General features: G+C 47.0%; 2 pseudogenes; one reads left to right on the forward strand and one right to left on the reverse strand.

Moving 5' to 3' along the window:
- Positions 1-14,890: 14,890 nt before the first annotated feature.
- LOC101518038 (long-chain-fatty-acid--CoA ligase ACSBG2-like) lies at positions 14,891-86,809 on the forward strand (annotated as a pseudogene).
- Positions 86,810-86,861: 52 nt separating this feature from the next.
- LOC131478743 (protein lin-28 homolog A-like) lies at positions 86,862-87,501 on the reverse strand (annotated as a pseudogene).
- Positions 87,502-115,194: the final 27,693 nt, after the last annotated feature.

Genomic DNA, 115,194 nt, shown 5'->3' on the forward strand with positions numbered 1-115,194 from the left:
TATCATAAAATAATTCTTAAAAATTCAAAAAACAAGTGGCGTATTTAAAACTATACCATCTACTTCATCAGCACTGAAAACTGAAAGCTTGGCACTAACAGGCATGCCTTTTCTAACAGGATTTTACTCCAAAGACCTAATTACTGAAGCAGCCTATGTCTTACACCAACGCCTGAGCCCTAATAATTATTCTTATTGCCACATCCTTAACAGCTGTTTAGAGCACCCTAATCATTTTCTTTGCAATTTTAAACCAACCCGTGATGATGATACAGACATCATCAACAAATCATTTTGCCCTTCACTCTTTCAATCAAATGGCTTGCCCTAGGGAGCATTTTTGGCTGGCTCTCTGATCTCAAACAACATCTAATCCTCAACTACCCCACAATGCCATTTTACATAAATTACAGCACTAGCTATCATGGGGGGCAGGTGTTACTACTCGTAGAACTAAGTCAATTAACACTATACCAAATACAAAACTCACCCTCTATTTAGTTTTTCTAGCCTTTTGGGATTTTTCTCCACAACAATTCATTGTCTGAGTTCATACTCCAACAACTTTCACCCCCTTCCCCCTTTTTTCAAAGACAGAAAAAGATCTTCTATCTACTGGTCCACTCCCCAAATGACCACAATGGCCAGAGCTGAGCTGAGCTGAAACCAGGAGCCTCTTCCTCTACCACTTTGTCAGGCCATAAGCAGAAAGCCGAATGGGAAGTGGAGCAACCAGGACAGGAACTGACACCCAGATGGGATCCTGATGCTTGCAAGGTAAGGATTTAACCATTGAGCCATTGTGCCTAGCCCACACTTCAACCTCTTAATCAAACTAAATATTTCAACCTTAGTACTAGATACAACATGAAGTTAAAAAGCAGATTCTTTTTTTTTTAAAGATTTATTTATTTTATTACAAAGTCAGATATACAGACAAGAGGAGAGACAGAGAGGAAGATCTTCCATCCGATGATTCACTCCCCAAGTGAGCTGCAACGGCCGGTGCGTGCCAATCTGAAGCCAGGAACCAGGAACCTCTTCCGGGTCTCCCATGCGGGTGCAGGGTCCCAATGCATTGGGCTATCCTCAACTGCTTTCCCAGGCCACAAGCAGGGAGCTGGATGGGAAGTGGAGCTGCCAGAATTAGAACCAGCACCCACATGGGATCCCGAGGCATTCAAGGTGAGGACTTTAGCAGCTAGGCCACGCCACCGGGCCGTAAAAAGCAAATTCTTAAAACTACCGCCAATTTCCAAATAACTGTATCTACCCTAGTTTCCAGTCAAAAGGGTTTAATCAAACTACTCACTGGCATTCCTAACCTCCCTGCACTAAGGATGCTAATCACAATTTAACCATGCCCCCACCTCAGTAATTTCAATGACAATAAAAATACTAACAACAAAGATCGCCCATCAGGCCTGAAGTCCTGGCCTTGAACACACCAGGATCCCATATGGGATCCCCCAGTAACCTAGTGGTTCCCTCACCCCTGCTTCTCATCCAGCCCCCAGCTTGTGGCCTGGGAAAGCAATTGAGGACTGCTCAAAAGCTTTGGACCCTGCACCCCCATGGGAGATCTATCTACTGGCTTCTGACTTCAGATCAGCTCAGCTTTGGCCTTTGTGGCCATCTGGGGAGTGATTCACTTGGAGGATCATTCTGTCTCTCCTCCTCTCTGTATATCTGACTTTCCAATAAAAATGAATAAATATTTTTTTTTGTTTTTTTATTTATGTATTTTTATTGCAAAGTCAGATATACAGAAAGAAGGAGAGACAGACAGGAAGATCTTCCCTCTAATGAGTCACTCCCCAAGCAATGGCAATGGCTGGAGTTGAGTCAATCCAAAGCTAGGAGCCAGTGGCTGCTTCTGGGTCTCCCATGCGGGTGCAGGGTCCCAAGGCATTGGCCCATCCTCAACTGCTTTCCCAGACCACAAGCAGAGAGTTGGATAAGAAGCGTGGTTGCCAGGATTAGAACTGGCTCCATTATGGGATCCCAGTGCATTCAATGTGACTTTTACTTTAGCCGCTAGGTTACCATGCCGGGCCCCAAAATAAACAAATCTTTTCTTTTAAATCACCAACCAGCACCATCTGCCAGCTCTCTTAAGTAGAAACGCAGATTCTTTACCCCAAAATAACAGACAATAACCCACATTCTTCTCCCCAGACCTACTAGGAGACCCTCATAACTACACACCAGCCAACCCTCATCCTGAACACACCCACTCATACTGAACCAGAGCTGTGTTTACTATTTGTAGATGCTATCCTCTGATCTATCCCTAGCAAATTAGGTGATGGAATGGTCCTTGAACTTGTCTTACTTCTAGCCATTTCACCACTGCACACACATCTAACCGCGAAGTATAATATTTGACCAATCAGCCAAACATTATTCTGAATCCTAGTCTAGGACTTATTAACACTAACACTAACATGAACTGGCAGACAACCAAACATTCCTTCAGTATGGCATTAATTCTCTATTTCTGCATCACCTTCATCCTCATATCACTTTGCAGCCTGATTGAAAACAAGCTCCTTAAATGAACTGGGAGTAGCTGGGACAGTCTGGGCCACACACCTCTTCATGCTGGGGCACTCAGAAGTGCCTTCTTGGTTTAGTGGCCTGAATTCTGGGTGTGGATTCGGGTGTGGCCATGTGGAGGAAGGCCTCATCCCTGCCCCAGTACCACCTATTTCCTTGCTGAAATCAAGACTGTGGGGTGGGGTGGGAGAGAGGGGATGTAGGTCCTAGAGCAGTAAGAAAAGTAAGGCCTGATCTTCAGGGAACAGCCACGTGCAGAGGGCCAGGTCCCATGGGACAGTTGGTTCTCCGTGCACAGCCCTCCACACTCAGGTCTGGAAAGAGGCAAAGTGTGCTGCTGGCCTGTGGGTAGCTGACCCCGCTGGCTGTGCTGGCAGGGACATGCTTGCCTGTCACATGGCAACCTTACCCTGCCACCACTGGTGTCTTTAAACAAAACCCTGTTCTTTGTGGGCCACTCTCCTCTGCCTTCATCGCTTGAGGTAGACTGGAAGGAGCAGGGCTCAAATCTGAGTCCAGCAGTGCTGCTCCTTGTCTAATTTAGTGAGATACTTAGTGAAAGAGGGCGGAGGTGTGAGTGACTGCTTCATATGTGTCTGTGGGTGGGGGTTGATTATTATGAACGATGCTGTGAACGGCAGGACAGAACAAAGCTTCCAGCTATTTGCTGACCGGCTCCTTCCAGCAGACCCCATGTGAAAATCATTTTGTGGAGGGCCATTTGTCCACTAATTGTAAAATCTAAGTACTGGGCTGGGAATCAAAACTAAGCAGGTGTCAGGGCATGAGAGCTGGGCTGCAAGAATGGGGGCTTGAGTTGCAGCGAAACAGGACACAGCTGAATCGAGACCAGGTATGTTGGCCACCTCTGCACTTTCCCCACCTCTCCTTCATCTCGTTCCCTCTCTACCTCTCATTCTCTGCTTCCCTGCTCTGCTGACTTACCCTGAGACCCTACTCCTCTTTCGTTCCTCATCTGTCTGTCTGTCCTGTTACCTCTGCGCCCACAGCCGAAGGAAAGCCACAAAGGGGGTTTCAGCACACCTAACTTCATACTGACCTCACTGCTACAACCTTGTGCGGTGGAGGCTGTGTGGGCCTGAGTTTCTCTTTTTCATGATGAAAGCACTTGGGGGAGCCACCCAAAAGCCCTCACAACTGTTCCAAAGTGGCAGATGCTTTGAAAAGTTAGGGACCTGTGTTGTACAGATTAAGCCACTGCTGGCAGATGCTGGCATCCCATATGAATGCCGGTTCAAATCCAGACGTCATGTTATGCTTCTCACCCAGCTCCCTGCTCATGGTCTGGGAGAGCAGCAGATGACAACCCAGGTGCTTACACCCCTGATGCTCAGGTGTAATACCTGGCTGAAGCTCCTCTCTTCCTCCTGGCCCAGCTGTGGTCACTGCAGCTATCTGGGGAGTGAACCAATGGATGGAGGGGGTGTGTGTGGGGTGTGTGTGGGGGGGTGTGGGGGGGTGTCTGCAGCGCAATACTGACTTCTAAGTAAAAGATGCATAAATCTTTAAAGAGAAGAGGGGCCAGCATTATGAAACAGAAATTAAATTTCCACATGCGATACCTGCATTCCATAGCAGACAGAGTGCCTGGATCCCAGTGCTGGCCCCCAGGCTCATTACCTCTCTGTGCTAATGCCTACCCCAGGAGGGTGTGCTAGCGGTTCAAGCCATTAGGTTCCTCCCACCCACTTGGAAGATCTGGGTCAGATTCCTGGCTCCCAGCTTTAATCTGGCACAGCCCCAGCCATAGAGCCTTTTTAGGAGTGAATTGGAGGATATTTTTAAAAATACTTTAAAAAGTAAGTGAACTCTGCCTCTCAACTAATTCAAAAGAAAAACAGAAGTTTATTATGGCACAGAAAATTTTGAAACCCATTTCTGGTATTTTCTTAGTATACCTTTTTTTTAAGAAAAAAAAATACTTGAAAGGCAGTTATGAAAACAGAGGGAGGGCCCAACACAGTAGCATAGTGGCTTAAGTCCTTGCCTTGCATGTACTGGGATCCCATATGGGCACCAGTTCATATCCCAGCTGTGCCACTTCCCTTCCAGCTTCCTGCTTGTGGCCTGAGAAAGCAGTCAAGGACAGCCCAGTGCCTTGGGACCCTGCACCCACATGGGAGACCCAGAAGAAGCTCCTGGCTTTGGATTGGCTCAGTTCTCTCTCTCCTTCTCTGTATAAATGTGACTTTCAAATAAAAAACAAACAAATCTTTTTAAAATAAAGAGAGGAAGAGACAAAGTGAGAGGTCTTCCATCCACTAGTTCACTCCCCAAATGGCCACAACACTTGGAGCTGGGCCATTCCAAAGCCTGGAGCCAAGAACTTTAAGTGTCTCACATGGATGCAGGGGCCCAAAGACTTGGACCATCCTGCACTGCTTTCCTGGGCTTTGAGGAAGTAGAGCCTGTGCTTTTCTTGGACTGTGTCACAGCGGTAGCCCTTGTGCACATGTGCAGTGAGTTTTGGAAGACTCCACATGTGCAAGTGTCAGGAAGCCCGATGATGGAGTTTAGGCTTTGCTGATTCCTGCAACAGAAAGGCAGCTTCTGGTGTGCCCAGTACTGTGTGGCCAAGGTGAGGCCTAGGTACCAAGTGAGAGAAGAGAGGAATGAGTGGCCGCCTGTGATGGAAAGCCTGGAACCTGCCCCTGCTGTCTGGAGCCAGCCCCATCAACCCCATGGCTCTGATTTCCCCCAAGAAATTCATATCCCTGGGTGTTCTTTGGTTGAACTTCCCATTGCCTGGGCTTTCTTGCCAGTTTCCCATGATAGCCAATGCACAGCAAAGCCAAAGGAAAAGTCACAAGTTTGGAGTTGGTCATGTGAATGTTAACTTGCAACTCCACAAACAAGATGTGTGTTTCATTACACATTCTTTTTCTTCTGAGCTTTGTGGTTTCAGCTTGACAGGGTGGAAGGACCACTGGGTTTAACGGTTTTAGCTGCTGATTGCAGAGCTGCATGTAGCCTTCCGTGTTCTCTGTATACTCTGATGCAGTATGGGAATTTGGGCAGACAGAACTGCATTTGCTGCCAACAACAGAACCAGCAAGGTTAGCAGGCTCCTAGGGCTTGGTCTCCAGCCTGTGGGTAACATCTACCAGCACCATGCAGACAGCATGAGGCCCAGACTCAGAGAGTCCTGGGCTACCCAGGCCTGTCCCATCACCTGCTCTGTAGCCCTGTGTCACTCACCACTGGTAGAAGCCTATGTACCTCTTTAGAAGAGCGGGACAGTGTTTGCTCACTGCATGGGTCACAGGGAAAGTGGGTAGCCCATAGCTATATGAAAGCTTCAAGTGGAGCACACTGTGGCCTCGCAAGAACATTTTCCTGAAATTTTGTCCAAGTCAGGCAGACACTTCCCAAGTGCGGGACAAGGACCAAATCCTAGAGCCAAGAACTCAACCCAGATCTCCACATGGGGCCATGCCAGGTGCTTCTCAGGGTCTGCACTAGCAGGAAACTGGAATCATCACAGGAAGGCTGATGTGGGATGCAGGTGTCTGAATCAGCACCTTAGCTGCTTGACACCTGTCCCACCACACTTTTCTAGTCATTTTATTTGTAGAAGTAGCAAAAATAATGTGTGTGATCTTCCTTTTAAAATAAAACCAAGATGTTTAAAATGAAAGACAGTAGATCCCCTTTCCATGCTTAAACCTACCATCCAAAGATGATCATTTATAATTCCTTTTATCATCTCTAATCTCCATATTTCTGAATGTATTTCTTGTGCTAACTTTTTAAAGATTTGCATATTTTTATTGGAAAGGCAGATTAACAGAGAGAAGGAGAGACAGAGAGAACAACTTTCCATTTGCTGGTGTACTCCCCAAATGGCCATAATGGCCAGAGCTGAGCTGGTCTGAAGCCTGGAGCTTCTTCTTGGTCTCCCACGCAGGTACAGTGCCCCAAGGCTTTGGGCCATCCTCAACTGCTTTTCCAGACCATAAGCTGGAAGGAAATTAGAGCAGTTGGGATATGAACCAGCCTTCATATGGGATCCTGGCACTTGCAAGGTGGAGGATTAGCCAATTGCTGAAGATTATGGATTGATTACCTCTTCTGTAGTTAGTTCATGCTGATTAGGGGCAGAAGACCTGCCTGTTGGCTTGGAGCTCTCTATCTCATCTAATGGACCCCTCTGACAAGCTGGAGAATTTCTAATTGGTGCCAGTGGCTGTGTCCCCCATGTCCCATTACTCTGTAATTGGCTGCTTTGCACAGGAGTAAGCAGTGTGGGTAGTCTGATCATGCATCCTGCACACCTAGGCCAGGCCACACACCATGGGTTCTGGTCCCTGAAATCAGAAATCCTCATATGTCTGAAACCAGCATGAGATGCATCCCAACACCAAGATACATTGGTGGGCATATCTCACAGGGGATGCAGCAGCCTGTCCCAGGGACCTCTCATACATGGGCTGTTTAGGCCCTCCATCTTCCCAGCCTCCAGCCCCAGTTCTTATCCCCTCTGGCAGGTACCTGGTCCAGAGATGCCCATGCCTGAAGCTCTGCTCACATCCAAAACCCTCAAGAATCCCCGCCACCCTATACTTCCCCTGAGATCTCCTGAATTAGAAAGTTTATGAGGCCAGCAGGAAAGCTTTACTGGCTAATCCTCCACCTCCAACTACTGTGATTTCATGTGGACACCAGTTCATGTCGTAGCTGCTCCTTTTGCCATCCAGCTCCCTGCCTGTGACCTGGAAAAAGAGTGGAGGATGACCCAGAGTCTTGGGACCCTGTAGCCGTGTGGGAGACCCAGGGGAAGCTCCTGGGTCCTAGGTTCGGATTGGCTCAGTTCCAGCTGCTGCAGCCATCTGGAGAGTGAACCAGAAGATTGAAGACCTTCCCCTGTGCCTCTCCTTTGGTCTATAAATCTGCCAAAAGGAAGGGGGTAGGAGATGTGGAGGGTGGGGGGGGGAGAAGGAAGAAGAAAAAGAAAGCTTATTCATGTTGCCAAAGAAGGAGACACTGTATTGTAATATTGGCCCTTCACTTTCCTCACCCATAAAAAGGAGCTAAGCACAAGACCTTCAAGTAAACATGCCATGTGAATTAGTAAAATAATGTATTTGGAGTGGGACACTTTGTGGTGCAGCAAGTGAAGCCACTGCTTACAACTCTGGCGTCCCATAGTTGAATATCTGGTTGAGTCCCAGCTGCTCTGCTTTTGATCCAGCTGCCTGCTAATGCACCTGGGAGCGCAGAGGAAGATGATTCACAAACTTATGCCCCTGTCACCCATGTGAGAGACCCAGATGAAGTTCTTGACTCCTGGCTTTGGCCTGGCCTCGCCCAACTGTTGCAGCCACTTAGGAAGCAAATCAGCAAATGGAAGATATTTCTCTCTGTGTTGCTCTGCCTCTCAAATCAATAAATGTATCTTTGAATAGACTTCAAAATGCTTATGAAAAAATGGAATTAAGAGGCATATTTTAAAGTCTTAAAAGACATGTGAGAGCTTTCATTTGCTATTTTGTTTCCCAAATGCCTGCTGTGAGCAAGACCGGACCAGGCTGAAGCTAGGCACCTAGGACTCACTCTGGGTCTTCCATCTCAGTGGCAAAGGCCCAACCGACTTGAGCCTGCTGCCTCCAAGGCTATGCCTTAGCAAGAAGCTGGAATGAAAAATGAAGCCAGAACTCTAACCCAAGGATCATGCCAGTTGCCTGCTGTCCTTTGTCTTACAGAGCTTTTAAATTAAACATTTATTTGTTCACTTGACAGATAGAAAGACAGAAAGACAGAAAGACAGATAGATAGATAATCTTCCACCTACTGGTTCACTCCACAAATGGCCACACTGGCCAGGACTGGGCCAGGCTGAAGCCAGGGGCTAGGAGCTTCTTTATGGTTTCCCACATGGGTGCAGGGTGGCAAGCACTTAAGCCATCTTTGCTACTTTACCAGGCTCATTAGTAAGGAACTAGATCAGAAGTGGAGCAGCCAGGACTTAAACCAGTGCCCATATGGGATGCCAGAGCCACAGGCAATGCTTAACCCATTATGGCACAGCATCAACCCCATCTTACAGGTTAAAGTCCCCAGGTCATAACCCACCCTCACAAATCTTTGGTCCCCTTTTGTCATCTCCACCATTCCTCTTTGTCATCTTGTCCTCACAGTTGGATGGAGTGAGAAAGTTGGGAGAGCACAGCCCCTAGAAGCAAGGCTGGCAGGCTACGGAAATTTCATTCTTGAAAATGAGCTGAGAGAGAGCCCTGGAGGGTAGCATATGAGAGAAGTTCCTTCTCGACTGTAATTACTGCCTTCACTTTCTTCACAGGGCAGAACTGCACAGTGAAGAACAGTAAGTCAACCTCCCTCATTACCCTCATTATGACTGTATCATACAGTGACTGGCCTGAGTTCTGGAGTGGACACACCACCCCGTGCCCCACCCCTGGGCCAGCTATGTGTCCTGCAGGAGATGCCCTAGAGCACTTGGGATATGTGCACCTGTCTTTCCTGATTGGAAGCCTCATTAGCCAAAAGTCAGGAATTGAGGACTGAATGGCAGGACTGATTTTAAAAGAACTCCGTGGGGGTGCTGCCCTCAAGCCAGTTTCATTCAAACACAGCTTGCCCTGAAAGATGGCAGACACCTGCCCTGTGAGTTCAGCTCAGTTGTAAAGACACATCTTTCAAGTGCCTGTGACTGTCAGGACCCCTGCCATATCCCCCTGGGCCACATGCTTGTTCTTAACACCCAAGCTTTTTCTTGGCTTGCAGAATGCTCTTTAGACATCAGAGTTTAGCAGTAACCCCAGACAAGCAGTAGGAAAGCAGAAGTAAGGTAGTGGGGCTCTCTGAACCTGCAGCCGGGCCACTTGAAGGCCTTCAGTACAGCTCTGAATCCTGCCTTTCCCTGCCAGGTACCTTCCTAGATGATAGCTGGATCCACCCTCGGATCTTGATCCCCTCATCCCCAAAAGATGTCCGGATCCAGCCGCACTTGGCCTACACCCAGTCTGGAGAGCTTGTCCCTGTGGCACATGTGGAATGGTTGTTACAGACAGATGGTAAGTCACATACAGGCCAACAAACCCCTGCAGATTCCCCAGCCCATGTGCTCACGTGGGGATCTAAATGCAATGCTAGAAGGATCCGTCATGGCATGCAGTTAGTACTGTTCTAGCATCTTAGAGGTTAATCCTCAGTCATATGTTTTCTGTACAGTATCTTTCATAAAGGTCTTCCTCTAGTCTAATTATGTTTTTTACTCTGGGAAAGCAGGAGGCAAATGCTTAATGTTAGAATCACACTGCCAAATATTCACTATTTACCAGTGTGCTTTTCCCCCTAATTTAGGAGCCAGCACTTTTTAAAACATACCCCAGAGCTCTTCAGAGACAGTCTGTGGTACAGAACTGAGAAGAGGGGGCTGTGAGAGCCAGCCACAATCTGTGAATGGGTGTGGGCAGTCTTCTGTGTAAGCCCCAGCCTGAATGCTCCCTGCTGGCTGCTGTAGCCATTTGCAGGCATGATGAGGGTGGCTAGCTTGGGTATTCATGCCATGTTGCCTGCCAGTACCCTGGTCTCAGAATCTGCAAAGCCACATGACTAGGAAGCTCACGTTCAAGTTCCAGCCCTGCTTCTGGTTCCAGCTTCCACCTGGTACAGACCCTGGAGAGCAGCAGTGAGAGCTCAAACATTTGGGTCTCTGTCAGCCATGGGCCAAAAGCCTGGCTATTGTGGGTGAGAGTTTTCTCTTTCTGCCTCCCAAATAAAGCAAAAGAAGCACACTGTATAGTCCAGCAAACATGTGTTGAGTGTTTTGTTTTTGAAATGTGCAAAGTCTTTGCTGCAAGCCCATATGCATCATTGTCCTTGTGCAGTGAACAGTAACTGCCTGTATGCAGGACCTAATCAAGGCCCTTGGGGTGAGCGGAGGAAGGAAGAGGAAGTAGAGCATTGGGTAAGACTAAGAGTGAGCAAGCACAGAAGATGGAAAAGTGGCACAGCCCGTGGTTCTAGGGACTCAGCTGCCTGTCTCTCCACTCTGACTTTCAGCCAGCATCTTAGACCTGGAGGGTGCGGAGGTTTCCATCCTGCAGCTGAACACTAATGAGCGCCTGTGTGTCAACTTCAAGTTTCTCTTCAAACTGAAGCATCACCACCGGCGGGTAAGAAAGGAGCTCATGCCGTCCCCAAAGCCCCCATTTACAGTGAGAGAAACATGAAGGCTGGCTCCAGGCTGGCAGCACGGAGCCGTGTGGAAAAATAAAACCTCCCTGACTCCCCACTGCCCATTTCACTTTACTTCTCACGCACATGACCTCCACAGCCTTGCTGTCTACTCATTTTCTTTATAGCTGGAATTAATCTGGTGACTGCCAGCAGCAGGAAAACACTTGGCCCAGGGCACAGAGCTGCCATGGAAGACACATAAGCCTTGAGTCCTGCAGTGGTTTCCATGGCTAAACAGGAGATTTTTGCCTCCTGTTTACTTTGTTTAAAGCTGTGGATCTCTTAAGTGTGTACCCTGGGGTAACAAGCTTCAGCAGTCCACCAGGATTGGTATATAAAAATACTTCCAAAAGTTTCAAGGAAAATGAAGTGAACAGTTCAGGGACAGGTGTCTGCTGCCATAGCAGGGTGGCAGTTTGAATCCTGGCTCCTCTGACTATGATTCAGCTCTGATGACTGAAGGATCACGAGCCTCTGCCAAACAGGACACCTGGGTAGACTCCTGGCTTCTGCCTGCTGCAGCCCTAGCTATTGGAAGCATGTGAAAGTGAATCAGTCAGGGCCCAGCGGTGTGGCCTAGTGGCTAAAAAGTCCTCGCCTTGAAAGCCTCAGGATCCCATATGGGCCCCGGTTCTAATCCCGGCAGCTCCATTTCCCATCCAGCTCCCTGCTTGTGGCCTGGGAAAGCAGTCGAGGACGGCCTAAAGCTTTGGGACCCTGCACCTGCGTGGGAGACCTGGAAGAGGTTCCTGGTTCCCGGCTTCGGATTGGTGCACACCGGCCCATTGCGGCTCACTTGGGGAGTGAATCATTGGATGGAAGATCTTCCTCTCTGTCTCTCCTCCTGTCTGTATATCTGACTTTGTAATAAAATAAATAAATCTAAAAAAAAAAAAAAAAGAAAGAAAGTGAACCAGCCAATCAAGGGAAGATATCTCTCTCTGTCTTTTTCTCCCTCCCTCCCCTCCCTTCATCCCCCTTCTCTTCCTTTCCTCTTCCCTTTCCTTTCATCCCTCCCTCCCTTTCCCCTCTTTTCCTTCCTTCTCTCTCACTCGCTGTCTTCCCTTCTGTCATCCTGCCTTTCAAGTAGATGATATTAAATAAACATTCAAAAGCACATAGCGGTAGGTGTTTGGTGTACCCATTAAGGTGTTGCTTGACACACCTACATCCCGTACCAGCGTCCCTACATTCGAATCCCACCTAGGCTTTTTGGTGCCAGCTTCCTGCTGATGCACATTCTCTCAGGCAGCATGTAATGGCTTTTATGACCTCAGGTCCTGCACCAATGTGTGATGGACCGAGTTCCAGAATTCATCCTGAACTAGCCCAGGCTACTGTGTGCATTTGTGAAATGAACCAGAACGTGAAAAGATGCCTCCCCCACTCCCTCTCTCCCTCTCTCTCCCCCCTCTTCCCTTCCTCCCTCTCTCTCTCCCCTATCCTCCCTCCCTACCTCCTCCTCCTTACTACCCACCTCATATGTGTCACCCTTCCTCTGTTCATTTCAAATAAACATCTAAAAATAAATGATTTTATTTTGATGCAAAATTATTTGAAATCCACACATATGAGGAGTCTTGTAAATCTTCATGGAAAATGTGTATTTTGGGGGAAATTTATGCTTAGATTTTAGATTTTTTTTCACCAAGACAAACTTTAATTCCATTTTTCCATGGAATTTTTGAAGTAGACTTATATTTTGTATTGTTAGGCCTCACTCCAGGCATCCTGAACCACAAAGCAGCACCCTGTGGGCTGGGCCAGCTGTCTCATACCTATGAAATAAATAAACAATCAAATTGTTTTTTCTAAAACTCAGATAGGTAGCTAGATGTACAGACAGATACTGAAGCCCCAGATTTTGACTTTTGCTGTGGTAGTGGTTTCATTTTCATCCTGTTCTGGGGGGAGAGGCCAGTGTGTCCACCAGCTTGTGCTACATACAAACACCACCGTGTATCCCACCAAACATGTACCAGCCTTACAAAAAGAAAGACAGAGAGAGAGAGAGAGAATGAAAGAGAGAATAAAAAGAGAAAGAAAGAAAGAAACAGAGAAAGGGAGAGAAAAACAGACAGATGGGGGAGGGAGGGACGAAGGACATATATATACATAACATATCTTCCAAAAGATAAACAGAAGGAGCCGCATGCGTCAGAACCAGAGGCCCAAGATTAGGAGGAGGGGATTGGCCAAAACCCCCAAAGGCAGAAGTGGAGCAGGCCTTGCAAGACAGTATGAACCCAAGGCACCTCTGCCCACTATACCCAGAGACCACACTCAGTACCAAGCCCCGGCATTTCCTCTCATGCCAATGACCAAGGACACCAGCCCTCCCAGACAACACATGAAGGGCCAAACCACCACCTGCCCTCCGGGAACACTCACCAAGTACCAAGCCGCCACCAGCCTCCTGGACCCTGCACCTAGGCAGAAGCCACCGCCTGCCCTCCTAGACCCCGCGCAGATGGCCAAGCCAAAACCTCACTTCCAGGAGCCCACACTGAGTGCTAAACCACGGCCTGCCCTCGTAAACCCCGCATGAAGGCAAGCGGCCACTTTCTCTCCTGCACCCCTGCTGATGGCCACACTACCGCTTGCCTTTGGGGACCTCAAGAAGATGTTTCCCAACCTCTGACCAAAATCACAGAAGAAGGAATGACACAAACAATTGACAAAACATTGAACATCTAGGAGAGAAGCTTAATACAAACATAAGAGGAAGGTGGAAAGTAAATGGTTGGGAGAGGATTTCAAACACAAATTCCATCTAATTCACCATTTTTCAAATGATTATATCTGCCTCAGCAGCTGACAATGGTTTCAATTACTGCCTGTGACATACACACATCACTCCTAATACAGAAGCTCAACAGAAAAGCAAACAGAGTCCCTGTTTTAACTTTATCCAGCTCTTTTTTATTAAATTTTTTAATTTTGAATTTTATGGTAAATTATGTAGGGTCTGAAATTCCCACCCTCAAATTCCCACCCCTCTGGATTAATTTTTCCCCACATCATTACAATAGTACAGTCCTTCATCACAACTTATAGTTCCATTAGTTATTTTATTGTGCCCCGACATTGTTCCCAGCTCTTTTTACTCTCCAGTTCCCACACCAGTTATTGATTTGTAAAACTACCCCTTGCCCTTGGGAACCTCAAAATGATGGCCAAGCCGCCAGCTGCCATTAACTACCCCAAGGGGCACCCAAAAAGAGGCCTGCACTCACAGACACATCCTATGACCAAGACACTATCTGCCCTCAAGGACCCCACACCAATGACCAAGCCATTGCATGCCTTCTCTTCCCAACCTGGACCCAGGGCCAAGCTGAGGTCAACCCTCCTGGACCACACACCAAAGGCAAGCCACCGCCTCCCCACCTGGACCCCGTGCGGATGGCCAAGCCATTGCCTCTTCTGACACTGCACTGAGGACCAAGCCACCACCTGGCCTCCAGGAACCCACACTCAGGACTAGGACACGGCCCACCCTCCTAAACCCCACACGAAGGCAAGCGGCCACCTCCCCTCCTGCACCCCGGCTGATGACCAAGCCGCTGCCACCCCAGCTGGACCTGCACCCAAGGACAAAACTCCCCCTGCACTCCTGACACGTGCTAGGGCCAAGCTGCCATCTCCCCTTCCCGGACCCCTATATTCTGAGGGATCTTACCTTGTAGAAGTCCTTTTGGGTCTATGAACTCATCCAGCGAGGCTCAAAGACGAGGCACTCTGGGGGCAGCATCAACTCCAACTCGCACACAGCCGACCCCACGTCCACCATGGCGGCCACCGCAAGGCCCTCCCCCGGTGGAGTGCAGGTGGACAGCAGGTGGGACTGGGGTCAGCTGGAGTCCACGAGCCCGGTCACCATTTTCTCCCAGAGCCCGCACATCTTCCGGGAAGAGAATGGCCCCCCACGGAGAAGCCCAGCGACACGTCCTCTTCCTCCTCTTCTTCTTTGCTGACTGAGGGTGCATGACCGCAGCTCCTCGCAGGAAATGACTGTGCGTCCAATCCCTCCGCATCAGCACCACTCAGGATTCCTCCACCATCGGATGACATGCTGTCGGGGACACTTTCCTTCCTCCCCGACTCCATGGCGGCCGGCTGTGCTTCGTTTGCGTGGCTGGGGAAGTTCTGCGTGGCCGGGTGGGCCAGGGGCTCCTTGATGCACTCTTTTCTCTGATCAACCTGGTAAGTACTCAAAGTAAAGTAAATAGTAAATCTGTATTCATTTTCTTTGGTTAGGGAGGTCACTATAGCAAAATACCATAGTCCGGGAAGACTAAATAAGAGAAATTTATTGTGTCAGCATCTAGAAGCTAGGAGCCCAAGATCGAGGTGCTGTTAGCAGTGATTGGTCCTGATGCCTCTCTTCCTGACTTCCAGGGGGCTATGAACCCATCTTCGTGGTGCTTGATGCTGAGTCCCTGTGCACATGGCCTTCCCACTAGGCTTGCACAGTCCTGGATTCTCTTAATATCCCCCAATGGCTTCATCTCACAAGGACAGATTTATTATCTGAATCAAGGGGAGGGATTATTTACACTTAAGTATAGATATGCATGCATAAGTGTATGTAAACTGTTTAGCTGAAAAAGAAACTAAACATCTTGTTTTAAATCAGCACATTTGCAAACTTATCAGAGGATTTCTAAACAGATAATGAGGGACTTAATTTATGAGTCTTTTATTCCACTTATGGAAAGGAGATATAGCCATTGAGACAATGCAGCTATTAAGACCGTGGGTCCATTTCTTGCTTGTTACTTTTTGAGAACTTATTTTTTCAACCAACTAAAATTTCATGTCCATTTTCATAATACTTTTCAGAATATTTCTGCGGTTATTTTTATATTGACAGAAACCTAAGCTTCAGCACTTACCACATCTCTTTCTAGTCTTTCAAATGTGCTATTTTATACTAATGTCAAGTTATTACTTTTGTTATTTATTTGTTATTTTTGTTAAATAACCCGTGTTTGATAATGTTGCATCCGAATGTTCAATTATTACTTAATATCCACACTGGTTTTTCCACACTTGAAATTTTTATGAGTGTAAGAGGATGTTAGGAAGCTGGCAACTCATTTGTAAATATTTTATTAAGTTTTTCCATGGTCCTTTTTGTTTGTACTTCTTGATAGAGAAAACAAGATCAAAAGCTAGACAGCGTGGGCATTGTAGTCCAGGAGATTAAACTGAGGGTTGGGACACCCATTCCCATATCAGAGTGCCTTGTTCCATGTCAAGCTCTGTTTCTGATCGAGCTTCCTGCTATTGAACCTGGCAGGCAATAGGAGCTGATTCAAATACTTGGCTTCCTGCCACCTATGTGACAGAGTGGAATTCTGACTCCTGATTCCTGGCCTCAGCCTTTCCCAGCCCTGGCTCTGTGGACATTTGGGAGTCTTTTACTTTTTTAAAAAAAGTTAGTTTGCTTCAATTTTTGAATGTGTATTTTTTCTGATGTTAGAAAAACCAATAAAAATATCCCCAAATATTTTAAAATTAGAAAAGGAACCTCACTTTTTTTTAACTGTATAAATCACGTAAAGATATTATCCAGCAAGTCAACTATTTGTAAAACTGGAATTTCCAATATAAAACCCTTAGAATTGAGATTTCTTTCCCATTTCCAAGTTATTACAAGTTAAAGTCTTTTTTGTATAGGTGTATTCAGAAGAGAGTATAGAGAAAAAACCAAGGGTTACTCATTTCTCTTTCCTTAATAACATAACAGTACATGTTACATGACATCATGCTTCTAATATTTATATACCTGCTGTAGCAGATATTACTGCCCTACTCCTGCTCAGACAGGGGAGCAGACATTCATGGAGTAGTTCAATTACTTTTTATCCTGGTTCCAGGTAGACACACTTAGAGTTTTTAAAAGTATGGCTGTCTGGTCCCATCTGCAGCACACTTTGCAATTAGATGCAAAGCACTGATTTAATTTTTTAAAGTTTTGGCTATTTATTTTAAAGGGCAAAGGAGAAAGGGGCAGTGGAGAGAGAGTGAGAGAGAAAGAGAAAAGAGAGGAATAAAGCTCTCCATCTGCTCTTTCACTCCCCAAAATGGCAAGTGGGACCGGACCAGGCCAAAACCAGGAGTGAGGCACTCTATCTGGATTTCCCATGTGAACAATAGGAATCCAAGTGCTTGAGCCATCATCTGCTGCTTCTGTAGAAATAAAGTTTGTTAAATATGTGTTTTGCCTTAATACTGTTGTAATGGAATGTAAAAATGGAATTTGCTGGAAGTGTGTTGAAGTATTTGCTTTGCTAAGATATTGTTGTAATCATAAGCTATCGATATTTCTGCAGCTTGTTGTAGACACCTTTTTGCAGGAAGCATATTGAACTTGTCAAAAAAAAGGAAAAAAAGTGTTAAAATGTATCTATTGCTAAAAACCTGTTGCCACCTTGAGCTGTTAGGTACTTTTTGCAAGGAGCTGGATGTTCCGGGAAGTGGCCTCGACCACGCTGTGCCAAGCAAAACCACAGTAGCAGATGTTCTGCGACCCTGCCCTGAGAACCGTTGCCACTACTCTGTCTCAAACTCTCCTGCCTCACCCTCCCCTGTTGAAAACACAGTATAAAAACCTGCCTAAAATGTGCTTCAGGGCTCTTGGTTCTTGGCAACCTCGAGCCCACACGCGTGTGAATAAATTTTTCCTTCGCCTCAGTGAGAGTCATCTGTTTATTGTGTCTCCCGCCTCTAACACTTCCAAGGCACATTAGCACATGGACTTCAAACAGGCTGTCTGATATGTGATCTGGGGCAAAAGCAGCTCCCAACAGTGTGGCTCTGTGGGTGGTGCCCCTGCCGGGCCGGATCCAATGTTGGGGACTCAGGCCAAAGCCACTGGTGAGAGGCAGTGAATGAGTCCTTGGCTTTAGGCACCAAATGGTGCCAGGCTCTGTATGCTGGCTGCCCGGCAGCAAATTCTCGGGTTCTTAGGTTATGTAATTGCTGCCTAGGGATAAGCAGTGTTAGTGGATGAGGACAGTGTTAATGTAGGTGAGAGATGAATTATAGATGATTCCCACTAACGGGGTCATGAAACTTTTGGGAAGCGTGGGGACTGAGACCTGATGGTTTAGAGCAGAATGTCCATAAGATCTATTAGGGCCAGACTGATTCACCAGTCCAATTAGTAATTCTGAGGTGGGCTGTTAGCATAGAGTATCACTGCCACACACCAGTCCACACCAAAGCTAGGGATGGGAGCCTATCTGGCAGGCTAGGTACCAATACCTGACTGGGTTGTGGAATGGTAGACTGGTCACACGTGGCAGGTCAAGACTAACCAGCACGTGAGATAACTCAGACTGGGGGTAAACTCTGTGCGGGAAGTGTGGGCCCAACCCTGTGGAAATAAAAGTCCCTCAGGTTAGCTCATGAGCTGGGGTAATGATGGACTGAGCTAGGTGTAACCATGGCAGCTGCCATCACTTACGGGTAAAGGAACTGATAGCAGTCTTGACAGGTCAAGGCAGCAGCACCTAAATGTGCATCCTAAAACAGGATATGGGGTCTGCTGGGCTGCAACTGGAAGGGGGCAGACCAGGCAGGGCCAAGCAAAGCCCAACTCACAAGAAAGAAATCAGGATGGAGCAAATGTTATACAGAACTAGGCTCTTACACCGACTAGTCTGCAAAAGCCAGGGATACTAGGCCACAGCATCAAAGGCAGAGGTTGAGACAGGTGGGGGTCTTAGCCAATGGGGTCAGAATAACCACTGCAATGCACTTTATCTACGGCTGAGAATAGACTCGGTTGGGGAGCTGTGAGAGTACACCCTTGTTGGGTTGAAGTTTCCATGGGAGAGTGAGGGTGCCAGAGTGGGGGCTGTGTTCTGGTATGGATATGGCTGGAATCTCCCTTGACATAGGTGTGAGCTGGAGCTGGGAACACTGAGCCGGGCTAGATACCAGGATCATGTGGTGCTCTGGAGAACCTGGGTAGATGTAGGATGGGCTAGGCTGGGTCTCTGTCCCTACTGAGCCATGTGTGAGCAGTGTCTGGGTATGGATAAGCCTTGGTTGGGCTAAAACATCCAACACCAAGTACTGGAATGGATTGAAGGTCAACAATGTGGGCTGACCCATGGAACCACCAGTATGCACAAGCTTTGGCATAGGAAGAGGTTCTGATGGAGGAGCTTGTGCAACTCCTCTATCGGGACTGTCCTTATAGGTGAGCACAAAAAGCACGGTAGGGAGCAACCCAGACAAGGGCAGAGGAAGATTCCCACCAGCATACATTTGGCATAGGTGGGGGCAGACCAGGCTGAACCTATTCACATCACCCACTGGTGAAAACAAGCATTGGTATCGGTCACGATACAAACCAGTACACATTACGGAATGCCAAAGTGGGGTGAGCTGTAGCAGATGTGGTTGCAGTGCTGCAACAGCACATGTGAGAACCAGGGGAGAGAGACAGAGCCGGCAGGGGGAATATGGGCTCCCCTGTTGGACAACCTCTCACACTAGAAAGCATGAGTAGGGAGGGGTGCAGACCAGACCTGGCAGGGCTATAACACCTGTGGACCTCATGTGAGCTAGATCAGAGAAAGCCAGGTTGGGGTGCTTGTTCCTACTGATACAGGCATAAATCAGAGTGGGTGAGGGTTGGTTGGGCTTTGCTGCAGCATCAACTGGCAGATGCTGGCACTGAGGGCTAATTCTGTCAAATCAAACTGCAGAACCACCTGGAAAGTGTATGATCTTAGAGTGAGAGGGGCCTAGTAGGGAGATAGTGGGCACCTCCCTCTTGGGTTGCCACTCCCAGTGGAGAGCACAAAAGCCAGGACAGGGACAGGGGTGGTTAGACAGAAAGGCACATGCCAGTATGTGTGTGGACTGGAGAGTAGGGTTGGTTGTGTTGAACTAGGCTTCAATGCCCATTGACATGTACGAGAGCTAAATGGGATGTGGGACAAACTGAACTAGTCTGAGGTACACACTGGCAAGCATGGGAACAAGGGTAGGGGGCAGGCCTGGTGGGGGTTCTGTGGAGTCGTCCCAACTAGGCTGCAACTCCCACTGGTTTGCATGAGGGCCAAGTATGAAGTGGACAGGATCAGGCTGGAATACAACACCCATCGGTTCACGTGGAAGACAGGGCTGGAAACAGTACTGACCCAGCAATTGCGACCACCAGCATAAGCTGGTTGGGATGATGGACTGTGCCAGCCCTGTACTGGAAGTACACACAAGAATCAGGTGTGGGATCATCTCAGAAGAAGTTTTTTTGGAGATCCCTCCAACTGAAATGCCGGTCTCAGAACCTCAACCATAAAGGGACTATTTCAGCCAGTAGATTTAGAATAGATTTCATCGCAATTGGAACGGCAAGACTGGCAACAATTCAGAACTGTTGAACTATCAAAATTGCTTAAGCAGGGCCCTCTGAGCGTGCCTCACATTAGGAACCTGTGATGGGAGAGAGGCTACTTGGGGCTTTTGCATTTACTTCTCCCCTGTTGCCAGATACGGGGGGAAAATGATGATATTAGTGTGAAAACTATGGTATTACCCACTTTTCTGTTGCCCTTGGCCCTGTGTACCCTAAGTAACTAAGTAAGATAATAAAAAATAAATAAATAAAATAAATAAAATTAAAAAAAAAAAACATTAACCTTAACCTTAACGCTAACCCTAATGTTAACCCTATTCCTAACCCTAACCCTATTCCTATCCCTAACCCTAACTGTAACACTATCCAGAACCCTAACCCATGTTTCTGCCTCCTGGTACCCTAACCCTAACCCTATCTCAATCCCTAACACTAAACCTTTCACTAACCCTAACACTATTGCTATTCCTAATCCTAAACCTACCCCTTATGTTTCTGCCTCCTGGTGTGCTATCCTTAAACCTAACCCTAACCCATGTTTCTAGCTCCTGGTGCCTTAATCCTAATGCTTTCCCTAACCCTATCTCTAAACCAAACCGAACCCTGACCCTATGCCTATCCCTATCCTTAATCCTAACCATATCTTAACCATAACTTAACCCATATTTCTGGCACCTGGTGCCCTAAGCTTAACCCTAACCCTACCTCTAACGCTAATCTTAATACTATCCCTAACTATAATCCAAATATCTGGCTCCTGGTACCCTAACCCTAACCTTAAACGTATCATTATGCCTCACCCTATTCCTATCCCTAACCCATGTTTCTGGCTTATGGGATCCTAACCTTAACCCTAACACCTAACACCTAATCACTAATCCTAACCCCTGACTCTAACCCCTAACCCCAAGCTCCTAAGATTAAGCCTAACACTGACCCTAACACCTAACTTCTAACCCTAACCTTAAACATAACCCTAAGCCTAAGCCTAACACTAACCATAGCCCCTAATCCCTAACCCTATCCTGATCCCTAACTCTAAGCCTAACACTATAACCCTAACCCTAACCCCTAACCCTAACCGCTAACCAGAACACTAGCCCCTAACACCAACCCTAACACTTAACCCCAACCCTAACCCTTCAGCCATGGAACGCAGACATGCGCCTGCTTAATCCAGGTGAGACCTGGACTCTGGGTTAATTGGGATTGAGGTCAGCAGTGTGCAGCCCCCTACCTACTGCCTCCCTGGCCAAGCCTTTGCCTCTGACCTTCTAGAAACCTGATGTCATAGCCCGTTCTGGACAACCCAGCAAAGCCCATCAAGCAGCAGTATGAACTCCTGGGATCTGGTTAGGACGACCAGGGCATGTTGTTTGGTGAGATAGGGGAGACAGGGACCCCAGGCTTGAGCAAGATCAGGACCTGTAGGAGAAAACCAGCAGGGATTCCCAGCAGCCAGAAGGTGGCAGTGCAGACGCACAGTGAGAAAGCACCCAGTCTTGTGTGTGTGAGTGTGCAAGTGTGTGTGTGGGGGGGGTGTGTGTGAGCATGGACAGGCATGTGTGTGTTTGTGAGTATATCTCTGTGTGTGCATGCACAGGCATGAGCACACAGGCCTCAGGCTGCACCTGTAGGCAGGCAGTGGAAGGTGTCAGTCAGGGTGGTATTCCTGGGCTCACCCCATTGGAGGTCATTGGCCATTTTTCTCTTCCTCCCTGAACACTCCAGGCTGATGCAACATGTCTGGACCCATTCAGGCTCCCAGGCCAACCTCAAGGTTGCTTGGAGTGTAGATAGGAGAGGAGCCAACGCTGTCACATCTTCGTACCAAATGCTGCCGCGGCTGGGTCGCAGGCCACACCTTGAGCCCAGGCCTGTCTGTGAAGCATGAGGCCATCCAGCATGTGAACACATGTTTATTTGTGTGTTCACACGTGCGTTCTTGTGTATGTGTACAAGCACATATGTGCTCACATTCATGAGTGTGGTCACAGATATGTATATATGTATGTATGCCTTGTGCTCATGTATGTGATCATGTGTGTGCTTGTGGATATGTATGCATGCCTGTGTGCTCTCATACAGTGCTCTTATATATGTGTGCCAACATGCATGTGATCATATGCTCATGTGTGTGATCATGTGTTTATGCTCACATATGTATGTATGCCTCTGTGCTCATGTGTGCATTCGCTCACAGGCATCTATATGTGTATGAGCTTGCATGCATGTATGTTTGCGTGTATGTGTTGTGCTTGTGTGTATGTGTGTCCTCACATATCTGCCACACTGTGCTTCCTGTGTGTGAGGTGAAGGCTGCTGGTGGGGTGCTAAGTGTGTGAATAAACTGGTGCAAACTGGAGGGGCAGCAGGGCCCCCTCCCATGACAAGTCCATTGGGGTAGTGAGGACCCCAGTCCCCAGGCTCCTCCCAGGCTGCACTCCAGGCAGGAACCAGAACACTTTCAGCACCAGGTCGGGGCTGCCTCTGTGTGGGACTCCTATGGCCAGATCAGGTCAGTCCTGAGGCAGAGCATGTTGACAGAGGTGAGCAAGCCCCAGGAGGCCTTGAGGGGCTAGCAAGCTTGCCTACCCCAGGATCCAGAGCTGATCCCGGGAGTTTCACTTGGGATGTGGGGCTGGGTCCTGGGTCTCTACCTCCTGTGCGACCCCCAACCCCAGAGAGCCTAGCACCTCTCAGCCAGTGGGCAGTTGCGGCTCAGCAGCTCAAGTCAGTTCCCATAAGTCCCCTTAGTTAGCCTCAGTCAAGCCCTGGCCAGGCTGAAGGAGCCACCTTCCCAAGCAACTCGATGGGGTGACAGCACTCTCCTAGAACCCCGTTCCTGGAGCCACTCAAGCTGCTGAACAGGCCAGAGGGTTTTGGAATTAATCCATCTTGGAGCCTACTGCCTCCAGGGAGGGCAGCCCGCTCAAAGACTATCTCTTTGCACAGAACTGCCGAGGCACCAGGGTGGGAGTCCCTGCTCATGTACCTCACCCAGGAGGTATTTCATAGCACCTGGGCAGAGGGCCAGGGGGTCAGGGATAGGGGCTGCTCCCCCGGGACAGCAAGGCAGTCCTGCTCCAAACTTGGACAAGTTTCTCAAGCCTTCTGTGCCAGTGTCTGTGCCTATAAAGTGAGGCTTGTCAGACCAGTGCCCAGCAGCTGCCCAGGAACAGGCCTCAGGATCTGCTGGAGACATGCCAGATGGAGAGTACAGAAGGAACAACTTGTGCTGACAACAGAGCAACCCTGGCTGGGTGCAGCCAGAGGAACACAGCTGGCCAGACAGTGCCCCACCCAGAGCCAAGTCACTGGACAATGCCATCCATGTCCGGCAACCAAGTGCCCCAAGCCTGCAGACCCTGTGAAGTCTGGACTGGATAAGCAGGGACACAAGCCACTGCAGGCAGTGGCTCCCACAGCCTGGTGCCAGTAGGCATCTTCTTTCTGTTCTTACACTTTGGAACTCAGCAGGTGATCCTTCAGCTCCCAGACACCACCCTGCTGGCTGACCTGGAATTGCCAGAGACCCTGCATGCAGCTAAGGCTTTCATGCCCAATACTGACCCCTCCAGATGCTACATGGCCATCAAACAGGAGCCTCCAGTACCCTCTCTTTGGAGGCAGGATGGGTAAGTGGGGCCACAGAGCAAGGGAGGGGGAGAGGAATGGGAGGGTCTACCCTCTCCCCCTACACACACATAGGAACTCAGAGACTTTCCGATGGGGTTCTGAGTCCACTCATGGGTGTGGCCAGCAGCCCATCTTTCTGTTGGGTCCAACTACCCATGAGGCTTTAGAGGGAGTGTGAGTGGACCCTACCTTTGCCTCAAGCCGTGTGTGTGTGAGCATGCATGCACATGTGTGTGGAATCAATGTGTGTGCATGTCGGGGTAGGGCTCATGAGTGTGGAATGAGGCTCCCGCCCCCGGCCCAACTGCAGGCCAGACTGAGGGAACAAAGGCAAGGTCTCCCTCAGAACAGGGGTTTGTACCTTCAGAGTCTCTCGACCATCAGGGCCTTTGTCCCCCAGCGCTCGTGAGACTCTTGGAACTGGCAGGAAGCAACTTGTATTGGCCTCAAAACTGAAAGGGATTCAGGTCTCCCCAAGAAGCCCCCCAGCCCAGGTCCCTGTTCAGCTTGAGCACCCCAGCTAGCCATAACCAGAGCAGGGGTTTGCAGGGGTGTTGGTTCCCAAGGAGACCCCCATGCCTGGGCCCTCAGCGCTAGCTGGCCTTCCCTTGCCTTTAGTGAACTCGTGTTCTCTGCCCTGCTGTGGACTCTGAGCTGACTGTTCTCAGCTGCATCTCTAACACTTTATCTGGCTCAGTGCGAACTGGCTGACATTGATCTGCCCCTTCCCTCCCTGCCCCTCACCCACACCTGTGAAGTGGACACCCGTGTTCAGGCATGTCCAGAGGTGGGAAAATGCACACAGGTTCTTGGACACACCAGACCCAGATCCGAGAGTCCCTAAGACCCGCTGCCTTCCCAGCTGGCAGCAAATGCCTCCCATGAGCACTGAGCTCCAAACAGGCCCTAGTCCTGGGGCACCTCAAGCTGCCTGCCTCCCCTGTGGCTCAGAGCAGGGCGAGGTGCCAATTCCATGGCCTGGGGTGTGGTGGGACACAGAATGGCTGTGAGATTGTGTGATTTCTGTTCTACTGCGAGATTCTGTTGTGTCGTGAGATTTTTGTTCTGTGACCACTGCAATGTGTTCTTCACAAGGGAACTAGCAATGCTGTGCCATGAAGTTGCATGTAATGCTGGGATGAAGTTGCAAGCTGGCTGTGCCAGGCCCATGGACAGCACAGCTGAGTGGCACTGACTGCTGGAGCCGGGGAATCACCCACTCTGCTCTCAGCTCACTCCTCTGGAATCAGGAAGTGAGTTCCCCACAGCTGGGCAGGCACCAGGCAAAGCAGGCACAGGTTTGTTTGTCCTTGTTGGGCAGCCTGAGCCAGGCTGGGACCTGGTCTTGCACAAGCTACCAAGAGGGGCTGAGAACCACTGACTGCCCACTTTCCTGTAACTGAGCGTGTGCCCAGCCCATGCATTTCCTGTGACAGCCACAGATCATCACATCCACGCTGAGAACTATTTTTAACTGATTTATGTATTTCTTACACCAGGAAGACATCCAATTCTGCTTGAGTTGTCCTACAGGAAGCTGTTGCAACCCTGCTGAGCTCAGCAGTGCTAAGTGTGCAGTGGAGTGGGGGAGCCGCCTCCTCATGGAAGTCCTGCAGCAATGCATGAGGCAGAGCTGTGATTCAGGCTAACAGCCCTCGTCTTGAGAATGAGGAATCAGGGCAGCTCAGTCAGCTCCAAGTGCAGAACCAGGATACCTGTGTTGGGAAGCAGCTCTCGACCCTCTACATGCCTGTGCAGGGGCCTAAGGGGAAACCCAGACACCCATGGCGACTGCTAGGGGCCAAGGGCACTGGCCTGTCCCTCTCCATCATAGCGAGGCGGGCCATGCTGCTGTGAGTGACAGAACCCGGGTCACCTGATCTTCCAGGGCCACCAAGCTGGAGCCAAAGCTCCAACCAGGTCTCCCATGTGGGTATAGGGGCTCAAGAACCTGAGCCATCTTCCACTGCTTTTCCAAGCTATTAGCAGGGAGTTGAGTCAGAAGCAAAGTAGCCAGGACTCAGACTGGCACACATGGATGCCAACACAGCAGATGGACGTTTAACATGCAACACCACAGTGCAGGCCATGAAATTCAAATTATAAGTTTTATTTTCTTTTGCTCTTTTTTTTACCTTAATTGAGACATGCAATAACAATCTGAGTGCTCACAAGCTTTTTTTGTTCATTTTAGATTTATTTATTTGAAAATCCAAGTTAGAGAAGGAGGGAAGGAGGGAGAGAGAGGGAGAGATATTGATTTTATTCCCCAAATGACCACAAAGGTTAGGGCTAGGCCAGACAGCAGAAAGGGGTCAGGAATCCCTATGTTGGGCTCTCATGGTTGCAGGGGCCCAAGGAGGTAGGCCATCTTCTAGTATCTTCTGAGGGCATTAGCAGGGAGCTGGATCAGAAGTGAAACAGCTAAGACTTGAACAGTAAAAAACAGTGTTACACCAGCTAATCAGCCCAAGGCCCAAGTCAGCCACTGACTGTCCTCTGGGGTAAGTGGGGGGAGGCGGCAGAAGGGACAGCAGAGAGCAGCTCCCAGGATGGCCAGGAGGACCTAGTGCAGGGACTTCCCTGAGACAGCCCTCAATGACCTGGGCCCAGAGAGCCCCCTGAGACCTGGGCACAGAGCCCCCTGAGACCTGGGACAAGGGGCTGGGTAAGAAAGAAAGACCACTCAGCCATGGCCAGGCTAGTCCCGTGATTGTGCGTGGCCAGAATGACCATTCTGTGCTTGTGCATCTGGTGGCTCCCCAAACCAGAGCCCAGCCCCAGGGGTCTCAACCCCACCCACCTCCAGAGAGGGTGAATGAGTTGCTCACACCTGCAAGTACCATCTGCCACGGGCTGGGGAGGTGCTGCTGTACACTTCCTGTGAGCGATTGCCACCCTGTGCCCTATCTGTGGTGGAAGTTAAGGGGCACAGGGTGGAGGAAGGGTGGGGGACCCAGGCTTGCAGAAAGGAGCTGTTCACTCCTGGAGAAGAAGGGACTGACAGGGCCACTCAGTGGCTGCCTGGCACATGACCTCAGCTCAGAAAGCCCGGCCTCAGGCCCCTTCAGATCTCTAAGCTGTAATTTGTGTTCTCAGGGCTGAAGATATCTAGGATTTAATTTGGAAAAACAGTTCCACTCTGTCTCACCCCATGCCCCAAAATAAACTTGGAAAGATGAGACAAAAAGCATAATTATCAAAGCATTGGAGAAAAGGCATGACCTTATTTTTCCGTTCCAGGAAAGTGCCAAATCTGAAGGCTTAAAGGAACAATTGACGAACATGACTGTGCAGACACCAAGGCTTGTCTGGATGGAGACAGCAGCCTCCAAAGGGCCATGTGGCAAGCACGGACCAGCTGTGAGCGACTGTGCAACGACCCTCGGTGCCAACAGGTGTCACATCAGGAGCTCCCAGGAAGCCAGGGGCGACATGGCAGAGGACAGGGCTGAGGTGAATCAACGACTGTCTGTCACAGAAAGACGAAGCTGCAGATAATTCAGTGACAAAATCCAGTGCTGGCCAGGTGAGCAGAGGCCCACGGGGACACGAAAACACTTAGGACAGAGGGGTGGAGCAGGTATCTCTGTGTGCTGGCTGGGGTTCCAGCTGCTCTGCCCCAGAGTTGCCTGCTCATGTACCTGGAAGGGCAGTGGAGGACGGCCCAGGCCCTTGTACCCCTGCACCCACAAGCAAGACTCAAATGAAGCTCCTGGCTCCAGGCTAGACCAGCTCTCGCCATGGTGGACCATTGGGGAGTGAATCAGCAGGTAGAAAATCTCACTACATCTTTTCTTCTCACTCGGTAAGTGTATTTTTGAAATGAATAGCAAAATGTTTTCTAAAAAGTAGAGGTTAGGGTGAGTTTTTACTATATCTAATACAACCCTTTTTTAGACTGCGTACTTAATTTGAGAAGCAGAGGTAGTGGTAGGGATTTCCATTTGCTTCTTATTTAAATAATTCTTTATTATTATTGCAAAGTCAGGTATACAAAAAGATCTTCCATCCATTAATTCACTCCCCAAGTGGCTGCAATGGCCAGAGCCAAGCCAATCCGAAGCCAGGAGTAAGGAGACTGCTCTAGATCTCCCACGTGGGTGCAGGGTCCCATGGCTTTAGGCTGCCCTCCTCTGCTTTCCCAGGCCGCAAGCAGGAAGCTGGATGGGAAGTGGGGCTGCTGGGATAGGAACTGGTGCCAATACGGGATCCTGGAGCATGCAAGGCAAGGATTTAGCAGCTAGGCCACCATGCCAGACCTGAAACATTCTGTTTGAGGGGAAGAAATTGTGACCTGTTGTTCCAAGAGATGATTAGGGTTGGGTTTATGGGCAGGGTGGGGGTCAGGATTAGAGTTAGGGTTTAGGGTCACGGTCAGGGTCAGACTTATGGATGTTAGGGTTAGGGTCACGGTCAGGGTCAGGGTTCAGGACAGGTTCAGGGATAGGATATGAGTGCAGGTACACATTAGGGTTTGAGTCAGAGTCAGGGTTAGTATCTGGGATCGGGTTAGGGTACGCATTTAGGGATAGGGTTCAGGTTCGGGTTCGGGTTAGGATTGGGGTTAGGGTAGGGCTCAGGCTAGGGCTAGGGTTGCCTCTGGTAGACTGTGGGGCAGGGCGATGGGTGTGATTAGGGGTAGACTTAGGGTTAAATCTAGTGTTAAATTTAGGGTTGGACTTATGCTAGGGTCAGGGTCAAGTTCAAGGTCAGGGTCAAGTTCAGGACCAGGGTCAGAGTAAGGCAGGGCAATGGGTGTGGTGAAGGGTAGAGTTAATGTTAGGATAAGGTTAAAGTTAAGTCTAGAGTTAGGGTTGGGGTCAGGTTCACATTGAAGGTCAATTTTAGAGTCATGATCAGTGTCAGGGTCAAGTTGAGAGTCAGGGTCAGGTTGTGGGTCATGTTCAGGGTAGGACCAGATTCACATCCGATTCAGGGTCAGACTTAGGGTTGGGATTAAACCTGGAAAACGTGTTTGGGTTTCTATGTTGTGTGGCAGGTGTGGTTAATTCAGACTCCAGGAAGGAAGCCGGATTGAGGAGGAGATTGTGCATTGGCTCAGTCAGGCAGGGAGAGGCAGGGAGTCTAGGGAGGCTGCAGGTGGAGGGATTCCAGCATGTGCCTGGGGACCAGTGGCCGAATGTGTCAGGCCTGCTGGTCAACAGCCTGAGGGTGGAGGGAGTGGACGGACAGAGAGAGACAGACAGACAGACCCTGCCTCCCTCTCCTGCTCTGGCAGCAGCCCCTGTGGTGGCCTGCCTGCCTGCCTGAGTCGGTACTGCCCTCTGGCAGCTGTGCGGCCTCAGGACAAGATGGACAAGCCATGGGACTTTGTTCTAACAGCCATGGATGGCTCTCCCCAGGCGGTGGGTGGCCCTGATGATGGCCTGGTGATGGTCGGGTGATGGCCGGGTGATGGCCGGGTCGGCAGTGGCTGTGCTATCAAACCCCTGGCCCTGCACATAGTGAAGCACACACACTGGCACACGCTGACCACAGACACAGGCAGTCCCATGCCTGGTGCCAGCCCGGGGCCAAGCACAGAGACACGGAAGCAATAGGCCTGAGCAGGGAATCCAGGGAGCCATTGGCCCTACAGCCTGGCAGCCTGGCAGCCTGGCAGGCAGGTGGGCTGGGAGCAGCAGGGTGCAGCAGGGTGCAGCAAGGTGAGCAGGGAGGGAGCCCAGCAGGCCCAGGGTGGCCAGAGGATCGGTTATTCGGTCTAGAAACTCCAGCAATTCCTCCTTTGCTCAGGAGAACTTCACAAAAGTGTGGGCTGGGTGGTCCGATTGGCCGGTTGCAGAAACTGCAGGATTCCTTGGCTGGGGAAAAGTGCACGAAAATGTTGGGTCTCCTGAGGGCTAGTCCAGCGGAGGGCTGGTGGTGGGGGAGGCTGAGGTAGGAAGGTACTGGCCTGACAGACCCCAGCCTCTTGCTCCCGCCCCTCTGTAGCAGCGAACAGCCCTTCCCTTGCCTGCCTGACTGGTAGGAGACTGTCCCTTTGCCTTTCAGACGGACACATATGGGCTCAAGGGATCTGCACCCCGTCCCCAAACTGTCTGCCCAGTTCTGTCCCCAACTTCATCTCTCCCAGGCCACCTTGTGTCTCTCCGTGGTTGTCACTTTATATGTGTCTGTGTGACTCCAGGCATTTCTTTGTCTCCAGGGACAGACTTCACTGTGGGTCTGCATTCTGTGACATTCCCCAGCATTTAGCCCAAGGTCCTGCATTTGGGTGGTTCCTTCTAGAACCTTTCAGAGCCAGACACAAGTGCACAGTGTAGATGAGTGACTAATGAATGAACAACTGACAATAATCCCTACCCTGGAAGCAATTTCTTGTGGGAGGGGGCAGGCATGGGGATGGGGAGGCAAGGGCCAGGCAGTGATGTCACAAAGGTGCCAGAAGGTTCTGGAATGTTCTAGGTCAAATGGGGTAGCAGGTTGATTGGACAGGGGGAAACCACGAAACCACCTACTGTTCAGGTCCCCAGGAGGGGCTGCCTGTTGAGGCAAGAAGGAAGACCCGTGTGCTGAACAGATGTCCCAGCTCCTGATGCCTCACCTCATGATCGGACTCAACCTTACCACATGAAGAGAGGCCGGTGTGGGGCCTGGCAGCAGGGCACGAGAAGGTGGCTGAGAGGGTGGCAACAGGAAGCCATGGGGATTCCAGTCCAGGTCTCTGACTCGGGCAGCACTGTGCAGGGCTAACAGGCTGAGTGTTTTCTCGCTGGTTAAGGTCTATAGTGTCAGCTGTGTTCTTTGCAAATGTTGCCTATTCCCAATGTATTCCTAGGAGTTGGTTTACTTATTTTCTGCTATTTGAAATGCAGAAAGAGAGAGAAAAAACTACCCACTGATTCACTCAAAAAATGGCCACAACAGCCGGAACTGAGCCAATTCGAAGCCAGGAGCCAGGAACTTCTTCTGTGTCACCCACATGGGTGCAAGGTTCCAAGGCTTTGGGTCATCCTCAGCTGCTTTTCCCAGCCTCAGGCAGGGAGCTGGATGGGAAGTGGAGCAGCTGGGACATGAGCTAGCACCCCTAGGGGATGCCAGCACTTGCAAGGCTAGGATTTACCCACTGCGCCAGCCATCGTACTAGGTCCTCAAATACATAAATCTAAGAAAAAGCAGACAGAAAGTTATATCTTAACAATTTTTTTCCTGGCTGTTCCCTAAATGATACAATTGAATAGCCCTGTAGGTAGAGTTTACGTTAGTTATAAAGATGGTCCATGAGTCTACAAAGATGGGCTGCATGGTACAGCTAACATCCTATAGAAGCACCAGTTCAAGTCCTGGCTGCTCCACTTCCAATGCTGCTCCCTACTAATGCTACTACTAATGCTCCTGGGACAGCAGCAAGAAGGGCCCAGCACAGTAGCCTAGTGGCTAAAGTCCATACCTTGAATGCACCAGGATCCCATATGGATGCTGGTTCTCATGCCGACAGTCCCATTTCCCATCCAGCTCCCTGCCTGTGTCCTGAGAAAACAGTCGAGGATGGCCCAAAGCCTTGGGACCCTGCACCCATGTCGGAGACCCAGAAGAAGCTCCTGGCTTCTGGCTTCGGATCAGTTCAACTCTGACCATTGTGGTTACTTGGTGAGTGAATCCTCAGATGGAAGATCTGTCTTTCAAAATCAGCAAGAGGATGGAGCTGGACCAGCTCTCCCTCTGTAACTCTGCCTCCAAAGCAATCTTTTTTTTTTTTTTTAAGATTTATTTTTATTGGAAAGGCAGATTTACAGAGAGGAAGATCTTCCCTTTGCTGGTCCACTCCCCAAGTGGTCGCAACAGCCAGAGTTGGGCCAGTGTGAAACTGGGTGCCAGGAATCTCTCCCCACACAGGTGCAGGGTTGCAGGGAGTTGTATAGAAAGTGGAGCAGCCGGGTCTCAAACCGGTAGCCATATGGGATGCTGATGCTTGCAGAAGGTAGATGAACCTGTTGAACCATTGAGCCCCAAACAAACCTTCAAAAGCACATGGATTGGCACAGATTTAATGCCAGCCCAGTTCTGTTTCATGGTCTAGCTGGCTATTTAGGAACCATGTGTGAAGGGTTCCCTGAACTGACGCCCTGAGACTGCTGACAGACAAGAATATTCTGGAAGATTTCAAAATGCATTTTCCCACATACAATGACCTAGTGACTTGACCTTACAGCCATACCATCTCCACGACGCTCTGGACACCAGCTGAACCCCCTCTCTTGAAGTGGCCATCACTCCATTGTCTGGCACACTCTCCTCTCGCTCAGCCCAGGGCAGGCATGACCATCAAACCCTCGGGTTCTCGGCAGACATGAGCAGCGACTGGAGGTGGGTCTCCCTGCCAGTCCCGCTCAGGTCTTGTCTTTGACCTTCTGCAGTACCATCAGGAGCAATCCTGTGGAGGTGGTGACAGCCAAGCCCCCCGTGACTCTGGAAGAGGAGCCTGAGGACCATGGGATGGACCCCAGCAAGCCCCCAGGTGAGCTGAGCCAGGGCATGGCATGGGGCATGAAGGACACGCTGACTGTACCAACAGCCATGCACAGGGATGTGTGACCCTGTAGGGACCAGCCTGTGCACTTCCCTCAAAGTGAGTGACTGACAGCGTGGGACAGGGCCGAGAGGCTCTTGCTTGCCAGGCCAGCACTCGGCATCCCCATGTACACACAACGTGGCCAGCGTTGCCTGGATCTATGAATGTGTTAACTGGGTGTGATGGCAGCAGCTGGACTGGGGGACCTTGCCAGCCACAAGGCAGCCTCCCCGTCCATAGGTGCTCTTTTGCAAAAGAGATATGATGTGGGCAAACATGCCATCCCACTCAGATGGGTGTTTAACTGGCAGGGTTTAAGCAACTGGGGACGGGGATTAATTCCTGTATCCTGGATCAGAGAGCCTGGGTTTGAGTCCTGGCTCCATTTCTGATGTAGCTTTCTGCCAGCACACACACACCCAGAGGCAGTGACCAATGACTCTAAGTACTTGGGTCCTTGCCAACTGCATACAAGACATGGCTGGGGTTCAGGGCTCCTGGCCTCAGCCTGGTACAGTGGTGGCTGTGGCAGGGAGTGAACTAGCAGAGGGTGATTTCTCTGTCTGTTTGTCATTCTGTCATTCAAACAAATGCATCAAAAAATCCATTCCTCAAAGAGTAGAACGAGTCAACCCAGCAAACCCCCAAAGTAAGAAAATCAATAGAAACCATTGCCACTGTCCCCGCCTCCTCTGTCTCCCCACCCCTTGGGGCCTGCCTACAGTAACCCTCAGCCTGTGGACTACTGAGCAGACTGGAGTCCTGCTGAAGCTCTCAAAGCACGGGCTGGGCCACGAGACTCCGATGACCTTCCCTGAGTTCTTCCGTGACTCCGTCAACCGCTTCAGCACCTATCCAGCTCTGGCCTCAAAGAACAGCAAGAAGTGGGAGATGTTGAACTTCACCCAGCTCTACGAGGCCTGTCGGAAGGCTGCCAGGTCCCTCTTCAAGGTAAGGGTTCTGTCTCTGCTGCCCTGCCCTCCCACCCCATCCGGCGATGCCCCGCCCCAGTCCGTTCCTATCGAATCCACTTTGCATTTGAGGTGGGAGACATATACACACTGTAGTCACCAGTGACAAAATGTGCAAGAGGGACCAAGTTCCCCATTTCTTAAAAGTTTGTTATTGATTGATTGACTTGAAAAGCAGACACACAGCACGCAGAATGAGACAGTGACAGAGATAGATTCAACCTGTTGGTCCACTTTCCAGGTGCCTGCCACAACTGGGGTGGGGGAAGCCAGGCCACAGGCAGAAAGTGGGAGCTCCATCCGGGTCTTCCACATGGGTGCCATCACTTCTCCCAAGTCCTGTTGATTACATAGACTAGCCTTGACACATTCTGGGACCAGAAAGGCTGAAGCAGATGGCCTCAGGGAGGCCCGGAAGGAGATCTGGGCTCCTGGCTCCAATGTGGCTCAGGCCAGGCCATTGCAGCCATTTGGGGAGTGAACCAGCAGATTGAATACCTCTCTCTCTCTCTCTCTCTCTCTCTCTCTCTCTCTGTGTGTGTGTGTGTGTGTGTGTGTGTGTGTGTGTGTCTCTATGTCTTTCAAATACATAAATAAAAATAATCTTAGGAAAAATACCCTCATCAATCAAGAAGGTAGACAGACTGTTTATACTGCTGGTGTTAAGTTCTAAAGGGACGGATGCTTTTTAAATGGTCCCTGGCTAGCTTTGCGCTGAAGTGGCCCAGAAGTGGGTGGAGGTGACAGGTATGAGGGCATGGCCATACACCTGCTACCTATCTGTTGGCCGCTCTCTTGCCTTGCAGCTGGGTCTGCAGCACTTCCATGCAGTTGGCATCCTGGGTTTCAACTCCATGTAGTGGTTCATAGCTGCACTTGGCTCCATCTTAGCTGGGTAAGGTGCATCCCCCAAAAGTGAAAGTGAGGTGTCATCACCCCTACCCCCACCACTCAGGACCTGGCAGCAGGATGCTGGGAGAAGCTTGGCTTGGCATTGAAAAGTAACAGCAACAGCGAAAAGACTCAAGGCAGACCTCACTGTTCACTGCTCAGGCAGAAAGGGCAAGTTGGAGGTCACCATGGGACACCAGCTCACGTGGCTGAATGAACAGAGAGCCTGTGGATGTAAGGCGAAAGGCAGGCTGAGTCATGACTTTGAGTTGAGACTTTGCGGTGGGACCTCAAACAAGTGGCTTTGCTGGCTGGTCCCTTGTTCTCCTCTTCTGGGATTTGGGAGGGCTGTGGGCATCCCAAGGGCTACTGTCGTCATGACATCACAGGTGTTCCCTGCATGTCTGGTCTTCATCTCAAGGGGTCCTGCAGTCCCAGCACCTACGTGGAGGAGGAGAACACGTTGCAGTGATGGTACAGTGTGGGCCTCACAGGGCTCCCACCAAGGGGTCCCCGGAGTCCCCCTCCATCTTCCCGCCTTCCTGAGGAGGGCTCCTCTCTCCCTTCCTCCCTCCCTCTCTCCTCAAGCCAGCAGTTGTACCTTCCAGTCAGCACTCCCTCTTTCTCTCTTCCACCACTCTGACCCCTGCCTCCCTCTCACACAGACCCTCCCACGTCCCTGGGTCACCCGAGTTGTCAAGGGGAATGACTGTGTCCATCAAGGTCCTTCATCGGTCACTCCCACAGGTTAAACCCGGGGGCGTCTATACTTCTATACTTCTAGAAGGCTCCTGACCCTGCTCTAAGTACTGGCAGACTGAGTTCTTGGCTCCCATGCACCCTGATGCCCATCAGCTGCATGTGGACACACTGTGGGTTCTCCGTGAATGTTCCCCTTGTGGATATTCACACACACACACACACACACACACACACACACACACACGCACATGTTCACTCACACCATCACCGACAGGGCCTGAGAAGTTGTCCCATATTTCCCATCAACCCCAATCAGTTCTACATTGCCTAGTAAAGGGGTCAGGAGGGGGAGACAGAGGCGTGGTCCACATATGAAGAGACTTCCAGGCTCTCTTCAGATGAACAGTACCATCTCCCATCCCCCACAATAAGTGGGTGGGAGACATTCCAGCCTCTCCACATGCTCCCCTGCACCTGCTGTCCTTCGTCACAGTAGGAGGTGGCGCTGATCTCCTCCATGACAAGTGGCATGGTGGGCACCTTGACCATGCTCTGTTGAGACCTGCCCAGGTTCCTCTCTGGCTGTTGGTCCCATCTTCTTGTTGGGTCTCCAGGGCTCTCTGCACACTCTGGCCACACATCCTTTGCAGATCCTTTTCCTGGCTTGGTGCTTGCCTTCTGCTTTTCTCACAGCTGTTGGAAGAGCACAGTACTTCATGTTTAATTTCAATCTATTGCTATGTTTTTTTTAAGATTTATTTTTATTGGAAAGCCAGATATACAGAGAGGAGGAGACACAGAGAGGAAGATTCTCCATCCAATGGTTCACTCCCCAAGTGACCGCAATGGCTGGAACTGAGTCAATTCTAAGCCAGGAGCCAGGAACTTCTTTCAGGTCTCCCATGCAGGTGCAGGGTCCCAAGGCTTTGTGCCATCCTTGACTGCTTTCCCAGGCCACAGGCAGGGAGCTGGATGAGAAGCAAGGCCACTGGGAATAGAACCGGTGCCCATATGGGATCCTGGCACATTCAAGATGAACACTTTATTTGCTAGGCTACCACACCAGGCCCTGATTGCTATTTATTTAAAAGTCAGAGTTATAGAGATGGATCTTCTATCCACTGCCCAAATGGCCACAATGGGCAGGACTTTGTCCGGACAAAGCTGGGAGCCAGAGCTTCCTCCGGCCTTCCATGTGGGTGCAGTGGTCCCAGTGCCTGGGCCATGCTCCACTGCTTTTCCCTGGCACATTCTCAGGGAGCTGAGTTAGAGGAGGTGCAGCAGCCAGGCCATGGCCTAACGCTTGTGCGGGAAGCCCATGTTGCTGGGTTCAGCTTCACCTGTCAGGCCACAGCGCCATCCCCCCAGGAACGTCTTCATCCTTTCTTGAGTTGGACATCTCCTTTTAGAAACCCTCACCTCCTCCAGGTCAGATTGATTGTCTTCTGTCTTCAGCCGGTGGTGTTTAGCGTTAGCTCTTCCATTCAGGTTTGCGGTGCACCTGTGAGTTACTTCCTGTGCTTGCTGAGAGGCCAGGCTCTGAGCCAACCTGCTTTTGTCATTTTGTTTTCTTTTTGCAGTGGAGGTATGCTTCCTGCCACTGGCACCTGGGCAATCTTATTGGAAGGTTTGGCTTCATGCTGGGGTCTGGGACCTTGCCCTGCTGACCCCTGGGTCTGTGTGTGTTCTGGTGCCACACAGATGTGGCCGTGCTGGCTTTAGACAGTTCTTCTCCTGGAGCCATCTCAGCAGCAGCAGCGCATTTGATATGGGGTGAATGAAGGTGCTTACCTCACCAACAGAAAACTTAAAAATTCAAGCACCTAAGCCTTTTGATTTCTGTCCCCTTGCAACACCACCTAAGTCAGCCTGGGTCCTCACTTCTCTGTGTGAGTCAACAGCAGCTTGTTGATTGGTATGATCTGGGTTTGGGCAGGGGTGATCTGGGATCCGCAAGCCAGTTCTGACTGAGGAGGAATCAGATCCCTTTAGACAGTTGTGTAGTATTCCCCTGCACAGGTGGCCTCCCAGGGTCAGCTGAATGCCCTCGTCCCGCAAGGGATGCTGATGAAAAGCACTCGTGTGGCATGTGTCCCTGGAACACCTCATGGGTGACCGCCCTTCACCTGATCTCTAGAGCAAATGCAAGCATCGGATTGGCCTACCCCAGGGCCCTCACCCAGGCAGCCAAGAGAGGGCCATCCTGCATGCTGTGTAGCGGGAGGGAGGGCGGGGAGAGACCCATGGTTGTGGCCCCACATGCAGGGCTCGCTGATCGGCACACTTCAGGAGGTGAAGCCCATGGCCTTTCTTGGGGTGCCCCACATCTGGGAGAAGATGCAAGAGACAATAAGTCAGAGTGTGCGTAAGTTCTCGAGCCTGAAGAAGAATGTGTTCTCGTGGGCCAAGAACACAGGACTCAGGGTCAACACGAGGAAGATGATGGGGTAGGCTGTGTGGAGGATGATGGGAGGGGAGGAAGTCCAGCCTGCCCAGGTACCCAAGCCTGGCCTCCCACCATAGTGGCAACCGACCTCTCCTGGGCCCCATCTCATTCCAAGGAAACACAATACCATCATGAGCTACTGCATGGCCAAGGCCCTGGTGTTCAGCAAGGTCAGGAGCTGGCTGGGCCTGGACCACTGCCATTACTTCATCAGTGGGGATGCGTCACTGTTCTTGGAGACTTCCGAATTCTTCTTCAGTTTGGATATTCCCATTGGCGAGATGCACGGCCTGAGTGAGAACTCAGGACCCCACAAGGTGCCCACCTAGCACAACTACCACCTTCTCAGGTGCCAGGCTCCCAGGTGGGTGGGCGTGGCTCCCCCAGTCTCGGCAAGGCCTGCATTAGCTTCCATGTGCCCACATCTCCCACCGGTGGAAGCCCAGCCTCTCAGAGCCCAATGGCCGGGGGCCAGCTGCAATGCCCTGCCCAGTCCTCCATCCCACTGCCCCTTGCATGATCCTCCCCACACCCAACAGGACAGCCTCAACACCCCATCCCTGGGATGCCCCACCTCAGACCCCTGCCTGACTCCTCCCTGGCCTTCTCCCAGGACCAGGAATCAGAACCTGTCTCTCACCAACTCCTCCCAGCCGCCACCTCCTGGCCTAGCTGCTCTCCCAGACTCGGGCTTCTCCAGTCATCCAGGATCTGGCTAGAGAATCTGACTGCCAGTTAAATCTTCCCAATGAGGCAAAATCACCTGCTGCCCTTGACTTTAACCCCGTCCAATCTGTCGTCCCCCACTTGGGCTGTTTTGGTAGGAACCCAAAGGCCCACTCACATTCCTTGGAAACCAAAGGGCATGCCTTCCCTGTAGATAAGACATTTCCTGGTAGGGCATAAAAGGCACGGATGCCAACCTCTACCTCCAGTATGCTTTCAAGATCTATGTCTTTATATGAAAGGCAGAGAGAGAGAACTTCATATTGGCTGTCTCACCTCCCAAACACCCACAAGACCAGAGCTAGGGCCCAGGATCTCCATCTGGAATCCCCATGGGTGTAGCAGGCAATTCCTGGAGCCAGGCACCTGCTGCCCTCCAGGGTGGATACCAGTAGGGAGACGGGTCAGCAGAGCAGCTGGGCCTCAAACCATGGACATGGGAGCCCCTAGTGGCAGTGAAAAGCTCCCCCCTCCACACAGGGGCCCTGGACAAGTCATCTAATACCAAGAACCACCAAATGGCTGACTCACGATTCTGGAGGACAGATGTGCTGCATCAAGGAGTAGGGCACAAGCAGCTGCACATGGGGGTGGCGGTCCCTGGGGGCTGTGAGTTGCAGGGGAAACATCTCTGATCTCCAGCCCCGACTTCACATGTCACCTCCATGCGAGAACCTGCTGCAAGGGCACGGGGTTGTCCTGGATTACAGGCCAGCCTGACTGTGGGATGACTTCATGGTAGCTAGTCCGACCTGCAGCCTCCTAGCTCCCATCAGGCTTGGGAAGTGTTTTATTGGGTAGAGGGAGGAGGAAAGAGGGGGAAAAGACACATTCAAACTATTTAAATAAATGTCCCACCAAGGCAAAATCACCACAGCCTTTTCTGGCACCAACAATGCCCAGACCAAACACCCATCCCCTCCAAGGCTTCCTGGATGTGTGGAACTGTAGGCAAGTTTGGGGGGGGGGCGGCAAAAGGGGCAGGTGTTTACAAGCATAATAGGACATGAGATGTAGGGTTGGTGTTCAAGCCCCAGCCTGGCTTCTGACTCCAGCTCCCTGCTGTGCACACCCTGCCAAGTAGAAGGGTTGGCACCAGTAATCGGGGCGGCAGTGGGGGGCCTGTAGCCCACTCAGAGAACCAGGATGTGCAGCTTTGAGCTCCTGGCTTCAGTGTAGTGCTCTTCTGGCTACTGCAGGCTTTGGGGAAGTGAACCACCAGATGTAAAAATCCTTGTTTGTTCTCTCTGCCTTAAAAAAGACAAATTTAAAAAAAAATTATTGGAATGTCAGATATACAGAAAGGAGAAGAGACAGAAAAATTTTCCATCTCCTGGTTCATTCCCCAAGTGGCTACAATGGCTGGAATTCAGCCAACTCAAAGCCAAGAGCTGCTTCCGGGTCTCCCATGTAGGTGCAGGGTCCCAAAGCTTTGGGCCATCCTTGACTGCTTTCCCAGGCCACAGGCAGGGAGCTGGATGGGAAGTAGATCAATTGGGACACAAATTGGTGCCCCTATCAGATCCCAGTGCATGCCAGAGGAGGATTTTAACCACTAGGCTACTGTGCCCCGGCCCTTCTTGGCCTTTCAAATCAACACGCACACACACACACACACACACACACACAATTTTGGTACAAAAAAATTTGAAAACCATGCATTTTTTTTCCATGACCATTTTAAAGACTGTACTTATGGCTAGGATTTACCCCCCACCCCCCTAAACACACAAAATGTAAGAAGCTGCCCAGACAACCTGAGCTTTCAGGTCCAGAGAGCACTGGGAGTGGGACCCCATGGAGGAAAGCACTGGGAGTGAGACCCAGCGCCGGGTCCCACTCCTTCCCTCTGGGCTGCAGGAGCAGGTGCCTTTGGCCAGTGTGTCTGAGTGGTGGCTCCCTTGCTCCCGACTCCAGCAGCTACTTGAAGGTCCTGAGCAGCTGTAAGACCATGGTGTCCCTAGACATTGCAACCATTAAGAACATAATTAGAAATTACTACAAAGCACTGTACTCCAACAAATCAGATGACCATCAAGAAATGGAAAAGTTCTTAGATTTATACAACCTGCCAAAACTTAGCCCAGAGGCAACAAATGACCTGAACAAGCCCATAACTGAAGCAGAGATTGAATCAGTGATTAAAGAACTCCCAACAAAGAAAAGCCCAGGTCCAGACGGCTTCACTACAGAATTCTACAAAACATTCCGAACAGAACTAACCCCAATCCTCTACAAACTCTTCAATATAATAGAAAAGGAAGCGACCCTTCCAAACTCATTCTATGAAGCCAACATTACCTTAATCCCAAAACCAGACAGAGATCCTACAGAGAAAGAAAACTACAGACCTATCTCTCTGATGAACATTGATGCTAAGATACTCAACAAAATCCTAGCCAATAGAATTCAAAAAATCATCTGACAGATCATTCATCCGGATCAAGTAGGATTCATCCCTGGAATGCAGGGATGGTTCAACATAAGGAAATCCATAAATGTGATACACCACATCCAAAAACTGAAAAACAAGAATCACATGATAGTATCAATAGACGCTGAAAAAGCTTTTGACAAAATCCAACACCACTTCCTGCTAAAAACCCTAACCAAAGTAGGCATAGATGGAAAAATCCACAACATAATCAAAGCAATATATGAAAAACCCAACGCCAGCATCATACTGAATGGAGAAAAACTGGAACCCTTCCCACTAAGAACTGGAACAAGACAGGGATGTCCACTTTCTCCACTGCTATTCAACATAGTCCTAGAGGTACTTGCTGAGGCCATAAGACAAGAAAAAGAAATCAAAGGAATCCAAATTGGAAATGAAGAAGTCAAACTCTCACTATACGCAGATGACATGATTCTTTACATAGAAGAGCCAAGAGGCTCAACACAGAGACTCCTAGAACTTATACGAGAGTTTGGTAGTGTGGCAGGGTACAAAATTAATGAACAAAAATCAACAGCCATAGTGTATGCAAACAACCCCAAGTTGGAAAAAGATCTAAGCAGCAAAATACCATTCAAAATAACAGAGAAAAGTATGAGGTATCTGGGAATTAACCTAACCAAAAATGTAGGAGACATATTTGAGGAAAACTACAAACCACTTAAAAAAGAAATTGAAGAAGACCTCAAAAGATGGAGTAACATCCCATGCTCCTGGATAGGTAAAATCAATATCATTAAAATGTCTATATTGCCAAAGGCGATATATACATTCAACGCAATTCCAATCAAACTGCCCAAAACATTCTTCATGGAACTGGAAACAATGATCCAAAAGTTCATCTGGAAGCACAAAAAACCACGAATAGCCAGAACCATCCTGAAGAACAGGAAGTTAGCAGGGGGAATCACAGTTCCAGACCTCTGGACATACTATAGGGCAGTGGTTATCAAAACAGCGTGGTACTGGCACAAAGATAGAGAGGAAGATCAATGGAGCAGAATAGAATCACCAGACAGTAATTCACATAGATACAGTCAATTAATCTTTGACAAAAAGACAGACAACAATCCAAGCAAATGGGAAGGTCTGTGCAATAAATGCTGTTGGGACAACTGGTTGATAGCCTGCAGAAACAAAAAGATAGACCCACATCTCTCACCATACACTAAGATCAGATCTAAATGGATAAAAGACCTAAACCTACATCCAGAAACCTTGAAACTGTTGGAAGAAAATGTTGGAAACACACTGCAACACTTAGGAGTAGGCCCTCACTTCCTAAAAAAGACTCCAAATGCAGTAGAAATCGAGACCAAAATAAACAATTGGGACCTCATCAAACTAAGAAGCTTCTGTACAGCTAGAGAAACAATCAACAAAGTAAAAAAGCAACCCACAGAATGGGAGAAGATCTTTGTGCACGACATAGGTGACAGAGGGCTAATTTCCAGAATATACAAAGAACTACAAAACAACCAAAATGTCAAAACAAACAAGCCACTCAAGAAATGGGCACAGGAAATGGGCAGACATTTCACAAAGGAACAAACCCAAATGGCAAACAAGCATATGAAAAAATGCTCAAGCTCCCTGGCAATAAGGGAAATCCAAATGAAGACAACCTTGAGGTACCACCTAACTCCAGTAAGGATGGCACACATACGTAATACCACCAACACTTGTTGGCGAGGATGTGGGGAAAAGGGAACCCTTCTCCACTGCTGGTGGGACTGCAGATGGGTACAGCCTCTATGGGAATCAGTTTGGCGAATACTCAAACAACTGAAAATCAACATGCCATATGATCCAGCAATAGCACTCCTAGGGATATATCCAAAACATCTCCTACTCAAGAAACCAACATGCACGTCAATGTTCATAGCAGCACAATCTACAATCGCAAAAACCTGGAAGCAGCCAAAATGCCCATCAGTAGAGGACTGGATAAGGAAGCTATGGTTCATCTACTCTATGGAATACTACTCAGCTATTAAAAAAAACGAAATGCAGTTCTTTGTGGACAAATGGGCCCGACTGGAATCCATCATGCTAAGAGAAATGAACCAATCCCAAAAGGTTAAATACCACATGTTTGCCTTAATCTGAGATGAAAAGATGACAACCTGATAGTACCTGTATATTGTAATATTATTGCAATCTCTAACAACCTGTATCCAATACAATAAGATAATGTGATATAATCTATAAACCAACAATTAATGTCAGAATACTTAAGATATACATCGAAAAACTGTAAAACCTACTATACCCTCAATACGTTATGTTAATCCGTAATGGGGGGGAGTGCAGGGAAATCTTTCAGGACCATAAAAAGAGTGAGGAAAAAGTATAATATAGCCTATCATGATCAAATCTGGTAATTCATAGACAACAGACTCAAAGCAGCACTAAACAATAGTAAAACTACTATACCAATGCATGAGGGGGGAATCGGGTGCGATCCTGACAACCTCTTAACAGGAGGTCATGTGCGTGGAGCAGGGGGGCACTCCAGGGTAGAGCAGATGGCAAGGAGAAAGCCTGGATCCCAACCATGAAGACTCCCAGACCTTCACCACAAACTGTTAATACGAGCAACAAGGACTATATCCCAACTGCCAAGGAGGCCACAGGGAATTGGATGCCCTCGGAGGCCGAGTACTCTGAGGTCACCCACCCCTAACCGGAGCTCCCGCAGGGGATGGAAGAAGTCCAAACACTACCGCGCAGAAACCAACGTCATCGGAAAGACAACCAGAAGCCCTGAGCGGTCCGCAGAAACAGAAGAACAATAAACTTCCTTCTGGACCAGGGAGGAGAGCTTTCTCTGGTTCGAGCCTGGCTCCACCTCTGGACCCCCACCCTCCCTCGCAATGACCATTGGGATCGCTCTGAAAACCCCTCATAGCAAACAATCATACAAACTAAAAAAACCTAAAATAAATAGACAAACAACAAAAAGTAGAGCTTGAAATCTGACAGGAAAGAGCTGGCATGGATTGGCTAATGCCTCGCTGGGTAGGACACAAAGATTAGTCACTCCTTACCATGGTGTTGGGGACTTTCCTGCACACCCCCCCCTCAAAAAAAAATGTTCTGCACCTTAACTGCTGACAAATGTCTTGTTAGAGTTACAAGCCAGTCTAGATTATCCTAAAATCTGCCAAGATCAGCAAAATTATACTTCAACACAACAAATGGCTAAATACTAAAATGAAATAGACACGAGACAGCTGAATGGCACCTTATAGACATTTTAAGGTATATAGCAGCTGGTCCTGTGTATGAACTAAAATTGAAATGTCAATGAGATAATCATAGGTTGTGGTTAAGAACTTGCTTCTTTTTTTTTTTTTTTTTTTTGTTTTATTTTGTTTTTTTTAACATACTGGTTACGCAAAACCTTGTCAATTCCATAATGTTACAAATTGCTGTTAATGTTATATTGAGAGTCTTAATTGACTGGGATGATATGCTACCAGCTCTGACTTTGGACCAGAAATGGTCTCCCCAACAAACTGTTCAACCCATCTGGACAATGAGTAGCTGGACTCTATGCTGGGTATATGTTTGCAAGGAAAGAATCTTGATGGAATTTGAACTGTAATACTGCATCAAGGTGGAGGAATCCACCAGGGGGGAGGGGTGTGGGGAGGGGTGGGGGGATTCCCAGAGCATATGAAACTGTCACATAATGCATAATAATTAATAAAAAAATTAAAAAAAAAAAAAAGACCATGGTGTCCCAGCACAGTGCCAATGGCATCAGCGAGGTCTGCCTGTGGGGCCGCCATGTCTTCATGGGCTACTTGAGATTTGGACATGGAGGATGTCACCATGAAGTCCATCGATGAGGACGGCCGGTTGCACTCCGGGAACCTGGGCCTCGTGGACAGCCAGAGATTCCTATACATCATGGACACATCAAAGGACTAGGGGATTGGGGTGAGCCTGCCTGCCCCTGCTGAGTCCCTGCCCCTAGGCCTGCACCTGCTGAGGCTCCACAAACTGGGCTTGAACCTGCTGAGCTCCGCCCCTGAACCACACCTGCCGAGGCCCTGAACCCTGGGCCTGCACGTGCTGAGGCTCTGCCCCCTGGAGCACACCTGTCTGCACCTGCAGAGGCCCTGCTTGTTGGCAACGCCCACGTCGCCACGTACCCCGAGCCAAGCTGAGGGACTAGGGTTACAAAAAAGACAACGTAGTGAGACAACACAACACAAGACGCAGTACTCCAAATGCCTACCGATGATAGATTGATCTTTATTGCAACTCCAGGCTTTCTTTTATACTCTCCCTAGCTCCTCCCAGTGTTTATCCAGTCCTCAAGTGGCCACCCTAAATCCTGTAGTTCCTCCCAGTAGTGGCCACCCTAAATCCCTTGAGTTCCTCCCAGTAGTGGCCGCCCTAAATCCCTTGAATTCCTCCCAGTGTTTATCCAATCCTCTAGTGGCCACCCTAAATCCCTTGAGTTCCTCTCAGGGTTTATCCAATCCCTTGGCAGATAACTTGACAAATAGGAAGCAGGAACTTGCGGTTAAGCCAGTGGCTAGATGTATCAGGCCAAAATTGCTCATCCTGTTTCCCTCTGAGAAACAAGCTAAGCTGTGGAGTTAATCCTTGGGAGACCGGGGCCTGCACCTGCTCTCTGGGCCTGCACCTGCCGAGGCACCACCCCTCCAGTTCCCCAACCCTCATAACTTTCAGCCAGGCTCTGCCACTCCCCACACGTAACAGCATGCTCCAAGCTTGGCAGGGTGGAGCCTGGGAGACACGAGAATGTGAGCTCTCAGTCCCTGTTAGGAAAATGGAACTAAGAGGCCGGTCTGTGTATTTATTTATGTGAAAGACAGAATGACAGAGTGCCAGATCACAGGACCCTCCCCTCATAAACACCTGCAATAACCAACCAAAGGCCAAGGCCAGAGGCCGGGCACTCCCTGTAGGCCTCCCCTGTGGGCAGCAGGGACCCCAGCACTCAGCCCCCACCTGCTGCCTCCCAGGGTGCACATGCACAGGGAGCTGGAGTCAGGTGCTCCAGCTGGGACTCAAACCCAGGCCGTTGGCATGGGCTGGACTAAGCTACTTGTCCACCTCAGAGAAGTTTATTTTTCCACCAAAAAAAAAAAATTGTTTCTGAAATCCACACACAGTTTGAATCAGTGGACGAAAGCTCTTCCTCTCTCCTCTTCTCTGCATAGCTGACTTTCCAATAAAAATAAATCTTTCAAAAATGGAGAGCATCAATAATTTTTAAAACAGATTCACTTATTTGAAAAGCAGAGCAATTGAGGAGATACAGAAAAAGACCAGGAGAAACATAATGTTTGAATTCCATTTTTCTACAAACTTAAAAAAAAGGATTATTTTACTGCAAAGTCAGATATACAGAGAGGAGAGAAGAGAGAAAGATCTTCCATCAGATGATTCACTCCCCATGCAACCGCAATAGCTGGTGCTTTGCCGATCTGGAGCCAGGAGTCAGGAACATGCTCCAGGTCTCCCACATGGGTGCAGGGTCCCAATGCATTGGTCCGTCCTTGACTGCTTTGCCAGGCCACAGGCAGGGAACTGGAAATGAAGTGGGACTGCAGGGATTAGAACCAGTGCCCATACAGAATCCCAGGGCCTCATTCAAGGCGAGGAATTTAGCCACTAAGCCACGGCGCCGGGCCCAGATTTATTTATCTGATTGCAAAGTCAGATATACAGAGAGGAGGAGAGACAGAGAGAGGTTAGGCCACTGTGCCAGGGCCCTTTCCGTTAACTTTGAAGCAGGATGGCTTGGTCACTGTGCAAGATCCCAGGGTTGGGGGTGGGAAACCACGGGTTGGTGGAAGGGGAAGAAGGTGTAAGTCATGGACAGCAGATGGCGCCATTGCATTGGGGGCAGTTCTCTGAGTCAGCTGCACACACATACACAAGTCCCCTCCAACCCCCAGGACACAGACAGGCAGCCGGGCTGTCGGATGCAGTCCACTTGGCCAATTTGTAAGGCACCACAGCAGGTGTACCATGGCAGGCAGGCGCACCCCACTCTAGGGAAAGCAGCATCACCAGCCGGCCTGTTACAGAAATCTTCATTACAGCGGTTGGGGAGAAAGTATCCCATGTACCCATTGAGACCCTGGCAAAACAGAAGATTCCCATTATCAGCCACACCGTGCTGGTGGGAGACAAGGCCAAGTTCCTGAGCATGCTGTTCACATTGAAGTTAGGCTGCCATCCGTACCCCCTTCGCAGAGGGTCGGGGGTCAGGATTGGGGTGGGCAGGTGGCACCGGCTACGGACAGGCCCCAAGTGGTGACACAGGTGTCCCCCCTGGGGTGGGGCATGGTGGAGACAGTGTGAGACTGACTGGCTAAGTGGGGAGCTGCTGGACAACCTGAGCCCAGAGGCGCTCAACTCCTCTCGAGCCATGGGCAACCAGGCGAGCACCATGAGGGAGCTTGTGAGGCTGTGGGACACCCTGGTGTACATGGCCATCCAGCAGGCCATCAACGCCGTCAGTGCAATTGACCTTGTGAAATATTGTAAGTGGAACAGATGTTTCTAAGTGATATTTTATATATAACTAATTTTATTAAAAACACTTGATTCATATTAATGGAATCTGTAACCAACAAGACTTTGTTTAATGAGCTAAGGATAAACGAATTATACTTTAATGTTATTAACCTCAACATTTCTATCAAGTAGGTGAAAAATACATAAACCAATAAATAATATATTGTAATTTCTTCAAATAAAATAGCAATATAAAAGATGTTGTAGCTAATTCTGTCTTGATTAATGGCAGAAATACGTTCTATATGTATAGATGAGAACAGTAAGAATAATTTTTTTTCTGGAAATCAAATCATGTTTACTGTATGCTTTTTAACAAAGCACAAATTTGACAAAAAGTAGTATGCAAAGATTGAATGATTTGGTATAAGTATTTAGAACATCCAGTTCAATGGAATATGGCCTGTGATTTTTACAACAGTGACACAAAAGTAACAGTATATTTAGCATTACATTTATATTTTAAAAATAATAAATATTGACTACCTGGTAAAATGACTACTTAATGGTTTCAAAATGTATAAATCACATAAATATAAAAATACATCAGAACAAACAGAATTCTTATGTTTACCACAAATTTTTTGGTATAAATGGTTTCATTTTTGCAATGGACTTAAATTGTATATGATTAAATTTGAAGCTTTACTTAAGGCTTTAGCTACCTGAAAATCAATCCAGCATTCTCTGGAGAAGTGACCTAACCCTTAATACAAGGTAACTTCGGAGCCCAAGCAATGCACCCTTCTATTACAAACAGGTAAATTAGATAAACAGCCGTAGGAAGGATACATTACTCCAGTATCTAGACTATTATTTTCTTATGAGACAATTTGATTGAAACTAAAATCTGGAATCAAACTATAACAGTCCTTAAATTTTATACTATATCTTTATTAAATTTTGTGATACAATTCTATAGGCTCTGGGATTTCCTTTACACCCTTCCCAATTCCTTCTCCGCACTAATTTTCCATATATTATCACAATAGCATAGTCCTTCATAAGCAGTCATTAAGTTCATCATTCTGCTATTTAAGTGTATATTGACATTACCGATACAGACAATGGCAGACAGTCCAGCATCTTATTGTCAAGCTACAGTTAACAGTTTCATTGGGAGTCCGTCTTTGATGCAGAAGTGGAGATTCATACTGCATTTTATCATCACATCTGTATATGATACTCTATTATACAGTTATTGTACATTCCCTTAAATGAAAAGTCATAAAACAAAATTAGGAACAGGAATAAATTTAAAGAAATGTTCAGTACCATGGACTTAAACAACATGTTACTGGATGACCAATACGTCGCTAAAAAAATGAAAATAAAAATGGGGGGTCACAGAAAGTGGTTTGACATGTTGACTGCTCAATATCATGTCAATTAATTCCATAACTATGTTAATTGTTGCAGAAGGTATATTAGTGCTTTCATTTGACCGGGAAGATACTCTGCTGACTCTTCCCTCAGACAGAGAGGGTCTTCCCAATAAGTAGTTGGACTTGTCTGGACTATGGGATGTTGGACTCTATGCTTGGCAAATACTTGCAGGGAGGAAATTTCAACTAAACTTGAACTATGGTTATGCAGCAGGGTGGAGGAACCCACCATGGGGAGGAGGGTGGGGGGAGAATCCCAGATTCTATGTAATTACAACACAATGTAATTAATGAATAAATTTAATAATAAAAAAAACCATGCCAGCATGAACCATGTGCTCACCAGTGGGAACCGTGTCCCACCAGTGGAGTTTCCCCAAGTTCCCCCAGCAGGCCCACTTCCAGACCCAGTTCTTAGGCATGCTAGCAGTTGCTAGGCCCTTACCTGGCATAGCCTGTTCACTCTGTCCTGGCCTTTGTATGAGCTGGTGGATGTTACTGCCCGGCCTACTCTACACCCTGTTTTAGGGTGCACATGCAGGATTTGCAGCCTAAACCTGCCCAGCCTGTTTTCATCTCCAGTACCCTTTAGTGTTGGTGGGCTCAATGGTCATGCCTAGCTCGGCCCATCACCACCCTAACTCTTAAGCTAACCAGCAAAACTTTTAATTTCACGGAATTAGCCCCGCAGAATCTATCTCTGGACCTGATTCTCTTCCGTTCCAGTTTGCGTCATGGCCCAGCCTAAGGTGACCCATTCCCTGTTCCTACACTCACTGTTAGGTGCTTGGATCTAGCCCTGCCATACAGGCCACCAGCCCTAGCTTCATGTGGGCTGGCGTATGGTGGTCAGCAATGATCCATGCTAACAAGCCCAGCTCAGGTCTCTCATGTGGGCTGATGCATGAGTGTGGCCCAGAAAAATCTTGCAGTCTCTCCCCTCCAAAACACCAGGTCTCAGTCCCCTTGCTTATCTGCCAGTACAGTGGCCTTGTCATTGGGAGTCCCTCAGGAGTCATTCCTCACCTGCAAAATACTCCCATAGTGGTCTTCCCTAACCCATGTCCCCTTGCTCCTTTCCCCATTCAATCCACAATCCTTGTGTCCAGGAGTGCATAGAGACTCCAGCCCAGCCTTTGGAAGCTCAGTGGGTAGTGTGCTAATCTGAAGCTCTCCCTATCCACCAGAGTCCCAAGCTCTTGGTACATGTGCTGGCCTGGTGTTTTATTCCTCCAAACACCCAAGATCCAGCACCACTAGCACATTAGGGAAGCATGCTGACCTGGGACTCTCACCTCCCTTCTCACCTCGACCAGGACCAAGCACGTGGAGAAATCGCCGGGTTTGCTCCACCTACCTAGAGGTAACCTTCCGGGTCCCCACATGCCCACTAATGCTATAACCTTAGTCCTCTTTTGCCCCAAGCCCATATCCACAGGTCTGCACAGGCTCTTCATTGCGCCCCAGTCGGCAGGTCAAAGGCACAGCAATGGTGGGGGGTCACCAGTGTGTCAATGGCCTTGACAGGTTTTCAATGCAAACAGGATGGAAGAAGCTAACCAGTGCTCTTAGACAAGAAAATGTAGGTGTCTATGAAATCATAGTCATCCATTTATGATATTAGTCAGTATTTTAGAAGCTCTTTACAGGATCCTTACTGGTCTTGAATCAGCCTTCTCAGATCTTGACGTGAGGAAAAATATACTTTGTTGTAGTTCAAAAAATTTTATTTGGGGATCTGGGATTTACCACAGCTAAAACAGTATAACACATAACAGATGCTATTTCTGTAAGGGAACTGTCAAGAATGCTGTCATTCAAAAACCAGTGCACATTGCACAATACCAAGGTTAGGTGACCTGTACCAGATGTGACCACAGCGCCCAACCAGCACACATGAGAACCAGGGAAGGAGGGGGTGGAGCCGGCAGGGGGAACGTGGGGAGGCGGCTTCCCTGCTGGACAGCTACTCCCACTGGAGAACGTGAGTTGGGATAGGGGCAGACCAGACTAGGCAGGGCTACAACACCTGTGGGACTCATATGGACTAGATCAGAAAAGCCAGGCTGGGCTGATTGTTCCGACTGGTGCAAACAAAAATTAGAGTGGGTGAGGGTTGCTTGGGTTTAGCCACAGCACCAGCTGGCAGAAGCTGACACTGGGGGCTAATTCTGTCAAGAACTACCTGGAGAGTGCATAATCTGGGAGTGGGAGTGACCTTGAAGGGAAATAGTGGGCACCACCCTCTTGGGTTACCACTCCCACTGGAGGGCACAAAAACTAGAACCTGGGATCGGTGGGAGACTGGGTGGGGCTTCTCCTTTTATCTCTCCCTTTACCCCAGATACATGACAAAAAGCAATGTGGAACTAATAGTCTTACCCACTTTCTTGTAGCCCTTGAACCTTTTTGCCCTAATTAACTGTGTAAAGGTTGTCAAAAATAAAGAAAAAACAAAGAATGCTGTCATTGCATCCTTTGCTATGTAACATGATACCACTTCAATGTTTGGAATGTTTGTAGTTTACCCTGAAATGCATAAGAAACACCTAAAAAATACTGATAGATACAAAAGAAACTCAAATATTTAACATGGGGAAAGCATCCCCATTGTGTCATTGAAGTTACTCATATCACTAAAAGTATATATTTATTAAGCTATGTTTGATCAATTGTGAGAGAGATACGTCAACTCAATCAGAAGTTCAGGAGCATTGCTAAGCCTTGGGAGGGAGGTCATCTTACACGTACAGAGTTGCAAGACTTTCTGCCTGTTAGTTTTTCTCAGAATGATCAGGAGGAAAAACAGATTGGCAGTTGAACAGATGGCTAGAAGCTGCCTTCGCTTTTGAAAAGGAAAGCAAAGCAAGCTGAAAATATGCTTAACAGAGATGTTGATATGTAAAGGTAGTACAGCTGGTGCAATATTCTCAGATGAATCAAGAATTAAAGGATGATCTCTGTCTTTTCTGTGGCCTGAAAAGCAATTCATAGCTGCTGAAATTAATTAATATTGGAAATGAGGCTAACAGCTTTTAAGCAGTTTTAAAATCTGCTTACTCTAAGCATTCCACAACCAAATCCTCATAATAAAATAGAGGCTGTCTTTTTGTTCAATTATCAGGTTTGAAAAACATCATGCCGACTTACTGGGAAGCGTCCTGGGGAGAGGCTAATTAGTCAGAATGAAGGAATGATCAAAGGTATGGTTAAAAAGAGAATGTTTCTTAAAATGTCAGCTCAAATGAGTGAATTGTGTTTGATAAGGGATTTGGAGTATTTTAGAAATGATGCCATATAGGTCTTTTTGTCTAATTGAAGACTTAAAATATCTATTGCTACTTATTGAATCAAATTAGTTTTCATTCACTTTGATGCTACAAATACATGACCGGGCATACAAAGAGATAATATACTGTTAAGCAAGAAACGAAGCCTTGAAAAAAAAAAAAAAAGGTTCAACAGAACTTAGGATCTGATCCTTGCTATGCCATTGTCTAATTCTTGCCAAGGGTACATCCTTTCTTGAAATTGTGTAGTTTCCAAAAGAAAGTTCAACCTTGCTAACTTGGAATTTTTTTTATGTTTGCCACAGGATCTGATATTTGAAAATGAAGGGCTTGGGGCCTGGCGCAATAGCGTGGTTAAAGTCCTCACCTTGCGGGCCCGGCGGCGTGGCCTAGCGGCTAAAGTCCTCGCCTTGAAAGCCCCGGGATCCCATATGGGCACCGGTTCTAATCCCGGCCGCTCCACTTCCCATCCAGCTCCCTGCTTGTGGCCTGGGAAAGCAGTTGAGGACGGCCCGGTGCATTGGGACGCTGCACCCGCGTGGGAGACCGGGCAGAGTTTCCAGGTTCCCGGCTTCGGATCGGCGCACATCGACCCGTTGCGGCTCACTTGGGGAGTGAATCATCGGACGGAAGATCTTCCTTTCTGTCTCTCCTCTGTATATATCTGGCTGTAATAAAATGAATAAATCTTTAAAAAAAAAAAAAAAAGTCCTCACCTTGCATGCCCAGGATCCCATATGGTCTCCGGTTCTAATTCCCAGAAGCCCCGCTTCCCATCCAACTCCCAGCTTGTGTCCTGGGAACGCAGTTGAAGATGGCCCAAAGCCTTGGGACCCTCCTCTCCATCTCTCCTCCTGTCTGTATATCTGCCTTTCAATAAAAATAAATAAATCTTTAAAAAAAGAAAGAAAGTGAAGGGTTTTAGAAAATTTAATTTGCAACATATTAAGATTCAGATCTTGAAACTCAGACTTCAACACAATGAAAGAAAGATAACTTTTTCTGAATTTGATTGATAAAGTGCCAACTAAAGGTGTATCTACTTGATTGGGGCCATTGTAAAAGGCAAACAGCTCTCTTGTAGGAGTGCAAAAAGAGGTTACATTTGCTTACATGTGCACAAATGACTCATGTTTTATTTAAAATAACAGCTTGATCATAAGTGTTGTGAATAGCATAAATGGATTTGCTTTTTTGGAGATTTAAGAGGGAATTGGTATTACTATACTGCAATAGTGAGAAAGCATTTGACTTATCATGAATTTTTATGCTTCAGGTTTTATACGCGTTTCGCTTTTAGTAGAACTTCATTAAATGGATTCTAACCGTATATTCTAAAATCACAGCCTACATAATAAATAATTCTATAAACTCACTTTCTTTATATGATTGTAAGGCTTTGCAGAGTGGCCTAATGTTATTACTATTATCCAGTAGTTGTCATTGCAGAATATTAGCTATAGGAATCTCAATTCACTAACCTTCTATTGAGTACTAATGAGAAAAAGCCTGGGTGAATCAATGAAATATATCTTTAATCACATGACCTAATGATTTTCTTTAAAAATGAAAGATATTGGTTCAGAATTAAACTTTGCACTAGAGTGACAACTCACTATATTCCTTCTAGGCTGTGCTATATGATGATGCTAACTTTATTTCATTACTTGAGGAGAATACCCTGAAGGTTGCCCCACTTGTTGGCAACATTCAAATGGCACCAACCAGGGTCAGCTTCCTATGTAAATCTTCAGAGGTAGCAATTTAATTAAAATGAATTTTCTCCCTCACATCTCAAATTCCATGTCAGTCGTAGTATTTTTTTGTTACCAAGATATTTTTTTTATTAATTATTTTGCATTATGTGACAGTTTCATAGGCTCTGGGAGTCCCCCACCCCTACCCAAGCCCCTCCCCCCTGGTGGATTCCTCCACCTTGATGCAGTATTACAGTTTAAATTCAATCAAGATTCTTTCCTTGCAAACGTATACCAAGCATAAAGTCCAACTACTTATTATCCAGATGGGTCGAACAGTTTCTTGGAAAGACCATTTCTGGTCCGAAGTTAGAGCTGGTAGAATATCATCCCAGTCAATTAAGAGTCCCAATATAACATCAACAGCAATTTGTAACATTATGAAATTGACATGGTTTTGAGTAACCAGTATGTTAAAAAAAAAAAAAAAGAAGCATGTTCTTAACCACAACCTATGATTAGCTCATTGACATTTCAATTTTAGTTTATATACAGGACTGGCTGCTATATACCTTAAAATGGCTATAAGGTACCATTCAGCTGTCTCGTGTCTATTTCATTTTAGTGTTGAGCCATTTGTTGTGTTGAAGTATAATTTTGCTGATCTTGGCAGATTTTAGGATAGACTGGCTTGTAACTCTAATGATATTTGTCGACATTTAAGGTGCAGAACACATTTTTTTGGGGGGGTGTGCAGAAAAATCCTCAACACCATGGTGAGGAGTGACTAATCTTTGTGTCCTACCCAGCGAGGCATGAGCCAATCCACGCCAGCTCTTTCCTGTCAGATTCCAAGCTCTACTTTTTGTTGTTTGTCTATTTATTTTAGGTTTTTTTAGTTTGTATGATTGTTTGTTTGCTATGAGGGGTTTTCGAAGCAACCTCGATGGTCATTGCAAGGGAGGGTGGGGGTCCAGAGTTGGAGCCAGGCTCGAACCAGAGAAAGCTCTCCTCCCTGGTCCCAAAGGACATTTATTGTTTTTCTGTTTCTGCGGACCTCTCAGGGCTTCTGGTTGTCTTTCCGATGACGTTGGTTTCGGCATGGTAGTGTTTGGACTTCTTCCATCCCCTGCAGAAGCTCCGGTTGGGGGTGGATGACGTCAGAGTACTTGGGCTCCGAGGGCATCCAATTCCCTGTGGCCTCCTTGGCAGTTGGGATATAGTCCTTGTTGCTTGCATTAATAGTTTGTGGTGAAGGTCTGGGAGTCTTCATGGTTGGGATCCAAGCTTCCTCCTTACCACCTGCTCCACTCTGGAGTGCCTCCCTGCTCCAAGCGCATGCCCTCCTGTTAAGAGGTTGGCAGGATCGCACCCGATTCCCCCCTCATGCATTGGTATGGTAGTTTTACTATTGCTTAGTGCCGCTTTGAGTCTGTTGTCTATGAATTACCAGATTTGTACTTTTTCCTCACTCTTTTTATGGTCCTTAAAGATTTCCCTGCACTCCCTCCCCATTACGGATTAACATAGTGTATTGAGGGTATAGTAGGTTTTACAGTTTTTCGATCAAGATCTTAAGTATTCTGACATTAATTGTTGGTTTATAGATTACATCGCATTATCTTATTGCATTGGGTACAGATTGTTAGAGATTGCACTAATATTACAATATACAGGTACTATCTTCCAAGTTGTCATCTTTTCATCTCAGATTAAGGCAAACATGTGGTATTTAACCTTTTGGGATTGGTTCATTTCTCTTAGCATGATGTATTCCAGCCAGGCCCATTTGGCCACAAAGAACTGCATTTTGTTTTTTTTAATAGCTGTGTAGTATTCATAGAGTAGCTTTCTTATCCAGTCTTCTATTGATGGGCATTTTGGTTGCTTCCAGGTTTTTGCGATTGTAGATTGTGCTGCTATGAACATAGGTGTGCATGTTGGTTTCTTGTGTAGGAGATGTTTTGGATATATTCCTAGGAGTGCTATTGCTGGATCATATGGCATGTTGATTTTCAGTTGTTTGAGTATTCGCCAAACTGATTCCCATAGAGGCTGTACCCATCTGCAGTCCCACCAGCAGTGGAGAAGGGTTCCCTTTTCCCCACATCCTCGCCAACAAGTGTTGGTGGTATTATGTATGTGTGCCATCCTTACTGGAGTTAGGTGGTACCTCACTATTGTCTTCATTTGGATTTCCCTTATTGCCAGGGAACTTGAGCGTTTTTTCCTATGCCTGTTTGCCATTTGGGTTTGTTCTTTTGTGAAATGTCTGCCCATTTCTCCTGCCATTTCTTGAGCAGTTTGTTTGTTCTGGTGTTTTGGTTTCTCTGGAGATCTTTGTATATACTGGAGATCAGCCCTCTATCTCCTATGTAGTGCGCAAAGATCTTCTCCCATTCTGTAGGTTGTTTTTTCACTTTGTTGATTGTTTCCCTTGTTGTACAGAAGCTTCTTAGTTTGATGAGGTCCCAATTGTTTATTTTGGTCTCGATTTCTACTGCTTTTGGAGTCTTTTTTAGGAAGTGAGGGCCTACTCCTAAGTGTTGCAGTGTGTTTCCAACATTTTGTTCCAGAAGTTTGAAGGTTTCTGGATGTAGGTTTAGGTCTTTTATCCATTTAGATTCGATCTTAGTGTATGGTGAGAGATGTGGGTCTATCTTTTTGTTTCTGCAGGCTATCAACCAGTTGTCCCAACAGCATTTATTGAACAGACCTTCCCATTTGCCTGGGTTGTCGTTTGTCTTTTTGTCAAGGATTAATTGACTGTGTCTGTGTGGGTTTCCATCTGTTGTTTCTATTCTGTCCCACTGATCTTCCTTTCTATCTTTGTGCCAGTACCACGCTGTTTTGATAACCATTGCCCTATAGTATGTCCATAGATCCGGTACTGTGATTCCCCCTGTTAAGTTCCTGTTCTTCAGGATGGTTCTGGTTATTCATAGTTTTTGTGTTTCCAGATGAATCTGTGTATCATTTTTTCCAGTTCAATGAAGAATGCTGTGGGTGCCAAGATATTTTTTTAACTGAGTTGGACAAATGGTTGTCTCTCTTTGAAAGGCAAGGCAAAAAGCCAAAATTTTTTTAAAAATGCCAAATAGCATGGTTCTATTAGAAATAGGAATTTGAGGATTTCCTCTATTTGTCATTTACTATGGGGAGGTTTAGAATATCCTTTTAAAAGGAAAATAAGATCATCAGTCCAAATATATAAAAAGTAGACTGATTCTTTGTTAAGACTGTGGCCCAAGGTAATAGATAAATAATGTATATATGAGTCACAAAATAATATAGTCTATCTAAAACAAGAGTGAAACTGTGCCTCATTAGTAGAAGCATTAAACTTATAAACTCTAATTCCTAAGCTGTGACTTTATTTGGAAAATAAATTCAATCAAATTACAGTAGGTCACATTGCATTACAGTGGCTGCAAACTCTAATTATTGCTGTCCTTACAATGGGAGAGAGAGTTTTGAAGATAGGCTAATAGATAAGGAGGGAGGAAGTGTGATGATGTGCAGAGATTGAGGTATCGTAGCTACAAACCAAAGAACACTAGAAGAGAAGCATGAAAAATTCTGTTTCAAGACTTGCAGAAACGAATTCTACTAATATGTTCTCCGGAACTTCTGGCTTCTTAAACCATGTGAAAAAGGTTTGGTTTTCAGTCACCTGGTTTGTGGTACTATAATTGCCCTATGAAACCAGCACAAAACATTGAGGCAAGTGATTCTATGTGAGGAGGAAGTGTAAGCGAATTTAAAGATCCTATGTCTACATAATTCAGTTTGTGAAGCAATCTTTGCATTGGATGTATAAAATCATTTAGACTAAATTGTGGTTATTTTATTTTATTTTATTTTATTTTATTTTATTTTTGATGATGTTTACATAGTTAAGAAAAATGCATGCCCGTGTGTACCACAGATTAGGGTGGGAAGGTTCGAGGAATGAGGGAAAGTGAATGAGACAACTACCTCCAATCTCTCTCTCTCTCTCTTTTTTCTTCTTGTATCTGGGGAAAATGGTGATTGAAGTGAGGAGAACTACTCTCCGCAGCCCAACCTCATCATCACCCAGAAATGGGGAAGGCCATCCAATGTCATCCCAGGCTCCCCAATGTGGAGCATGTCCCAAGTGTGCTGCTTAAGTGGTTTATTTTATATTTTGTTTTACTTTATGTGGGAATGTTCTTTGCCCTAAAAGCATATACATTCTACAAGTTAAGAACTTCAGTAAGCTTAAATTCCTAATCATCTACCAGGCATCTCTTTTTTCAAAGGATTTAAAATAATTTTAAAAGTATATCAGATTTTTCCAGATATCGCACGTTGGCTGTTTCCAAGTAAATTTTCCTGATTGTCATAAAACCATTGGAGGCAATATTCCATTATATTTTATGTTACATGTGACAACTCTCCACATGCACTATGCTTTTGGCTATCACAAGGGACCATTCTAATAACTATTTATTGAGTGTCTGTTATGGTACAGATACATTTTAGGTAGTAATGTTCCATGATGAACTTTATCTCTATGTTCAAGAAATCTATATTCCATGAAGGGACCGAAAAAATGCAAGCAAAGGGTAAACTTTTTAATGTTAAAAAACCAAATAATTAGTTTACTTTTTTAAAAGAATATTTATTTTTAGGGCCCAGCGATGTGAACTAGCAGCTAAAGTCCTCGCCTTGAACGCACTGGGATCCCATATGGACGCCGGTTCTAATCCCAGTGGCTCTGCTTCACTTCCCATCCAGCTCCCTGCTTGTGGCCTGGGAAAGCAGTCAAGGACGGCCCAATGCTTTGGGACCCTGCACCCGCGTGGGAGACCCGGAAGAGTTTCCAGGTTCCAGGCTTTGGATTGGCGCAGCGCTGGCCGTTGCAGTCACTTGGGGAGTGAGTCATCAGATGGAAGATCTTCCTCTCTATCTCTCCTCCTCTCTGTATATCTGACTTTATAATAAAAATAAATAAATATTTAAAAAAATTAAAAATCTTGATTTTTTGTGATATAGTTCTTTGTTCGCAGATATTTCCCCTTCTAACCTACCCCACCTCCACTGTTTTGAACTAGCTTACTCTTATGGAAGGTTAACAGGTGTACAATTGAGCCATTGCAGTTGGGGAATCTTGTGGGTAAAATGCCATTTGAGAGATGGCCATGAAAAGCTTTGGGGAAAAAGTTATCCAAGAAAAAAAAAAAAATTCTATCAAAATCCCTTAAAGAAGTTTTTTGTGTGAGAAGAACTAGTCTGATTAGAGTGAGAAAGACAGTATAGACTAAGATCAGAGAAATGTGAAGAGGTCACATCATACAAGAACTTGAAATCCATGGTAAGGAGTTTGGACATTATTTAAAAACTCATGATGAGACTTCCAACTGGAAGCATTAGGCCTTGTTACTTCAAGTGGAACTAACTGAAAATTAATGATGGTTTTCAGAAAAAGCAAGATTATATACACAGAAGCAATTAAACACAAACCTACTAATTATTTAGCAACTTGTTAATGAGTAGAATTTCAGCCCCGGAGTTGCAGCTACTCCAGCTTGCCCCTGCCAAGACACTTACACATCATCCCCTCAAAATCTGGCTCCGAGTGGTGTCAGGATCGAGGGGATTGTCACATGGACCTGCACCTGGTGGAAAAAGAACCAGAGATGCCAATTAAGGGGACAGGGCAAGGCACCGAGCTGGAAAAGAAGGCAAGAAGTCACCTCAGATTTTGCTCCACAGCCCGAGATGCCTGGAATTACAACTCTAGATTCAGAATATGTATCGTGTATGTGTTTCTGAGAAGATGCGCATTAGTGCTCTATGCGGTGTGCACAGTGTTGCAGTTCCACAGGAGTCTGACCCATTTTAAATTAGTTGTGAGCTTGTTTTAAGCAAGCTCATACACACACCCTAAATGTTCCATTTTGCAATCTCCAGCTTCAAGGATAAAATCAATCCACAGGAGTGCACGGGTGGGCTCCGTGACACCCCTACGGACGTGGAAGGATGCAGCTTACACGACAGACCTGCCCTCATGCAGGGTGGTGGAGGCCACACATCCGATTCCCCTCCCAGAAACAAGGTCTCTCCTCCTTCTCCTGCCACAGCCTCCTTTTTGCACAAGTCACAGGGACAAGGATGCTTGTCCTCTAGGGTGGGGCACAGAAACTCAGAATCCACTTCCCCACAGCGTGAGAGCTGCAAGGCTCTCTGTCTCTCTCCCCTGTGCCCCTCCCCGCCCAGCACTGTCATTCCAGCAGGGTCCCTCCACACTACAACACAAAGGGGCCCACAGCAGTCTGGCAGGTCCTGCTGCCCCACCATTCATCTGTTACCATTGTGTGTGTCCACAGCTGGCCACCTATCCGACCCCAAGAATCAGAGCCGCTGACCCTGGGCCATTGGGTCTTCTTGTCTCAACTTCCTCTTGTGACCCTGTCTCATCCTAGGAGTGTCCGCTCAAGATGGATGAAGGGCATCCCGATGAAGTTGCCTGCCTCAGATTCAGTCACCTGCCCTGGTGAACCTGCCTGCCCCAGGTCAATCCCCTACCCCAGGTCAGTCCCTTACCTCACGTCAGTCACCTGCCCACATCTGTCCCCTACCCCAGGTCAGTCACCTGCCCAGGTGAAGTCGCCCAGTACTGGGCTTAGATCTCTCCCCCTTGCTGGTGGTCCTGGGTGCAGGTCCCAGCCTGGACTGAGCCCTCATGTATGTGCACATCCAGCAGACACACTGCCTCACCCCACATCCCCGGGAGGGAAGTGTCAGTTGCAGCAGCACTGAAGGGTCGTCCTTGACGGGTTCCCTGTTGCTCAGACCCACTTCCGGCCCGTCTGGTGCTGCTTTGGGCTCAGAACGCACGATCCTCCCTGGCTTGGGCCAAACCGTCCTCCGTGAGCCATCGTCTCCCTCCATCCCCAATCTTTCTCTGCCCCAACCGCACACAGAGTGCCCCGGGGGGAGTCCTGCGTGGGATGTGGCATCATGGACACCACTGCCCGGGCCGTCCAGGGGTGTCAGGTTTCTTGGAGTAAAAGTCATAGCTCGTTCACCACTTGCATGCTTCCCTCGTGCCCACCCAAGCTCTCACTGCTGCACCCCTATGTAACGTACTAGCAGGTAGGGCTGGGTGGGACCTGTCCAAGGCAGTGAGTCGTGAGGGCTCTGCCCCCAGGTGGACACACCCACTCACAGGTCCTGGGGGGATGGGCTATCTTGAGAACAGCCAGTTTGGGTCCAAGTCTTGGGGTCTTCCCACCCTCCCGTCACATGATGCTCTGCCCCGGGACCCTGCAGAAAGGCCTCTCCTATGAGATGGCCACTGTCCCGGCCATACCTGGCCCCAGAATAACAAGCCTTCACACATGCTCCAGTGTTTGGAGGTAACAGTAAGAAACAGACTCCGACAGCACCCTAGGGTCCCCATCGCGTACACTCTCCACTGCACCCACACAGTTCCCCTGCTGTGGTCAGAGTTAGGGCCCGGTACCTGTTCCTGCCCTCCCCACCCACATCCCTAACAGCAGAGACATGACATGGGCAGGCCTCCTCTCTGCCCCCTCCCCCATCTGCCCAACCTCACCGTGACTGGTCACAGGGGTTATTTCCCTTGGAGCCAGGTGTTTCCTACATGCATATGCCTGTATGTAAATGAGTGTGCATCCATTTAATGAGTGTACATGCATGTAAATGAGTGTGCATGCATGCAATTGTGTGTGCTGCACTCCCTCAGCCATCATGCCTGGTGCCCTGCAGAGCCAGGAGCAGGGACTGTGTGTTTTGTATCCTGCCACCTTTCAGAGGAAAAGCTCCTACCCAGGAGACACCGGGTGGAGGCTTGCCAGAGAAGAATGAATGGAGACAGATGGTGTTCATACAATTATTCATGAGCCATTATTTATTAATAGATAGACTATCAATAAATGAATAGAGATGGATGGTATCGGATGTGGGTAGAAGCTGTTGGATCCGTGTGGAGTAAGTCCAAGGGACACGGGGGATTTGACCAAGGCCACCACTTCCTCTTGGCCGCCTGGCCACAGCCTGTCACAGTGGTCCTGACAGCCCTGCACGCTCCTTGGAACCTGCATCCCAGCTCCTGCCTCACCCACGGGACCCTGGCTCCTGTCCACTGTACCTGAAGTCAGGTGGTGGACAGCCAGCCATCCGTCACCCTCACCAGGCCAGCCCCAGCACCCTGCAGACTGGCTCCGGCACCCACTCACCCTGCCCTGTCAGTCCCTGGGGCAGGAGACTTACTGCTCCACCTCTCCTCTCACCCCTCCCCGGCAAGTGGCAGCCCTGAGCCCACACCCAGCCAGAAGGACACAGTCTGACAGGCTGCTGCTGGACCCCACAAAACCTGTGCCAGATGCAATGCAAGAAATGGAGCCCACGGAACAAAACTGCAACCAGTATTTCATTCAAGATGTATTATTTATCTCAAACACAGAATTACAGAGAGAGAGTCTTCGACCCAATGGTTCACTTCCCAGATGGCCATACCACTGGTGTCGGGCCAGGCCACAGCCATGAACTTCATCTGTCCCTCCATGTGGGTGGCAGAGGTCCTGAGACTTGGGCCATCTTTTGTTGTTTTTCCCAGGAACATCAGCAGGCAGCTGGATCGGAGGTGGAGCAGTTGGGACTTGAACCAGCACTCCTTTGGAGTATCAGCATAATATGTGGCCACTTCCCCCAGTCCCTGAAATGGACACTTTAAAGTCATCTTCAACTGAGGAACAGAAACCGTTGCCAACATGGAGGAAATCCAAACATACCTGATGAAGAAGCAGAAAGTGACTCTAAAGCTACAATGTACGTTAGTAACCAATTTTTTAAAACAGGATCAGACTGCATGCCCATTCACTGGCTCCCGGATGCTTGCAACACCCTTTGGGGGGGGGGTGGCCCAGAGCCAGTCCAGGTCCCCAGTGTGAGGCAGGACATCAGAGTCAGTTCAGGTCTCTGGTGCAGGGCAGGGGCACAGCCAGTCCAGGTCCCCAGTGCGGGGTGGGTGGGGCAGAGCCCATCCAGGTCCCTGGCGCAGGGTTGGGGGTACAAAGCCAGTCCAGGTCCCTGGTGCGAGGCGGGACATCAGAGTCGGTCCAGGTCCCTGGTGCAGGGTGGGGTCGAGCCAGTCCAGGTCCCTGGTGCAGGGCAGGGGCAGAGCCAGTCCAGGTCCCCCATGCAGGGTGCAGGCAGCAGAGCCAGTCCAGGTCCCCCGTGCAGGGTGCAGGCAGCAGAGTCAGTCCAGGTCCCTGGGTGAGAGGACAGAGATCATCGCCTCCCAGGGTGCGTGCTAGCAGGAAGCTGACATTGGGACTCGAACCCCGGCACTCAGGTGAGACGCAGCACCCCAACTGGTGTCTCAACCACTTTCAGACCCCTCTCTCTCCAGTGTTTTCAGAGAGGACTCTGGGGAGGGTGGGCATGCTGGAGACTCCGAGCTAGCCAGGCACTACCAGGGAGTGAGATAGGGTAGAGAGAAGAGAACATTCTGGAAGCTGGAGATGGTAGGGGAGGCTGGCGCATCTGCATGCTGGGAGGTCCACAGGGAGCAGGAGACGCGAGTGCAAAGGAGATTTTTTTGAAAAACAAGAAAAGAGTAAGGAATTTCACAGACCTGAGGGAAGGGGTGCTCTCAGCTGGACAGGGCACAGAGCGCCCAGGTGCAGGGATTCAAAATGCCAAAGAAAATGAAAAAGAAACCTTATCTGGGCACATTAGGGTGAAATCTAAGATGATCGAAGAAGAAAGAAGATTCTAAAAACTTCCAAAGGGGAAAGCAGAGTTCCTGCAAAGATAAAAAGAAAGAGCCTGAAAATACAGCTTAGGTAACGCCCTATTCCTGCTGTGAAATAGGACGTCCGCATGGGACAGCAAAGGAGCTGCAGCCGTGGCGCGGCGCCTGTCGATGCAGTCCTCCATACAGGGCCTCGAGGCTCGAGGTCAGCCATCCAGGCCAGAGGGCGCATGCTCCAGCCTCTGCAGGTGCCACCTGGGACAGAGGTGGGGCAGATGCTCAGCCTGGTACGTGAGACCTTGGCGTACCCGAGTTCACAGCCTGGCTCTGACTCCCGAGCCAGCGTGGCAGCCTGGCTGGCTGTGGCCTTGGCTCCGTTTGGTCCTCTCTCTCTCACACACACACATACACACACAAATAGAAATACAAAATAGCAAAAAAGCACAGAATGTTCGGGCAAAGCCATCCCACTGAAAAAGCAACTGGCTGAATTATAGCCAACCTCGCTCAATGCAGTTCTGAGCTCCTAAGACAGCAAACTGTCAGTCCCTCTCCACCAACCTACACAGAAAGGACAGAACACTGCCAGAGTTGGCAGGAGGTGGCATTGTGATACAGCGGGTTCAACCGCCACATGCAATGCTGGCTGCCTGCATCAGACGGCTGGTTCATGTCCCAGAAAGCTGCGACTTGCTTGGGGAACTGGGTCAGCTTCCAGAAGTGCACCTGGGAAGGCACCAGGGGACGGCCCAGCAGTGGGGAGGGTGCCAGGGGATGGCCCAGCAGAGGGGAGGGCACCAGGGGACGGCCCAGCAGTGGGGAGGACGCTAGGGGACGTCCCAGCGGTTGGGCTACTGCCACTCATGGGAGACCTGGATGAAGTTCCTGGCTCCTTGCTTCCACTTGACCCAGTCCCAGTCGTTGCAGCCACCTGTGGAGTGAACCAGCAGATTAAAAATTCCCTTGGTTTCTCTCTCTCTGTGTCTCTCACTCGCTCTATTTATCCCCACCCCTTTTCACTCTGTATTTCAAGTAAGCAAGCATGGGTAGGATAGGCTGGCAGTCTGTGGCTGCCAGCACCTTCCCTGTCTCTGGGAAGACTGCAAGCCGGACGGAGTCTGACCATGGCAAGCATCTCTGTGTTTCTGCTGAGAGCAGTGCTGGACAAGGTCCCGTGCTCTGCTGGCAGATGTGACTGCGCTGGAGGGGGCCTCCCGTCCCAGGCCCCCGGCCACTCCCACAGGTTGAGATCCACTGGCGCTGAGCCCCCAACTGGAAATAACAAGGCACCTAAAGGATCCAGATATCCCTCACTGGAGTGACAATATTCAGGATAATCAGACTAGGTCATCACCTACAGAACACAGAATCACTGTTCAAAAGGCAGACACACACACAGAGAAGAGACCTTCCCATGCGGGAGACAAGGACCCAAGCACTCCCCCAGGAAGCAGAGTCCCAGCAAAGGAGCTGGGATTCAGGCCAGGCACTCTCCTGCAGGATCGGAAGGAAGGCTTGGAGGAATAAAAGCTATTGACAAATGTTCAGGAAAAAAAAAAATGTTCGAAAGACCAAACAGATGGGAATCCAGATTAGGATGTCTGATATTGGGGGCGGGTGTTGTGCTGTCGCAAGCAGCTACCTGTCATACCTGGATCCCATATGGGCTCTGGCTCGCATGCCAGCTTCCCATCCAGCTCCTGCCTGTGGCCTGGGAAAGCAGTGGAGGACGGCCCAACACCTTGGGGCCCTGCACCCATGCGGAAGACTCAGAAGAACCTCCTGGCTCCTGGCTTTGGACCAGCTCAACTCCAGCCAGTGTGGCTATTTAGGAAGTGAACCAGGGAATAGAATGTGTGTGTGTGTGTGTGTGTGTGTGCGCGCACGCACACATGTGTGTGTTTGATACTGCCTTTCAAATAAATAACTCTTTAAAAGTACCTGAAATTACAAATGCAACAAACTCACTCTGCTTAAACAAAAGGAGTCCTATCTGACGAGTTAGTTAACTGGAAAAGGGATTTTCAGCCGTGGTCCAGAGGGAAGGAGACGAAGGAGCAAGGCAAACATCCCAAGCATCGAGTACGGAATAAGAAAGTTTCAGGGACAGTTCGCAGCAGCTACCGGAGAAGGGAAGGCAGCGGCGGAGAGAGGCTGGCAGGAAACTTCTCAGACTCAGCCAGCAAGCACTGGGAGTCTACCAAGGCAGCAGGGCAACGGAAGGAGACTCACACCTCCAGCTCTGTATCGGCATCAAGCAGGCTGCGAATCCTAGAATTTCCTTGCGAGAGGGAAACAGATTAGCCATGGTGCAAAACAAAGGAAAATAAAACAACACAACCACACCCATTGTTGCTTTCACCACAGAGCAAAGCAGACGCCAGACAATGGCAGGATAATACCTTCAGATTGTCCGTCTCCGTGAGTCACCGGAAGGCATGCAAGCTTGTGCTTGTGTGTTTATGGACAAGCAGGTGCATCTGTGGCAAATGAAGACAGACTCCGTGGCATGTTTATGTTTTTATGCCTGTGGGAGCGAGGGGATACAGACGGGGAAGAGGACCTTGAGTGAGTGGCAAGGGCTGGCGACTGGCACCGGCCAGATGAGGCAGGACCTGGTCACCCTACCAGGCAGGAAGGGGGGACCCTCAAGCCATGGAGGCAGCAGCTGGCATCGTGAGGCTGGGGGCACAGGGCTCTCCCACACAGGGCTTCCGGTTTCTCCATGGAAACGGACAGGTCATGGTCGGGGCGGGGGGAGGGACAGCTGGTTGGGGGCTGTTCAGAGTGTGAAGAAATCAGAACACAGGATACAGATTGGGGAGCAGAGAGACTGGGATTCTGCTGTGGGGTGTCCAGGATGCCACTCCCACATCCCACACAGCAGCGTGTGCAGAGGGGGAGCAGCTGGAGAGGAGATGAGCCAGGTGTGGGCCCTGTGGGGCACGGGGTGGCAGAGATGAGCCAGGTGTGGGCCCTGTGGGGCACAGGGTGGTAGAGATGAGCCAGGTGTGGGCCCCAGTTTGTGTGTTGGCCACTCCACTTCCCATCCAGCCCCCAGTTCGCAGGCTGGCCGCTCCACTTCCCAGCCAGTCCCCCTGGGCACCTGGGAAGCACAGGAGGGTTCAAGTGCTTGGGCCCCTGTCAGCCAAGTAGGAGAGCCAGATGAAGCTCATGGCTCCAGCCCGGCCCAGCACTGGCCACTGCAGCTATTTGAGGAGTGAACCAGCAGCTGGACACTCTCTCCATCTCTGAATTTTTCTCTGCAACTTTGTCAAGATAAATAAATCCTAGAAACATAAGTGGCTTGCAGGGAGTGGTGAATCAGGGCAGCGTGCTGTGAGCCAAAGCCCGGGGTGGCCAACTGTGTACACCTGAGGTCCTGCAATGCAAAGGGAAGACGGTACCCACTTCTCTGACTTTTGAACCAACAGAGAAAGAAAACAGACCAGCCATCTCTAGTCACCTGTGCATCTGTGGTCATAAAAACCTCAGCAAGAATCTCGCCCCAGCTGATGGAGAAGAAAAAGTCGTGGCCCAGGCCCCGGCATCACGTGGGGACCCGCTGTGGCTGTGTCTGTCCATGGTCTCTGGCTGCTTTGGCTCATCCCCTGTGGCTGCATTAGCGGCTGAGTGAGCAGCCATCAGCTGGATCAGCTGCGGAGCCTGCAGAGTAGCTGTAAATGTGCCGGGAATAACTCGGCTGGCCGCTCCACACAAAGGCGCTTACGTAACTCCCATGCAGCTTGGGGTGCAAGTTGAGAAAGGACAGAGAAAGAGGGGCACACGAAGCCTCCCTCAGGGGGAGCCTCTGTATAGTCAGCTCCCTGGGGTCCAGAGTGGCTGGCAGGCATCCTCTCACCCCAACCCCCACCCTCTTTCCGCGTCGTCTCCCCTCAGCCCCTCCCATCCCATCCCCCCATCTCTGCATTCTGCCAGTAGCTTCCTGAGCTGCTTAACAAAGCTGCCTGTAGCGTGTGGACTGGGGTCATTGGTGGAGGAGGGAGTGGGGGAGGAGACGGGCCAGACTGACCCCACACTTCCTCTGGGGCTCCTGGGGCTCCTGGGTTCTGCCCCTGGCCATTCTCCTGTCCTCAGTGCCAGCCCCTAGGGAGACCTGTGTGTCTGACCACCTGCCAGCTGCGACACCCTGAGGGCTGCTCTGGCAGGCTCACAGCAACTGTGTCCGAGCAGGTGCGCCAGGGTAGGGCAGGGGGCTAAATCCCTCACCTGGGAGTGACAGACATGGCCTATCCTCTTCCAGCAGGAAACAGGCCCAAGGGCAGGGGGAGGGGACCCCAGGGCTCAGCAGGAGATGTCGCCAGACCTACCCTTCCTCGGGAAGCCATTAGGGGATGCTGCGGAGACAGGGCTAGTCAGGGAGACCACGGCCTGCTGAACCCCTGGGTCTCCCCACCACCTGCCTGGTCTTCTTCCCAGAGTGCCTTGCCTCTCTCTTCTGTTTTAATTTTACTGCTTTTTGTTATTATTATTTTATGATACAGTTCCATAGATCATGGGATTTCCCTTCTCCCCTCCCCAATTCCCTTCCCTCTCACTGAGTTCCCCTGTATCATTACTATAGTATAGTTCTTCATTCACAGTGATAAGTCCATCATATGGGCATGGACAATAGCAGAGAGTCCAGCATCCTATTGTCAAGATAGAGCGAACAGTTTCCTTGGGAGTCCATCTTTGTCTGGAAGTAGAGGTGCATACTGCATTGTATCCTCATATCTGGATGTAATAGTCTCCATTACACAGTTACTATACATCCCCATAAGTGAAAAGCCACACAACAAAATGAACAACAGGAAGAAAAAAAGAAATTAACAACACCATGAAATTAAATAACATGTTACTGAATGACTAATGTGTCGCTGAAGAAATGAAAAAGAAAATCAAGAACCTTCTTGAAGAAAATGATGCTACTGTATGATCTATGAGTCAGTGAAGAATTTAATCAGAAGAAAGTGTTCTAAAGAGATGAAATTAACAAAAAAAAGAATCAAAATTCATGAGATACAGTTTCCATTGATCTTTGTTGGTGAGATATGTCTCCTGTAGGCAACAATGAGATGAGGTTTTTTTTAATCCAGTCTACTAATCTGTGATGTTTGATGGATGTGTTTAAGCCATTTTACATTCAGGGTTAATACAAATAGTAGGTAATTTGGTTTTGTCATTTTAGCAATGGGTTGCTCATTGGTTTAGTCTTCTGTTGTCATTTTACTAGGATGTTCTTCCTGTTTGGCTTTGGTTTTGGTAGGTGCTATTCCTCTTTGTCAAGAGAACATCTTGAAGTATCATCTGTAGGGCAGGTTTGGAAGAGGCATCTTCTTTCAACTTTTCTTGACTGTGGAAGAATTTTATTTCATTTTCAAAGACAAAGGGAAGTTTTGCTGGGTATGTTATCCTGGGCCGACAATCTTTTGCTTTTAGAATCTGGAATATGTTGCTCCATTCTCTCCTGGCCTGTAGAGTTTCTGGTGAGAGATCTGTGGGTTTAATTGGCATTCCTTTATATGTCAATTTTTTTTTTTTTCACAAGCACATTTAGGATCTTTTCCTTATGTTCAATTGAAGAGAGCTTGATGATCATGTGTCGTGGTGAAGATCACTTTTGGTCAAGCCTGTTGGGAGTTCTGTGCCCCTCCTGGAGGCTGTTTCCCAATTCTTTCTCTAGATTAAGGGAATTTTCCCTTATAATTTCATTAAGTACATTTTTAAACCCAGCTTTTCTTTCTGCACCTTCTGGGATCTGCCGCTTTATTTCTGCTCCAGGTCAAATCAAACAGACCTGCAAGACAGGACGGGCAATTCTTTGTCTGGGTTCACTCCGGGGCTCCCGAGGTAACGTCTCTTCCCACTTTGTTGCTGGTGGAGTTCTGGCTGCCAGTGGACTTCAGATGTCCATTGGCTGAATGCCACTGGGGTATCAGTCACTGCAACACCACACCGTTGTGTTCGCGGCTTTCCTGTGTCTGTCAGTCTCCGGGTACCCCTCTGCTGTTGTTCTATCATCTGCTCTCTTTGCCACTGTGCCTTCCAAATAAATAAATAAAATAAGCAAATAACTATTTTTTTTCTTTAAAGGTTATGTTGGGTCCTGGAAGAGGCAGGGCCTGGTGACAGCGCTGGGGAAGCGAATTTGCCAGCTGTCATGGAAAGCAAGCAGGACTGCCCACTGCTGCCCACCCTGGTGTGCCCACTGGCTCTGCAGGGAACCTGGCTGAAGGGCAGGAGGGTGGGACATGTCCTCTGTAGGCCGAGACCACCCTCTGCAGGACTGTGCCATTCTCGCCTGGGTCTGGGGGCTGTCAGTTCCTCAAGGCAGCTTTCACTTCACCCACTCCCCGCAGCATGCCCAGTGGTATTCCAGGTGCTCAGCAGGAAGCAGGAGCCCCCACATCATCCAGCACCCCCAGGGACTCCTGCTGCAATTCCAGCCTGCCCTGCCATCTTCAGCCCCTGCCGATGGCCTGGTGTGTGTGTTTCTAACACCACCTGAGATGTAATTTTCGAGATGTGGCTTCCCTGTGCCATTTCATCACTCCAGGTTTAAAAACTATTTATTGAAAGATTCCCAGTGTCAATCACTGCCTGGCTCGTCCGCTGGCCACCAGTCCACCCTGCACTCTCACTTCCGCGGGCACACCTGCCTGGCTCTCAGGGGTGGCTTCAGGGGTCCCACAGGGCTCCTTCTCCCTCCTGGCCTGAGCCCCAAGCACTATCCTATGACACGCTGTGTCACCCTCTCGCCAACACCTGGGCACTCAGCACCTCCCCTTCCTGTCCAAGGCTGCACTTCACACCGGGTTCCCCAGGAGGGAGGACACCCCAGCCAACCCCAGGCTTCAAGGTGGGGCCTTTGGGGTGTATTTGGATTGGATAGGGCCATTGGCTGTGTCCCTGTGATGAAGTGCTCAAGGAGAATCAGACAGGCAAGCATACCCGGATTTTCACCATGTGATGCCCTGTGCCACCTGAATCCTGGCCACCCTGACACCGTCCCACAACCTGTGTTCTCTCCTCAGTGCCCCCTTGCCTGTGCCGCTGGCCTGACCTCCAGCCCCAAGGACCACCTTTCCGGCCCCTCAATCGGGGGTCCTTCTCTACAAGCCTCCTCCTCCATTGCCCATTCCAGTGGCCGTCGGTCTTCCTGGGAAAGCAGCACGTTCAGGAAGACCTCAGGGACCACCCCATGTCCTTCCTCTCAGACCTCAATGGCAAGCAACAGAGGGTCGCATGTCCTGAGATTAACCCTGGCTGGACGATGAGCAACTACAGCAGGAGAGCCATCCAGGGGACAGCGGCCTGGGTGACAACCAGCAATCGCTGTGGGAAATGCAGGTGTCTCAGTTCTGGGAAGCCTTGGAGGCCAGCAGGAGGGGTGGGGAACCCGGGGTGGGCTGGCGGGAGGCCAGCTGGTGGGGTGGGGAACCTGGGATGGGCTGGCAGGAAGCCAGCTGGTGGGGTGGGGAACCCGGGCTGGGAGGCAGGGGAACCCAGGGTGAGCAGGCAGAGTCCAGCCCTTGCATCCGAGCTGCAGAGTTTTGTTTCTGGACTCCTTTGTTCCATCATTTTGCTGGTCCACCCCCATAGCCTCACTGTGGGGACCACCCAGGCTTGCATCAAGCTTTGAGGCTACATAGTGCAAGAAACTCCACTTTGTACCTTTTCCAGAGTGGTTTTGGACTTTGGGATCTTGTAATTCCATAGGAACTTGAAGAGGAATCTTTCTGTATCTCATAAAAAGGCTATTGGAATCCTGAAAGGGATCTTGGTGTGTCTGCAGACGCCGTGGGAAACTGGCCCATATCCGGTTCCAGTGCCTGAACTCCGGTCACCACTCGGCTCCATGAGATCCTCCACTTTTTCTGTAACACTATCTCTCTGTTCAAGTCTTCACCTCCTGAGCTAAACGCATTCCCGTGGATTTTATTCTTTCAGATGCTGGTACAAATGTGATTGTTTTCGCGGCTTCCTTTCATCGGCCTCTCTGATGGCGCAGTGAAGCCTAGCTGCTGTGCGTGTGCCGCTGGAAGCCTCACATTGCTGGATTCATTTATTCATCCCAGTAGGGCTCAAAGTGTGTGCACCGTTAAGGATTTTCTGTATACTGGGCAATATTGTTTGCCGATGGACAGTTTTGTTTAATCCTTTCTAGATCGTCTGAGGACAGGTGCTCTTTGGCCAATTACCCTGTGCCTTGCAGTGCCGGTCCACTTTAGGTCTGTCCCCCGGGAGCCTTCAGCCTCGGCTGCTTCTCCCGCTGAAGCCCCGCTGTCTGTGTGTCCCTGCCTCTCTCACTCTGCCGTGCTGCCTACCCTACAGTGAGCTCAGGACTCATTGGGTCCCTCGTGATGGCACGGAGGCAAAACAGTACGACAATTGTTTGTAAAGAACTGTTTTGGAAGGCAGAGAGAAACGGAAGAGAAAGAAGAGCTCTTCCAGCCATTGGTTCACTCTTCAAATGGCCGCAGTGTCCAAGGCTGGACCAGGCTGACGCCAAGGGCCTGACATGCCTTCGGGTCTCTCACGGGGTGCCTCCACTTCCTCCTGGGGTGCGATAGGACAAAGCTGGACCAGAAGTGGAGGGCCAGGACCTGCACCCGCACTCACAGGATGCAGGCAATAGCTTATCCACCACGCAGCGGGCAGTGTCCAGTAGGCCCAGTAGGTCAGCTATGGGGACAGGCCTCACCACTAGTTCCTTTGCCTCTAGAAGGTGTTGGTTATCCCACCTCAGCCCAAGGGCCAGAGCCCTGTGTCCTGGAGTGTGGGGTCACCTGGTGGCAGCTACGAGCAGACTGCGCCTCTGCCTGCTCTGATGCCTTAATGGGTCACATTCTAAGACCCTAGATAACAGAGCAACAGTCAGGTCCACAGGCCAGCAGACCCAGGGCACTCCCTGGTCCCTAGGAAAATATCATGCCAATGCCACCACTCTCAGCCACTCAACCCCTTAGGCGCCAGATGAGGCACTGAGCAGAGGATGGTAGCAACTCTTCTACAGCCACCTGCCGCTCATTGGCTGGGCCCCAGGCTGCTGCTCATCGGCTGGGCCCGGGGCTGCTGCTCATCGGCTGGGCCTGGAGCAGGGTCCAGAACTCTCCGGGCCAAGGACACGCATGCGCAGAACGCACCTGATGTGGTTTGGAGGTGGGGGTCTCCCTGATGCCTGTGTAAGAAATGTGGCTCTGAAGTTGGAGACATGGTCATTGCTGGGGAACTAGGGCCCCTTGGGGTCCTGAGAGGGGGCCACTGTGGGGGCAGGGCAGGCTGCGTCAAGAAGAGGAAAGACTTGCAGACCTGGCAAGATACCCTAGTGGCTAAATCCTCCCATATAGGTGTCGGTTTGTATCCTGGCTCCACTTCCCATCCAGTTCCCTGCGCGTGGCCTGGGAAAGCAGTAGAGAATAGCCAAAGCCTGGGGACCCTGCACCCTTGTGGGAGAACCAGAAGAAGCTCCTGGCTCCTGGCTTGAGATTGGCTCAGCTCCAGCCATTGTGGCCACTTGGGCTGTGAACCAGCAGCAGGTGGAAGATCTTTCTCTTTGTAAATCTGCCTTTCCAATATAAATAAATACATAAATACATCTTTAAGGAAAAAAAGAAGAGGGGAGGCCTGAATGAGTGCACCTGCTCTGTGTCTCGTGGGATGTCCTGTACCACCTGGAGAGGCAGCTAGGAGGCCTGACCGAATGCCACTCAGATGGTGGCCGAAGCTGTAGACACTCCAGTGGGGTGTGTCAGCACCGGACCTAGGCTGAGAGCATCTCACTGCCACCCAACGTCGGGGGTGGGAAAGTTCAGAGCGGACTGGGGGAAGGTCCCCCAGGGGTGATTCAAGGAGGAACCCGCCACCAGACACTGCCTTTGCCAGGCTGCGGTGCGTGTGTTATCTCATGGCTGACCGCTCTGGTCCACACGCAATCCTATGCAGGTTTCCGGCTTTCCCCCAACCCCACCAAGGGTACAAATGGTCATTACCATTTTGCACACAAAAGCAAAATCGCCAGCCCTCTGGAGTTTATAGAGGACTGCAGTTCTAATCATCTTTTATGGTCTGCCTTAATTGTATATCATCTTTAATGACAGTTAAAAAACAAGTTATTCTTACCGATGTTTTTATGACCTATTGAAGACCACAGATCAGGAGTTTTATTGAGTTGCATTCTGGGTATTATGCACAAACCAGGAAATCTCCAGGCAGACAAATTGCTCTCGCCAAGCTGTGGATTGCAGGGAGGAAAAGCGCTGATAATGGTCCTACAACCGTTGTCCCAGATTACACGCTGCACCCTACCTGCCATTTCTGCAGCCCTGTAATAATTGTAATTTTACTGCACAAGCCAAGTGTTGGATAAAGACTTCCCTACAGGGGTAATTTAATTGAATAAAACAGCGCTGCCCAGGGTTAGGATTACAGGCAGGCGGGAGACATGTGGAGAGCTGCGCTCGCATCTCTGACACCTTGGCTTCCCAAAGGGCTCCGTGCCGGCTCCGGCTGGGCGAGACAATTTGATTTCTTATTATGGTTCTGAAATGCCTGGGATGGAGAAATCACAGGCTCTCTAATTATTAAGCCAACTGTACGTTAACCTCTTTTCAGAAGTTTCCAGCAGGGAGCAAGTTTCTAAACAAACAAGGAAGATGTGCCATTCTTCCCAGGATGGCTCTCTGGGCCAGGGCCTGGTCAGACCCACCCTGGTGGCCCCCGTCATTGCGGGTGACTCTGCCTTCCTCCTGAACACAACCCTGGCCCCATCTGTGCCCTGGCCAGGCCAGGCCGTGGGCTGCTTCTTTCTCCTAAACATCTAGCTATCTATCCACCCATCCGTCCATATATTTATTTGGAAGGAAGAATGAGAGAGGGCGCTGATTCACTCGCCAGTGGCCACAAAGGGCAGGTCAAAGTAGGTGCCTGGAATCCCACACAGGGCTCCCCAGGCGCCTGAGGAGGGGGGCTGGGTCAGAAGTGGAGCAGCAGGGGGACTCGCAAGATGGCCGACATAGGAGGAAGACTGTGAGAGAGCTCACAGACAGAGAGGGCTAGAACGCGACAAAAGCGTAAGTGGAGCAGCATAGAACTACAGGGAGAAGAACGTGAAGATCCCTGGACAGTGTGGAGCCAAAAAAATCCACACAACTCTGAAGAGCAACCAGGGAAAAACAAAGCAAAGGACAGGGAAGACGACTTTCCGCTCCTGACCTGCTGAGTCAAGTCTGAGTGCAGACGCTGAAAGCCGCCTACCCACCCAAAGACCGACCCGCAGACGCTGTGGCCGTGAGGACTGGCGGTGATTGGGACCCGCTGGCATCTGCTCACCCTGGTCACCAGGACTCGCCAGGACCTGCCCCGCTGCGGACACCAGGACCCTGAATCACCGGGACCCGCTGGCATCTGCCCACCCTGGTTGCCAACCCCCGGGACCTGCACCAGCGGCAGCCTCCAGGCTCCATCGCGACCCGCAGAGACCAGCAACGGACGCAGCAGTCAGGAGACGCACCGGCGGCGAGGGTTCCCACCAGAGGAAGAGGCAGACTGCAAGAACCTGAGGTTTGAGTGAGTTTGGTGGGGACAGTGGTGGGTTGGAGGCTTCGGGAGTTGGCCCCCCAGGGGCACGGACAGAGCCTGAACACAATTGGTGCTCGTCTCCCCGCCCCTCCCCCCCCCAGACTCCAGCCTCTAGAGACACAGGGCGAGTGCCTTGAAACTGCCAAAACTGTGTCTGGGAGAAAGGCAAAAGGCACACTGGATACTCCCCCGTGCCTTTGCGGTCTGGCACTCAGCTGGGCGGTGCTATCCCACAGGAACCCAAGCACGCCTCTGGGCTGGGCAGTTCCCTGCTAGCACCGGGGCGGTCGGTCCCCTGCAAGTGCTGGGGTGGGCGGGCCTGCGCAGGAGGCGTTTCCAGAGAGCACCTGGAACACCCCACGCCCTATAGTCCCTTGCTCCGAGCCCTGTGATCCAGTGCACAGGGGGCGCGCACAGAGAGTGCCTTCACTCCCCCACGCCCTGTGGTAGCATACCTGTAGGGGACGAGCTGAGAGTGCGCTTTGAATCCGCTGGGCCCTGGAAGTGGCGCCCTGAGGTCCAGTGTTCTGGAGACGCACCAAAAGTGCCTTGAAAATTCCCACACCCTGCTACTCCACGCCAGCAGACTCCGATCTCTACAGGATAGTGCTTGGAGACCCCTCAGCACACTGGTGCCCAGGTCTCTCAAAAAAGAAACACTAACACAATGGGAAGAAATACCAGAAAAGGTAATGATCCAGATGAGAGTGCCAACACCCTACCAATAAAGGATCGAAAGCCAATGTCTATTTCGGAGATGCGAGATGAAGACATAGAAGATCTACCAGACAAGGAATTCAAAAAAATAATGTTAAAATATGTCAGAGACAATGAGAAGAATTGGGAGGACTTCAAGGAATTCAAGAACCACATAGCCTCAGAAATACAACAAATGAAAAGTAAAATCCTTGACTTAGAGCACAAAATCGAGAGCCTAACCAACAGAACAAATACAGCAGAAGAGAGGATCTCTGAAATGGAAGACACACAAAACGAACACACCCAGTTCATTAAACAGCTGGAGACAGGTCTGAACAAAGCCAATAAGACCATACAAGAAATGAAAGACAACCTCAGAAAATCAAATATTAGGATTATTGGCCTTCCTGAAGGAGCGGAAAAAGAATCAGGAATGCAAATGGTGCTCGACGAAATTATACAGGAAAACTTTCAAAACACTTGGAACATGAATCCAGCTCAAATCCAGGACGGTCAGAGGACTCCCAGCAGATATGACCCAAAGCGATCTTCACCCAGACATATGGTGCTCAAGTTCCACTCCAACGAAGACAAAGAAAGAATCCTGAGACAAGTACGAAGCAGAGAAAAGATCACATACCGGGGAAAACCAATCAGGATCACGGCTGACTTTTCTGAAGAGACCTTACAAGCAAGAAGAGAATGGACAAAGATCTTCCAAATCCTGAATCAGAACAACTGTCAACCAAGACTATTGTACCCAGCAAAGATCTCATTCGTATTTGAGAACGAAATAAAATATTTCCACAGCAAAGAGAAATTAGAAGAATATGCCAGCACAAAACCAGCTCTACAAAATCTCCTTAGAAATGCACTAATTCCAGAAAAAAAGGAGGTGAATCATAAGCAAAGATGGCAAACAGGAAGGTCTCCCCACTAAAGTCCACACAAGGAAGGGCAATAACACAGATATCAACACCCACAAAAACAAGTATGGCAGGGCAAAATCACAACCTCTCAATTTTAACTCTCAACACAAATGGCCTGAACTCACCAGTCAAAAGGCATAGATTAACAGAATGGATTATCAAACAGCACCCAACTATCTGTTGCCTACAACAGACACATCTAACCAGAAGAGATTCGAAGAAGCTGAAAGTGAAAGGTTGGAAACAGCTATTTCATGCCAATGGAAGAGAAAAAAAGGCTGGGGTAGCTGTCTTAATTTCAGATGATGTGGACTTCAATCCGACACACATCAAAAAGGACAGGGAAGGACATTATATATTGATGAAGGGACTGATCCATCAGGAAGTAATTACCATTGTGAACATATATGCACCAAATTCAAACGCACCTAGCTACGTGAAGCAATTACTCACGGACTTAAGGGGAGACATAGATATGCACACAATAATAGTGGGTGATCTTAACACCCCACTAACAACTATAGACAGATCAACAAAACAAAAACTCAACAAAGAAACAACAGAGCTCATACAAACAATAGAACACCTGGACTTGGTTGACATGTATAGAATTTTTTACCCTAAGGCCACAGATTATACATTTTTTTCAGCAGTGCATGGCACCTTCTCCAGGATCGACCACATGATAGGACACAAAGCAAACCTAAATAACTTCAAAAAGATAGGAATCATACCATGTACCCTCTCAGACCACCACGGAATGAAGCTGGAAATCAGCAATTCAAAATGCCCCAGGAAATACAGAAACTCTTGGAGGCTGAACAATATGCTACTAAACGAACAATGGATCAGAGAAGAAATTAAAGATGAGATCAAAAAATGTATGGAAACCAATGAAAACTCTGACACAACATTCCAAAATTTGTGGGACACTGCCAAAGCAGTGCTACGGGGTAAACTCATCACAATTGGAGCTCATGTCAAGGCCCAAGAGAGGCGCCAAATACAGGAACTAAACACACACCTCCAGGAACTGGAAAAACAACAGCAGAAGAGCCCCACACACAATAGGAAACAAGAAATCATCAAAACAAGGGAGGAAAACAACCAGATAGAAATAAAAAAAAACATACACAAAATCAATGAATCAAAAAGCTGGTTTTTTGAGAAGATAAACAAGATAGATACCCCACTGGCCCGACTGACAAAGAAAAAACAAGAGAAGGCAAGAATTACCAGCATCAAAGATGAAAAAGGCAACATAACAACAGACACCGCATCCATTAAGGCCATAATTAGAAATTACTACAAAGCACTGTACTCCAACAAATCAGAAGATCACCAAGAAATGGAAAAGTTCTTAGACTTCTACCACTTGCCAAAACTTAGCCCAGAGGCAACAAACGACCTGAACAAACCCATAACTGAAGTAGAGATTGAATCAGTGATTAAAGACCTCCCAACTAGGAAAAGCCCAGGCCCAGACGGCTTCACTCCAGAATTCTACAAAACATTCCGAACAGAACTGACCCCAATCCTCTACAAACTCTTCAAAACAATAGAAAAAGAGGCAACCCTTCCAAACTCATTCTATGAAGCCAACATTACCTTAATCCCAAAACCAGACAGAGAACTAACAGAGAAGGAAAACTACAGACCTATCTCTTTGATGAACATTGATGCTAAGATTCTCAACAAAATCCTAGCCAACAGAATTCAAAAACACATCAGACAGATCATTCATCCAGATCAAGTAGGATTCATCCCTGGAATGCAGGGATGGTTCAACATTCGAAAATATATAAATGTGATACACACATCCAAAAACTGAAAAACAAGAATCACATGATAGTATCAATAGATGCAGAAAAAGCTTTCGACAAAATCCAACATCACTTCCTACTAAAAACCCTAACCAAGGTAGGCATAGATGGAAAAATCCACAACATAATTAAAGCCATATATGAAAAACCCAACGCCAGCATCATACTGAATGGAGAAAATCTGGAACCCTTCCCACTGAGATCTGGAACAAGACAGGGACGTCCACTTTCTCCACTACTATTCAACATAGTCCTAGAGGTACTCGCTGAGGCCATAAGACAAGAAAAAGAAATCAGAGGAATCCAAATGGGAAACGAAGAAGTCAAACTCTCACTATATGCAGATGATATGATTCTTTATGTAGAAGAGCCAAGAGACTCAATACAGAGACTGCTAGATCTACGAGAGTTTGGTAGAGTGGCAGGGTACAAAATTAATGAACAAAAATCAACAGCCATAGTGTATGCGAACAGCCCCAAGATGGAAAAAGACTTAACCAGCAAGATACCATTCAAAATAACAGAGAAAAGTATGAAATATCTGGGAATAAATCTAACCAAAAATGTAGAAGACTTATTTGAAGAAAACTACAAACTGCTTAAAAAAGAAATTGAACAAGACCTCAAAAGATGGAGTAACATCCCATGCTCCTGGATAGGTAAAATCAATATCATTAAAATGTCTATACTGCCAAAAGCAATATATACATTCAACGCAATCCCAATCAAATTGCCCAAAACATTCTTCATGGAACTGGAAACAATGATCCAAAGGTTCATCTGGAAGCACAAAAAACCACGGATAGCTAGAACTATCCTGAAGAACAGGAAGTTAGCAGGGGGAATCACAGTTCCGGACCTCTGGACATACTATAGGGCAGTGGTTATCAAAACAGCATGGTACTGGCACAAAGATAGAGAGGAAGATCAATGGAGCAGAATAGAAACACCAGAAGGGAACCCACACAGATACAGCCAAATAATCTTTGACAAAAAGACAAACGACAACCCAGGCAAATGGGAAGGTCTGTTCAATAAATGCTGTTGGGACAACTGGTTGATAGCCTGCAGAAACAAAAAAATAGATCCACATCTCTCACCATACACTAAGATCAGATATAAATGGATAACAGATCTAAACCTACATCCAGAAACCTTCAAACTTTTGGAAGAAAATGTTGGAAACACACTGGAACACTTAGGGGTAGGCCCTCACTTCCTAAAAAAGACTCCAGATGCAGTAGAAATCAAGACCAAAATAAACAATTGGGACCTCATCAAACTAAGAAGCTTCTGTACAGCTAGAGAAACAATCAACAAAGTAAAAAGGCAACCCACAGAATGGGAGAAGATCTTCGCACACGACATAGGTGATAGAGGGCTAATATCCAGAATATACAAAGAGCTACAAAACAACCATAATGTCAAAACAAGCAACCCACTCAAGAAATGGGCATGGGAAATGGGCAGACACTTCACAAAGGAACAAAGCCAAATGGCAAATAAGCATATGAAAAAATGCTCAAGTTCCCTGGCAATAGGGGAAATCCAAATGAAGACAATAGTGAGGTACCACCTAACGCCAGTAAGACTGGCCCACATGAATAAAAGCACCAACGACACTTGTTGGCGAGGTTGCGGGGAAAAGGGAACCCTACTCCACTGCTGGTGGGGCTGCAGGCTGGTACAGCCTCTATGGAAATCAGTATGGAGAATATTCAAACAACTCAAATTCAACATACCATATGATCCAGCAATAGCACTCCTAGGAATATATCCAGAACACTTGTTCTATGAGAAACCAACATGCACTCCTATGTTCATAGCAGCACAAGCAGTAATTGCAAAAACATGGAAACAACCAAAATGCCCATCAACAGAGGATTGGATAAGAAAGCTATGGTTCATCTACTCCATGGAATACTACTCAGCTATTAAAAAAAACAAAATGCAGTTCTTTGTGGCCAAATGGGCCAAACTGGAAACCATAATGCTAAGGGAAATGAGCCAATCCCAAAAGGTTAAATACCACATGTTTGCCTTAATTTAAGATGATACGATGTTATGTATAACATGTTATGTTTTGAATGTTATATGTTGTGTATAAACTAAAATTGAAGTGTAGGTGAGGTGGTCACAGAAGGTGGCTGGGAACCCGCATTTACTTTTAACATATTGGTTACTCATTACTATGTCAATTAATTCCATAATGATGTAAATTTTTGCTGATGGTATGTTGGAGCTTTCAATTGACTGGGATAATACTCTGCTGGCTCTGTCTTCAGACCAAAGAGGGGATACCTAAGAGGCCGTTGAACTTGACGGGACAATAAGATGCTGGACTCTATGTTTGGTATACGCTTGCAATGGGGAAATCTCAACTGAACTTGAGCTGTGGTTATGCAACAAGGTGGAGGAATCCACCATGGTGGGAGGGTTTGGGGAGGGGTGGGGAGAACCCAAGTATCTATGTAACTGTGTCACATAATACAATGTAATTACTGAAGTTAAATAATAAATAATTAAAAAAAAAAAAAAGAAGTGGAGCAGCAGGGACTTTAACCGCCCCTCTTCCAGGGGCTCACCTGCTGCACCCCAGAGCCAGCCCCACTGGCTCTTGTGAGGATGGTGCTGTTGGGAGGAGCCAGCCAGTCATGGCCAAGGCCCTTGGGAGCTGCTGCAGGGCACATGGCCCACGTGGGCTTCACGCCGCACCTCTGCTGCGACTCCTGCGGAGTGTCCCCTTGAACTGTTGGAAGAGTTTCACCTACCCTGAAAGGAGTCTTCATCAGATGAATGGCTTGCAAGTCTGTGGCTTATCTTTCTTCTTTCGGTGTATCTTGTAGCAAGCAGAATTTTTCAGTGTTAATGGAGTCCAATGTATCAACTTGCTTTACTACCGAGGTGGCTCTGTTATAGTCTCTAAAACAATTTCGTCTAATCCACTTTCCTTTGCGATTTTGATAGAAGTTTTATAGTTTTAAGATTAGGACCATAATCAACTTTGAGATAAATTTTGCATTTGGTGCAAGAGAGGAGTCCAAATCCGAGTTGTTTTTAAAAGTGCACGGGGTTAAAAAAAAAAAAAGCGCACAGGGTCCGGGAGCACCATTTGTTACACGTTGCTTTCTGCCACGAATTACCCCTGAACCTGCGACAAACCACTCGGGGGTGTGGCCCTGTTTCCAGATTATTCTTCTCCATGGTCTCTCGCCATTTCAATGCCAATACCACCCACTGTCTTGCTGACATGATATTTAGGACAAGTCTTGAAGCTGGGAAGTATTGGTTATTGAGTGCAGCTTCCCTTTCCTGAAGTCAAATGGACGATTTTTTGTTTAAACATTCATCTGTTGGTAAGGCAGAAAGACAAGAGGGACAGGCAGAGAGAGTGTGAGTGGAAATCTTCTGTGTGTCGGTTCACTGTCCAATGGGATTGGACTGGGGATGGGCCAGAGGGACTGCAACCTAGCACTGTATCCAGGCCTGCATTAGGGTGGCAGGGGTCCAGGCCCATGGCCCATCCTCCACCGTCCTTCCAGATGCAGTAGCAGGAAGCTGGGGCAGAAGCCAAGCCCCACCGTGACGTGGGATATGCCCTCGCCATCGACAATTCACTTGCTTTGTCACCACGCCAGCCCAGCACGCACACATTCCTTTCCTTGTGTTTCATACACTGTTGAGGACACGTTTGCTAACTTCTACCAGCCAGCCAGAAGACCTGCCAGGGTTCTGATCGGCCTTCATGCTGCACCTGCAGACCCCCAGCGCGGCCTCGTGTCACCTGCAGGCTCGACAGCTGGCTTCTTATTCGTGGCTTTTCGGGCTGAACTTAGCAATGCTAGGTGGCTGTCAGCATGTGTTTCCTAAACACCTCTCCTCTGCCTTACTGCTATTTCAGTTTGGATGCTTTCTGAATGACATTTTGATTGTAATGTCTGATGTCTGTTGCCAGGGTAATGAAGTATCCTACACGTCGCTCTCACTCCCCATCACCTCGCCAAACTCAGCTATGAGTTCCAGTAGCTTGTGCTCCTCAGCCAAGAACATTATTGTCTTTGTTTTTAAAATAGAATTACTCACTTACTGATTTGAGACACCCAAGAGACAGATGGCAGCTGAGTCACTCTTCAGATGCCCACAATGCCCGGGGCTGTGCAGGCTGCCGCCCAGCTCCGGGAACACACCCCAGCTCTCCCGCTTGGAGCAAGGAACCTGCTACCCGGAGCCTTCCCCGCTGGTTTACTCCAGCAGAAAGCTGGAGTCAGGAGCCAGGGCTGGCAATTGAATTCAAGGACTGCCAGGTTGCAGGCGGTATCCTCACTGCTTGACCCTTGAGCAACACCCACCCTTGGACCAGGAGTGTGAGCCAGCTGTGAGGTTTTCCCGATGCGCTTGGCCGCATTGTGCCCGTGGCTGCTGCTTGCCTGAGCTGCAGCCAGGCAGAGCTGTACAGTCCCTTTCCATTGGCGTCTGCCCCTGGTTTTCACCCTCCACCATGCATGTCCTAGGGAGAGACCACTGAGCTGTGGCCCTGTCCCAGCAGCACCGTGCTGTCACCTGTCCCCTGGTTCTAAGCGTCCTGGGTCAAGTCCAGCCTCTGTCTTGGGAGACCCCTGGCTGGCTTGCACCGGCCAGTGGGGTCTTCCTGTCACTTCTGCTCCTGTTACCTGGGACAGAGTTGAGCTCTGCCTTGTTCTGGGGAAGGTGCAGTGAGCCAGACCTGCCACAGGCTGAGGGGGCAGGGCTGCTTCCCCACCCCGCTCTGTGTGTCCCCCTCCTCCTCTCCCTGTGGCTGCAGAGTTTTCTGCTTCCTAGGGGGCTCTGGAGAGAAGGGTGGGGGAGCTGGTGGGCCAGGCTGGCCTTGCTCCAGGCTGGAGCTGCTGAGGGAGGCTGTGTGCTCTTGGCGGAGAGACACAGGAAGTCCGAGGGATGCATCCCCATCCCAGGCCGGTTCTGCTGACTTGCTCGTGGCCTCTTGCCATCCACTGAAACACTGGCTGACCCTCTGTTGTCCCGCCTCGTGCTTCTCCTGAGCCTGGCAGTGGGCGGTGGCTCAAGCTGTATACATGCGGACCCTTGTGGCTTTTTTGCCTTTTAAGCTCAGGCTGTTAGTCCCTGCAACCTCACTGTCCCAGGGACGGGAGAGGACTCGCTCCAGGGCAGGGTCCACAGCACTGCTTCAGATCCCCACCTGGGGCTGAGTGCAGGGGGGGCAGGCTCAGCAGACCTTGAGTTACTTCAAGCAATAAATGGCACAGCTCGGCCTGCTTTCAGAGGGGACAAGCTCCACTCCACCATGCCCTCCCCATCCTCCCCATCCTCCCAGCTCTGTCGCTCACCCAGTCCCACAGATGCAGCAATGAGGCAGAGTGGGGTTAGAAACATCCCCATCGGATGTGCTGCAGCCTGGCGCCAAACTCCAGCCCTGGGCCCCACAAAGCTGCAGGGTTGTAGGCACTAAGCTCTCAACCATCGATTATGAACAATTATGAACACAGGCTGACATAGGTGGTAGGATAAACTGGACCACATAGTGTGAAGCACATGTAAGAGTAAAGTCTGGGATCACTTCAGAAAAAAATTTTTGGGGGGTGGTGAAATCCCCACAACCCTATTGCTGGACGTTGAACTCCAACCATGGGGAGAATTGCAGGATGTGCGGACCTACTGGATTCGTGTATCAGGACGGGGCTTCCATAGTGGCTAAGATAGAGCAGTGTATAGCATGCCCAGACATCTTATGGCAGTCCATTGTGGCTCACAGAGCACATCTAGTACCATAGCAGAATAAGGAGGGTAGAACAAATTGTACAACTACCCCAGCTAGGTGTGGACAGTAACTATGTGGGCAGATGGAGACTCTAAGGTGGACTGTGTCAGTGCCAATGTGTGGGAAGCCATACATAAAAGCAGAGGCCCATGAAGCCACGGACAAAGACCTAAGCAGCTGCCATGACAAGGAGCATATATTAAAGTTAAACATGTAACTGACTTTTCCCCCCTGAACATAGCTACTCCCTAAATACTAGCCCCAGGGTATAGTTAAAACCCACCCCCACCCCACCAGGAGACTTGGTTACCATTGCAACCCTCCCTGGAACTCTGCACCCCTTGGTCTTATGACGTTTTCATCCTGCCAATATCCAGCCTTATCAGGTTGAACACCCACCTCCTGCAGCACTTGGAATCCTGACTGCACTAGCATTTGACTACCCCTAATTGCTTGCCTACCCTATCCTCCCCTCTCCCAACATCCCGCCCGACTGAGTATCTCAGCCGGCTTGAGAAAATAAAAAAATGCCACTTAATCAGACTCTTGTCTTGTGGTCATTTCCTCCGCATCTCTTGTCCCCATCCCTCGATCTTGCAGGGTCTTCGTCGCATGTTGATGACCTGCGGGACGGGACACCAATGGACTTGGAAGGAGTTCTTCATCCTTGGATTGACGAGATCAAAAGCATATTAGAACAATCAAAGCTGCTTGTGCTGATCCCTCAGAGTATGCCCCACATCGGGGACCCTGGAATGGCATCTGATTGGCTTTTGCCTCCCCTGGGTAGTGGGTGTGGCAGGGAGGTTAGGTGAAACTTCTCCTCTACTTTCTCCCCTTCCCCAAGATACAGGAGGAGGAGGAAAAGCTGGCAGCAGTGATCTCACCCACACTCCCCTAGTCCTACACTCTTCCTATCCTGGTCAACTATAAAAACATACTCAAAAATAAAATGAATTTTTTTACATCAAGCTTAAAAAAGACTACTTTGGTTTTCCCTTGTGACCTGAATATAAAATTATGCAACTGTTCCAGTAGCCTTCCAATTTCTGAGAATATATTATGTAAAACTTTAAATTGTAATTGGGTGCGTGGATATCTGCAGTAATTCTTGTAAGAACCCCTGACATTTATTACTGAAGCTTGGAGATTTCCGTTCAGATGGGATATGTACAGTGTGGTTTTTAAGGAATTAGGGACCAGTAGATACCAGAATCAACATTAACCAGATACTCTTAAAGACAGAGGAAAAAGATGCATTTGCAATGTGTCTATGGGTGCCCATGACGGTTATCAGGTCTCTGTGCCAAAGGCAGGTGATGTCCCATTATTGTGTGCTATTGTCCTCAGCCCCATCACCTCTGCTCTGGTTCCTCTATATTGGCAGTTGCAGTGGTGAGCTCCAGTGATGCCATTGTTCCTCTTTAACTTTTTCCCTTTCCCTTGGAAGGAACAGCACAGAGGTTAATATTAAAAGGCCTTGGTCCTGGTGTGGTAGCCTAGTTCTAAAGTCCTCACCATGTGCGTGTGGGGATACTATGCAGGCATGAGTTCTATTCTCAGAGGCCCTATTTCCCATCCATCTCCCTGCTTGTGGCCTGGCATAGGAGACAAGAATGGTTCAAAACCTTGGGACTCTGTGCCTATGTGGGAGACTTGGAAGAAGCTCCTGGTTCCTGGCTTCAGTTTGGGTCAGCTTTGGTCATTGTGGCCACATGAGGAGTGAATCAGCAGATCAAAGCTCTTTCTCATTGTATGTCCTTATCTGTGTAACTTTTTCAAAGAAAAACAACTAAATCTTTGTAAAAGAAAAAGAAAGAAAAGAACTGCTTGAGAATGGGAAGAACATTTCCACATGACACTTTGAGAGTAGGGTGTGGTATACATATTCACCATTTCCTAGATAGCAACAGTAACAGAAATATTTATTAGATAATGAATGTTTGGAAGCATTGTTGATCATTGAGAATCAGGCACTGTGCTGTTCTTTTGTACTGTTTTATTTGCACATCTGTCCTGAGATAGGTATAAAACATGAAGCTCAGGGTCAAGTTCACAACGCAAACATGTGCCTGTTCTGAAACTTCAACCTAGTCTTGATGATCCCATAGGCTCTCAATCTCTTCCATGCACTGCCCAAGCAGACCCTCAACATCAGAAGGTGTCTTGCACTTTATTTCTAGTGAAATGCCAATTTTAAGTGTGGGGATGCCCTAGAATGGATTAGAGAGTCTTTCAGGAGAATAAAACAATGTAAAGAGTCCCTGGTACTGAGACAATTACAGCCAGATGTTCAGTCTTCCAGGTCATGATAGGGCTGGGCTTTGAAGAAATGATGCAGGCCCCAGCACAGTAGCATCGCACTTAAAGCTCTCACATTGTACAGGCCAGGATACCATGTTGGCACCTGTTCATATCCAATTTACTCCTGAGAGTCCCTTTCCCAGAAAGCAGAGGCTTGTGAGAAAGGTCCCACAATCTGAACCCACAGCCAATCTTTCCACCCTAGAGAGGGAAGTGTTCCTCCACATCCTTCCTTGAGAGTAAAATAACTTCCCCATCTAAGCTGCTTTCCGAAGCTGGAGATTTTGAAGGTTACAGGATGATGTCCCTCCCCAAAGGCCCTTCTTTGCATTTGGATACAGCATAATTGGAAGCCCTTTACTTGACTCCCCATGAGGGAAATAGGGGTAATGGTGTGAGCCCCAGCCTGAAATTCATTGCAGTGTTAGCTACCCTCAACCTACCCTATACCCCGACTTCTCCACTCTGCAGTTGATGCCTGCTCCTAGAAACTTCCTGCTAGCAGGACAGCCCCCACCCACTGCGGCTCACTTCTGGGCCTCAGGGAGCAGGGCAGGACTGTGAATCTCTTCTTCATGCTCCCAGCAGCAGGCTGACTTTCCCTGGGAGCTGCAGTTCTGCTGGGCCTTGAGGGGACGCAAGGCTATCATATGGCAGATACTCTGGCACAAGTGGCATTTTTTGGGCTGGGGTGGCAGCTTGCACTCCTTGGCATGAGAGTCTAGACCTCCAGAGTTGTAGCACCTTTCTCCTTTAGATCTGCACAACTGTAGGTTCTTCCCTTTTGGCTGCCTCTCAGTCCCAATGCAAAACACCCTTCATTCCACTATCCCTACACCCACTTCCCCACCACCCACTTCCAGGCACTTGGTGGACTTGAAGGTGAACTCCACTGCTTCCTCCTCCTTCAGGCTCAAGAAGCGCTTGATGTGCATCACTCTGGTACACAAAAACATCCACAGATTTGTCGAGTGCGACTCCTGTGTGGGCTGTCATGGACAAGAAGCAGAACCCCATGCACACATTGAATCACTTACAGGTGCCAGCCCTGCACAGCAGCTGCGGCTCCTCTTCTGCCTGGGCTGTGTCCTCTGGAGCCTCCTCAGGCGCTTACTCCTCTGCCTTGGTGCAGCCACCTGCAAACTGATGGGTGGACATGGAGCCCATGATGGTTGGAAGAACCCGTGGCCCTGGGACTGTGATCAGGTGGCTGCTGCTGGCCCCAGAAAAGTCCTGAGGCAAAGCGGTGTTTTGCAAAAGCAGCAGCTACATCTTCCCCAATGAACTATGGTGGAAGAACTTTTTTAAAATTTAACTTAGTTAATTGCTTAGTTCAAATGCTTGGAAAACATACACCATTATGCACTTCAGTGGTATACAAAGGAATATGTAAACACATGTATATAACAGAAACTGACACTATACTTGTGGTATTAACTATTCTGTGAAATGATTACATCAAGCTTGCTAGTAGACTCGTCATGAATTCCTTCAGATATTTTAATGACTCGAGTTTCCAGGATGATATAGAAGAACAGCTAAAGGGAGGGAAATGGCAAGCCCTATAACTATAAAACTGTAACAATGAAAATAAAATTAAAAATAAATAAATACTCTAGTGGGAAAATGTAGTATAAATCAAAAATCAAAAGAAGGAGCACTTAAATACCAGCCTATACCACCTCTCCCTGCAGGTGCATTCTTCAAATGGCATTTTTTTATCGTTTAATTATTTTTATTGGAAAGGAATATATAGAGAGAGGAGGAGATACAGGAAGATTTTGCATCTGCTGATTCACTCTCCAAGGGACCAAAGCAGCTGAAAAAGCTAAGCCAATCTGAAGCCAGGAGCCAGGAACTTCTAGGTTTCTCATATGAGCACCAGGTCATAAGGCTTTGGGCCATTCTCTATTGCTTTTCCAGGCCACAAGCAGGGAGATTGATGGGTAGTGGAACAGCTGGATGAGTAGTGGGAGGTGAACTGGCACCCTTAGGAATCATGGCCCATACAAAGCAAAGACTGCAGGCACTATGCTATCATTCTGGGCCCTCAAGGATGAGGTTCTAATCAGTTGTGGCAACAAGATATTACTCATATATCTGTTTTTCCTAGACAACCATTCTAATGAGTTAAATAAATGTGCTAATTCTTGCCTGCAAGTCTTCATATTAAGGGAATCTATGTGTTCTCTCTCTCTCTCTCTCTCATTGAGTTCTTATTGTTTAAAATCAGTAAAAGTTTTGCATTTCCTTTTTGAGTCATGGCTTTATGGCAATAATCTAACCTATATTTTGTCATGTTAAGAGACCCAATTTCTATCATATACCTTAAGCCTTCTTGGCATCCTTGACAGGACCCAACAATGCATATGTTTCAATCTTTTCTACTTTGATATTTCCAGTAAGGCCTCCTGGAAATGTGAAAGGATTTAACTCTCCTTTTATAAAGGCCACAACTAATTATACTAAAACTACTGTCAAGTACTGTCAAGAAGGCAAATGGTGAGAGATGTACTTATATCAAAATGTTATAGCTATAAATGTGCAAAGATTATGAAAGCATGATGAATACTTGTGTGTTGTTGTTTGTAATTGTTTTCTTGCTTGAAAAAGCACACAATCCTGAAAGTGAATCTTTCTATACAATCCTACATGTGCTTCCTAAAATACCATGTGGTGTAAACAGATGCCTCCTATTGGTTAACGAGTGTTATTTTTCCAGCCACAAGTGTTTGAAACCTGACTGTTTGAAATCTTTCTTGTAACCCACAGATTTATATTCTACTCTCCCCGATTCTGTAACTGCCTGAAAAAAAACTTGCCCAATTGATGTTACTAAGAATAGGAAGTAATTCAAATCAACTGATTCTAATTTGTAACGCACCTAGAGATCTTAAACTATTGCTAAAACTAATATATTGCTCTGTCCTGAACCAAGATTGCTGAATCAACAAGAAAATCTCTTTAGTTTACATCTCTGATAGGTTGTTGTTAAACACTTTAAGTCATGGATCTATTGTTTCCTTTGAAAAAGGATTTATATTTTTTATTGCAAAGATATACACATGCAGACAAAAGGAGAGACAGAGAGGAAAACCTTCCTGATTAGGGAAATTTTCCTGATCAATCCTTTGAAAAATTGCATTTTCCTCCACAGCTCATCTGAGCTCAAAAGTAGAACAGCTCCCTTGAGGATAGCTCTGTCCCTAAAGTAAATGGACCCTTTGGTACATCTTCCAGAGACACAGGAACTTGACCTCACCCTCCATTGTTACACGTCATTGAATGGATAGATAAAGGGCCTTTGGTCTGGATTAATGACTCCATAAATTTCCCTGCACCTTGGAGTTGAGAGGCAAGCATTTCCAGGGGAAGGGCATGAACACTTTGCTATCTTTCTTTTCTTTTTTTTTTTTTCTTTAAGATTTTATTATTATTGGAAAGCCCGATAGACAGAGAGGAGAAGAGACAGAGAGGAAGACCTGATGTTTCACTCCCCAAGTGAGCCGCAACGGGCTGGTGCACGTCGATCCGATGCCAGGAACCAGGAACCTCTTCCGGGTCTCCCACGCGGGTGCAGGGTCCCAAAGCTTTGGGCCGTCCTCAACTGCTTTCCCAGGCCACAAGCAGGGAGCTGAATGGGAAGTGGAGCTGCTGGGATTAGAACCGGCGTCCATATGGGATCCCGGCACGTTCAAGGCAAGGACTTTAGCCACTAGGCCATGCCGCCGGGCCCGCTATCTTTATTTTCTTATTCTTCCCCTGCGCTTGGGTGTTCACCTCCCATGCTGTTCAGTCTTGGCTTAGTATTTTACCACCTTTGGAAAACACCTAAAGAGATTTGGCCTCATCCATGTCTTCTCTTTCCATGTAACTAATAGATATTATACCAATATAGAAAAGCCTAATCTCCCTCCATGCACTGCTAGCTTAGAATAGACTTTAGGAGTATCAACCCGTTCATTGCAGTGACTGTGGCATTTGGGCGAAATTAATCATGCTTTCTCATAGCTATTCTTATGTTGATTGAGGCCCTTAATGTAAATTTTTATACAATTGTTTTGCGGATTATTGCCATTTTCTGTGTAATTATTTAATTTCTCCTTCTTGGAATAAGTCCGGTCATCATTGGCATTATGAAATGCATGGAGTAATGGCTTAGCATGATGGGAGTTCACATCCTCACCGTCACTTGTTCAATGACAATATTTTTTATCCCATGAAAGCTCAGTTATGAAAATTGGCAGCAGTTTCATGACCCAGACTGTGTTGGAAAGGGAACTACTCTGGTACCATTCAAGACAGCACTCATGACATTTATTATAATATTCTCTTGTATTCTCAATCCTTTGTTGATTCCCATCAGTTATGGATTTCATTGTAAAGAAAAAGGATGGTTGTTGTGGGCTGAGGAGTTGATTTACATTCCTTAAGCTGAGCTTCAGGAATCGGGCCTAAGGCAGTAGCACCTGGCCTTTGCAGACTCATTGGCGTCCTATTGTCCTGTTGATGGGCTTGGGGGAAAGAGGAGATAATATGGTAATAAAGAGGCTTAGGGGAGACGGCTCCAAGAGATGGCTCCCAGCACTTCTAACACCATCATGGTCTCCGTGTGTTGGTGCTTTTCGCTCGGACATTCGCCTTGCCTACTATGCCGGCTCAACTAGCCGCGACAGATGGTGACCTAAAAAATGGGTCAATACTATTGAAGAGGCTATATTCTAGTTAGTGGATCATGCTATCAATATCCAAAAAACAAGCTCTAGCCTGTGATTGGAATGTTTCCCATTTCTGCATGACCCTTGCTAAATAGAACAAGTCTTTCTATAATTGGGACAAGATTAAATATAATAAGCAGGACCTATTACAAGATAATATAATTCCAGACCCTGAACAATTAAAATCTGAAATGTTAAATACTTTCATTTGAAAAACAGATTTGTTTATTTTGATTAGAAAGTCAGATATACAGAGAGAAAAAAGCCAGAAAGATCTTCCACTTATTGATTCTTTCCCCAATTGGCCACAGTAACCAAAGCTGAGATGATCCAAAGCCAGCAGCCAGGAGCGAGGAATCTCCTCTGGATCTCCTACATGAATGTAGGGTCCCAAGTATTTGGGTCATGCTCTACTGCTTTCCCAGTACACAAACAGGGAGCTATATGTGACCTGGGCTCACTGGGACACAGACCAGCTTCCATATGAGATCCTGACAAACTAGGACTTTAACTGCTATGATACCACACCAAGCCCATGTTAAACACATTCCATGACCAGTTCACTAGTGTCTCTTATGAGGGATTGTTCCAGGATATTGTCAAAGATCTTTAGGAAATGAATTCACAGATATAGACTCAAAGCATCACTGTATGTTGCATTTCATCTGCTTTTATTTTCCTTTCTTCTTTTTTTGGGGGGGGAGGATATTACATCATGCTCCAATGGGCAAATAAACACCATGACTTGGACAGCCTGATGGTCTTCCACATATGTTGTTTATAATAACCATAGGGGAAATTTTACCAAAAAAGAAATGGATCAAAAGCAAATGTGGAACATCACTGGTCTGAAACTAACATGCAGTAATCCTGTGAGAAAGCACCGGGAAGTCAGTGCAAAAGTCCTGAAGCATTTGAATGGAAAAACATGGGTGCAGAAATGTCCTAATTCTTAAACTTTGATGCAGATCCAAAAAGAGCATCTTCTAGTATATGTCGTTGAATCATCAGTAGACTGTTAGAGAACACATTGTCTACTAATTGACCCCCCTCACATGCAAGCATGCAAACCACACCCTGTTACAGACCCTTTTTCATTATACCTCTGTGACCTTCAGTCTCTAAAAGTCTCTTGCTGCTAATTGCCACTGACTAGACACCATCAGTCAGTAATCTGTGTGTATGATTACCAGCTCTAGGCACCAAGTTCTGCAAACAGGGAAACATTGTTCTAATACACACCATCTTGGTGTCCACGGATGTCCATTTAGTATGACTTCCTGTAGTCCATGGAGGATCGATTCTTCTGATGATGATCAAAGTTCCCTTTGACTGCTTAGATGATAAAATAATATGTTTTCAGGCATAAACATTACCCTCAGTACTGTGGCACAGTGTGCAGTTCACAACTTTTTAGTATTTGTGTGTAATATCTCTGACACAGTGTTAAGTTTGTGTAATCCATATAAAAACCTGTGCTTTTTATTTAGATGATAAAGTAAGGGAAAGAAGCAAGGTGAATCATGAAGAGCCAATATCCTAAGACTGAGTGCAGTTCGGTAGCATTGAAAGAGGTCTTTGAAAAAGATAAATGTTTAAACATTATCTGTTGATGACAAATACACTTAAGTATGTGAAGTGTTTTTAAAAGAAGTAATTGGAAAATAATTTAAATAATCAAAATATATAGAAATGAACAAAGTGGAAGTCCAGGAAAGTCTGAGCAGTGGCCCAGCAAGGGGTCTGTGTCCCTGAGCCACGTGGCTGTGGCTTGGAACCCATGCCAGTCCTGACTTCCTACTGGGGATCCTAGCTCCTCATGCAGTTATGCTAGGTAGGGGGAATGTCCTGGGCTTGCTGATGGCCAGTGCACCAGATGGCACCAGGCTCTACCTCCCGGCCACCCAGTGGTGAGCTCTGGGGTCTTGGGAGTGTGGAATTATTGCCTAGCAACATCCGTGGATAAGGTCACAGTATCTGTAGGGTGAGGAATGTATCCTGAGGGACACCCAATACAGGCTACTGTACTTGCAGAAAAGTGAGGGGATCAAGACTTTGTGGTTCAAAATAGAGTGGGACCCCATGGTGGAGCAGGTGAACATGAGGAGGCTTATATTCCAACCCTGGGGACTCCCAGATCCTCACCAAGGAATAGCACTATGGGCACCAAGGACTACATCCCAAACGCCAAGGAGACCACGGGGAATTGGAGTGCCTTCAGAGGCAAAAACTCTGAGGTCATCCACCCCTGTTTGGATCTACCACATGGGATGGAAGAAGCCCAAATGCTTCCTTGCAGGATCCAACGCCACTGGAACAACAGCCAGGAGCCCTGAGAGGTCTCCAGAAACAGGACAACAGTAAGCTTCCTTCGGGACTAGGGGCAGGAGCTTTCTCTGTTCCTTACTTAGTTCCAACTTTGGATCTCCACCCTATCTTGCAACGACCATCAGGTCGCTCTGGAACACCCCCAACCCAACACACACACACACACACACGCACACGCACACGCACACGCACACACACACAAATTGGAATAGATAGACAAAGGACAACAAGGAGAGCTAGGAACCAGAGAAGAAATGGTCAGCGTGGACTCACACACGCCTTACTAGGTAGGACACAAAGATCAGTTACTCCTCACCAAGGTATGAAGATTTCTCTGTACACCCCTCCTAAAACTGTTCTGCACTTCAACTGTTGACATATGCCTTGTTAGAGGTATAAAACAGTTTAGACTATCTCCAGATCTGCCAAGTTCAGCAAAATTAAGCTTCAACACTATAGACTGCTGAATGCTAAAATGAAAATAGACATGAGACCACTGAATAGTACCCTATAGCCGTTTTAAGCTGTATAGCAGCTGGTTTTGCGTATAAATTAAAATTGAAATGTCAATGAAGCAGTCACAGGATGTGATTAAGAACTTGCATTTTATAACATATTGGTTACTCAAAACAATGCAAATTAATTCCATAATGCTGTGAATTGATGTTGATGTTATGTTGTGCTTTTAATTGATTGGGATAATATGCTGCCAGCTCTGCTTTCAGACCAGAGATGGACTTCCCAAGAAACCATTGAATTTTCCTGGAAATAAGATGCTGGACTCTGTGCTTGCAATGAAAGAATCTTGACTGAATTTGAACTATAATACTGCAACAAGGTGGAGGAATCCACCATAGGGGGGGAGTATGGTGAGGGCTTAGGGGAAATTAAAAAAAAGACTTTGTGGTTTGAAAGGAAGAGACATGAAGATATTTTTGGTGTCAGACTGATGCTCCAGCCTTGATGGAAGTTCAGGGTTGGGCTTATTAGCATGGAACATGGCTGACCATCACAAACTAACACACATATAAGCTCTGGCTGGTGACCTATCTGGCAGGACTAGATCCCAGTAGCTGACAGTGAGTGTTGAATCAGGGGATGGCTCACATTAGATTGGGCCATGACACCAACCAGCACAAAAGATAACCAGTTCCTGGGTGGATTTGTGGGGATATGTTGGCCCAAACCTATGGAACTACAAGTCCTGCTGTTTACCTTGAGAGTTGGGATGGTGATGGGCTGAGATAGGCATGACTGTGGACTTCACCAATGCTCACTGGCACTGGGGCAAGGAGCAAGCAGGCAGGTCCAAGTTGCAGCACCTGCATGAGCACCCTAAAAGAGGGTGTGGGGTGGGTTGGTGTGTGCTGCACCAGCTCAGACAAAGGATGGGACAGATAGAGCAAGAGCCAAGCACCCATTGGAATGCATGTAATCTCGTGTGGGAGTGACCCAAGTGGAGGAACCTGGGAAAATCCCCTCTTGGGTCATAGCTCCTGCTGATGAGCAGATGGTCCAGGACTGTTTGTTAGGCAGGCTTGGCAGGGTAGCTCCATCTGTTGGAAAATATATGAATTGGTTTTGGAAGGGTGTAGAACAGGTTGGACTGAGCAAACCATAGCCCACTGACAAGTGCAGAAAACAGGATGGAGCATAGGTCAGGCCAAGCTAGACTGCAACACCTTCTTTTTGCATCAGTCAGGAATGAGAGCCGACTGTGTAAGGCCAGATTGCAGCACCCACCAGCGAGATTTGTTACTGGGGGCTGGATGGGCCAGGCCATCCAAAGGCAAAGTCTAGGAAAAATAAACTGGGTCAGATCAACCACTGGCACACACACACTGGCTGGTTTATGGTTCCCACTGGTGAATGCAGAAGCCAGAATGGAGGCTGTGATCTTGTCAAGATATGGATGCAGTCTTGCTTAGCATGGGAGGGGATGGGATCTGGGGATTGTAAGGCTGGGGTAGACTGCTGCACCCATTGGAGCTTGCAAGAACCAGGATGGGTGTAGGATAGGCTGGGCTAGGTCTCTGTCCCTGCTGAGCCATGTGTGAGCTGTGTCTGGCTTTAGACCAGGCTAGGCTGGGCTACAACACCCAGCAATAAAAAATAGAATGGGTGAGGACTAGTCAAGAAAGCCCACTGCTCCTGCTGGGATAGTAGGTGGACTAAGTAGGGCTGGGCCATGGAACCAATGGTGTGTATAAGATCTGGTATTGGGAGAATTCTGATGCAAGTGCTTGGCATCACCTCTGTCAGGACACAGTCCCTGCAGATGAGTACAAGAACCATGAAAGTGAGCAACCCACACCAGACCCATTCCAAATTAGGGAATCCATGGACTTAATTTTGCTCAGGTCTTGGCCAAGCCAGATTGGACCAGTTTATATCATCTGCTGGCAAATCCAAGAGTCAGAATGGTGTGTGAGTCATGCCGGGTCGGGATGTAATACCAGCCAGTTCACATTAGGGCCAGGACTGGCTGGGCTGAGCTAGGCTGTAGTGCCCACCAGTGAGGGCTGGAATTGATAGGGGACCAGACCAGGTCAGACTACAGCATCCACTAGCAAATGCTGAGATGAGGCAGGCTATACATACCAGACTGGACTGTAGCACCTACCACCTCACTTGAGACCTTGGAGAGAGTGGGTGAATCTGGTAGGTAGGCTGCAGGGAAATCCCATGCTTGTCTTCAGTTCCCATTAGTGAGTGTGAGAGGGTTAGGGTTATGAAACCTGTTAGCCTGAATGAAAGGTGGATTGAGGACAAGCCAACCTGGATGAACTGTACCCACCGGTACATGCATAAACCTGAGGAGGTAAAAGTTGATTGGGCTTTGCCACAGCATCACCTAGTGTTAAACCCGAGGGGGCGATGGCCAGGGGCCCCTCGCCCCACGACAAATGGAGCCCTCCGGCAGACACGAGACAGGAGACCAAGAGATGCAATCACGCATGAGGCAAGGTTTATTTCACACGGGCTCGTGGGCGCTCCTGCTTGATCTAGTAAGGAGTCGCGCCGAGCCGCACAAGCTGTGTCTTTTTATAGGATATGTGAAGCAGGAAGCGGGGTTACAGAAGCAGATGCATAGTTACAGGGATTCCATTGGCACCTTTAAGTCACACAAGGCTATGATTGGTACAGGAGCTGCCCTTGCTCAAAGCAGTCTTTAAGAATGACTCAATGTCTGAGAAATGGAAACTTGTCTTTCTTTTGTAAAATAGAAACTTGGGAAACTGAAGCTTACTGTTCCTAGCTCTTGGAAAGCACCCAACGGCTCCTAGTTCTCTATCTTGCAAGGTCTTCTGCCGCTTCTTATCTCACAAGGTCTTCTGCCTGCAGGCATCCTATTGACCCTTTTTCTGCTGGAGCTAAATTTGGGTTCTACACTAGCAGATGCTGGCATAGGGGGAAAACTGTCAAGCTAAACTGCAGTACCATCTAGAGAGTGCAAGATCTGGGAGTGGAGTAGATCCAGTAGGGAAAGAAGTGGGCACCTCCCTCTTGACTAGCCACTCTGGTGAGAATGAGAATCAGGACTGGGACATTCATGGCTAGACAGAGAGTGGCACCTGCCAGCATGTGTGTGGGCTGGATAATGGGGCTGATTGGGTTGAACTAGGCTTCGATGCCCATTGATACATATGAAAACTGAATGGGATGTCAACTGCCACAGCCAAGAGTCAGCAGTGAATCCTGAGTAAACAGAGAATCGAAGATATACTATGGCAGCTGGTGGATTCTGGAGATTTCATCATGATTGGAGTGGCAAGATTGACAGCAAAATGGAACTGTTGCACATTCCAAACCACGTGGCAGGGCCCTCAGAGCATGTCCCACATCAGGGACCCTGGGATGGTTTGGAGGCTGGGTATGTGTTCTCCCATTATCTCTCTCCTCTCCCCCAATACAGGAAGGAAGGAAGAAAGAATGTCAAAACAATGTTCACACCCACTTTCCTCTAACCTTGACCCTTCACACGTTAATCAAACATGTAAAAAGTACCAAAAATAAAATGTATACAATAAAAAAACGAACATAATACAAGGCTTTAATCCAAAATAATCACCCAATTGTCCTTGACCATAGTAGAGATCATTTACTTTCATCACTTCAGAGAAGGAATAGATTCTCTTTAGGTATAGTGATTGCAATATAATTTCTAAATACCTAATTTGCAGCTTCTGTTAGGGGTAGAAATAAGAATGAAAAATAGATGAATCCACTATGTGAACGCCTATTGCTTTTGAGTGTCAAAAATATCTCTTAGACACAAGCCAGAAGCACCTGATGATTCTATGAGGAGAGTATCCTTCTTGGATTAGGAATAAAGAAACTTACACTAGTGTCCTGTTATATGTCATTGGCAATCTAGACTCACTCTAACATCATACAGGTGACCATTTTCCACAAGAGGAAAAATTACCTAAAGCCAACACTGAGTCTTTTGCCTCTAATTCAGAGCCGTGTATCCAGAGCCCAGATTACAAGTACTCAAAATAGTGAGAGAAATCACTGCTTCACCAAGCTGATGCACAGTCTGAGCTTGGGGGAGGCCCTGAGTATGCTTCTGACCTCCACAGCTCTGTCCCTCACTGTCACCACAGCTGTGGTGTTGGGAGTGTTTGTGAAGCACCAAGACATGTCCATCATGAAGACCAATAACAAGACACTCTGCTACATCATGCTCACCAAAACTATGACTGTTTCCAGGAGTTTAAGGCCTTGTAACCTGGAAGGATCCTGAGCAATGAGAGTTCAATCATTGCCTTCTATTTTTGGGGGGATATCTTGTCACCTTGGCCCTTGGGAGCTTCACTTTGAGGTCTTCTTTGCCTGGAAACAATACAGCCCATTTAATGAAGCCAAGTCCCTGATGTTCAGCATGCTGGTGTTCCTGAAGAGCTCAGCATGGCATAAGTATATGGATGACCTTCCTCCCAGTCTACTCCACATGGAGGGGAGGGTCATGACAGCTGAACTGTAAGAATACAAAATATCAAAGAAATGAAATACTGGCATTTTCAGGAATAAACAAAATAGATGAAACTTTAGAATAATTGAGAAAAGAGAAAACTGAAAATTACACATGGAAGAAGAAACAATTAATTGAAAACTGAGACACACACAATTCTAACAAGTACAAACAACTATATGGAATAAGTTGCAAAAGTGGAGAAATTCTGAGATACATACAATTCACCCAGATTACATCAGTATACCACAGAAAACCTAAACTGATCAGTAACAGATAATAATACTGCAGCAGCAATGAAAAATCCTATCAAAGTACAGTGCAGTAGCATAGCAGCTAATGTACCCACCTTGAATGCATCATAATCCCATATGGGTGCCAGTTATTATCCTGGCAGTCCCACTTCCCATCCAGCTCCCTGCTTGTGGCCTGGGAAAGCAGTTGAGGATAGCCCAAAGCCTGGGGATCCTGCACCTGCATGCGAGACCTGGAAGGATTATATGGCTCCTAGCTTTGGAACAGCATAGCACTGGCTGTTGTGGTCACTTGGGGAGTGAATCATCAGATGGAAGATCTTCCTCTCTGTCTCTCCTCTTTTCTGTATATCTGACTTTGCAATAAAAATAGAATAAATCATTAAAAAGAATGTGAAATAACTTTAATACTTCTGAAATTATTCCAAAATATGGGAAAGATGGAATTTTGTCAAAGACTTGAATGAGACCAGCATGACTCATACGAAAATGAAGCAATGACACACAAAGTGTAGTACACAGAGTACTATTGACCAACCTAGCAAAACACAGTTGCCACAATTCCCAACAAAATATCAGCTAGCTGTGTCCAAAAATGCATCAAAACATCACACCTTTGGATGCATTGGTTTTGGTTCCTCAAAATTACCCCATCTGTATATAGGAAGCCAACAGCCCACACTACAGTGAATGAGGAAAATGTAAAACCTTTTGTGCAAGAAGACTAGCATGGTTAAGAAATCAATACTATTAATCAACTCTTATTCAGTACAGTATTTGATCTGTAACAAGAGCAACTGGGGAAGAAAAAAGTGTTTTAAAAGGCAAAAGATTTATATGATCTGAAGAGAAACCAGAGTGAAAAAGTATTTTAAAGAACACCAACTTTACAAAAGTAGAACTGAAAATATTCATGTTTTTAACATAAAACATCAAAATATTGTACTGGAAGTCAGTTCGAACTGATAAACCTATGGATCGTGTTGTAATACGAAAAGTAAAGACTTTTTGACACAGCGTAATATTTGATGCCAGTTCTGCTGTGGCTGTTCCAAGCAAGCTGGTCAAAACAGGTCCTTGTGGCACCAAGACCCAACATCCTACAGGTTCTGGCAAGATCAGCGCCACCAACAACCTAACTACATAGGACACCTGCTGCCTCTCTAATCCTGGGACCTGCTCCAAGCAGAAGTGGGAGAAGGTTGCAAAGACAACGGTGCAGCCTCAACCCGGTATCACAGGAGGTGGAGAGTGGTGAGCCAAGAGCTGGGGCTGTGGAGACCACGGTGGAAATATAAGAACCCAGACCTGGAACTCGCTAGATGTTATGGCACAAGTGGCTGTAAGGAAAAAGTTGCGTATCAACCGCAATAAGTAAAATCAAACTGCAGACCTGTGGGTGACACAGCTTAGAAACCTGCCCCAAGGAGAAGACTCTGCTAACCAGAAGCACAATGACCAAGAGCAAAAGAAGAGACAAAGGCACAATGAATATTACTGAAAACTCCCCTGCAAAGGAGCAAAACCCTATGCCAACCTCAGAGCTCACTGAGAAAGACATCGAGAAAATGGGGCACACAGAATCCATAAAACTTATTTTAAACCTTCAGATCAACAATGAGAAGCACATACAAGAACTCAGAGAATTTAAGGAAGCAACGAAGCAACAAAGCAAATCAAGGCTGGTAGATCAGAAACTAAGAACACTGTAGAGCAAATTAAAAGTACAGTGCACAGTATCCAAAATTGAATGGAGCAAGCAGAAGAAAGAATCTCAGAATTTGAAAATATTTCTTGTCACCAGGAGGAAGCAAACAAGAAACTGGAAGCAGAGCTGGATCAGGTCAAAATAAGTACTCAAGAATTGAAACACACTATTAAGAGGCCAAATCTAAGAGTTATGGGAGTTCCAGAAGGTGCAGAAAGAGAAGCTGAGCTTGCAAATGTATTCAATGAAATAATAAAGGAAATTTTCCCTAATCTAGAGAAAGAATTGGGAAACAAGATCCAGGAGGGGCACAGAACTCCCAGCAGGCTTGATCAAAAGCTATCTTCACCATGACATATGATAATCAAGCTCTCTTCATTGGAAGTTAAGGAAAATATCCTTCAATGTGAACGTGAAAAAAATCAATTGACATATAAAGGAATGCCAATTAAGCTCACAGGAGATCTCTCACCAGAAACTTTACAGGTCAGAAGAGAATGGAGCGACATATTCCAGATTCTAAAGTAAAAAAAAATGTCAGCCCACAATAACATATCCAGCAAGGCATTCTTTCATCTTTGAAAATGAAATAAAATTCTTCCACAGTCAAGAAAATCTAAAAGAATTTGCCTCTTCCAAACCTGCCCAATATATGATACTTCCAAATGTTCTTTTGGCAGACAAGAGGAATAGCACCAACCAAAACCAAATGCAAATGGCAAGAACATCCCAGTAAAATGACAACAGAAGACTAAACCAATGAACAACCCATTCCTAAAATGACAGGACCAAAGTACCACCCATACATATTAAACTCTGAGTAAAAATGTCTTAGGCTCAATGATTAGTAGACTGGATTAAAAGACAAAAGCCATCTATTTGTTGTCTAGAAGATACACACTTCAACAAAAATCAGCGGAAACTATATCGCATGGGTTTTGTTATTTTCCACTTGGGATACTTCAAGATGTTATCTTCACAGAGAAGAGGAATAGCACCTACCAAAGCCAAAGGCAAACGGGTGGAACATCCCACTAAAATGACAATAGAAGACTAAACCAACGAACGACCCATTCCTAAAATGACAAGACCAAAGTAACACCCATGTATATTAAACTCTGAATGTAAATGGCTTTAGTTCATTCAAACATCATAGATTAGTACACTGGATTAAAAAACAAAACCTGTTTATTGTCTGGAGGAGACACACTTCAACAAGGATCAACGGAAACTACATCACATGGGTTTTGTTGTTTTCTGTTGGTTTCATCTCTTCAAAACACTTTTTTCTGATTAAATCATTCAATGACTTGTAGATCATACAGTGACGTCATTTTCTTCAAGAAGGTTCTAGATTTTCATTTCTTCAGCTGCACATTAGTCATTTAATAGCATGTTAGTTAACTTCATGGTGTTGTTAATTTGTTTTTTCTCCCGGATGTTAATTTTGTTTTGTGGCTCTTCATTTAAGGGGATATACAGTAGCTGTAAAATGGAGACTAACATCCAGGTATGAGGATGCAGTGTAGTATGCATTTCTGTTTCCAGACAAAGATGGACTTAACAATGAAACTGTTTACTATATCTTGACAATAGGATTCTGGACTCTGTCATTGTCCATGCCCGCAATGATGGACATATGACTGCGTATGAAGAATTATATGTTAGTAATGATATAGAGGAACTAGGGGGGTGGGAGGGAATTGGGGAGGGGATAAGGGAATATGGAGCTGTATCATAAAATGATAACAATAATAATAAAATGTTAAAAAAAAGCCATGAATTCTAGAAAAAAATGTAGTATGCATTTCTACTTCCAGACAAAGATGGACTTACAATGAAATGTCTTTTGTCATTGTTACTGTATCTTGACAAGATGATGCTGGACTCTGTCATTGTCTATGCCCGCAATGATGGACATATGACTGTGTATGAAGAACTATATGTTAGTAATGCTATTGAGGAACTAGGTGGGGAGGATGGAATTGGGGAGGGGATAAGGGAAATGCCAGGAGACTATGGAACTGTATCATTAAATGATACTAACAATCATGATAGCAATGATAATAATAAACAGCTACACACACAAAAAGTTGAGGATCACCCATAGTTTTGGGACCCTGCACGCAGGAAGGAAATTTGGATGAAGCTCCTGGATCCTGGCTTCAAGTCAGCTCAGCACTGCACTTGGTTGCTGATTGTGGAGTGACTCCATGGATTGAACATTTTCCTCTCTATCGCTCCTTTCCTCTGTATATCTGAGTTTCCATTAAATATAAAGTAAACCTTAAAAATTACAACAGAATGGATTCCCACAATTATGCCTTAAATAATTTCAAAAGCTTACAAACATCATAACTTGCTTACTCTCACCCAGATAGTCATAAATAAGCCTAAAATATATAGCTCAGGTAACACAGGATTATTGAGGTTTCCCTAATAGTGGATACAAACTGGGTTACATCTTCTCATGACCACACTACATACTGCAGTGTAAATGTAGACATGGAAACAATTAACAAACAGAAAACATAAGACATGAGACTCCATTATGAAGCAACTGCAGATAAAGCAATCAATTCATCAAGCAATAATGCAAAGAATATTCTACAAAATCCAAACCCATCTTCCACAAATTGGCAAGAGGGCCAAGCCAAATAAATGGAAAACAAGAACCTAAGCATCTCTTTGGAAGACAAAGGAAAGAAAGAAAGAACTTCTTGAATCCATTTCTTCCACCATACAGAAAATACATTGAATTGAATAAAACCTTTAAGGCTTAACTTTCTTAATCTCATCCAGATTGTCACACATAACCCTACAATATACAGCACAAGTAACACAACATTATTGAAAATAATCCACTGAGTTTGGATGTAAAAAAGGTTGCATCTTATCCTGAGCAGGCTCCAGGTTTACAACCAAAATGTGGTCATGGAAACAACCAACAAACAGAAAACTCCAGGTCTAATCATCTAGTTGAAGAATAAATACATAAATAAACACTACGAAGAACACCCTACATAATTAATTACCGAGTTCTCATGGTGACTGGATCTAAAGGAGGAAGAATACCAATTCACAGAACTTACACGAAGATACCGAGATCAAACACAAAATGCTACCCCATCACAAAAGGAGGGTGCAGGCAGTGAAACTAGGAAGGGTGACTACCTAAAAAAGAAATGCATCAAAAAGACGATGTGTGTATGTAAGATTTGTAAACATTTTTATAACATACTTATAAATAGCACCCATCACAAATCATAACACATGGGTAGAGAGTGTGAAGAGAAGTTTCAAAAGAAGGGTATGGGTGATTGCTTATGGAAGTTTAACATGTGTAGGATTGTAACTCAGCAGCCACAGGTTGTGTCAAGCTCCAGATCACAGTGAGATAGCAGGCCCATGGACAGATGACTTGGACCAACAAGAAGGTGACCATACAACAACTTTGAAGGGCTATGACAAAGTGAATTATCAAATCTCTGAAAGTGATCTCTAGCCTGGACCCTCACTCTTGCTTCACTCACAAAACTCCTTCTGGCTGTCCTGGTGACAGGGAGCATTCTGATTGGCTGCATCTCTTTGACCACATTGGGTTGCATGGCCATTTAATCTGTCCAATCAGCAGATAGCTCATCATAACAACCCTGAATCCTGCAGCCTCATGATTCTAGATAAGCCGTGGTGACAGATAGCCTCCTCTGCAGGTTGGAGAAAGCTGGTGAGTGACTCAAGCTCTGCTTTCATGTTTCTTCCCCATAGGCTGTGGTAGGGAGGAGTCCATGGAACTAAGCAGAATGTAAGTGTGTGGATCTGGGCTGAAGATGTAGTGAAGCCTAGGGCCTTTTCAACCCTGGTAGTATGAAAGCATTTCAATTGATGAGAACACTTGTATCTCTTCAAGGAACCAAATTCATCTTAGTTCCCCATTAAAGGCAGTGTTTGGAAAAGCATATGGAATGTACAAGAGCCAAGTCAAGCTGATTTCTGTAGGCAGATTTCATGCCATGATTTGGATTATCATTAGGAATAGAACTAGGATCAAGTTTAAATGTAATTAGGGTTAGGGCTAGGGCTAATGCTAAATGTTAGATTGGGTATTGAAGTTACTGTTTGGTTTGAGATTTGAGTTATGGTTATCCCAATGTTTAGGGTTAGGGTTAAACTTACAAATAGGATTAGGTACAGCGCAACTTTTGTGTGTTCCATGAAGTAGGATTTGCATCAGAATTAGTATTAGGGATAGATTAGTGTTTGGATTAATGCTAGATATAGAGTTTGGGTTTTATTTCTGGCTCAGACTTAGTTTTCACTAATGCTAGATTGAGGGTTATTGTTAGGACTCTGGTAATGACTATATGGAATCAGAATACAGTTAGGGTTACACTTAAGGTTAGGATGAAAGCTGTAGCTGCATTGAAGATTAAGACGTTGTTTTGTGATGATTTTAGTATTATGGTGAAATTCTAGTCACCGTCAGAAGGATGATGCTTAGAGCTAGAGTTGATGTTAGGGTGTGGGCTAATGCTAGTGCTAAAGTCCTTCTAGGATTAAGGTTAGGTGAAAATCTAGTGTTAGGTTTATGATGAAGGTATTGGCTATAGTTGGATTTAGGATTCATGTTATAACGAGGGTGATGAGTAGAGTTAGCATTAGGGTTAGCTTTAGAAATATGAGGCTCAGTATTAGGGCTAGGCTTAGTATTACAGTGATGGCTAAATCAGTGTTAGGGCTGGTGTCAGGTTTAGGGCTATGGCTCAGTTTTGACTTAGGGTTAGGATCACATTTATAGTTGGGGCTAGAGCTTGAAATGTTGTTGGTATGAGGCAATAATTGGGGATAATCATCATTTCTGGATTAGGGTGTGCTCTAGGTTGTAAGAAGTATGAGTGCTATGCATTGAGATACAGTTTGGGTAAGTGCCGGGTCTAGGTTTAGGGTTTGGTTAATGGCTAGGGTTTGAATTGTTAATATTAGCTTTGTGGATAGATTTGGATTAAGAGTAGAGCTATATCAGAGATATTCTGAATAGGGTTAGGGGCATGGTCATAGCAAGGTTTAGGGATCCGGCTAGTATCTTAGCATGAATTTTGCTGGGTGAGCATAATAGCCTAACAGTTAGACTTCTTGCTTTACCTGTGCCAAGATCACATAAGGGTTCTTGTTCTAATCCCACCAGCTCCACTTCCTGTCCAGCTCCCTACTTCTCTCTTGGGAAAGCAGTCTGCAATGGCCCAAATCTTTTGGACCTGCACCCAAGTGAATAGCCTGCAAGTGGCTCCTGCCTCTGGCCATTGCAACATCTTTGTGAGTGACTCATCAGATGGAAGATTTTCCTGTCTCTTCTGGTCTCTCTATATCTGACTTTGAAATAAAAAGGAGTAATATTTTACATCAATTATGGTTAGTTCAGGTGAAATTTAAGACTAGGGTCAACATTGGTGTGAGGATTCGGCCTGCATCTTGACTGATGATTAGAGCTGTAAAAAGTCAATAGACTGAGTTAGCATCACAGTCAGGGTTAGGATTATGAGAAATGCTAAGGTTGGTACTAGGTTTAGGGTTGGGGTTTGAAGGAGATTGTGGGTTAGGATATAGTTTAACGTCGAGGTTTGAGTTAGGGTTAGGGATAATTCTTGAGATTGCTACTGTCTATACTTAGGGTTAGCCACAACCCTCATCTTAACTCTCATCTAGCCCTAATGTGAGCACTAGCCATAACCCTATAGAAAAAAATAAACTGATCCTATTCTAAATCTAGCCCTGACTCTAAATCTACTCCTAACCCTAATCCTAAATCCACATCCTACCCTTAAAATCTATAACATACTAAAACGCTATTGTAACTGTCATCCTAGCACTATCCCAAACTCGAGTTCTAACTCTAACCCTAATAATAACCATGCCATAATTCAACCATAATCTTGCTCTAACAGTAACCACGGATTTAACACTACCCAAGGCTCTAACCATAATACCTAATGAATCTTTTTTCTTTAATTTATTTTTTTTATAATTTATTATTTTTAATTCATTAATTACATTGTATTATGTGACACAGTTTCATAGGTACTTGGGTTCTCCCCACATCTCCCCAAACCCTCCCACCATGGAGGATTCCTCCACCTTGCTGCATAACCACAGCTCAAGTTCAGTTGAGATCCCCCCATTGCAAGCATATACCAAACATAGAGTTTAGCATCTTATTGTCCAGTCAAGTTCAATGCCTTCTTAGGTATACCCTCTCTGGTCTGAAGACAAAGCCAGCAGAGTATCATCCCGATCAATTGAAAGCTCCAACATACCACCAGCAAAAAATTACATCATTATGGAATTAATTGACATAGTAATGAGTAACCAATATGTTAAAAGTAAATGCGAGTTCCCAGCCACCTTCTGTGACCACCTCACCTACACTTCAATTTTAGTTTATACACAACATATAACATTCATAACATAACATGTTATACATAACATCATATCATCTTAAATTAAGGCAAACATGTGGTATTTAACCTTTTAGGATTGGCTCATTTCCCTTAGCATTATGGTTTCCAGTTGGGCCCATTTGGCCACAAAGAACTGCATTTTGGTTTTTTTTAATAGCTGAGTAGTATTCCATGGAGTAGATGAACCATAGCTTTCTTATCCAATCCTCTGTTGATGGGCATTTTGGTTGCTTCCATGTTTTTGCAATTACTGATTGTGCTGCTTTGAACATAGGAGTGCATGTTGGTTTCTCATAAAACAATTGTTCTGGATATATTCCTAGGAGTGCTATTGCTGGATCATACGGTATGTTGAATTTGAGTTGTTTGAATATTCTCCATACTGATTTCCATAGAGGCTGTACCAGCCTGCAGCCCCACCAGCAGTGGAGTAGGGATCCCTTTTCCCCACAACCTCTCCAACAAGTGTTGTTGGTGCTTTTATTCCTGTGGGCCAGTCTTACTGGCGTTAGGTGGTACCTCATTGATGTTTTAATTTGGATTTCCCTTATTGCCAGGGAACTTGAGCATTTTTTCATATGTTTATTTGCCATTTGGCTTTGTTCCTTTGTGAAGTGTTTGCCCATTTCCCATGCCCATTTCTTGAGTGGGTTGCTTGTTTTGACATTTTGGTTGTTTTGTAGCTCTTTGTATATTCTGGAGATCAGCCCTCTATCACCTGTGTTGTGTGCGAAGATCTTCTCCCATTCTGTGGGTTGCCTTTTTACTTTGTTGGTTGTTTCTCTAGCTGTACAGAAGCTTCTTAGTTTGATGAGGTCCCAATTGTTTATTTTGATCTTGGTTTCTACTGCATCTGGAGTCTTTTTTAGGAAGCGAGGGCCTACCCCTAAGTGTTCCAGTGTGTTTCCAACATTTTCTTCCAAAAGTTTGAAGGTTTCTGGATGTAGGTTTAGATCTGTTATCCATTTAGATCTGATCTTAGTGTATGGTGAGAGATGTGGATCTATTTTTTTGTTTCTGCAGGCTATCAACCAGTTGTCCCAACAGCATTTATTGAACAGACCTTCCCATTTGCCTGGGTTGTCGTTTGTATTTTTGTCAAAGATTATTTGGCTGTACCTGTTTGGGTTCCCTTCTGGTGTTTCTATTCTGCTCCATTGATCTTCCTCTCTATCTTTGTGCCAGTACGACGCTGTTTTGATAACCACTGCCCTATAGTATGTCCAGAGGTCCGGAACTGTGATTCCCCCTGCTAACTTCCTGTTCTTCAGGATGGTTCTAGCTATCCGTGGTTTTTTGTGCTTCCAGATGAACCTTTAAATCATTGTTTCCAGATCTGTGAAGAATGTTTTGGGCAATTTGATTGGGATTGCGTTGAATGTATATATTGCTTTTGGCAGTATAGTCATTTTAATGGTATTGATTTTACCTATCCAGGAGCATGGGATGTTACTCCATCTTTCAAGATCTTGTTCAATTTCTTTTTTAAGTAGTTTGTAGTTTTCTTCAAATAAGTCTCCTACATTTTTGGTTAGATTTATTCTCAGATATTTCATACTTTTCTCTGTGATTTTGAATGGTATCTTGCTGGTTAAGTCTTTTTCCATCTTGGGGCTGTTCGCATACACTATGGCTGTTGATTTTTGTTCATTAATTTTGTACCCTGCCACTCTACCAAACTCTTGTAGATCTAGCAGTCTCTGTATTGAGTCTCTTGGCTCTTCTACATAAAGAATCATATCATCTGCATATAGTGAGAGTTTGACTTCTTCATTTCCCATTTGGATTCCTCTGATTTCTTTTTCTTGTCTTATGGCCTCAGCAAGTACCTCTAAGACATGTTGAACAGCAGTGGGGAAAGTGGACATCCTAGTCTTGTTCCAGATCTCAGTGGGAAGTGTTCCAGCTTTTCTCCATTCAGTATGATGCTGGCGTTGGGCTTTTCATATATGGCTTTAATTATGTTGTGGATTTTTCCATCTATGCCTACCTTGGTTAGGGTTTTTAGTAGGAAATGGTGTTGGATTTTGTCGAAAGCTTTTTCTGCATCTATTGATACTATCATGTGATTCTTGTTTTTCAGTTTTTGGATGTAGTGTATCACATTTATGGATATCCGAATGTTGAACCATCCCTGCATTCCAGGGATGAATTCTACTTGATCTGGATGAACGATCTGTCTGATGTGTTTTTGAATTTTGTTGGCTAGGATTTTGTTGAGAATCTTAGCATCAATGTTCATCAGAGAGATAGGTCTGTAGTTTTCCTGCTCTATTAGTTCTCTGTCTGGTTTTGGGATTAAGGTAATGTTGGCTTCATAGAATGAGTTTGGAAGAGTTGCCTCTTTTTCTATTGTTTTGAAGAGTTTGTAGAGGATTGGGGTCAGTTCTGTTCAGAATGTTTTGTAGAATTCTGGAGTGAAGCCGTCTGGGCCTGGGCTTTTCCTAGTTGGGAGGTCTTTAATCACTGATTCAATCTCTACTTCAGTTATGGGTTTGTTCAGGTCATTTGTTGCCTCTGGGCTAAGTTTTGGCAGGTGGTAGAAGTCTAAGAACTTTTCCATTTCTTGGTGATCTTCTGATTTGTTGGAGTACAGTGCTTTGTAGTAATTTCTAATTATGGCCTTAATGGATGCGGTGTCTGTTGTTATGTTGCCTTTTTCATCTTTAATGCTGTTAATTCTTGCCTTCTCTTGTTTTTTCTTTGTCAGTCGGGCCAGTGGGGTATCTATCTTGTTTATCTTCTCAAAAAACCAGCTTTTTGATTCATTGATTTTGTGTATGTTTTTTTTTATTTCTATCTGCTTGATTTCCTCCCTTGTTTTGATGATTTCTTGTTTCCTATTGTGTGGGGGGTTCTTCTGCTGTTGTTTTTCCAATTCCTGGAGGTGTGTGTTTAGTTCCTGTATTTGGTGCCTCTCTTGGGCCTTGACATGAGCTCCAATTGTGATGAGTTTAACCCGTAGCACTGCTTTGGCAGTGTCCCACAAATTTTGGAATGTTGTGTCAGAGTTTTCATTGGTTTCCATACATTTTTTTGATCTCATCTTTAATTTCTTCTCTGATCCATTGTTCGTTTAATAGCATATCGTTCAGCCTCCAACAGTTTCTGTATTTCCTGGGGCATTTTGAATTGCTGATTTCCAGCTTCATTCCGTGGTGGTCTGAGAGGGTACATGGTATGATTCCTATCTTTTTGAAGTTATTTAGGTTTGCTTTGTGTCCTATCATGAGGCCAATCCTGGAGAAGGTGCCATGCACTGCTGAAAAATATGCATAATCTGTGGCCTTAGGGTAAAAAATTCTATACATGTCAACCAAGTCCAGGTGTTCTATTGTTTGTATGAGCTCTGTTGTTTCTTTGTTGAGTTTTTGTTTTGTTGATCTGTCTATTGTTTTTAGTGGGGTGTTAAGATCACCCACTATTATTGAGTGCATATCTATGTCTCCCCTTAAGTCCGTGAGTAATTGCTTCACGTAGCTAGGTGTGTTTGAATTTGGTGCATATATGTTCACAATGGTAATTACTTCCTGATGGATCAGTCCCTTCATCAATATATAATGTCCTTCCCTGTCCTTTTTGATGTGTGTCAGATTGAAGTCCACATCATCTGAAATTAAGACAGCTACTCCAGCCTTTTTTTCTCTTCCATTGGCATGAAATATCTGTTTCCAACCTTTCACTTTCAGCTTCTTCGAATCTCTTCTGGTTAGATGTGTCTGTTGTAGGCAACAGATAGTTGGGTGCTGTTTGATAATCCATTCTGTTAGTCTATGCCTTTTGATTGGTGAGTTCAGGCCATTTGTGTTAAGAGTTAAAATTGAGAGGTTGTGATTTTGCCCTGCCATACGTATGTGTTTTTGTGGGTGTTGATATCTGTGTAATTGCCCTTCCTTGTGTGGACTTTAGTGGGGAGATCTTCCTGTTTGCCATCTTTGCTTATGATTCGCCTCCTTTTTTTCTGGATTTAGTGCATTTCTAAGGAGATTTTATAGAGCTGGTTTTGTGCTGGCATATTCTTCTAATTTCTCTTTGCTGTGAAAGTATTTGATTTCGTTCTCAAATACGAATGAGATCTTTGCTGGGTACAATATTCTTGGTTGACAGTTGTTCTGATTCAGGATTTGGAAGATCTTTGTCCATTCTATTCTTGCTTGTAAAGTCTCTTCAGAGAAGTCAGCAGTGATCCTGATTGGTTTTCCCCGGTATGTGATATTTTCTCTGCTTCGTACTTGTCTCAGGATTCTTTCTTTGTCTTCGTTGGAGTGGAACTTGAGTACCATATGTCTGGGTGAAGATCGCTTTGGGTCATATCTGCTGGGAGTCCTCTGATCATCCTGGATTTGGGCTGGGTTCATGTTCCAAGTGTTTTGAAAGTTTTCCTGTATAATTTCGTCGAGCACCATTTGCATTCCTGACTCTTTTTCCGCTCCTTCAGGAAGGCCAATAATCCTAATATTCGATTTTCTAAGGTTGTCTTTCATTTCTTGTATGGTCTTATTGGCTTTGTTCAGACTTGTCTCCAGCTGTTTAATGAACTGGGTATGTTCCTTTTGTGTGTCTTCCATTTCAGAGATCCTCTCTTCTGCTGTATTTGTTCTGTTGGTTAGGCTCTCAATTTTGTGCTCTAAGTCAAGGATTTTACTTTTCATTTGTTGTATTTCTGAGGCTATGTGGTTCTTGAATTCCTTGAAGTCCTCCCAATTCTTCTCATTGTCTCTGACATATTTTAACATTATTTTTTTGAATTCCTTGTCTGGTAGATCTTCTATGTCTTCATCTCGCATCTCCGAAATAGACATTGGCTTTCGATCCTTTATTGGTAGGGTGTTGGCACTCTCATCTGGATCATTACCTTTTCTGGTATTTCTTCCAATTGTGTTAGTGTTTCTTTTTTGAGAGACCTAGGCACCAGTGTGCTGAGGGGTCTCCAAGCACTATCCTGTAGAGATCAGAGTCTGCAGGCATGGAGTAGCAGGGTGTGGGAATTTTCAAGGCACTTTTGGTGCGTCTCCAGAACACTGGACCTCAGGGCGCCACTTCCAGGGCCCAGCGGATTCAAAGCGCACTCTCAGTCGTCCCCTACAGGTATGCTACCACAGGGCGTGGGGGAGTGAAGGCACACTCTGTGCGTGCCCCCTGTGCACTGGATCACAGGGCTCGGAGAATTCTAGGTGATTTCTCAGTGTGTCCCCAGTGCCAGGGACTGCAGGGCGTGGAGGTTCCAGGTGTTCTCTGGGAACGCCTCCTGCATGCGGGTCCGGTGCTCTCCTGGTGCATCTCCCAAGCACGGGACTATAGGGTGTGGGGTGTTCCAGGTGCTCTCTGGAAGCGCCTCCTGCGCAGGCCCGCCCACCCCAGCGCTTGCAGGGGACCGACCGCCCCAGCGCTAGCACGGGACTGCCCAGCCCTTAGGCGTGCTTGGGTTCCTGTGGGATAGCACTGCCCAGCTGAGTGCCAGACCGCAAAGGCACGGGGGAGTATTCAGTGTGCCTTTTGCCTTTCTCCCAGACACAGTTTTGGCAGTTTCTAGGCACTCGCCCGGTGTCCCTAGACGCTGGAGTCTCGGGGGGGGAGGGGCGGGGAGACAAGCACCAATTGTGTTCAGGCTCTGTGCATGCCCCTGGGGGCCAACTCCCGAAGCCTCCAACCCACCACTGTCCCCACCCCTCACTCAAACCTCAGGTTCTTGCAGTCTGCCTCTTCCTCTGGTGGGAACCCTCGCCGCCGGTGCGTCTCCTGGCTACTGCGTCCGTTGCTGGGCCCGGCGGGTGCAGGCAGATGGAACCTGGAGGCTGTGGCTGGTGCAGGTCCCGGCGGGGCTTGGCGACCAGGGTGGGTGGATGCCGGCGGGTCCCGATGACTCAGGGTCCTGATGTCCACAGCGGGCGCAGGTCCTGGCGGGTCCTGGTGACCAGGGTGAGCAGATGCCATCGGGTCCCAATCACCACCGGTCCTCATGGCCACAGCGTCTGCGGGTCGGTCTGAGGTTCGGTCTGCCGGTCAGTCTCAATGCTTGTGTCTCTTGAAGGAGAAAAACTAATCTCAGTTCCCCACTAAAGGTGGTGATTAGAAAAATATTTGGAATGTACAAGAGCCAAGTCAAGCTGATTTCTGTAGGCAATTCTCATGCCATTTCCTGGCACAGCTCTCAGTGAGTTTTCCCTGCTGTAATACAGTGTCATGAAACAGGCTCATTATAGTGCAAAAGCTGTCCCTTCAGAGAAGTGGTTATTTTTAATGTTGTGGTTCAGTGTAGGGTTAGGATCAGGGTTATCATTATATCTAGGATATGGTAGTGATTAGGTCAAAGCCTAGATTTATGGTTAGGGCAAATTTTAGTGTTAGGGTTCCATTTAGACCTATAATTTGGATTATCATTTGGATTATCATTAGGAATAGAACTAGGATTAAGGCAGGATGTAATTAAGGTTAGAGCTAGGTCTAATGCTAAAGGTTATGTTTAGTAATGAGGTTATTGTTAGAATTGAGATTTGAGCTATGGTTAGCGCTATAGTTAAGATTAAGGTTAAACTAACAAATAGCATTAAGTACAGAGCTAGTTTTGTATGTTGCATGAAGCAGGATTTGCATCAGGATTAGTATTAAGGATAATTAATGATTGGATTAATGCTAGATATAGAGTTTGGGTTCTTTTTCCAGTTCAGGCTTGGTTTGAGTTAGTGCTAGATTGAGGGTTATTGTTAGGACTGGGGCAATTACTGTGTGGAATCAAAATAGAGTTGGGGTTACAATTAATGTTAGGATTAAAGCTGTGGCTGCATTTAGGATCAAGAAATTTTTTATGTTAACTTTAGAGTTATGGTGAGGTTAGAGTTAATGTCAGAATGATTATGCTTAGAGCTAGAGTTCATGTTAGGGTGTGGGCTAATGCTAGTGCTAAAGTTCTTCTAGGACTAAGGTTATGTCGAAATCTAGAAGTAGGTTTATGATTAAGATTTTGGCTACAGTTGGATTTAGGTTTAGTGTTATAACGAGGGTGAGGATTCCAGTTATCATTAGGGCTTGGGTTTAGAAATACAACTAGGGTAAGGTTCAGTATTAGGTCTAGGCTTAGTATTACTTGATGGCTAAATCTGTGTCAGGATAAAGTTTGAGGTTGGTGTTTGAGTTAGGGCTAGGGTTAGTTCTTGGGATTGCTACTGTCTATGCTTAGGGTTAGCCACAACCCTCATCTTAACTCTCATCTAGTCCTAATGTTAGAACTAACCATAACCCTAAGCTAACACTAAGCTGATTTCTAATTCTAAATTTAGACCTAATTCTAATCTAGTCCTAGTCCTAATCTTAATCCTTGTCCAAATCCTATCATTAAATCTATAACCAACTCTAACCCTACTGTAGCTGTCATTCCAACTGTAGTCCTAGCCCTAGCTCCAATTCTTGCTCCAAATCTTTACACTAACCTTTGCCCTAATCCTTATGCTAACCTTTCTGTATAACCATTGAACTATCCCTAACATTAAACATAACATGAACACCAATCATACCCATAGAACTAACTCTAATCCTCTTCATCCTAACCCAATTTCTAATCCTATACCTACCCTAAGAGTACTACCAAGTCACAGCCCTAACACTAACACTAACCTTAACCCTAAACTTAATACCTATTATCACTCTACTCCTAACTCTGCTTCTAACCTTTTTTTTAAAAGATTCATTTCTTTTTTTATTACAAAGTCTGATATATAGAGAGGAGGAGAGACAGAAAGGACAATTTTCCATCTAATGATTCACTCCCAAAGTGACAGCAATGGCTGGTGCTGTGCTGATCCAAACCAGGAACCAGGAACCAGGAACCTCATCCGAGTCTTTCACATGGGTGCAGGATCCCAAAGCATTGAGCCATCCTCATCTGTTTTCCCAGGCCACAAGCAGGGATCTGGATTGGAAGTGGAACTGCCAGGATTACAATCGGTGTCTGTATGGGATCCTTGGTTGTTCAAAGCAAGGACTGTAGCCGATAGGGCACGCCGATGGGCCCGTAATTTTAATCTTCAGCTCAACATTTGCACTTGCCTTCACCCTAGCCCTAATGCTAACACCAATCTTCATCCTAGTGACAATGGTAGCACTCACCCAACGTTTAATACTAGCCCTTTCCTAACAGTACAAGTTTCCTTAAACCTAACTTGAATCCTAACACTAATGCCAATCAAATCCCTAGCCTTGCTTCTAATACTAGTGTTAACTCTAACTGTAAAACTAGCCTTAATCAAATCTTAACCCTAACACTAATACCTGTCATAGACCTATGCTTTTACTTAACCCTGTGCCAAATACTAACCCTAATTCTTGCCGATACATACTACTAGCCCTAACCATAATCCTAGCCAAATCTGACTCCCAGAATTTTAATACAATCTAACTGAAATGTGAGCATTAAAACTAAACA

The sequence above is a fragment of the Ochotona princeps genome, chromosome Y (assembly GCF_030435755.1).
Source record: "Ochotona princeps isolate mOchPri1 chromosome Y, mOchPri1.hap1, whole genome shotgun sequence".
In the NCBI taxonomy this organism is placed as follows: Eukaryota; Metazoa; Chordata; class Mammalia; order Lagomorpha; family Ochotonidae; genus Ochotona; species Ochotona princeps.